Source organism: Dasypus novemcinctus, chromosome 21 (genome assembly GCF_030445035.2).
Source record: "Dasypus novemcinctus isolate mDasNov1 chromosome 21, mDasNov1.1.hap2, whole genome shotgun sequence".
Classification (NCBI taxonomy): domain Eukaryota; kingdom Metazoa; phylum Chordata; class Mammalia; order Cingulata; family Dasypodidae; genus Dasypus; species Dasypus novemcinctus.
The window spans coordinates 54,655,081-54,776,976 of NC_080693.1; the positions used below are offsets into that span (position 1 = coordinate 54,655,081).

The 121,896-nt window shown below is 46.6% G+C and overlaps 4 protein-coding genes and 1 long non-coding RNA gene across 10 annotated transcripts; 2 read left to right on the forward strand and 3 right to left on the reverse strand.

Moving 5' to 3' along the window:
- Positions 1–10,002: 10,002 nt before the first annotated feature.
- Positions 10,003–14,222, reverse strand: LOC131275033 (uncharacterized). The gene is made up of 2 exons (XR_009182431.2): positions 12,881–14,222; positions 10,003–11,950 (listed from the first exon to the last, which is right to left on the reverse strand). It is a non-coding gene; the product is annotated as an uncharacterized lncRNA (long non-coding RNA).
- A 1,954-nt stretch (positions 14,223–16,176) lies between these two features.
- On the forward strand, positions 16,177–20,202 carry ANKRD40CL (ANKRD40 C-terminal like). The gene is made up of 4 exons (XM_058284989.1): positions 16,177–16,416; positions 17,848–17,975; positions 18,889–19,086; positions 20,047–20,202. The coding sequence occupies exons 1-4, from the start codon at positions 16,377–16,379 to the stop codon at positions 20,200–20,202; spliced, it is 522 nt and encodes a 173-aa protein (XP_058140972.1). The 5' UTR covers positions 16,177–16,376.
- A 5,966-nt stretch (positions 20,203–26,168) lies between these two features.
- On the reverse strand, positions 26,169–49,772 carry LUC7L3 (LUC7 like 3 pre-mRNA splicing factor). 6 transcript variants are annotated; one of them, XR_011646855.1, is made up of 12 exons: positions 49,460–49,772; positions 39,619–39,685; positions 36,623–36,662; positions 35,934–36,078; positions 35,269–35,343; positions 34,472–34,576; positions 33,205–33,366; positions 32,635–32,918; positions 31,868–32,028; positions 29,588–29,713; positions 28,174–28,367; positions 26,169–26,676 (listed from the first exon to the last, which is right to left on the reverse strand). XR_011646855.1 is itself a non-coding variant. In XM_058283958.2 (12 exons), the coding sequence occupies exons 1-12, from the start codon at positions 49,556–49,558 to the stop codon at positions 26,643–26,645; spliced, it is 1,419 nt and encodes a 472-aa protein (XP_058139941.1). In that variant the 5' UTR covers positions 49,559–49,772; the 3' UTR covers positions 26,169–26,642. The 6 variants fall into 6 exon arrangements, 5 of the variants coding, with proteins under 5 accessions (XP_058139941.1, XP_004480490.1, XP_071066688.1 ...); XM_058283958.2 differs by lacking the exon at positions 29,588–29,713 and adding an exon at positions 28,016–28,121 and having other exon boundaries at positions 28,227–28,367; XM_071210587.1 differs by lacking the exons at positions 26,169–26,676; positions 29,588–29,713 and adding exons at positions 27,827–28,121; positions 38,449–38,509 and having other exon boundaries at positions 28,227–28,367; positions 49,460–49,688.
- An 8,008-nt stretch (positions 49,773–57,780) lies between these two features.
- On the forward strand, positions 57,781–71,789 carry ANKRD40 (ankyrin repeat domain 40). The gene is made up of 5 exons (XM_004480474.2): positions 57,781–58,194; positions 62,911–63,059; positions 63,383–63,862; positions 65,780–65,961; positions 67,806–71,789. Exons 1-5 carry the CDS (start codon positions 58,061–58,063, stop codon positions 67,950–67,952), a joined length of 1,092 nt encoding a protein of 363 aa, XP_004480531.2. The 5' UTR covers positions 57,781–58,060; the 3' UTR covers positions 67,953–71,789.
- ABCC3 (ATP binding cassette subfamily C member 3) lies at positions 71,790–118,925 on the reverse strand. Its single transcript, XM_058284990.1, is given in 32 exon segments — positions 71,790–72,380; positions 74,003–74,197; positions 77,046–77,227; positions 77,771–77,929; positions 78,043–78,128; positions 78,131–78,170; positions 81,580–81,681; positions 82,323–82,449; positions 82,594–82,793; positions 85,569–85,879; positions 86,068–86,275; positions 86,380–86,524; positions 86,733–86,832; positions 87,751–87,943; positions 88,221–88,388; positions 94,680–94,856; positions 94,925–95,051; positions 95,279–95,345; positions 95,744–95,831; positions 96,267–96,413; positions 96,511–96,714; positions 97,550–97,642; positions 98,114–98,275; positions 98,375–98,552; positions 102,101–102,292; positions 103,366–103,497; positions 104,150–104,211; positions 104,921–105,046; positions 105,817–105,954; positions 106,180–106,305; positions 106,645–106,821; positions 118,722–118,925. Coding segments are annotated over 32 exon segments (4,725 nt in total). The 3' UTR covers positions 71,790–72,271.
- Positions 118,926–121,896: the final 2,971 nt, after the last annotated feature.

Consider the following 121,896-nt stretch of genomic DNA (forward strand, 5'->3'; position numbering starts at 1 on the left):
ACTACCCCACTCTCCTTAAACGTTCTCCCTCCTGCCTTTGCAACACCATTTTCTACCATTTCTGGCCACTTGTTCCTCTCTTTGCCTGTCCTCCTCTGCCTTCCCTTTCCATATTAACAATCCCTAAAGATACATCCGTGGGTCTCTTCCCTTTGTGCATTCTCCCCAGATGACCACATGGGCTCCCATAGGGCCGAAGACCACCAAATAATTCTCAGAGACCCTAGCTCCTTGCCCACCGCAGCCAGGATGATCTTTCTAATACACAAAATGAATTGAGAGTCTAGGTAACGCCCACCAATGTTTTCTCCTCACCTAGAAGATTAAATACCTACACCCTGATACAAGAGCCCTTCTCGGCCGCTCCTGCCTCTGTCCTCAGCCTCTGCCACCGGCCCTTGCCACTTGGTGGTTCACTCCAGCCCTGCGCAGGGACGCGCGTTCTGGGAGCACACCAGGACTTTCCAGTCGCCCTCGCTTTGCACTTGCAGTCCCTCTGTCCAGAACACATTGCCACCCGGAGAACCCCTGCCAAGTGGTGGCTCCCTGCCTCTCTGCACTGAGGGGACCCTCCCCTGGACGCTGCTTCCTAACCACGAGTTTCTCTGTATTGTTGTTTTTCCTCTGACTCCTCTAGCACTGCATCTGGTATCTAACAAATGCCAAGTGGGTGCTTGTGCAACAAAGGAGCGAATTAACCACCAAGGCAGGTGGTCCTCAGGAGACCCTAGTGCCAGCCTTTGGCCTTCCTGCTGGAAACCCAGCCCGAGCTGAAAGAGCTCTGCACCCCACCCCCAGTTGCAACGCGGACCCCCAGGGCCCAGCGTGTCAGCGGGTCTTGGTCAGAAACTCTGGCTTCCTCCTCCTTTGGAGCAGATCCTAGGTGGAATTCACTTGAAAGAAAAAGCCCCAAGTGCCACCCTCATTCCCCGCCTTCCGAGCGCGCCTGCCACCAGCACGGTCTGGCGGCGGGCCCGAGCAGATTATCGGGGGCTGGCAGCAGCACCCCCGGTGCCCTGGGCTGCAGTCTACGCAGTAGCGGCACGTTCTCACGTACGAGATGGTCCTGGGAGGTTCTGGTGACGTCACCAGATCGCGGTCTCAGCCAGGTCTGCAGTGGCTGGAATCCGTGCGGGGGGCGCGGCTCGGGTTCGGGTCCCTCCTGTGATGTTGAAACCTCTGCCACGTCCGTTTCTGTTCCCAGTCCTTCCGCGCGCGAGGCCCGCAGACGCAGCGCCTGAGCGGTGGAACCGCTGCCGAGGAGGCCCCGGCGGCTGCGGGCTCGCCGCGCGGGGCGGGCACGAGCGGGCGGGGCGAGGACGGCGCACGCCCGCAGCCGCCTCCCCGCGGCCCCGCAGCTCCCGGGCCTCGGTGCCGGCTCCGTTCCAGCCACACCCCGGGGACCTGATGGCCACGCAAAGCCTCAAGACTGCCGCGCACGTGGGCTTCGGGTTCAGACAGGCCTGCGCTCACGCCGCTGCCTATCCCAAGCCTCGGTCTTCTCCCCTGAAAAGCAGGGCGCTGGGGCCCCGAGCCGGGGCTGCTGGGACCTCCGCCCCGGCGCCCTCGCCTTCCCGCGGGCCCCACCACTCTAACGCCTGGCCCCCAAGGCCCTGGGCTCTCTCCAGCGCCGGAGGCTCCCAGGGCGCCTCTGTGGGCAGAACCGGCTAAGCCCAGACGCCCCTCCTCCCTGGATGCCGCTTTCCCTTCGCCCTGGTGTCCTCCGTGGTGGCGATGCTTCCCGAAGCGCCGCGGAGTCCTCTAGTGTGACCTCAGGCAAGAGCTGCCCTGCGTCTCTGCCCTGGGCCGGCAGGGCCCCTGCAGGGCCGGGGAGGCAGTTGAGCTGCAGAGCAGAGCCTCCCCCTGCACCCATGGGCCCCCTCAGGACCTCTATGCAGCCGGGACGCTGGGAGCAAACTAGAGGGCGCCTCGGAGGTACCCATGACGCCAAATCAAGACCCCTGAGCGAATTTCCTGGACCAGAGCCCCCCACTTTGGACTGAGCTTCCCTCCCGAGGGCTGGCAGCTCCTGGCCCCCGGTTCTGAGCTGCACGTCCCACAAGGCTGTCTGTCCTCCAGGTCAGGACCAGCCCGTGAGGGAGACAGCACCCATCCTTGCGCCCAGCTTCTGACCAGGGTTTTCGACTGAACTCCTTCTCTGCCCACCACATCCCTGTTCTTCCAGAAGCTCATTCTACCGTCATTGCCCTCTTGCCTCCTCCTCAGTCTCCTTTGCTGCCCCCTCCCTTTAACCCACATTTTAAGTGTTGGTGTCCCTTGCCCTGCCTTAGTCTGTTTCCCACCTCCTGCCACCCTCTCTCCCTGGACTGGCTCCTTTGCTCCCACATCTCCAACTCAACTTTAGTTAAGGTAATACTAGCTGCTATAACATGCAAACCCCGAGGTTTCTGGGGTTTAATATAATAGAAACGTGTTTCCTCATGTAAAATCCAGGTGGCACTACGTTCACAAAGTGACAAAAGGGCCCGACCCTGCCCCCTTTGGCACATGGGGGGCCCTGGGCACCTCCATGGAGCCAGCAGCCTGCACAACATGCACAACTGTGTAGAAGGTTTCTGTGGCTCAGATCTAGACATGCAATCACTTGCACTCACTTTGCATGGACCAAGTCGAACTCGAAGGAAAGTGGGAAATGTCGTGTGTTTGGGTACACCTGGAAGTAAGGTGGTTTGGTGAGCACGAGCTGCCCATCGGTCATCAGGTGTCATTTTGCTCTTCTATAAAACACACTCGCCGGGCCCCACTCAGTCGCTGCCTCCTGCCCACAGGCCAGGACCTCTGGGAGATGCACAGTTCTCTCCTCCAGGTCTGATGTGGCTTCTAGTGATCTGGAAACCAACAACCCAAAAGAACAAGTTATCTGTGTCCTCCCAAAGCCCACCCCGTGATGTTCAGTAGTAGGGCTGGGACCAGGTAGCCATAATACAGCATCCTGCTGGGAAAGGAGGAGAACGGAGATGCTCCACAGCTGACAGGGAGCCCTGCCGGGCAGGTGAAAGCCCCCGTTCAGGTCTCTGGGCAGAGTCCTCGGGTCCACTGTTCGCTGGGGGCGTGCTCTGCCCTCTAGAGGCTCTTCTGGTCCATTTCCCTCCAAGGCCACATTTGAGGTGGGTGCTGGGCAATGTGCCCTCCTTGTCTCCTGTTCATTTTTGCAGCCCATTGCCTGCTGGAAGAGCTGGGGCATGAAAAGTCAAAGGTGCTTTTTTTTTTTCAGTTTAGGCTTTATTTGACAATATAGTTCTCTCAAAACCCTAAATGCCTCCTCCTCCATTTGCTTCCAGTAAGTTCCTGGAGCTAGTGGCCACACCCACAATTCTCTGTTAGAGGGTTCTCAAACCTGATTTCTTTGCTTCTCTGCCCTCAGGTCTTCGCCTCTCAACTTAATGGCGGTGACCTCGAGGTCTCCAGGCTTGGGGGAGAAAGATACTCCCTTATTCCAGCCTTGTGCAAGGCTGGGGTTTAACGGGCCTTTGCTGCTTATATATAGGGTTGCTTATAGGGTTTTTTTAATGTATTGCCTTCTGTTTGGTGTCTAGAAGCAGTCAATAATCCCAACCCTAGAAGTCCCCAAATGTCTGGAGTCTTTCTATTTCATTTTAGTTTTGCTTGCGAATCAGTCCATTCTTGTCTGGGCTGATCTTATTCTTCTAATACCTTGCCAAATGCTGCCAGTAACAACCAAGGCTCGCTGTGACATTCTACTTTTTAACTGTTTGCCCTAAATCTGCAGGTTCAGGGGACAGCTGGTCTGGTCATTGTCAAACAACAGTTACGAAATTTTTGGCCACTGCATAGCACGGGTGCCCATGTCTCCAGACAGGGACCATGGTTTCCTCACTACCTGCCCCTTAACAACAAAGCCAGGGCCACATATTGTAGATCTGCATTATGGTAATGCTCCACTCCGGCACCAAGCTCTGTCTTAGTTTAAGTAACATCAACTGCTAGAAGAAACAAACCCCCAAATTTCAGCTGCAGATCACAATATAAATTTTTTCTTATTTATATAAAATTCAAGAGGCAGGATGCAGGCAGAGAGATTGGGGGCCTCCGTTCCTTGCAGTCATTCAGTGACCCGGATGGGCTGAGGCTGGGCCATTTTTAACCCACGGCCTCTGAGGGAGACCTGGGCACCAGGATCCAGTTAGCAAGCAGGAGAGTAGAACAGGGGTTGGCCCGCTGGGTGAACAGAGTCTTACTGGAACATGGCCATGCTGAAATAGCCACTACCTAGTCTTTTACAGAGAAAGTTTGCCAAGCCTGGCAGTAGAGACTGGCAGGGCTGCAGGTACATTTGCACAGGCCAGTGAAGAGACACCATCACTTTACTCACATTCCCCTGGCCACCAGGCAGCCATATCCCCCAATCCCACAATTAAGAGAGGCTGGAAAATGTGTTCACCAGGCAGCCATATCCCCCAATCCCACAATTAAGAGAGGCTGGAAAATGTGTTCTCCACACGTCCCGAGAGGGAGGGAAACAGGCTTATTTGGCGAACTTCCGTGCTGTGATGGTTTCTGACAGCGCTTATGGGTCCACCTCTTTCCTAAAATTCAGAGATGTATTTCTAGCAACAGACTAGACATCGCCACTCCATGTCCTCAGACGTCCTCATCACTTCCCCTCCAAACCTGCTTTTCCATGTTTGTTTCTAATTCAGTTAATAGGCAACCACTCACTCAAGTGCCCCAACTAGAAGCCTCCGGAGCGTCAGGGGTCCTTCCCAGGCCCTCAGCCCCACATTCAACTGCACTCTCAGGGTGTTTAACTTCAGTGTCCCAAATCTCCCCCACCCCTTCTCTGTACCCCTGCCACGGCCCCAGCTCAGGCTCTTGTATTCGTCTCCTAAGTTGTTTTGATGCCCCTAGCCATCCCTGCAAGTTGCACACAACTGTCTGCATTGGCTTCTTCTGACTCTGGCTTTTTCTTCTGACTCTGCCACTCCCCTGTATAAACTTCTTGCCGTCCCCAAAGGATACAAGCACAACACCTGGGGTCACCCACCCAGGCAATGGCAGGGCTGTGATGGGAACCTGAGTTTAGGGGCCTTCAAAGACCAGATCCTCCATAGCCTCATTCCTTGCAGGATAAAGCACCAAGAAGCACAAAGAAAATTCTTTGCATAGCGGAAACTCTACAACGGGTACAAAGTGAGCAGCCCCTTTCCACAGAGGCAGAGAGGAATTTTACAGTGGGCTGAGCGGGAAGTTAGCCACGGCCCTCTCCTGGGTCCTCTGCTCTACCTGCCCTGTCAGTAAGAGATGCCGACTTCCCAGGAATAGGCAACCAGGACCTTCTCACAGACGGGGCCACCCTTCAAGAGACTCTTCCTCTAGGACAAAGCCGCTCCCAAAGTCTTGCCATCCCACCCCAGAAGGGCACTGTGGCCCCACCCCCCTCCCTCCTCCCAACCACCCTGAAGCCAGCTGGGGTGGGGTCCTCCGGGGAGTCTGGGTCTGGTCTTTGGAGCTGCCTAGGCGACCATCCTGCCCAATTTTGATTCCCCCGGTCACCATCACGTACACTGACTTATTTCCTTGCCACATTCGTCCTTCTATGAAATTACCTTATTTTTAACGTGTTCTTGCTTATTCATTGCCTGTCACCCCCCACTAGAAAGTAAGATCCCAAATTGCAGTGACCTTGTCCCTCTCATTCTCTGCTGTTTCCCCAGTATCCCTATTGGTGAATGAATGAGTGAATGAACACATGGCCACTGATTCCCGACAGCCTCTTGCTCTTCCGCACACTGTGGAAGGGGGACCCCAATCTCCCACTCCTCCCTCAGACTCTCCACCCAGGTCCCACAGACCCTTTCCCCCCAGAGGACATTTTATGTCTAAAACTGAGCTCCTGCCCCAGCGCTCCCCATCTCAGTGGACGGCAACCGTGTTCACCCACTTGCTCAAGTCCAGAAGCTCAGCCAGCCTTGCCTCCTGCTTCCCTCTCCTCCGCTGCAGCAGCAAATCCTGCTGGCTCCTGAACCTGGCCACCTCCCACGGCCGCCACTGCCGCCACCAGCTCCCACCTGGGTGGCTGCAACAGCCTCTGACGGGGCTCCCCACTTCCCTTCTTCCCCTCCCCTAAGCCGTTCTCTGGCCTCTTTTCTTTTTAGATTTATTTACTTTTATTTTTTTCTTCATGTATTCCCCCCCCCCCCCCCCGATGGTTCTCTCATCTGTCTGCTCATTGTTTGCTCACCTTCTCCAGGAGGTACCAGGAACTGAACCCGGGACCTCCCACATGGGAGGGGGGTACCCAACAGCCTGAGCCACACCCACTCCCTGTAGGCTGCGGCGTCTGCTGGCTGGTGGCATCTGCTCATTGTGGCGGGTGGGGCATCTAGCTGATCTTCTTAGGAGGCACTGAGATCCGAACCCAGGACCTCCCATGTGGTAGGCAGGCACCCGACTGGTTGAACGACATCCACTTCCCCAGGATTGCCTTTTAAAAAATGTAATTTAAATCGCCTCCCTCTGCTGCTTGCAGCCCTCCACCACCACCTCACACCGAGAGCAGAGCCCCTCTGTGGCTGGCCCTGGGTGCCTTCAAACCCCCCTTTCCTCCCTCTCTCGGCTTCGCTGACTGTCCCGGCTACACGGCTCCTTGCTGTTCCCCAAGCACATTCCTGCACAGAGCCTTTGCTCGTGGGCCACCCTTCCAGAGATTCTTCCTCTCTTCTGCCTCCACCTGGGGCTTTCTTCCCGCAAGTCACATGGCTCTCGCTTGCTTCCTTCTCTGCTCCAGTGTTTGATTAGTCAGGGCTTCCCTGACCACACGCTCTCAGGCAGAGTACCTGATTTTTTTTCTGTGTATCGTGTGTCATTGCCTCTAAAGTTTAAGCTCAAAAGAGGCAGGACTTTGGTCCAGTTCAGGTACAGCTGTATTCCTATGTCTAGATCAGGTCCTGACACAGCAAATGTTCACTAAATATATGATGAGTGGAAAGAAGAAAGAAAACTCTCCGTGCAGGAGGGAAGGATGGGATTCAGAGCTCAGGTGAAGGGATCCTGGTCGGGGCCCCAGGCCCCAGTTCTTTGCCCTCCCTCCGGAGGCCTCGCCCTGGGCCGTCTGCCCGCTCAGCGCTCCCCCCCCAGGATGCTGGGCTCAGCCATGCGGCCTGCTTGGGCCAATAGGAGGTTCACAGGCAAGACACATGCAATGGGCGTGTGCATTTCCCTTGCTCTTGGCCTCTGCTTCGCCAGGAGAGCACGCTCAGGCAAGCCTGCTGGGTGATGAGACTGTATATATCCGGGGGAGGAATATTCTGGGCAGAGGGAACTCCCAGCGCAAAGGCCCTGAGGCAGGAGCGTGCCTGGTACCTGAAAAAGAGCAAAGGGCCAGAGTGGCTGTAGCGAAGGAGGGAGGGGGCAGCATGGGAGCAGCGTTCAGAGAGGTCCCGGGCAAGCAGGCCTTGCGGACCTCTGCGAGGACTGCAGCGTGCACTCCCCGCCAAATTATAAGTAGAGGCGTGGCACAGACTCACTTTCATTTTCAGTGGCTCAGTTTGGTGCTGGTGGAGAATAGATGGCAGGGGCAGGGGCAGAAGCCGGGAGACCAGTCAGGGATGTTGCAATAATCTAGGGAGATGCCAGGGGCTCAGATGAGAGCGGAAGCAGGGAGGGGGGAAATGGCCAGATTCCAGCTATGCTGTGAGGCTAGAGCTCAGAGGGTTTGCCAAGGGACTGGGGTGACAGCGAAAGGGAGGAGACAAGGAATTCGGAGCTGAAGACAGCATAAGGGTCAGTCTGAATTGGACTTGACATCTCACCCAGAGACCCCCAGCTCTCTGTTTCCAGTGGCACTGGCCCTTTTTTCCATTCCTCTAACACATTCGACTCTCCACTGCCTCAGGGCCTTGGCACTTGCTGTTGCCTCTTTCCCCTTGCTCTTTGTCTGGCTAAATCCTTGGCATCTGGGTCACAACTTGAAAGGACTACTTCACAGAGACCTTCCCACTTCCCTATAAAACCTGCCCCTCCAGGTAGTCTCCCCTGATATTCTTTCTCCTAACTCCCTGTTCTTTACCCTTCTAGGCTCACCACGATTTGTAATAGCGCACATTTTCCCTGTCTCCACTAGATCACCTGAGCGTCGTGCCCCTGGTGCCTAGCCGAGCTCCCAAGATCGGCTGCCAGGTTTCAGGACCCTGTTCTTCCCCTTTAGACCCCTGTGAACTTGTCCAAGCTCCTAAACCACTTGGCCTCAGTTTCCTCTTTGGAAAAATGGTGGTTCCTTCAAGGGCAAGACCTTGTGAGCTAATCCACTTAAATACCAACTCAGCGCCTGGCACACCGTGCAATAAACATGAGCTATTTCGCTGGCCATGGAAAGAGGATTGGCGTAGGCGTTATCTGGATGCACTCTGTGCGTTTAGGTGACTTCGTGGTATTTGGCAAGCTCTCTGAGGCGTAAACAAGCAGGTGCGGGCTGCCTAGATGAGGCAGGTTTGAAACTGCCTCTTGGCAAATGCAAATTCGGGGAAATAAGTATGGAATTTGTTGGTTTTGGTTGCTTAGCATCCAAATGCCCTTTCTGGGGGGTGGGGAGTGGGAGTGGGAGAATCCCAAATAAGCTGGAGGCACAGTTCCCCCTATGGCAGCCCAAGGGAGCCAAAAATTCCCTCCCCCAGCTGCCCGCAGGGAGAGCATGGGCGCCGCCTGGCCCAGCATAAGGTGCTCCTGCCTAGGACTTTGACACTGACTAAAGGTCACAGAGAGGCTGGGACCATTGAGTGTCATTCCTCTGGACCCAGGGGCAGTCACCGCTGACGATTATGGTCTCAGCCGAACCATCCCAGCTAACCCCTCCCTGCGGCTCTGCTTCCCAGCCTTCTGGGTTCCTGCCAAATTTATGAGCCTGGTTCTCCAGCCTACTCTGTGCTTCTATGAACCATCCATCATCCTTCCAGAAAATTCTTTCCAATTTTCTGAAGTTAACCAGAATTCTCTGTTGTTTGCGGTCGGGAACTCTGACTCACCTACACTCCCAGGAGGGCCTGGGCAGCCCTCGGGAAACCTCCACCATCACCTTCGGCTCCTCCCTACCCGGGGTGGGTGCATGGCCAGGAGCACAGAACTTCCCTGGGGTGCTACTGCCATGAACCGGTCTGTACATGGAGACCTAGGACACAGGGTAAAAGGTGTGGCAAGCTGACATTTGGAAACGTTGTCCAGGCTTCTCTCCCTGCCCGTCCCCAACACAGATGGCAGCAAAGGTGTCCTCAGGGCAGAGGTGTTCTGGAAAAAGTGAAGAGAGAAGCACAGGGAGCTGGGTCTGGAACCTTGAACTTGTCATTTGAGGTCCATGCGAGGGCATCCTCCTCCCACCACTCCACCCTGTCCTCAGAGCTGGCGGAGGTGGGGAAAACAAGCCTCACGGAACACGCCAGCTTATCCACACGCAGCAGGCGTGGCCCCTGGCTTATCTGGGCAAAGGGCCTGACACAGCCTCCCCCACGTCTCCCACAGAAGGGCTGAGAGAGGGTTCCTGGACCAGATGAGGCCAAGAAGGCTGGTGGGTCGTGGACCCTCTTGGTGAATGCCAGCAGGTGTCAACCTGCAAGGATGGCTGTCAGCAAACAAGGGCCATTTGGCCAGAGACCACCTGTACAGACACAAGCAGAGAAAGTGAGAGTGACCAAGATCAGATGCCCTCTCCAACTGGCAGCACCAGCTGGAGCCGCAGGGAGAAGCAGGAGGGCCACAACTTGGAATTGACTGAATTCTTTAAGAAAGTGTGTCTACGCCATGCAACATCAAGATGCAGATTAAGCTGAAGTGGAAAGAAAAGTCAGTTAGGGAAAATGAAAATTTCAAATACCTGATTTTATGGCCTGTAAAGTCTGTACCCACTACAAAGGGATACCACCCCCAGGAAACCCCCCATCAATGCCCAAAAAAGCAAAGTGCAGGTGAGGGCTTCTTATGCCCTGGAGAGCGTTAGGGAGAGATGTGGAGAGCGAGACTGGAGGCATATTGTAGCTTTGTAAAGTAACTTGCATTTATTATGCACCTACTGTGTGCCAGGTACCATGCAAAACATCTTATAGATATGATTTCTAAGGGAGATGGGGAATGATTCCCATTTTAGAGATGAGGAAACTGAGACACAGAGGTATTAAACGGGCAAGGCAGTATGCACTGGGTGGATCCCCCACAGGATAGCTTTTGTCTCAGTGGCCGCAAAGGCTCCTTTGGTAACCTGTAAGGCTGCTCTGGGCCTTAAGCCCTTAGGTGTTGGGGAAGATGGGAGGTCAGAGAGCTGTGATTTATGCAAACGCAGGCTCTGGAAGGGAATTCAGGCAGGAGGCGGCCCCTGGTGGACATGTGGAGAATGGCAGGTCAATGGGGCCGCCCAGTTTGGCCAGTGGCCCTGAATTATGGAGGTGTGGGTGAGGGTTGGTGCTGAGAGTGGTCCCTATGTTGTGTGGAGCCTGGGCTCTGGAGCCAAGCCCTGGGACAGCAGTGACCACTCCAGGCTGGAGGTTGGGTCTTGCGGAGGAGGGGTGGGGGGCAGCATTCTGTGAGGACAGAGAGGAGAAAGAGAAGGAACCTTCACTAAGCGCTTCCTCCATGCCAGGACCTGAGCTGGGTGCTTTACATGTGCCATCTCCCTAATTCTCAAACCATTCTGCCAACAGGCAATTACAGTATTTATTTTACAGGTGAGGAAACTGAGGCTCTCCAGGGTCAACCGGTAATCAGGGGGTTGGTGTGGGATCCAAGTCACTTCCCTGAAGCCTGCGTTCCAAGTGACGGAAAGGGCTTGAGGCTGGGGGCTGTGGTTCTGATGGTGGGGTCAGTGCCAGGAGGAGAGTGTGATGCTCCTGGGGCCCAGCAATGCTCCCCAAGGCTGACATGGGATGGGGAGTCAGCGGCATGTGTAACTCAGCCACCCTGAGAAGACTGAAACCCCCAGAGGCCTTGAGCCAAACTGGACTTTCAGCTGTCTTCAATCCTAGAAACTCGTGTGGCTTTGTCTTAACTGAGTCAACATAAATCGATGAAGGTCTGCTCTGAGTTAAGTACTGATTGGTTGGTTCACAGTCGTATCCTCTAGAACAGGGGTTCTTAACCTTTTTTGTTCCATGGACCCCTTTGCCAGTCAGGTGAAAACCAGACCCCTTCTCAGAATGTAGCAGCAGATAGTTTTATGACACTCAACTAGTGTCATGTCTAATACCATAATTTCAAAGTATGGATGAGCATAAGTGATTGAGATATGCAACAAGTGTAATGTGATATGAAATGAATAACTACTGTAATTTATTGCATATATTCATAGTGAAGGAAATGCTCAATTTCAGTTAGAGGTCAGAAAAAATAAAGATAATAAGTTGATTTTTTTCAATTCAAGCTAACGGCCCCCCTGACATCTTTCCACAGACCCCTTGTGGGCCCCTGGTTAAGAACCCCCGTTCTAGAACATCTGCACTATCGCAGGGAGTTGGGGGAGAGCCCATGAACTGATACGGAATGTTTTCATACCCTTTTTAAAAGCATAATTCCTATTTTACTTTTTTCCAGAGACTTGCTTTTCTTCAGTCTTGAAGAACTCCGCTTCTTACATGGGCTTTGGCGGAGGTCGTGGGGCAGCGCCTGCAGGTCTAAATCGGTCCTTCTGGGCTTCACAAGAACAGTTCCTCAGTGTCTCATGGAGAATGGCACACCACTCAGTAAGACAGTTTCACACACAGCTTGGGAAGCACATGGGTGTCGAAGACACTTGCTTTGGAGATATCCCCGATGGCTGTGGCCTCTACTACGTTTCAAATGGCAAACTTCTTAATACCTTAGTCTCGGGCAGGCCACAGGTGCAGTTCAGACAGCAAATAAGCTGCACGTGGCCGCAGCCCTTTCTGGCACACCACTGTTCCTTCTTTTCTTGGACATCTTGGAAGCGAGCGCCCAAGAGAGGATAAGCTACCTTTTGTGTCAAAAAGGAGAGAGAAAAAAGAAAATATATGTCTATCTTTTTAATTCACAAAAGACAAAACATAGGAAGGATAAGCCAAAAACTAATGAGATTAGTTTCCTACAGAGGATATATGAGAACAAAATGGAAGGGATGGGAGGGTAGAATGACACTTGCCTAAATACATTTATAGTTTTGACTCTTAGAAACTTGTTTTAACTCTTCAAAAATAACTAACTACGTAAATTGACAAGAATTAGGAAGAATCCTGAAATACAAATACAAACAATGGACTTAACAGTATTTTTGAATAAGCAATTCTGAAACTACTTTCTGTGCATTGTAGGATGGAGGAAATAAGTAAACATATTAAGGATGTTAGGAGCCAGGTTTCCCTGTTGGAGAAGAGTTACATATTTGGAGAAAGCGAGAAAGAACCTTGTGTTGGGATGGAATTGGCGGGATCAGTATGACCTAATGGTTTTCAATACGTATACAGAGAAAAAGACAGAGATACATGTCTAAGGGGGTGTGTGCGTGTCTCCCTAGCTCTCTTCACTGAAAGAGCCTAGAAGCAATGACATCACAGTAGGAATGAGCACCTGCTTACCACAAAAAGGCATTATCAGGAATGTTGGGAAGATGTGTGTTTTGCTTGTTCATTGCAAAAATAAGTAAGCACAATAAAGTGGGTGCTAAACCATCAAAAACATAAATGTTCCCTGCTGTGTCCCTGAATGTGCAATAAGCAAGTGTAATAAATATTTTAATTATAGTTTTATTATAAATATAGCCTATAAGAAAAAAATTTTGATAGGAATAATACTGTATGTTGCTAATTTTTAACTGTCCCTATTGGCAAGCCTTAGGAATCACAGCCCTTCCTCATATACAGTGTTCAGTGCACAGGGATCTTGTGGTTCAAGTAAACTAAGTCGTTACCAAGTAAAACGCCCAAGTCCAAGTCGTTATTTCTAGTCCTTCTTTTGGCTATACAGTTGTATCAGAGCCTCTTATACATTTAGTTCATCTTTTCGGTTTGAGAGCCCTGGATTACGGAGAGAGTTAAATATATTAGGAGAGAATAAAACAGTTTACAGTCAGTGTTAGTGTGTCTGTCCGCCTTTTAAACCGGTTGCAATAACTGCTGATATTAACACATTTGTAAAACTTTTCTTAAACAAAACAGGACATGGGAAACATTTAAGGGGATTCTACTGAAAAGAGTTGGGACAATTTGAGCATCAAAATAAATCAATGATAGTAACCGTATAATCCATTGACTAAAATAAGAATTCATGAGTCCATACTGATGATAGATTAGATATTAATAAATTAGCTATGACTAGATAGATAGAAAACTCTTACAGTAGAATACTACGTAATAAATATAGAAACAGTAAGGGTGGTGGTGATGAATGCACAAGTCTGTGATTTTTTTTTTTTAAGCAAGGGAGTAAAGAGTTTATTAAGAAACAAGAAGAGAAAAGTATCTGGCCTGAGGCATGGACCGTGGGCCTGCTGCAGAATGAGAGGCCACAAGTCTGTGATTATACTGAGAGCCATTGACTGTATACTTTGGATGGATTGTATGGTGGGTGAATAAAATTGTTTTGTTTTGTTTTTTTTGAAAAAAAAAAAAAAGCAACAATAAGGGAGTTAAAAAATCACTATTAAAAGAACAAAAAAAGAAAGAAAAAAGAAAAGACCAAAAAAGAAAATCACTATTTTGCAATCATCATAGTAAGAGTTTATTCAGGTCAAAATTATCAATGTATGCTAAAAAGTAATGGGTGAAGAATAGGATATCTACATGGTCTCAGAGTATCTCCCCATAAATTCCGTATTAATTGCAAATGAAAAAAGACAAACTGGACAATGGGAAAACCTGGCAGACATCTCCTTCCACAAGTGATTAATGTCACCATTGCCAATAAGGGGACAAACTAAAATGTACCTCCTGGCATGATGCACTAAGAAAAATTCATCACTTTTGGTATTCCTGCCAAAAATGAATCTAATCATGAGGAAGCATCAGTTAAACCCAACTGAGGAACAAAGAAAAAATTACTGGTTTGGACTCTTCAAAAATGCCAAGGTCCTAAGAAACAAAGAAAGGCTTAAGAACTGTTCTGAATTAAAGAAACTTAAAGAGACGTGAAAATTAAATGCAATGCATGTTCCTGAATTGGATCCTGGACCAGGGAAAAAGCGATGGAGGATACTATTGGGTTGATTAATGAAATATGAATATCAACTATGGTTTATATCATTGTATTGTATCAATGTTAGGTTTCCTGACTTTTATTGCTATACCTTGGATATGTAAGAGAATGTCCTTGATATTAGGAAATAGACCTATCTTTAGGGATAAAGGAGCATGATGTCTACAACTTACTCTTTTTTTTTTTTTTAAGATTTACTTTATTTCGTTTATTCTCTCCCGCTCCTGCTTTTGTCGGCGCTCGCTGTCTGCCATCAGCAGTTTGCCTTCACCAGGAAGGCAGGATTGGGCTCCTGTATGGGGTACACGGGAGCCCAGTCACCTGGGCCACATCTGCCTCCCTCAACTTACTCTTAAATAGTTCAGGAGAACAAATATACACACTTAAACACACACACAGAGGGAGAGAGACAGAGAGTATTGGTGAAAGGTATATGGGAGTTCTTGCAACTTTTCTGTAGTTTGAAATTTTACCAAAATAAAAAGTTATAGAGGATGGTCTATGGGATTCCTGTTTTTTATGCATGATTGTTCTGTAAACCAACAATTTACATAATTAAAAGAAACTATATCCCTAGAAAAGTCAACAAATAAATAAAAGCGCCCACCAAGTGCCCAGCATAATGAATGAAAATAAACCCATACCAAGCCTGTGTGACAGCCGACTGCCTCCCCAACAAGCACTACTTCTTCTTCCTTGCTAATGCCTGAATTTTAGCACCTTTAGACTTTTGTAACTAGCAGCATGTGAAGCTTTGATTGGAAAAGTGAAAATTAAAAGTATAAAGAAAAAAGAGCATCTTCAAAACAAGAAAAAGGTGAGTGTTGTCAAATGAAAGAATCAATTAGTGAATGAACGGGCAGAGCAGGTGAAGTGGAAATGAACCCATTTCCCCTTCAAAGCACCTTTTCACCCCCAGTCCCCCTGCACCCCAGGCCCCACCGGCTCCGGCAAGGAGCTTCAGGATGGCTCATTTTATGGCTGACCACACCCTGGCAGCCTGGCTGACCAAAGTGCATTTTCTTCTCCATTTACAGGAGCTCTGCTTCCTCCTTTTTGCTGGCCCCCATCCTCCGGTGTTGCTGGCAGAAACTCACCGCCTGCATGCTGGGGAGGCAGCATCCGCCTGGGAACACAACGAACCAGGTCTAGCCCCAGGCCTGTATTTCCTTTCCTTAGGCCTCAGTCTCTCCATTTGACCTTAGGGAGTTTTGCCAAACCAGTGGTTCTCAACTTTCGCTGAGCGGTAAGCCAGCAGGGCATCTTACAGAAATATCTGTGCCCAGACAGCAGTCCAGACCCAATAAGCTAGAAGGCCTAAGGAGTAGAACCCAGGCATCAGCATTCTTTAAATCTTCCCAGGTGATTCCAATGGACAGTCGAGTTTGAGAACCGCGGACCATCATCTCCGTGGTATGGGAGCGTACAATTTTGATGTCCAGTGCATTTGCTACATCTTCTGTGGGTGGAGGGTTAAATGAAACGTGAGATTCACCCAAACATCTGGGTTTCTGTCTACAAACATCCTCCTGTCCTCAGCCAGCTGTTGACCGAGCCACCCCACCCGGGACTTTGTCCCAGCCCCACCCTCCTTCCGCTGACCCTCGGGGCTCCGCCTCCTGCCTCCTCCATTTTGATGTTTGGGATCAAAGATCCAGGATCACTGACAAGGCAGAGGCTCCTCAGGTATGGGCAGGGGTCTTCTTTCTTTCTGGTTCTGCACAGCTGCTGAGGAAAAGGGCTGGGAGAAAATAAAGACGGGGGTGGGGGCAGGCGGCCTGTTGCACCCGAGAAACTAAGGGTTTGGCGTCTCTTATCCCTAATGTAGTGGCCACTAACCTTTCCCAAGGAGGGCCTGACACCTGGTGTGGCGGTGCCTCGTGGGCCTCCCCTCCCGGGCCTGCCCTTCGCTTGGGTGAGGGCTATTGGCCTGCACAGTCTCCAGGGGACACAGCCTGAGGAGGGAGTCCGAAGCCTTGAAGTTCAGTCCCTGCCCTCACTGCATTACCCTGCGCAAGTCACACAGAATGCCTGAGCCTCAGTTTCCTGTGTAAAAATGACCCCTGCCCTAACCTACTGGGCCGATGACCAGAACAGCTGTTGTATAGGTGCAGGCAGACGTTCCGAGGCTTCAGGAAGGGCTTTTTATCTGGCTGGGCACTTGTGCATCAAGGTGAGAGGAGCTGCTACCCGACGGGCCACAGAGCTGACCCATGGCGCAACCCGAGCAGGACGTCAGGGAGAAGCTGGCTGGTGAGTCTGAGTGTCCTGTTCCCCCACACGGCCCTCAAGGAAGATGGAGGAAGCAGCCGAAGAGGCTACCGGGTGGTGCTGCAGCCTCCCCCACTCTGCCAATGGCATGGTCAAGAGCAGGCAACTTGACCAAGGGTCCCTTCAGGACGCGGCAGAGTCAACAGCTATAATATATAAATAACAGCGGCAAGAAAATGGTCTAATGGCTTGGCATTGTTCCAGTATAAAGATCAAAATCTTTCCTGTGCTTTAATCGAGACCAGCTCTGTCAAAGAGAAATAGAAAGCAAACCACATATGTAATTTAAAATTGTCTAGTGGCCACATTTTAAAAAGTGAAAACTGGTGAAATTAATGTTAATATGTTACTTAACCCAACATATCCATACCATTTTCATTTAAATAGTCAACATTGAAAAATTAAATATATATATTTCTTCGTGCTAAGTCTTCAAAATCTGCTGTGTATTTGACACAGCGCATCTCATTTCAGGGTCATACCATCCATAAGCCCATAATCTGGCCCCTGAGGGCCTCAGCTCACAGCTACAGCACGCCAGCTCTTCTTTCCCCTAAGGCTCCATTCTCCGTCCCACACAGGGCCCTTACCTATGCCATTCCTGGGCCCTGGGAAAGCTCCTCTTGCCCTCATCCTGCTGCAGCTAGAGCAGCCTAAGTTATCCTTCAGATCTCAGCTTCAGGAAAACCCCCTTGACCCCTTTGCCCCTGACATGCTTTCACAGTATCGTGTCTCTCCCCATCATCACATCCACCAGTTATAATTTCACGCTTATTCCAGAGGTCACTTGATTTACTTGACTCTTCTGCTAACCTGTGACCACCAGGACAGAAATCACTTCTGTCCTTTTTTTACCATCTCCCCAGGGTTTAGCACAGTGCCTGGAGGGGCACAGGCTTTTAATGTGTTGAGTGACTATTAAGAATTAAATAAGTACATTAAAAAACTGACACACAGAAAAGTACTCTATAAACATTCACTCCCTTTTCCTTCCCTGTGGTTGAGAAAACTAGCCCTTATGAAGTGAGCTTTAGGTATAATCCAGTTTCTCCCTTAATAGAGACCCCTCTAACCATCTAACTGTATGCTAGAGGGCTGGAGACACAAGGCACTTACTGCTGAAAATATACATGGAGAACACACAGATTAGAAAATATTTCTTCCCCAGATTATACACCACTCATAAAAATACTGTCAGCTCCTCTTCGTGATTTGGGTGATGATTAAAGAAAATAACTCTTGAAGTCTGAAAATAATTACTGCTTTTTTTTTTCCCCCCAAGAAGGGAGGAGTGTACACTGCAGGGAAAGACATGATGGGTACCGCTGACCCTCGTGTAACTGGCAGGTCTGTCATACAGCCAGATGCTGAGGTGCTGTTTCTCTACTCTTTCCTTGTCTAATTCCTTCCCAGGTGAATATAAACAAGGAGATTCTGATCCACAGTTGCCAAATGACTCAGCAGATGCCAAACCCTCTACAGCTGGCCCCTGTCTAGGTGAGGACTCGGACCCCAGGCCACATTGCAAAGCCAAATTCACCGTTTGATTTCCTCCACCTTTAATCCATACCGCTTCCTTTTTAAAATAATTAATATGATGTGGTGTGGGTATTGTGGGGTGTTGCGGGTTTTTTAAGACTTATTTCCTCCCCGCCTTGCCACTTGCACTCGCTGTCAGCTGTGTCCATTCGCTGTGCATTCTTGTGTCTGCTCATCTTCTCTTTTAGGAGGCACTGGGAACTGATCCCAGGACCCTCCAACGTGGCAGAGGGACACCCAATCGCTTGAGCCACTCCAGCTCCCTGGCTTGTTGTTTCTCTCATTGTCTTTCCTGGGTCTCTTTTTTGTTGTGCCAGCTCTCCACGCGAGCCAGCTCACCTTAACCAGGAGGCCCTGAGAATTGAACCCAGGACCTCCAAATGGAGCCCAATTGCTTGAGCCACATCTGCTTCCTGCTTCCTTCCTCTTAGGATAGTAAACTTGGAGACTCACGCTCAATGCCACTGTACCAAAAGATGGCAGAATTATCCTATTTCACAGGGCCTATCTCTCACCAGAATCCCAGGGGGTGGGGGAGAAATCATGCAGATTTGCACCTCTGCACAATGGTTTATTCAAGGATACACAGCCCCAGAAGACACCTTACCCTGAAACTTCCCAAACAACTGACAAGGTATAAACAATTTCTACGCATTTCCCAAGGATGATCATTTACATATCCACTGCCTAACTTCAACTTTGGGCTAACTTCAAATAGCAGCATTGTTTATTTACAGTAGGTACAATGGGGCATGCATGGGAGATTTACTCAGTTCTCCAAGAAAGCCTAAGCTAATGAAAGTGGTATACATGCTAATGAAAGTTTGCATGTTGTCTAATTATTCGGATTTATGATCGTCTACACTTTAGTAATTGGTAATGTAAAAAATCTTTTAAACGGATATTTTGCTTTTATTTGAATTTGTGGGTGACCTAGAGCTGGTGCTTAAAGTTAGAATTCAGAGCCTGAAAGAAAATGACTTCATTGAAATTGAACTGAACAGACAAGAGCTGAGTTATCAAAACTTACTACAAGTGAGTTGCTGTGAACTAGGGATTATCCCAGAGCAAGTGGAGAAGATAAGAAAGCTGCCAAATACATTGCTCAGAAAGGTACCGTTTATTACACCTTTCTAAATGCAGACTAGGCTATGGGTGGGCAAAATTATAGTCCATGGAACCAACCATCCAGCTTTTCAGTATGAAAACAAAATTCAAGACACTGGAAATTCTGGCTGCAGGATAACATCAGCATGGTAGCTAGGTCATTTTAAATCTGGTGTTTTTGCAGATTTGCACACTGAATTCACGAATTCAAAATCTGAACGACAAGCAATGCCTGGATTTTTACTCATCTCAGTACTTTTGGTACTACCAATCTCTGCAGAACTGACTGGCTGACAGTAGATCCTCAGTACACAAAACACAAACCCACCCTTACTTGCTTAGCAACAGGTGGCCTTTGCAAACCCAGAAAACAAAACTCTCTTCTGCACTTATTTTTCAGATTCAAGATTCAGATCCCAACTTTTAAAAAACTTTCATCAGAAAAATCTCATTTCTTGAGCACTACCAAACAACTTTCAGACTGCCTTTGGCAGTTACTGGTGTCCTGAAAAAAATATTTTAGGAGACAGGACCTCATACATGGGAAGCAGGCGCTCAACCACTGAGCAATTACCTGTTCCCCAACAAGAACTGTTTTTTGTGTTTTCAGGAGGTACCAGGGATTGAACATGGGTAAAGGGGTATATATAAAGTATGTTCTTTACAAGCTAACAGTTGTGTGATGATAGTTCTTAAAAATATAAAAAGCTTAAAATATAAAAAGGCATGCCCTAGCCTAAGTCTCTTCTTGAGCAGTATTAGATTGGAATTATATTCCCCTTAGAAATCTGCATAGGGACAAAGACATTCTCCCTGCTAATATAGTGTACTATGGATAGATGAAGAAAGAAAACAATTTAGGAATATCTTATAAATTAAGGCAAGAACCCTAGACAGTGGCCAAGGTTATTGAAATTAACCCTTTATTTTTAATAAGCCAATATATAATTTCTTTTCCACATTAAGGACAAAGACATTCTAAGACTACAGGACTTCCAGGAAGTAGAGCTCACTTTAACGGAAAATGGAAACTCTGAACTGGAAGAATACACATCATCTCTGACAGAGAAACCCTGCTATAACAGGAATGCTGTCAAAATGATTAAAAAATCCCAGAAATGAGGAACTGGAGTCAATATTTTGTAAATAATGAAGTCTGGATTCATGTACAACTTTTGCAGACATCAAGTGTGAACTTTGGAAAATTTTGTTTCATCATCTCCAACTTTTCTAGGCCAGGGGAGAATAAGTTCAAACTGCTTGGATAAAAAGAGCTATAAAAAAATAAGGTATGTTGATACACACTAATATAAGTTTGTTTTGTAGAGTTGTGCCCCAAACCTGCTGAGACTGTCTGGACAAATGGCCAGGGTCTCTTCATTTCCAGAAAGGCAAGTTTAGCTGATGAAGCTGGGAAAGCCAGGACCCACGTTGGCAACACTGGTTCAAACAGTGTTCCCTGCTTTTAAAAGGGCATCTTGACACTACTATTTCCTATTATAAAATGGAATGATTTATAGAACTTGAGTAAGGACCTACCTACCCTTGAGACTTATTTTTTAACATACAACTTACAGAACTGCCAAGGCATGGCACAAAGCACTGAACGCAAAAGAAAAACAAAACAATGCTGGAGTCCTCACTAGCATCTAGCTAGCTCCAAAGTGGGTTGTCATCACACCCCCCCCCCAGTCCTTCTGGGTCGACGCTCTTGCATACTTTTAAAAAACTGCTTAGCCTTTATAAGCATTCAAGCTGCTTTATTTACTTTTATTAACACACTTAAAACACTGTCATCTTTACACACCTGTTACATCTATACAATGAAGTCATCTCAAATCCTTTATAGAACTGAGGTATAAATACCAGAGAGCTCCTTATGGACAAATGGAGCCTTTTCTCTGTATCCCCCAGCACATATAAAAGATCAGTGTTCCCTCTCTGTAGTTCAGTTTGGGTTACGGTGAAGGAGAATGCAGAAGTTAACGTGAAATTCTTCATTTTAATTGTCCAAAATTGAAAGGAAAATGTTTGAAATTCTGCAGGAGCGTTAAGTGTGCACCATCTCATTCAAGGAATGTACTGAGTAAATATGAGACCAGAACCTACAATTTGCTATCTACAGGTCTCCTGTGGCATGGCACCTCTGCACCGAGCAGGAGCTTACCATCCAAGACATGTTTTTAAAAGAGCATAGTTCTAATGCAAGCCATCTAGTGGGCAACAGGAAGCCAATCTCCAATTGACACCTTCCTAAACTATTTTCAATTTTCTGTTTTAAATGAGGAAAACATACAACTTCATAGTACTTAGGCAGGGGTTCACGGTTGATTGTTAGTGACCCAAAAATCACCATTTGTGGGAAAATGAGATTTTTAGGTGGTTTTAAACTGAACATGGTAGAATAAATTTGGAAAAAAAAATTACTGCAGGAAGGAAAGCTTACACTAGCCTAACAGAACACACTTCAGGTATAATTTACATGGGAGGTTAATTACAGTAAGATTAATGAAGGTGGCAAATTATCAAAAGATTGATGAGCAAATAAACAGCCAAGTACCCAAAAACATTATAAAAACTTTATTTTTTAGAATTTGAATAACCTTAAGGTTGCAGATTAAGACCAAAATTTGAAGACCTTCAGGAGTAATTTTAGTTTTCCCCTCATGCAGTGATTTTAAAAACTATGTTCTGAGATGAAATTTCATTGGAAGATCTAAAAACCACTTTAAGTGAAATGAGTCACGTAGCAGAATGCTATCCTTAAAAAGCCCAACATATTTAACATATTTAGGTTAAAATAAAATATGGCATGACCTAATCAGATTATTCACAACCTACTATATTATTATTATTCAGATTATTCCCAACTTAAAATAGTAGGGTGATTGGTAACTCACAGCACTGCCCCTTTTCTAGCCTTCCTCAGAACTCCCAAGCAGAAGTCCTTTCTATACAGGTCATGGGCTTGAGGGAGCCCTATGCATTGAATCAATGTGCAGCCTGGCCCTGAGGTTACTCTGAGAGGATTCAAGTTTCATCTGCAGAGTGTGGTTGGGGGGGGGGGGGGGGGGGAGGGAGCTACTGCTAATAAAGGGCCTTAGCTGTGTTAATCTTCTCTCAAAGTGCATTTCAAGTTTCACTGAACTCCCTTTTAAATTGAGGAGTAAAACACTTTACGGTACCTCCAGAAAAATTCAAACAAGGTCAAAAAGTAGGAGTCTCTTTGAGATGAATCTAACTTGAGCAATGTGCTAACCACAGGCCAGGAGAATGGCTCCTCTCAGCCCAGCAATTACCCTTACTGGAATGGCATAAATCTGAGAAAAGCTTCCATGGAAGCTGCTTAGACAGGAGAACAAGAGGACTGGCTCCCTGGCTGGCACCCAAACGAAACGATGTCAAGATAAAAATAAGACATCACAAAGGAAACAAACATACTTCTACCTTTTAAAGAACTACAACTACAACCCAGAATTTGGCAATCAAGAAATAGTAAATCTGCAACTCAGGGAAAGGTTAATTTCAGGAAATACATTATATTTCTATTTTATCGAGCACTGTCTACACCAAGACTTTTCCCCATTCTTTTTAAAATTTTTATTAAGAAATAACATAATACAAAAGCACATATACATACAAGTTAAAAAGGAAAACGCCCTTGTAGCATAAGCCCAGCTTCAGAAATAAAGCATCATCAGTTCCTCGGAAGGTCTCTTTTGGCCCTCCACAATCACACCTATTTTCAAGCTTCTCATGCAACGGTAGCGTCAAATTCTGTGTTAATCATCTCCTTGCTTTTCTTTCATTTACCACTTAACAGCCTGTTTTTGACCTTCACAGAAATGGAATCACAGTGGATTAGTCTTCCATGACTTTTTTTTTTTTTTTGACCATTATGTTGAGATTCATCCACGTTCACGTGAGTAGCTGAAGTTTCACTTCTGTGGAATTCCACTGTAGGAATATCCCATGATGTTTATTTAGCAAATGGACTGTAGGACATTTGGGGTCTTTCCAGTTTTTTTGCCCTTCCTATTACAAACAATGCTGTTATGAACATTCTTTCATCTACGTCCTGTTGCACACATACAAGAGTTTTCTCTAGGGTATACATCTAGGAGCAGAATGGCCATGAGTTATACCAAATCGTTTTCCCAAGTGGCTGTTCCCTAAACATTCTTAAATCTGTTAACAACTCATCTATTTATGATGGCTGAGGGGAGGAAACAGTTCAACTGTGAAACTGTCTCACATTGCATTTTTAAAATAGAAAATTCAAACTTCTGATACAATGAAAAATACATTTACTTCTCTGCTTTGGCTTCTTTGAAATGTACTTTTTAAAACATGATAAACTTAAAAGTGCTGTCTATGTTTCCAAATAAAAGTTTCTATAAAATTAAGTGAAAACTGCAAGATTCAGAACACATATGGTACTATCTTTTTATAAAAAAAGATCTACACATGTAAGTTCATGCCCCCCACCCCCTCCAAAACAAACGAAACAAAAAAGCACCACTTGGGAGAATAAACTGCTAACAGCAGTAGTTCTGAGAAAAAGGAGACATAGATCAATAAACACTTCTGAATTTTTTTAAACCATGTGCATTACAATTGTAATACATAATGTCAAAACACTAGTAACCAGGGGTTCTTTCACAAACAACCAAACTTCAGAATTCAAACTGAAAAACCCAATCCCTTAATAAGTCCCAACCCACAGAAAGTAAACACAATATATTTAAGAGGTTTTTGTCTGTTTCATGCACATTAGGATAATAGACGTTTATAAACATATTCACAGAGCTCATCTAAAATGCATTAATTTTTAAAAACACAGAATGGACACAAGCTCAAAAAACTTACATCATAAATTTTTCAGCTTTTTACACTTCCAGAAACTTTAATCAGAAGGTAGCTAAGCTCAACCCAAATAAGGTCAAAGTATTCTCAGAACTTGGGAATTAAGGCTGGTTATCCTCTGTGACACACTGTAAGAAACTGGTAGATCAGTTGCAGGGAGAGGAGTGCTCTAAGGAGATGAGGAGATGAATATATGACTAAGTTATTAAAGCTAAAGATCAAGACGACAAGAAAAGTGCTTTAGCCCAAACTGAAAAAATAAATATACCATGATCTGCTTAAAGAAAAACATTTTAACAAAAAGGGGGATGATATGCAGAGTTCATCTTTACATCCAAAAGGAGAAAATGCCTTGAGCAGCAGATTGGACTGACCGGTCCGCTTGAGAAGCACAATGGAAATGAAGCTATCAAACCAGTATTATAGTTTGAGGACTCTGGCAATTAAAAGTCCATCCAATGTATTTAATATTGAGAACTATTACTTTAAGGAATACTTATCTTTTAGAGATACATGCTGAAATATTTACAGATTAATGCTATGTCTGATCTTGCTTCAAAATGAGAGCAGGGTTACACACATGTGTGCAGATATATGAAGTAAGACTAGCCAGGAGTCTCCTTAGTGATGAGTGATAGAGGTTAATGATACTATCCTATTTTTGTGTTTAAAAAAACACAAAACAAAGCAAAAAAAAAAAAAAAAAACACCAAAAACTGATTACTCTGATTTCATGCTTATCATGAAATCTTCTGATTAATTAAAACTGGTTCTCCTTAAAAACTTTCCACAAAAATATGCATTAACCAAGTGATAACCTTTTGGTCTGCATGGTAGAAATGTATTTCAATATTTTTACAAAAATCCTCAAGCCAGATTTTGGGTGTATGGGAATGGGGAGGATTTAAAAAAAAATAAAACTCAACTTCTTGATCTCCACAACTGGGGTTCCTGACTTTAGGTATAGGCACCCTAAGTGGCCAGGCCTTCCCCTCTAATCATACAAAACCTCAATAGTGGTCCAAAGATCTAAGTGTTCAAAGAAAAGAAGCCTTTTCATTAGCTCATTTACTGTACTTAATTAAATAAATTAGCTGTTAACTACTAAATGAGGCAGAACAGAGCAAACTTGTCATTTTCATAACTTAGTAAATTTCTTATGTTTTCTGTTTCTCTTAATACTAACACTAGATGGTAAACGACCATTTTAAGTCCTTTACTCCTTCAACTATGATCTTGTCAAAGCACACAAAGCAGTGCTAGGGAGCTGACTTTGTGTTTGGTTTTGTTTCCCATTTTATCTTAATCCTCACAAGAGTCATCTCTTAGAGATTCAGAGAAAACCCACTCACTCACTGCTATTATCTCCATGTTCAGCTAAGGAAGTCTGGGGGGTGCTCTGTCCCCACAGCATTTTCTCACAAAAAGCCTCTGAAGTGGCAGCTTCCATTATTTTCCAAAGCTTGTTGGAGGGGACATTTTAGTAAATTCTCTAATGGTGTATCATGCCTATCAAAATAACTACAGTGGCATAATAGTCCAGCACAGGCCAATGAGGCAGAGATCCAAATCCCATCTCCTAGCGCTCCAGAGTGAAGCCACATGACTTTGGGTAAATCATTTAACCCATTTACTCAATATCTTCACCAATAAACTGATGGAGATATGTGAAAACTGTAAATCACTGGGCATTGCTGGTATATCCTGCTAGAGACAATACTTTTATAGCCGAAGAACTTGACTATAGACAGAAATATGCTGCCAATTTTCTTGTATGTGACATAAAAATCAATTGCTTAACCATCAGGTTTAACAGCCTTGTTATATGACACACCCCATACACAAAAATAAACACATTTGGAAAATGACAAGAACAGATTAAAGAAGTCCTGATAAAGGATTTTTCAAAAAGTTCTTAAATGTTCTTCTACATCATTATTTCATAACTAGGAGGTGACAGTATTTGTCAGAAGGATATTTTAAATTTTATATTACTAAAGAAATCTCTTGGGGATGTAAAAATATATTCTAGTTCACTGTACATCTTCACTATTAAAAGCAAAACTTGAATTTATTCATAATCACCCAAAACCGAAGCACCATTATTTAAAACATTAAACTGGAAATTTTGTAAAAACTAGTTTTAAACAGAACAAATCAGATAAAACTGTACACCAACACCTCTAGTAAGTGTACCTATTATATTTAAAACAAGGGACTAGTTCGGAATCAATAACTTTATTAGAAAAAGATTAATACTAAAACATTTCAATAACAGAGACAATCAAGTTTGTAACAGAAAGTCAGAGATACTTTATTGTCACTTCTAAATTCAAAAGCTAGGTATAGCAGAGTTGTAAAAATGGAATCCTGCTTAGTCTGATTCACACAAATACTAACGTTTAATCCTGTTTTCAAAGTCCAAGAATGAAAACTTGCAATTAAACACTGAGCAAGCCACATGTTTGTGTAATATTTCTTAAAAAGTCTTAAAGGGGAAAAAATTATGATACAGGACCTAAGTTTTCAGCGGCATATATGCTAATAACACATGTTCTGAAATCTGGTAGGTCACATCAGTCCTGAATTAATTTTTAATAAAAAAAAAAAATACTAACTGAGCTTTATACTTTTTCTATGCCACTATAACTTTTCTTTCACCTCATTTTAATGTTGATCTTCACTTTATGCCGTTTTCAGTATTCTTCCAAAAATCTTCCAATGGTAGTCCTACAATGCAAAATTTGGGGAAAGATGATAATTAGACAACATGTAAAAAGCAAGTGTTTATGATTACGTTGGCCCAGTCACTAGCTGCTAATTATAATTAACGTGTGTAAAATGTTTGTATTCTTTTTAATAATCAAGGCATCAGTGTAGTTCTTATAGTCATGTGCCTGTGTATGCCTGCCTACTTGTGTATAGTCACAGACATTAATACTAATGCTTGCCTAGAAAAGGAATGCCATTGACAGGCAATTCGTTGGTACTTCCTTTCATTAGGAGTATTTGGTCCCACGCCACTAGCCCAAAGAATGAACATTTATTGGTTTTAAGAACACTTACAAAAGCTGATTTTTAATTGTTCTTTAAAAACCCAAATTCATTCTATATGGTTCATCAGTTCTTTGTATTTCACAGATTGAAGGTGTCTGTCCCTACTATTCACGGCTGCTTTAAATATATCAGCCAGTGGCTATTCCTGTATATCTATGGCTGACTGCAAATTCTCCTACACAGTAGGAAATATTAAACACATACCTCTTAAGGACTTGAGAATTGCATTGAATGTAACAAGGCGAATAATATGAAGTGTTTATTGTATTTAAAATTCTTTAAAGATATCTAATTCTGGGCACCACTGCATCCCTACATACAGTTGAAAAAAAATTCCATTCTGTTAACATTTGATAGTTTCCACACAATACACAAAAAAACCCCTCTGTGCTTCTTGTAAAGAACAAAAAGATACACAACAGTTAAGCGTAAAGATCACAGGCAATAGCATTCAAACATGGATGTGGGTAGAGAAAGGAGTACCTGGCATGAGTACCTGCTTAGTTTGACTGAATCCTTGATTTTTAATTTGGCTTTTCATGGGCCGCTCACAACACCAACGCTGTGTGAGGTATGGTAGTCAGCTGCAATAATTCATAAACCCTACACTTCCATCAATCCAATGCTACTGGCTCTCGAGTTACAGAACAAACTGCATTAGAATGCAAGGCAATAAAGCAAAAAACTAGAAACATCCTTGACAAAGAAATACTAGCAGTTTAATTAAAACAAAGTGGTCCAACATGTGCCTCAGAAATATTTAAGTTTTTAAAGCATATGTCTCTGCCAATGTACCAACACAAGATGGACTTAATACCAAAAAGAAAAAAAAAACAGTTCAACCTTTTTATTAAAAAAAAAATAAAAAAATAAATGACAGCAAAATCCCTAAAAAAAGGATAATTTAACTTTTCAATGGCGACTATATTACAAATGTGGGCAATAATTTCCAAAGAGGCACACTAATGGGGGCACGAGTCTGCTACAAAATAGCTGAGACAAAACAATGTACCTCAAAATGTTTTGCAGGACTACACTGTCTTTTCCTTCAGAAGATGCTTTTGTATGTCTTCTTACTCGGCTTAGTTCCATCTTCATCTGTGCATACTTACGCTGCACTGTCAAACAGTAACAAAAAGCCCTAATCAAAGTGAGAAACAATACACTTACCTCTGTCTGATCTGAGGTCTTATCAGATCAGTTTTAATTGGACTGAGTGTCACCTTCAGATTTAATGTCTTCACTGGTCCCATTGACCTCATTCTTAGTATCACTTTCCTTCGATTCAGTGTTTGTGTCTTCACTCTGTTTTTCTCGACTACTGGACTTCACACTACTTTTTTTATCATCAGATCCCCTCTTTTCTGCCATGAAAGAAGACATTGACCATGGATTTTAAAGTAAAATACAATAAATACATAATACTTTGAAAAGTGAATGAAAGACAATAATTTCTCATAGACTGCAAGTTAACAGTTTGGTGTACTATCAAAAGGACAAAATTTGTAATTTGTGAAGTAGAGAGCAGGAGAGAATTAAAGGAAGCAAAAGGTAAAAACAGTGGGTAAATTCTCTTAAACTGCTGAGAAGCTATTAAGTATAGGCAACTACAAAAACCACTGTAGAGGGGGGTGGGGGTGGGGGTAATACATTAATAAAATCTTAAAAAAAAAAAAAAACCACTGTAGAATCTTAAGATTTTTATTTTAGTAAATTTTACTTTGGGTAAAGAACATCAAAAGGCAGTAGGGAAGGCAGGAAAGACAGTATACAGAAACTGTGTTCATGAGGTAAATTATTAAGTGAGAAGGGTAAAAAGCACCCCAAAAGGTGAAGTTGGATATTTAATCCGCATGTTTACCCAATTATATATTTTTTAATACAAAAGATTCATTTACATATATTTAAATACCCGAAGGACAAGCCTAATGAAAGAAAATGGACAACCCTGATCCCAAGCCAAGCAAATGAACTTTCGTGCTTTGCTAAGTAGTAAATTATGCCATCTGAAAGCATGTTTTTCTAAAAGAATTTAAAATTCAACTCAGCTGCAAATAAAGAATGAAAAAAGTTCAACTTTTTTCTCTATTTTCTTTGGAAAGGTGAAACGTCAGGCTAGAGGCAGAAGTGGTAACACAGAGCAAGTATATTCTAGCTTTTTCAGATCCAAGTTTGCCCTAACAAAAGATTTCTACAGGAAATGTTAAAGCACACTAGAAATTTTCTTGAAAAAAGTATTTTCCCTCTTAAAACTAAGTTAAGAATAGCTGGTCTAGCGAAGTAGCTCCTAAGACAGAAGGATGTTTTAAGAGAAGCAGAACCCTCTACATAGATTCGGGACAAAGTTATTAAGACACAACACCAAATAACTGGGAGAGGGGATTGAAATGAAAACAAAATCATAGTTTGGGAGGGCACCCACTCAAAGAATTATATAAGAACTGAAGTTCTTATGTGAAGGAGCATATCCAGTCTATAACACCTGCCAAAAGCAAAAAGCAATGTCCACGTAGCTAACTGAAGGACTTGCTTCATGTCTGTGTCCACTTGTGGAACTGTGCCAATACAGTGTGCTCTAACTGACCTTGTGGGAAAGTCCTCCCTTTGTGCCTTATGGGCTTCTCCGGTGCACAGGTAGCTTCAATGAGGAAGAGTCGTCTTGTTGCCCCGTAGAGGACTAGTAGTCAGTCCAATAATCTTATCTTCTGCCCTATGTAAATATGGTAGATCTTAATAGTCCCGAGGACATCCACAATGTGTCGTGGATTTTAGGGCTATAGATAAAAAAACGGAACTCTCAACAAAGAGAGCACCCTAAATTGGCTTGTGGTAAGAAGATACTTGTGTGAGAAACCACTTTTCATTTGTGAAGTTAGATAAACTGCTTCCATTACAGCATCTGGAGTAATGAACTCACTCAATCATCTGCATTATCAAATGCCTCCTACTGCTCATATCTGGCCCCCAAAGTCAGGGCCCTCGTCATTTATATATTTTGTCTCAATGGCTACAAGACATTGTCAAAAGCCAATAAATCTCTTCTAAAATAGATCCCAAAGTTTAGAATTAAATCCGTAACAGCACACCAAATCTTTCAAGATGTACCTGATACAGAGTTTTCTCTGTATCAAGTCTTCTCTCCTTACTTCAAATATTACCAGGAAAATCCCTGTCTGTTCATGTATAGAATCTAAACACAACTCATCTTATTTTGCTTAAACAAAAGTTTTATTAAGTTCCACGATGTCATAATTACAGACAATTAAGATTACAGGTAAGCAATTCAGTACATCTTTTGCTCTATCCAGAAATAATACAAATGTCTGTTTTTTTTCAGGCGAGTACCATTTACTATTCAACTTTGATTCCCTATAGTTAGGGAGAGGCTAGCTATCCTTTTCCCATGACAACCAACCCAACTATTTTAAGTGACACAAATTATGATATAGAAAATAGCAACTAAGGTGATTTTGGATTATAGGATTAAAAGATTTTCAAAGGAAGTTGATCTCTGTCATCCACCTTACTCTTTACAGCTGACCCTTCACCCCCAAAATACATTACATGGGAAGTTGTGTTATACAGAAGTCTTGCAAAAAGATTGGGTGAAACTTTCTTTAAAGTATTGTAAAATCATCTAACCTTTATAGCAATTGCCTCTTGAACAAAGCTCATGCCCGTAAATTAAAAAATAAAAATAAAAAATCAGTTTCCTATTCTTTAACATTTGCTCCATGTTGCGGCAAAGGCCACTATATGTAAACTATATGTAAAATAAATGTTTAAAAGTGGGTGCGTTTATTTAGGGAAAAATAAAAGGAGAAGACCAAAAAACTTGTCTATTATTTATGCTAGTACTTCTCTAACAGTCTAAGAAAAACCTGAAGCACTAGGATAGTTCAATAAAAGAAAATGAGTACCACAGACAAGACCAGCTTAATAAACTCAAATTTAGCACATAAATTATGCTGGTGACCAAACATGGACACAGATAGAACAGAATGGAACCAACAAAGCCAAAGAAATTAGGATTAGGCTCTTTCTCATTTCTAAAAACCATGCAAAACAGAACAGCCCAGTCAATACAAAAAGAAAGAGACTAAAAGAATCCAAAGAAAACAAATGAAAACGCAAAAAGGAGACAATGACGACTGGTGATTAAAAGAATTATCTTTCAAAAAATGTTAAAAGAATAGCCTTTCAAAACATGCTAAAGACAATGAAAAAAACCATTAATAGTGATGATAAAAATAATAGTACTAATGGCACACTAAACCAACTACTGGAATGCCAAAGAAAACCAAAGAAATAAATAGAGAGAAAAGAGCATATTTATTCAACAGAAAAACAGTAAGACACATGGTTGATATTCAACTTCTAGGAACATTAAAGTTAGTGACTAAAAAGGAAAAAAACCAAAAAGTTAATTCCTGAATTAAATGAGTATTGTAGATGAGGACCAATGCAACAATGTACATTTACTTTACAAAACATACTATGGAACACTGCATTTTTTTTTTTTTACTTAAAATACAGCCAATAAACCAAAGTAATAAATTTGGCAGCCTAAAAACCTAGAAAGTAATGCAATACTTGGAAGAATATATTTTAATAACCTTCAGGCTACCAACGGAAGGATGTGGCTTTAACGTGTTTTTAACTTCCATTCTCACAAATGACAACAGGAGAGAGGAAAAGAATGCCCATCTTCTAATGGGGTGCTTCTAAAATGGTGCTCCTTTTAGGGAAAAGGAGTATAGCAGAAAAGAAAAAAAACTCTGCCTGTGTCTGGAGAAAAGTGAGTAGGCAGACAATAGTGTGAAAATATAATATCTTAATGAACTAAATTCTCATACAAACTAACCTTTCTCCTTGGATTTTCTATCTTGTTCTCTGTCCCGACTTTTGCTCCTGTGCTTATATGACTTTCGATCCCGGCTTTTTGATCTTCTTCGATCCCGACTACGCGATCTATGTTTTCTTTCTGATCTATCATGGCTTCTGCTTCTTCGTCGATCTCTACTTCTTAATAATTTAAAACAAAAAGAAAGCAACTTCAGCTGGTATTACAACGAGAAAAACCTTGAAGAATTATTTACCGTTGAATAATTAAGATTAAACAAAAATTACTCTTAAGAGGTATGAAGAGAAACTATACCATTACATTATAAATCTGAAGAATGGAAAATTATTGGAAGTCTTTCTTAAATTCAATGTATCTCAAATGCTAATAAAGTCTTCATTGTGTTCTTTAAAAGAATCCTTTTCAATCAAAACTCTAATTAGAACACTAAGGTTTAAAAAGCACCGCTAAGATTGATTTCACATTTTCATGTTCTTAAAGAATTAGTTACATGACATTTTAGTTTTTACATTATGCTAGATGCCGTTCAAAGCAAAAGTAGGTAACCTTACGGAAATTTATAATTAAATATCTTCTTAGAATCAGTGAGAGAAATGCTTAAGACACTCTGCTACATTCCATTCCAAATAAGACTGTGTCAAACCACAGACTGGTGGGAAATGACCAAGTTGTCCTGGAGGATTCATTCATTCATTCACAGATTATACTCTCATGATTCACCCCAGTGTTAACTATGTGCCAGGCACTGTTTTAAGTGTTTTACATACCTGCTTCGCCTCCTTTCTCTACTTCGTGATCTTTTGTGGTCCCGAGACCGGCTGCATCTTCGGTCAGAAGTTCGGCTTGAGTGCCTACTTCGTGAACGACTTCTCTTTCTTCTTTCTCTATCACGGGCTCTTTCTTTTTCTCTTTCTTCCTCTTCTCTTCGTCTTTTCCTTTCTCTCTCTTCCCTTTCTCTCTCCCGCTCTTTTTCTCTTTCCTCTCTTTCTTGCTTCTCCTTTTTTAAACGCTCATCACGATCAGGCTCTTCAGTTCTTTTTCTTAACTTTTCCTAAGGAAACCAAGTTGGATTTTTATACAATATAACTTTAAAGATTTTGTCAAACAAAGGTCACCAAATGTGAGGCAATTTATAGACCAACTGAACTGAATTCTCTTAGGAATATTCTTCCTCCCAAATTCTTGGCACTTTAAGAATTAAGATAATGAAGTGTTTTGTTAGTATGATGAATAGCAAAGTCTCACAGGAATTATAACTGCTTCCAATAATTATACACATCAGCAAAATAGCAACATGTGACCAATATTTTGCTACAGCATATTTGAAGGAAACTTACTTTTAATTCTTCTACAGTAGCTTTAATTTTGGCATAGCCCATGTGCTGTTTTCCCATCAAATGGTCATCTACCCGGGACTGTGCATCTCCTACTATTAAAAAGGCTCCACACACTTCACAAACTTCCATTTGTTTTTCTTGGGCAGCAAAACTTTCAATGGTCTGAAAAAAAACATAAGTTGGTTATAAGAATATCTGAAGAAGAAGAACGAACAAACAAATCTCAAAAGGAAGTACTTAACATTTAGAATAGATTTCTAATTTTTGTTAACTGCTACTTATTCCTTGAAGCCATACAATTGGGCAGCAACTGGTCAATTTTTAGAGAGAAGCACAGCAACAGCAACCAACTTGCTGTATTATCTAGGAAAAGCTTTGAGACCCATCAGTCAACTTTAACTGCTGAAAATCCATACTATCTTGAGAAACTACCTTTCAGAAAGCCATCAATTTTAGCCTGATTTTATTGCTTGCCTAGGTTCAACAGGCTAAAAGTGTGGCCTCCATATAAACTGTTCAAAAAATGAAGGGGAGCAGATGTGGTTCAAGCAGTTGCATGCCTACTTCCCATATGGGAGGTCCCAGATTTGGTTCCCAGTGCCTCCTAAGAACAAAAAAACAAAAAGCAAACAAACGAAAAAACCAACTCAGGGGAACTGATATGGCTCAATGGTTGAGCACCAACTTCTCAAACACAAGATTCCAGGTTCAATCCTGGCCCTGGTACCTTAAGAAAATAAAAAGAAACTGAATTCAATGAGCACAATCTGTTACCTTATTCAATATGAGGATCAATACCCACAATGTGTATATTATATTGTCCAGTTAAAAGTTAAGAAGGTAGAAGAAAATTTAAGAATGTATCAATTTTGAACTAAGGTAGGTATGTACTGAGTAATTTATTGTCATAAAAAAAGAAGAAAAAAAAAACCCAGGTTCAAGTGAATACTTATGATTTATGGCAGGGGCTGGCAAACCAGGGACCAGAGTTCTATTTCTATAAACAAACTTCAACTGAAAACAGTCACACCCATTTGCTGACGTATTATCTATGGCTACTTTCATGATATGAAGGCAGAGTTTAATATAGCAGGTGCCAGGGACCTTATGGTCTGCAAAAAGGGCCCACTGTGGCCCTCTAAGACAACGTCTGCCAACTCTTGCTTTAGGGCATTAAAAAATTGTTTTCAAAAGTTCTCAAATAGTAACTGACCCCAAGTAATTTACAGTGAAAAGGGTGGGTAATTTCTAAAAGGCTGTTACTCACCGAGGTTGTGGATCTAAGCAATTCTCTCTCTTCTTTTAACTGTTCAACTAATTTCATCATTCCCTGGGCTTCTTCTACCTTTCCTTCAGATCCTAGTTCTTCAATCTGGGGGGGTGGGGGGGGGGGGAGGGAGAGAGAAGTCAAGACTCCTTTCTAACCAAATCATACAAGTATTTTTTCCACCCCCAAGCCTCACTAGCATTTAATGGTTGTTTTGGGATTTATTGCTTGGTTTTGTTTTCTGAAATCCCTTTGGGTTTAATTTACCCTTCTGAATTTTTTCAAAGTATAACAGGTATAAGCTACATTTTTAAGTGCACAATTTGATGTTCTGACATATGCACACATCCATGAAACCATCACCACCATCTAGATAATGAATATATCCATCACCTTGAAAAGTTTCCTCCTGCCCCTCTGCAGTACCTTCCCCAAATATAATCCCACCCCTACCCTCACACACCAATGATTTGCTTTCTATCATGACAGAGATTAGTATGCATCTTTTTCTACAATGGTATATAAATAGGACTATTAACAGTTTGTATTCCTCTTTTCTTGGCATTGCTTCACCAGTTATATATGATTGGTCCTATTGCCCCCCATCTTCACCAACACTGGGTTTGGTTAATCTTTTAAATTTTCATTCTAGTAGGTGTGTAACAGGCATCTCATTGTGGCTTTAATGACTATGATGGTGAGCATTTTTTTCACATGTTTACTTGACATCCTTATAGCTTCTTTGGCTAAGTGTCTGGTTCCAAGAATTTTCTGACATGAATGTAGATAATTCTCACCTGCTGCAGGAGTACATCAATTTTGTCTGTTAAAACCTGAATTTTTTCTTCATTCTTGCCTGTTGGGCCAGCTGCCTGTTGAAGACAATAAAATATATTATCAACACACACCAAAAAACAAGTAGAAATATTCAAATTCTCACATACCTAAATATTTGTGCCTGAACAATTAAAGTGTTTAACTACTTTTAACAATTATTTTCAATTTCTGTTAGTCAATCACAGATTTTATCAATTACTCAAGTGAGAAAAATCTTATGATCAGTAGAATCAATATTATGTTTGCCAAAAAAGACTGAGGGAAAAAAAAAAAGAACACCTTTTAAGTTTTATGTCATCCTAAAAGAATACCAAGTAATGAATAAAGAAGACAAGTTTCAAAAATATACAGGAGGGGAGCAGATGTGGCTCAAATGGTTGTGTGCTTCCCATGTGGGAGGTCCCCAGGCTGGGTTTCCAGTGCCTCCTAGAGACAAAAAAAGCAAACAGCAAAGGGAGCCAACGTAGGGAAGTCAATGTGGCTCAGTGGTTGAGTGCCAGCTTCCCACATACGAGGTCCTGGATTCAATCCCTGACCTAGTACCTCAAAAAATTAAATAAAAATAAATAAGGGTCTTCAGAGAACAAGGACACTTTACAAGACTATAAATCCATTTCATACTTACCCCAGAAGACTGCTGGTTTTGAGACAATGCCAAACGAGCATGGCCGCGTCTAATTCTACGTTCTACTTCTGCAAGTAAACTCTGTAAGTATCGCAAAAAATCTCTCTCATAGCCAACTTTCATAAAACGAGAGCTCTTCTCATACCTGATAAAAACGAAAATAATGTATTTTCAAACATTTACCCATTATAATTCACATATTCTACCTTAACTAGTGTTTTGTTTTTTAAACTAGTCTTAAGGAGTATCCCATTTTAGGATGAAGAGGAAACCAGATAAATATAAAGTAAATTTCTGGTTATTCCTCATCCTGGTGAAGGAAATGCAGTATACTATTATGTTTGGTTAAAAGCATAGATTTTACAAAAAATCAGGCAAATCCAGGGACTGGAACACCAACTCTACCATACACTCTATATGACCCTGGACCCAGAACAAGTCACATCTATAAAACTGAGGCTGTTAAAAAATACGATACAGGAAAAAAGGCTTAGTTAACATATAGTAAAGAATCAAGTGGTGGCTAATAGTATCATTATTAAAGCTATACAACTTTCCTAATATCCCTAGTTGGTGAACAGGACCTCTATCAGACATTCATTGCAGTGTAATTCCAATTATCTCTTCAACCTTTGACCCCTTTTTACCAAATAATAACTAGAAAATAACAACAAACAGCAACAACTTACTGTTTTCGTAGATTTTCATCATGAATTTTTTCACATGGACCTGAAAGAAAAAGAATTGAGAAACAGGAATATATAAATTATTTGACACAAAAAACATTTTCTCTTGCTTACCACACACATAAAAGTTATTCTTTTAAAACAATGAAGAAAAATCCATTTAATCATTAGTCTGTAGACACCTAAATTGATACAAGTGAGCAGTGAAGCAAAGTCCCCAAGTAAACACATGAAAATTGGTCTCCTCAGTCTTCAAGGTCAATATAACAGAGAGCAACTACATGGTAAAAGAGAGAAAGAAATTGAAACGGAGAAAAGAGAAAAATGTTCCTTACTGCCAAAGAAGAAAACTGATGTGCGTAAACCAGTAGTCTAAATCACGACTGACATTAATTTTTAAGTTTCAAGTACCTGCACATAAAGTTAAACAGTTCAAGACCACTACCCTTGTCCTACTGTTCCCCACCTCCAAAACGCAAACAATTTCAACTTTTTAGCCGTTTTTTTCTGAATTTACCGACATCTCTCTGAATTCTACCCTTATTTTGCTTTCTCCTGGTTTATCAACCATAGATATCAACATTCAGTGTTTATATTTTATCTATGCAATTACTCTTCATTGCCGGAGCCCAACAAAAGATGCATTATGTTAACACTTCTGATACAAGTCAGTTTTCTATGAACCTATTTGCAAATTCTTCTCAAGCACTTCAATTCAGCTAACTTCCCTGAAGGCTAAAAATAGATCAGATGGTTTCTTTTTTTTCCTTGAGCCTTCTGCCCTGCTTGAATCTGTGCTGCTCATTTTCTAAGCTTGTTCTACAGTGGTCATCCTGAGAATTACTTTTCTGCTCTGTATTGGATGCCATTTACTGGATCTTGTTTCTCTTCTTGGTTTATGACCATGTTTTCATAGTTTCCTGAGAAAAGGTCCATGGGAGACAAATTTTTTGAGACCGTGCATATCTGAAAATGTCTTTTTCATTTTCATAGTTTGATGTCCGGCTATATAGATAACCTAAGTTAAAAAACACGTTTTCACTCACATCCCTGAGGTTGTTTCTCTTGTGTCTTCAAGCTTCCGAGGTCGTTACTGACAAGTCTAAGACCAAGCTGATTCATAATCCTGTGACTGCCCCCTATCCTTACTTGGTGTTATGAAATTCACAGTAATATATCTTGGTACAGAGGTTTTTCTACTTGTGCTGAGCAGAGCACTTGAAGGACTCAATCTAGAGAATGAAGTCCTTTCAGTAATGCAATTTAATTTTTCTTACGTTACTTCTTCGAGAATTTCCTCCCTTCTGTTTTCTCTAGCTGGAACTCTTAAGCAGATATTAGAGGTCCTGAACTGACCCTCTAATTTTTTTATTTTAATCTTTTCTATCCTGTTGGCCAAAATTCCAGCAAATTTCCATGATTTTATTTTCAGATTTTTTCAATACTAATTTCAAAAAGCTCTTTTTAGTTTTTTCAAAGTTCCCTTTTTTATAGGATCTATTCTTTCTGATGGATGCAATATCTTCTCTTATCTGAGGATACTAAATTTACTTTTTAAAAAATGTTCTTCTGCTTTCCACATTACCTTTAATTCCCCTAAATTCTCCTTTTCTGTTGGTTTTGGTTATTACTCTTTCATGTTGAATGCTTCCTTTAAATATCTGGCTGGTGTTTCTTGGCTGGCAATTGATTAAAAAAAAAAAAACAAAAAACGCCCAAACTCTGACTGGAAGTTGGTATGCATAGGCAGGGTTCGTCAACTAAAGGGCTTTACTATAGGAAAATCAGGCAGTAAAACTTTATTTTAGGAGATCCCCAGGGGTCAGTACCTGTAGATCACTTCTCTGGAACTGCTCACTCTCTCTAGAGAAGAATCCTCAAATCTTCTGCCTGGGAAAAAAACATCTGGCTGTATCCTTCCAGGAACAGGGCAGAGGAAGGGAACAGGAGAACCCCACTATTAAGAATATAAACTCATTTAAACTCTTTTACAGCCTCAGTTCTTACTACTGCCCTGCACTGTGTCTGGAATCCCAGTATCTAGACTCTCCCAGCTCTAATACGTTTCTCATGAGCTAAGGGAAGTAGTTTACATAATGAATTAACTTCTTTTACACCTCTAGAATGGCAGTAATTATGTGCCATCCTTAGGAGAATTAAGAAATTATCTCTCAAATTAATTTTTGTATTCTGTAACTGAGATGAACTAGAGTCTCTCTAGTCTAATTTCTCTAGAAAATAACCTACTACCTCCTGTGGATAGATTGGGAGACGGAGGCTCACCAGATGCACAGGACCTGGGAATCTGACCAACTAAACTAGTACTTCTCAACCAGCAGTAATTCTGTCCCTACTCCCCAGGGAACCTTTGGCAATGTCAGGAGACATTTTTGGTTGTCACTCTTGTTCTGGAATTTAGTGGGTAAAGGTTAGGGATTCCTGCTAAACATTCAACAATACTCAGGACAATCCCCCACAACAAAGAATTATCTGGCCCAAAATGTCAAGTGTCAAGGTTGAGAAACTCTGAACTCATTTCTCTTTATTTTCAGCCCCATGACTCAACCCTGCCTTCTGTGGTACCTGATGCCTCCAAATCCTGAGCCTGTCCAGGAATCTGCTGATCAAACACCTGCTTCTGCTTAATATTCCCTTCTGCAGGTTTTTAGGTATAGGTCTTTCTGTTTTGTTGAGTTTGCTGCTATTCCTCCAGCCACTTGTCATCTTCCAAAAATTTGTTGACAACTCTAATGTTATCTCCTCTTCAGTTTACACCTTTTTTGTTTTTTCAATTGTCATTTTAGTGGGGTTTTGAGAGGGAGTGGAAATAAACATGTATGTTTAATTAAGCCACCATGTTTAACCACACTGACATTTATCAATACATTCAAAAAGCTAAACCAAGAATTTACTTTATCAGCAAACCCTTAAGAAAATATTTTTTTCAGAATTATAAAGTATCAGTTGTTTGATGAAAGTCATGCAGAAAATTCACTTACCAAGATCAGAACGAGTATTTGTGAATAATTCCGCAGGACAAAAACCACAGAGATAATATTTACAAACCTAGTGAAGAAAAAAAAAGGTACTTTACTTTTTTTAAAATTGTTCTGTTTTAAAACTACACTGGATGTCCAAAGATGCTCATGGTAATATTTTCAATACCAAAAACACTGGAAACAACCTAATTTCAACAGTAAGGGGTTGGGGTATGTAATTCATAGTATATATCCATACAAGGGAGTATTGTACAGCTATTACAGAAACTGTTTATTGACATGGAAAACTGTTTCATAGTGAAGAAAGCAGACACAAAAGATTATGTATATAGAATGATGTGATTTTTTGTAAATAGTATATTTTTGTTTAGAAAAGTCTAAGATATATAAAACATTTACAGCAATTATTTCTAAGTATTTTGATTATGGTTGACTTTTGTATGTTTGCTTTTTTGTTACTTTTTAACTTTTATTTTTGGATAATTATAGATTTGCAGGAAGTTGCAAAGACAGTACAGAGAGATCCTATATACATTTTACTTAACCATATTAAGACATCTGTAGAATGTCTGTGTCTAGTTCTATGCCATTTAGTCACATATAAATTTGTTTGTTTAACCACTGCTGCTGATTATGGTTCATTTACAAAAATAACTTGACTTTTCTTTGTTTTCTCCATTAAAGTATCTACAGAGAAAATTCTAATATATGTATTTTAAACATTGCAATGGTTTAAAAAACATCTACAAATTCTTTGCTATTCCCTCCTTCAAAAGGTGGAACCTAGTTCCATGGTCCTCTTATATGTGGTCTGTACTTAGTGACTCACTCCACCAAAAAGAATAAAGTGGAAGTGATGGTATATAACCCAAGACACTAGGTTATTAGGTTATAAAAAGCAAAGCATCCCCCCCACCCCCCACCCCAACCTTGTGGCTACATCACTCTAGTCGAAGTTTGCTGAAACGTTCTAAGTAGCCACATAGAGAGGCTGTGGTGAGGAACCGAGGAATCCTGCAAACTGCTATGTGAGTCGCCCATCCTGGAAGTGGATACCTTCAGCTCCAGCAAAGCTTTCTGATACAGCTCAGCCGCCATCTTGACAATAAGCTCATGACAGACCCTGAGCCACAATCATCCAGCTAAGCTGTTCCTAGATTTCTGATCTTTGGAAACTATGTGAGATAGTGTTTCTTGTTTAATGCCACTAAATTTTGCTGTAATTTGTTATGAAGCAATAGATAACTAATCCAAATAGCAACTATGTAAGAAGGTAGATAAATTGTATTAGAAAATCAGGAGACTATTTCTAACTTCACTCAAATATTCTACACATTATTTACCTGTTTATAATTGTCATGAGCAATAAAACAATAACAAAACTACACTGAAAGGGTGCCAAATAACTTACTCATTTCCTGATGTATGCATCTTTCAACCAAGTAAATATGAAAACAATTTCTTTTGTTAAACCACATTAGGTAAATTAGCGGCTTTCAGACCCCTGAAATTCAGTAAAAGAAAAAATGTGCAGGACGGACACCATTACCAACAGCATTTTCTATTATCAGCCTTTTTTTTTCTTTTGAGGTACTGGGGCCAGGAAATGAACCCAGGACCTCATATTTGGGAAGACAGCATTCAACCACTAAACTACACTGGCTTCCTCGAGCTGTTTTTTTGTTTTTGTTATTAGGAGGTGTTGGACCTCCTACATGGAAAGCTGGTTTTCAACTACTTGAGCTACACCCACTCCCTCTACTATCTACTTTAATCCACTTCCCCCCTGAACAACAAAATCCAGGAAAAATATCCCAGAATAAAGGGATTTTTTTTTTATTAAAAACAAGTTTTAGTTTATGTGCATTTCATCTTCTTTTATACCTAAAACTTTGTTTTTACTTCTATTTCTCATTTTTATAAAAGTATAGATGTATAGTTTATAGACCAATCTTTGCTTTCTTTATAAAATTTTACTGAAGTATATCATTCACACATGAACATACATAAATAAGAGTATAGTAAAAGTTGTGAAGTTACAAACACACATATCAACATACAAGACTCCCAAACACCCCACCACCACCATCCTGCATTTGTTACAAACTATAAGAGCATCCTCAAAATATTACAACTATAGACTACATTTTACACTTGATATATTTTCTGCCAACCCACCCAATTCCTAATACCCTGTATTATATACATTATAGTTCATGAAAGAATGTTCTCATATTTGTTCTGTTAACCACAGTCCATTTTTCATCACTGGATTCCCTATGTTACAGTCCCATGCTTTGTACAATCCATTCAAAGTATACGCTCAGTGGCTTGCATTTTCATCACAGCATTGTGCTGTTTTCTATAGGACTGCTGTCATCATGACTAACAAATTTAAAACTATTATTCCTTTTTACGTGTACACTGGGAAAGTCACAATCCACATCCTCAGAATGGTCTGTCATTAAAATGAAAGTATTAAATACACTTCTAATGTGCCATGTGACTCTAAAATATAACCAAACATAAACTTCAAGTATTTCTAGGAAAGAAATCATATAATTCTTTTTGGTAAAGGAAATATCAACATAGCACATACTGAATCTTAGTTTTAAAATTTATCACAGAAATCAAAACAAATTGGGCTTGAATTTGGGTCTTACCACATATTATATGACTGTGGACAAGATAATAACCATTTTTTACAGAAAAGCTAAGTATGACTACCTTCAAGATTTGCCAAAAAAAGTCTAATAAATGTTACATTAAAAAAACCTTTGATCTTCCAGATCAAAGTTTATTCTAAATCCTACGCCTTATTTGTGTAAATGGCTAGTCATTTCCAAAAAAAAGTGGTAGTTTCTAAGTAAAAGGTTATGTAAGTATTGCTGGCTAAAACTCTAAATTCTAAGTCTAAATAAACTGTTAGTTTTTCAATAAAAGTGATACCAGAGGGAAGAGGATTTGGTCCAACAGACAGAGTATCCACCTACCACATGGGAGGTCCAGGGTTCAAACCCTGGGCCTTCTGACCCGTGTGATGAGCTGGCCCATGTGCAGCGCTGATGCATTCAAGTAGTGCCTTGCCACGCAGGGCTGTCCCCCACGTAGGGGAGCCCCACGCACAAGAAGTGTGCCCAGTAAGGAGAGCCACTCAGTGCGAAAAAAATCCAGCCTGCCCATGAGTGGCGCCGCACACACAGAGAGCTGACGAAGCAAGATGACACAACAAAAAGAAACACAGATTCCCAGTGCCGCTGACAAGAATCCGAGTGGACACAGAAGAACACACAGCAAATGGACACAGAGAGCAGCAACTGGGGCGGGGAATAGGAGAGACATAAATAAAAAAATAAATCTTAAAAAAAAAAACATACTAGAAATACAGGAATAAGTAAGAACCCATCCTTAGGAAACTCAGTCTAGTAGAAGACAGAAACACAAACAAAAAATACAAAGTACTATCCACTACACAATATACATGGAAAAGTGGAAACAGAGAGGGACTTAATTTAATCAGGAATGTCAAGCATCACAGGTGGTGAAGCCTGAACTGATACTTAGGTTCATAAGTGGAAAGGCTGCAAGACCTAGGCATAAGCAAACATGTGGCAAGAGAGACCTAGGATATAAAAGTCAGGCAAGTGTATGTAGGTACTAGGTACACCTGAAGAGGCAACATGCCCAGGTTTGATTCCAGCTGCCACTCATCTGCTAGGTTGTAATTCTACCTCTGTTTCCTCATATGATAAAAGAAGACAAAATATCTCAGTGTTATTATATTAATTAATAATTGGAAAGCACTCAGACCAGTCTCTGAAACTATGTACGTTTGTTAAACTAGAATGAAAGGGTAAATTACCCCAAACAGGTGGTACCGGGTTTAATCTCCTGACACAGTACTGGAAAAAAAAAAAAAAAAAAAAAAAAAGGCCCCATATGTTAATGGATTCAATCTTTAAATAAGAGAACATGGAGTACAAAGAAAACGTAAATATATTTGGGGGTAAAGAGTATAAACATTTAACTGGGGAGATGCTGGTTAGGAACTTACACCTTAGCAAAAAGCCTTTTTTTTTTTAGCATTCACATTTTCCAAACACAACTGTGGTTACCAATTTAGAGCATAAAAGTATATACTAAGAAATCTTATTGATTTTTGTCTTCCCATACCTACCTGAATCCAACAGTAAACAATATAGTCTCCCCTGAGCTAATCAAATATGTTCAGTGCTGTCCACATTACTTTTTTTTTTTTAATTAGAGAAGTTGTGGAGTTTACAGATCATTCATAACATACAGGATTCCCACTGTTTGCATTACTTTTTTTTTTTTTTAGGTTTATTTTTATTTATCTCTCCCCACCCCCTCACTGTTTGTACTTGCTGTGTCCGTTCATCTTTTGTTTCTTTAGGAGGTACTGGGACCTCTGATGTGGGAGTGAGGCACCTAATCGCTTAAGCCACCTCGTTCCCTGCTTTGATGTGTCTCTCATTATTTTTCCTCTTGTGTCTCTTGTTGAATCATCTTGTGTCAGCTTGCCATGCCTGCCCTTCACACCAGCTCGCTGACTTCTTTGGGAGACACTGAGAACAGAACCACAGACCTCCTAAGTGGTAGACCAGGAAGGCGCCCAAGTGCTTGAGCCACATCCACCTCCCTGCATTACTTTTGAAAAACTGTTTCCTCCAAATCAGTTGAATGCTCAGCTGTTTTTCACCCTAACATTCAGGTCACTTAAGTTACATGACAAACAGCAAAGCCTTTAAAGAGTTAAATCACATATAAATGACTTTACCTACTTCTACAAATAAATAATCCTAGCTAAAATCATGTGGGATACCATCAAGAGCCTCCTTGGGTATTCTAAGTTACTAATATCCTTGGATAGGTTCAAGATGGCTCCAGCAAATACCAAGTACCATTTAATTAAAAAGCCATAAAGACAATTTATTCAACACCTACTTTTGACAGCCTTTAAATATTGGTATTTTATTTTTTTAAGGAGGTATCTGGGATTGAACACTGAGGACCTAATACATGGGAAGCAGGCACTCAACCACTGAGCTACTAATAAATCTGCTCCCCTAACTACTGGTATTTTATTAAATTCATCATTGCTGGCCATAGTTAAGCTGATATTTGATTGAAAATTCTAAAAAGTCAATCCCAATTACTGTATATTTTGAAATAGTTAAAAATATTATTGTAATATTTCAACTGCCACACACGTGTTAAATTAAAATCTAGGAGCATCTGGAAATTTTAATGATGAAAAAGTCAGTCCTGCATGACATACATATATCTTTGGGGTCATGGCTCAGTCTCTTCATTTATTTAATACATAAACTTTTGGTAAAATTCCAATCAATTTCCTCTAGCAATCATTTAGTAAACATAGCTCTCCTGCAAGGCCACAACTGTTTCTCATGTAAAGAAGACTAAACTTTTAACAAGGCTTATAAAAAACCATTCAAAACCAGGCGCCTGCCCAACAACAAAAAAACAAGGGCTTCAATTCTAACACTATTTACAATTTCCCAAATGACCAGACCATTCTCCATTTGTCTTCTCTCTCGCCCTCCTCCAGGCTAATTCCTACTAGTTCTTTTGTACCCAGTATTTAAGGGTCCTGGCATCAGAGAGTCTTTCTGTGAGTATTCCCTGTGTCTGTTAGGTGCCTCTCCCATGTGTGCTTTCTACACCCTATACTCTCCCCATTGACACTGACCACACGCTATTATGATCTACTTCACATGTGCAGCTAGCCTGATGTCTCCCTAATGTCACATGCTTTATCTACACCACTCCACTGTCTCTACCATAGGGGTAATACATTTTTACTGAATAAGTGAATACAGGAATTTCTCCAGCTTACTGGGAAATTATAAGAAAATTAAATGTATTTCACAAAACAATGAAGCACTGTATTAATAAGTCAAGTGTTACTAATGTAAGTTTTCTTTCCTTGTGAGGATATCAAGCCACTAAGTGATATGTTTTCTAAAGCAAACATTTAAGGAAGCACTTTAATATTATCAGTGATAATGGTATTGTGGTTTTTAAAAATTAAGGCCTTATATTTTAGAAATACATATAATGCCTTTAAGGTTGAAATGACAGCACTAGTTCAAAATAATGGAAGGGTTAGGGACATAAAGGAAATAATATTGGCCATGTGTTGATATTATTAAATTGAGTAATGGTACATGCGGTGTTCTTTAAACTATCCACTATACTTCTGTATATGTTTCTTGGTGAAAAAAGCAAACAGCAGTTCTACACACATACAACACATCAAACTGCTGGCAATTGAGAGAGGTCAACACTTACTATATATTAAAGAATAAGGCATAAAATGCCTGCTCTCCGTTAGAACATTTCAGTGACTTTTAAAATTAAAACTACTTAGAAAAATATTTTAAAAATAGATGCCATGAATTATAATTACTAGTTTTTTTGCTTCAGAGTTTCCTTCCCAAAGTTTTTTTTTAAAGATGAGTTAAAGTTCACTAGTAATAATTTGGCCAGAAGACATAACTGATTTTTTTTTCTAAACAACTTTTCAGTGGCAATGACAATTTTTAACGTGCTAAAGATTTTAGAAAAGAGCATTTAGACCAATTTTCTTCATAAATTATTAACCCTTCACTGAACAGAAGGTATGCTTGACTTGATAGACATTTCATTTCAAATATTAAAATCAGAGTTAACAGTTAGCTTTTGGATTGAGATTCATGGACATAAAAATCTCAATCTGAACTTTTGTTAAATTGTACAAAAAAATAATAAAAACTCCAGACCAGACTTTACAATTCCCTACAATCTTTAACTATTCTGACAGTATGGTTCATGCCTTCTCTAGCAAAAGAGCGAAACCTCCCCCACATGGACCCCAACTCAAACGTACTGGCACAAGGCAGTTTCAATCACATGCTTTCCCTATCATGGCTGCTGTTTACTATTAAAAAGCAAAGCAAACAGAGTGCTTAATGCAAAAATATCAATAATCTCAAAACAATCTCAAACAATGCAAAATACAAATAAATGGGGCAGGTGGAGATGTCAATGAATCCTTAGAATATTAAAGCTGACTGGATTTACACTGAAAACATTTTGTTTCAGAAGTAGCAATCTACAAAGAAGTTAGAAAAGCCTATAAACCACTACCAGCATATCTACCTAGAGTTTGAACCTGGTAGCAGTTATAAACAAATGAAAGTTGGTAATTTACATCACACATCCACCTCTCACTTAAAACTAACTTTCCCCTAGAGCAAGGGTTCTTAACAAGGGGTCCGTGAGCTTGAACTGAAATCCAAAAAAACATTATTCTTGTGGGAACGTGTTGGTGCAGGTATGATATATTTCTAAATAATACAGTATAGTACGGATTTGGGGGTCCATGGAACAAAAAAGGTTAATAACCCCTGCCCTAGGGCTACTAGCTCCTTCTGTAAAGAGGGAAGGAAAAGCATAGTATGAGAAACTACTACCAATTCAACACCAATTAAAAATGTAATTGTGTCCATCTGCACAGTTAAAAAAGGTGCCTCAGGAAGCAGTGGTTCACATGCTTTTTAATGCATAAAAGGAGCCCGTTTCTGGACCCTTCCCCCAGATCAATAGAATCAGAACACGGGTAGAGGAGGGTGGGAGCATCCAGAATCTGCATTTAAAACAAATTCCACAGGCAATTCAAACACAGATAATCGAGAGACTACTTTTAATACACTGTAAAGTTCCAGTTCAGTTAAGTATCTACAGATGACACAGCAACTCGAGTTCTTTTACTATTCATTCATCCCTATTCCAAAGGAAAACAAAGGACCCCACCCAGGTGAAATGGCTTTTCCCATCCATTGGAAAAAGTGGTGCAGGTGTGGCAAAGAGGAATTTCCAGATGGATTAGAAACACAAATACATTTTGAAATACTGGCTACAAGGATAAAGGAACTTTAAAATATATGCTAGGTTTGCCCATTCCTCCAGGATAAGCACTAACAGTCAACAGCACGAGAATATGCAAATGACCCGGAAGTGATCCCTTGAACTTTCCTAGTTTAATCATACCCTACAGTGATATGACTTATTAGAAGAGGCTATGATGCTTTGTTCCTGGTCACTACTACCAAACTTTTCCCTGCAGACACAAATCCCTTAATCTAAAATGAAGAGCAATTTGTCAGAGCAAAAAACATTTTTATGAAAAGCACTAAAAGTTACAATCACCGACAGAAGTACTAAAACTGAAAGGAAAGCAGATTATCACATATAATGCAATATCACCACAAAAACAAGTTTCTTCACCACACAAGTTGTTCAAGACCAAAGAGGCACAGACGGAAGGCTGCTCCAGTTGATGAACAAACAGCACAGTTAAAAGCATTTGTTTTCACTCAAATGCACAAATGTCATATTTGCATATAAGAGAATCTTAATGTTTTGATTTTTTTTTTTAGATTGTATGGTTAGTGATTTAGATAGTTAATTGGAATCCAAGGTTACTTCATGGTGACAGAGATGCCTATAGAAAGGAAGGTCAAGAAAGCAACAAAGTTATCCTTAGTTCCTACTTTGACAAGAGGGATTCTGAGAACTCACATGTTAAAAGACCTCTTAAAAAAACTTCACATCTCTTGATGTAAGTAACAAATATGTGAATGAATCTGACTAATACTCCGTACAATAAAGTCTACCATAAAAACAATTCATGCTACTTTGGTACCAGGTAGAACCCCAACACATTTAGCCAAACACATTTAATTACTCTTTTAGGTACTAAAGGAGCTAACTCATTTAGCACCAACTTATTTTCCTGTATTACAAAAGATAAATTTTACTCTCGGACCAGAGTCTGTTTTACAAAAGAGTAAGCAACTAATTTTTAAAAGCATATTAACAATTTAACTTAACAAAAAAAATTAAGGACGTCCCAGGATTGAACCTGGAAGCAGGCGCTTAAACGCTGAGCTACACTCGCTCCCCTACAATAACTATTCACTTTATATTTTGAATAGCAACTGTTTTAGAATTACCAGGTTAATTATAACCCCAAAGAAAAAATAAAATTCAACACCTATTCTTCGGGAAAGAGCTCAAGTAAACGTTACACTGCATTTTTAAAACCACACCAAACACTGGAAATACACTACAGTATTTGCAGAGCCAATTTCATAGAGTTGTGGAAAGTGAACAGAAGTAGAAAGATTAGGTTTAGTTTCGCCGCTTACTTGCCAAGAGACTTGGGGTGTGAGGCTCTAAAGTCGTGTGCGAAACTAGGGTAAAATGGATTATAGTATTTACACTAACTCAAAAAGCCGAGAATCACATGAATTTTATGTCAAAGAACAAACCCTGACCAACATCCACATGAGGTGCTCATTAGAACATACTGCTATCAAACATCTGCACACCAGGTAAGCCCTGTAAAAGTAATCACGTAATACTGCCACGATTTTTACCACCGTTTCTGTTCAAATTTCAGTCTAAATACGACGCTCAACCAAACTTAACGTAAGAATTTGCCCTTTCCTTTTTTCACGAGGTGAAAACTCCGGAGCCTCTAGAGCTAATGAAATACTCATATTCTCCCTTTGCCCGCCTCACCAAGGTGCTTTTCAATTTGCCATACTAAACAACAAATCCTCCCTTATCCCCGGATTCGGGCGGACTCCTTCCTGGGCCATCTTCCCGCCTCTCTCGGGCCAGCGGATCAGACACTCGACCCCGGCTGCGGCCTCAACCCCAAACCGCGCCGCGCAGCCCGGCCGGTCTTAGCCGGCGCCTACTCCCCTCCCCCACCGCTCCCGGGCACAGACCCAAGGCCCGCGGGACTTACGCTCTCGTGGTCCCATCGCACGTTGCTGCGCTTCTCGTCCGGGGCCAGGTTTCGGTCCCGGCCCATTAACTCATCCAACAATTGCGCGGCCGAAATCATGGTGCTTTTGTCGGGCGGCTGCTCTCACCAGCCCTGGCACCAGCCAAAGAAAACACCGGCAAGATAGCCGCCAAACTCCTCGGCCCGCTCTCAGGCCAAAGAGCCTCCTTTACAGAGGAGCCGATAAGACAAAATGGCCGCCGCGCGGGCGCCTTCCCAGCATGCTGTGCGCGCGCGCCCGCGGGGACGCGCCTAGGCTTAAACGCTGGAGACTGGCCTGGCTTCCGCTGGTCCGGGGGCGGGACCGCCTTGGCCACCTGCTCGGACTCCGCCCCTCCGGGGAGGGGCCCCTGCCGGGAGGCACCGCCCTGTCCTGCCTACAAGGGAACATGCTCACCCCGGTGGTCTGCGCCTTACCATTCTGGATGCCCCCCGACCTCTCCAAACGCCCGAGCTTTTTCAAAGGGAGAAATAAGAGCCTATGTCTTAAGCTGAGACATCGCTCCGAAAGGGAGAAAAGGGCAGTGTCTCCCTTTGTCTCACTAGATGCGCATGCTGCCATCTGGTGAAGAAAACTGAAGATCAGCCCTCTGATTCTGTCTTCCAGGTTCGTTTTCCTAATCACTGGCTCGCCACCTCTTTGACTTGGTTTTGTCCGCCCACTCTGATTCCCCTGGAAAGACTTTCGCAGGCAGAAAGGGACAAGGCGTTTTCTACAAGGTCACGCGGAATATGAGGATTCAATCCTACACCTGCTGCGTCCTAGTCTGGAATTTTTTAAAAATTATTGATTTTTCCCCCCAATTTATCTTCTAAGAAGCTTTAGGTTACAGGAAAGTCAAATATAGGAGACAATTCATTTAGTCAACAAATACGTGAGTATATACGTTTGTGCCAGGCACTGTGCTTGAAGCTAAGCTCTAAACCATTCAAACAGTCCTTGTTCCCACAGACTTTATGGATTAGTGAGGGAGACAGTCACTAAAGAAATAGTCACAAATATATCAGTATAAATTGGGGTATATATTCTAGCACAGTTAAGGGTATGGACCCTTAAAGGCAGGTTGCCTGGTTTGTTTGTGTTTTATGTTTCTTTCCTAGGAGGTATGGGGGATTGAACCCAGGACCTCGTACATGGAAAGCAGGCACTCAACCACTGAGCTACATCCATTCCCTGCCTGAATTTTAAATCCCAGATGTGCCACTCTGTGCCTTAGTTTCCTGATCTGTAAAATGGGGCTTACGGTAAGAATAGAACCCACAAACAAATAAGAAGCTATTATGAAGATTAAATGAACTGAGACAATGTAAGATAGAACAAGCCTGACACATTTCAGTTCATTTAATCTTTAGCTATTACGACGAGAGAAAAAATCAGGACTCTATCAAAGATTAACAGCAAGGCCTCTATGGAAATAAAAGATAAAGCTCCAGCGAAGCAAAGTGAACAGAACAGAATTTAAGGCAGAGAACAAGTAGCGATACCAAGGCCATCTCATTATATGAAACAATGTTCATCATTCTTTTAAATATACGTAAACTGGCAATCCTGTATATGCAGAATGCTCATTAAGTGGCCTGAGGATGCCAAACATTTCAGAGACAAAGCTTTATACATGGATAGAGAAGGAACCAGCAAAGGATATTGTGAAGGAGAAGCCAGAGAGGTAAAAGGAAAATCTGGAGTCTGAAGTCAGGGAAGACAACAACAAATGAAGAAGAACAAGTGTTTCAAGATGATGAAAGTGATCAACAATGTAGAAAACTGTTCAAAGTCTGGTAGAGAGGCCTGAAAAGTATCCATCAGATCTTGCATTTGAAAGTCAAACTGAAACGGGTTGACTAGTAAAGGAGAAATTAGAAAGTGAAATGGTGGTTGGACAACTCTTTTTAAGAAGAGAAGCTACAAAATAGGGTAGGAACTCAAAGGAGGTATAGGTCTGGGGAGGTTTTTTTTAAGATGGGAAATTAGAGTCTGTTTAATGTTGGGAATGATCCCATAGAGAGGAGGAGATGGATGATAAAAAAAGGGGGGATAAAGATTTTAAGAAAGTAAGGAGGTAGGCTCCAGGGCATATTCAGGGGTATTGGCCTTTGCTAGGACAAAGGACCCTTTCTCTACTGAAACATAAAAGAAAAAAAAGGTACAATCCACTTTAAATCCCAGATGTGCCATTCTGTGCCTTTGTAAGATGAAAGAGTTCCTAGCTGATGGTTGCTAAACTTCTCAATGAAGCATTTATTGAAGGTTCATGGTGGCCACTACCAAAAAAAAAAAAGTATACATCATGAACCACAAATAAACAGGACTTATAAAACCTGTTTGCAGTTACAACTTCTTCCCACTAAAATTTTTTACTCTCTCTCATTCATTCCACAATCTCTAAGGATGCATGTGCTCTGTTAAGAACTGGTTTAGTGGCTGTGAATATGAATATATATAAGACCAGTTTCTTAGGGAGCTCTGGATTTATGGGAGATAAAAATACAATAACGAAAAGCTACAATTCAGTCTTGAAAGAAAATCTAAATGAATTTGGATCATAAAGACAAGAGTTCCTGCCCAGACACAAAGTATATAAGTCTTACTCTACAACTCACCTTTTCCTATGTAATACACAGGTCAGTGTGTATTACCACTGCAGAAAAAGAATTCATTCATTCATCCTTCATTAATTCAATCAACTCCATTGTCATCCATGTCAGACTCTCTGGCATTGGGGAGCCAGAGGTAAAAGTAGTCTGTATTAACAGATCACAATGCCTACTTTCCAGATAATTTTTTAATTGATTGTATTAGTTGGCTGATTCCTGAAGAAAGGAAAGAAAACATTCCTATCAGTCAATGGTCTCCAGATACCATTCCATACAGGTTACTAATGGAAAGGAAGCCACAGTTACTATAGGTCTTCTAATTGCTTCTCAGCCTCCAGTGTGGCCCTTACCATCATTCTATCCTCCATCTACCTGCTTCCTCAGTGATCTTGCCCTATCCCTATCCCTCTCCCCTTCTCCCCTTCTCCCCTTCTCCCCTTCTCCCCTTTTCCCCTTCTCCCCTTTTCCACCTGCCACAGACAACGGATTACTCTCTTCTTTGTGCCACCATTTTATCTTAAACATTCACTCACATTATTGGATTTGTTACATGATATTGCAGACCATCAGTATCTATCTTCCTTTAGAATGAGAGTTTCCTTTAGGTCAAGTGCCATATCTTATCATGTTTGTATTCCCAGATTTAGCAGAGTATATAGCATGGGAGGTAGCTCCTGTTTGCTCCCACCCTGCTACAGTCTGACTACCATCACCACCACTTCACTGCTACTTCTCCAAGATTGTCTTGGTTTGAGTCTTTTGTGAACCACAGAAAATCATGTTCTTAACCTAATCCATTCCTGTGGGCAGGAAACAATTTGATTGGATTAGACTCGCCTAAGGGACCTTTGATCAGATCACTTTTGATCAGATCACTTTAGAGCCTGTGATTGGATTACTTCAGTGAGGAGTGAGCCAGGATGGGTCTTGGCCCTCTTGCTGAGTCATGTATAAACCAGAGAAACATTCAGAGAGACAGAGAAAGAGAGCTGCCAGTTTACCTTGCCATGTGAGAGATGTCTCCAAGATCACCTATGACTGCAGAAAGAGAAACCTCCAAAAGCTGGAATCAGCAGAGCAGCCCAGAGCTGAAGCACTGAGGCCCCCAAGAGGTTAGGCCCATGGGGTAGCTCAAAAATGGAAGACATAGGCTTGGAGGAGAGGAGAGAGATGAGTGAGCCACCATTATGCCCTGCCATATACTTGATTACCCACAGCTGAGCTCCAAGAGAAAGCATCTTTAGATGATGCTGCCATGTGCCTGATCACCCTCAGTTGCAATTTCTGATGATGCCTTGATTTGGACATTTTCACAGCCTCAGAATTGTAAGCTTTTACCCTAATAAATTCACATTATAAAAGCCATCCCAGGGAAGCAGATGTGGCTCAACTGATAGAGCGTCCTCCTACCATATAGGAGGTCCAGGGTTCAAACCCAGGGCCTCCTGGCCTGTGTGGTAAGCTGGCCCATGCACAGTGCTGCCCCACACAGGGAGTGCCATGCCACACAGGGGTGTCCCCCACATAGGGACGCCCCATGTGCAAGGAGTGTGCCCTACACAAAAAGTGTGCCCAGGAGTGGCACCGCATACATGGAGAGCTGATGCAACAAGATGACGCAGCAAAAAAGAGACATAGATTTCCCAGTGCCGCCGAGAATGCAAGCAGACACAGAAGAACAGTGAATGGACATAGAGAGCAGACAGTGGTGGGGATGGGGGGGAGAAATAAAAATAAAAATAAAATTTTAAAAAGCCAACCCATTTCTAGTAGATTGCATTGGCAGCCTTTAGCAAACTAAAACAAAAGTCACCAGCAGTATCCATGTATCTAAATCCATGCATGGTACAGTGTATTTCAGTCCTTTCCTTCCTTGCCCTTTCTGAGCATTTGGGCCTTGGATGGCTCCCTCATCTACAAACCCTCCTACTCTTTTGTTTTCTTCCTGTTATTCCAGCTGCTCCTCTTCAGTCTCATTTGAGGATGTCTCCTCTTCTGTTAAATATTAAAATATTGGGTGTTCTTCAGGATTCTGTCTTTGGCCATCTCTTCCATTCTCATGACTCCAGCTAGCACCTTTTGTTGATGACTGTCAAGTCCAAACCACCAGCCCTTCCTGAATGTCTCACTCATACACACAGTTGTTTACTGGGTATGTCCACTTAAATGAAAATCAGAAATAAAACACAAGCTCTGGAGTCGGACTGCTTGAGTTCAAAGCCTTTTTCCACCACTAACTAAGCAGTGTAGCCTTGGGCAAGTTACTTACCTCTCTGTGTCTCAGATAATAACAAAGGTCCTACCTTATGGGATTGTTGTAAGGATTAAATAAAATAATCCACGTATTAATAAGATAATTCACTTAGTGCAGTGGCTGGCAATGAGTAAATGTCAGTAGTGGTAAGTAGTAGCAGTAGTAGTAGTAACAGTTAAAGGTCCTCGGAAAGCTCCCTTTATCAGATTCAAAACTGAATTTATTGCTGTACTACAAATTTGTTCTCATCTTCTGTCCCAAACCTCAATAAATGGCACCACTATCTACCTAGCCAGAAAACCAGGTATTATCCTTGTTGCTGACCACTTCTCCAATTACATTGTATCAGGTTCTCTTACTTGACTTGAATATATTTTTTTAAAGATTTATTTTTTATTTATTTCTCTCCCCTTCCCCGCCTCCCCCAACTGTCTGCTCTCTGTGTCCATTCGCTGTGTGTTTTGCTGCGTCCACTTGTATTCTTGTCAGCAGCTCTGGGAATCTGTGTGTCTTTTTGTTGTATCATCTTGCTGTGCCAGCTCTGTGTGTGTGTGGTGCCACTCCTGGGCAGGCTGCACTTTTTTCGTGCTGGGTGGCTCTCCTTATGGGGCGCACTCCTTGCAAGTGGGGCTCCCCTACGCGGGGGACACCCCTGCGTGGCATGGCACTACTTGAGCACATCAGCACTGTGCGTGGGCCAACTCATCACACGGGTCAGGAGGCCCTGGGTTTGAGTGCGCAAGGAATGCGCCCCATAAGGAGAGCCGACTAGCGTGAGAGAAAGTGCAACCTGCCCAAGAATGGCGGTGCTGCTGATAAGGATAGAAGCCGTCACAGAAGAATACACAGCAAATGGACACAAAGAGCAGACAACTGGGGGGGAGTGGGGGGAGAAAAATAAATTTAAAAAATAATACTAATTTTTAAAAAAAGGTCGTGGTCTGCTGCTTGTCTGATCCACTACAGCGTTCTGAATCCTGGCGAAACCATCACCTCTGAGAAGTATGCTCAGTAAATCGGTGAGATGCACCGAAAACAGCAACACCTGCAGCCGGCCTAGATAAACAGAAAGGGCCCAATTCTTCTCCACAACAATGCCTGACGGCACATGACACAAACAACATTTCAAAAGTTGATTGAATTGGGCTGCGAAGTTTTGCTCATCCGCAATATTCACCTGTAGCCAACCGACTACCACTACTTCTTCAAGCATCTCGACAGCTTATTGCAGGGAAAACACTTCCACAGCCAGCATGATGCAGAAAATGTTCTCCAAGAATTTGTCAAGTCCTGAAACATGATTTTTACACTACAGGAATAGACAAACTTATTTCTCCTTGGCAAAAATGTTTTGATTGTAAAGGTTCCTATTTTGATTAACAGAGATGTGTTTGAGCCTAGTTATAATGATTTAAAATTCAAGGTCTGAAAGCACAATTCCTTTTGCACCAACCTAATAATTACACTTCACTGAGTATTTACCATGTCCAGGTTTTACACATAATAATTCATTCTATCCATAAAACAGTCCTACAAAGTAGGCATTACTATCATTATCCCTCTTTTGCAGATGCAAAAATGGAGGTGTGTGAAGGTTAACTCATTTAAAATTACATAACTGGCAAAGTTGGAATACAAACCCAGTCAGTCTGCTTTCAATCTGCATGTTCACAACCATTTTGCCATGTGCCATCCTGCTTCTATTGTAATACTTACAACATTCTATTATTTGTCCTATCAGTCTCCCCCACCAGACTGAGTACTCTTTGAAGTCAGAGACTCTGGTTTGTTTGCATTAGCAGTCCAGTGCCTAGAACACTGCCTGGCAAGCAGTGCATCCTTAATGTGCCCAATGAGTTAGATCATTCCATTAGAGACAAGGTAAAGTGTAGATAAATGTAATAGGATAACCACCAGGGTACATTCAATTATGACCAGAAGTAAAGGTTTGGTTTGTGGAGAGTGTTTTTTTTTTGTTTTGTTTTTTTCAAATTTGAGGATAACAAGCAGAAGATTGGAGTCAGAGATAATTAGAGGATGAGTTTAAGAAGATATTAATATTCACTGATTCAACAGTTTTTGTAGGGCACATACTGTAATATTTTTAAGGAAGGGAAATTTGATAAACTTATAACAGATCTCACAGACTTCAGGGTACACTCACTATCAACTTTTTAAACTGCTTAAAAAAAAAAAAAAAGAGGCTACAAACTGCTTCCTTGTCACTCAGATTATGTCATAGGGCCCAATACCAGTGCCATGCACATCAGCTTCAGAGGAAGTAAAACTCTGGATCTGAGAATTAAATTTTAAATCGGGTAATAGATAAAAATCGAAGCAGAAGGAAAGTTACAATTTTTCGCAGGGGTTAATTTAAATGTGTAGTGAGCTTATATTCAATATGACCTAGTATGTACTGTGCACTATGTAAATGATGGTATCATAATAAACAGTTATGGGTTTTTCTTAAACAATAGCAAGAAAAATGTTAGATGGGCAGCCCCAAGAGATTGAAATGAAAACCCAATGCCTTAATTTGTTCCTTCCTATTTCATCTCCTCTCTTTGTTTGGACCTTCCTCCTTTCCTCCCCAGGTTATTTCCTTAATCCCTCTGACCCCATCTGCAAAATTCTGTCCTGTGCCACACTGGAGACCTATCCAAGGCACCCGGGCTCAGCCAAACAATATTTTTTTTTTCCTTTCGCTGAGTAGTAAAACAGTGCCAAAACAGCCTCTGAGCCTCATTACATTGATTAGGCAAGTAGTCAGGCAAATGCTTTTTACATGCCCACCATAGCTCTTCAAGAAGCCCCTGGAACAAGGACCAGGATAATTCCAAACCATCCTTAGTGTTTTTCCTTTTTTTTTCCCTTACACGGCCTGCATGAAGAATGGTTAATTATGGTTTAAAAGCAGTAATAAATTACAGCTCATGGACTGTAGGCACACTATAGATATTTGTCCAGAAAGCCAAGTTGAAAGAAATCCCTGTCTAAAATGAGATGCAAAACAACAAAAACATGGAAATACAGTAAATATTCAAATTGAATGGCCTCAAGCACTATCAAAAGAAGAAAGAACAGTGTAATCTATCTCTGCAATAATGGGCCTATTATAGTAGGATCATTTTCAGCCCATTTCCCCATCCTGCTGGGTAAGAGTTGGCTTAGTTAAGGAAAAAAGGTCAAACAAGCTGGGAAACAAAGCAAAACCAAAAAACAACCCACCAATTATTTTTGATGCTTGGTAAACAGCCTGTGCCAGAGGATAAGGTTTTCTGGCTTTCAAATATGCTTTTTCTCCTTCCATGTGTCTGTCCTCCTCCCCTGAAGCTGCGGGGTGGGGAGGTCTAAAAATAGTCAATGAATCACGGCAAATAATATTGTGCAGCAATTACATAAACAAGCTGCCCGGATGCCGTGGCACAGGGTAGGAACCGAAAATATCTGGGTCAGGGTTGTCACACTGAATCGGGTCCCCCGGAGCCGGCCTTCGGGAGGCGCGGCCTGGGAGGTGGCTTGGGCCTCCGGGCGGGTAGCAGAAGGGAAGTCGCTAGCGGCCCGCGGGAGGGAGCAGAAGACCCAGGCTAGGCGCGGGCAGGGGGGCGAACACCGTGCTCCCCATGGCCGGGACCGGGCCGCAGCGGCGGCGGCGTTGACAGGCCCCGGGCGGGGCGGGTGGGCCCGGGCCGGGGCCTGGGGTCGAGGGGAAGATGAGCGCCCTGCTAGAGCAGAAGGAGCAGCAGGAGAGGCTGCGGGAGGCCGCGGCCTTGGGGGACATTCGGGAGGTGCAGAAACTGGTGGAGAGCGGGGTGGATGTGAACTCCCAAAATGAGGTCAACGGCTGGTAAGTGGGGAGAGGGGGAGGCCTAGGGTCAGAGCAGCGACCCCACTCCCACCCCCCCCAGTGGGGCGGTCGGCCAGTGCCTCGGCCCAGCGCTGTGCCCGGACATCAGGCTATGGCAGGGCCTGGCGCCTGGGGCCTCAGAGCTTGTACCCTTTCGAGGTCAGGTCTAGTCCCTCTGCCCCGTGTAGTTAGGAGTGCAAATTGCCCAAATACTGGCCCACGTGGTACTGCCCTGGCAGTGCCCACCCGAACCCTGGTGTCCCCGCTCCGACCACTGCACTCTGGGGCTAAACTTGGCCAGAATGGCGCTTGGAGAGTACGATTCTCAGCGACTATCTAATATGCGCTGGAGCTCATCCCAGTGCGAGGGTGGAATTATTTTGTCGTAGGTGCTTCTGAAGAAAACATCCGTGCGGACCTAAAAGCATAAGCAACTGAGCAAATAAGAATCTTACATGAGCACTATTTCATTTCCCAAGACCAGAAAGAAAATCGCATGCATCACTATCCTGCTTCTCTGTTGTTTCATTGCAGTGATTTGCTGCTGCCTACAGCTGCCTATTGACAGTTGCCAGAAAAGTCATCCGTTTATTCTACAGAGGGTTCTGCTTTGTTTTCTTACTACAATTTCAAATACAGAATTTGATGCTAGGCTTCAGTTGCTTGCCTGCATATTGAGTCCTTCCTGGTTAAAGGAGACTCATCTTAAGATGTATGGGTGTTCAAATCATTAGTTTTAAATTACTAAATGTGGAGTCTGCCCTCTTTGCATTTAAAATTTTTCTTTGATCTAGATAATGCTTAACCAGCTTGTTTTCCTAGCTTAATGTTAAAGAGAGCTTGCAAATGTCTTGTTTTTGCAAGTAGAATCATACATTGTGAAACAGAAAGGGACACTGGAGATGAGGTTTAGCTGCAGAGAGTAACTTGCCTCAGTTACACATCTATTTAACTGATAGCCAGAACCAAGATTTCCTAATTTCCTCACAAATCTGTTTCCTTTCTCTAAAGAAAACAGCTTTGGTGACTGTTCAGAAAGCCCAAACAGGATACTGCCTCTTAGTGTTCGCAAACAAGCTTGCACTACTGTGTGTGTGTACCTTTTCTGAGCATTGTTGCGTGGTTCACAATATATGGGTTATTTCTTAGACACTAGGAGGCAGTGTTGTATAGAGAAATGAGCCTTGGTGCTCGTTCTGTTTCTGTCTAGTTATGTGACCTTGCCTGAGTCACTTCATTTTCCAATTATGTCAGAAGAGTGTTGTGAGCCTGTAAGGAAGTGATGTATAAAATTAATAGATAACATTTATTGAGCTTGTTCTGTAGCACAGGTGTAGTTCTAAGCACTTTACCTGTATTACCTCATTCACAACTACTTAAGGACATAGCTCTTGTTATTCTCTCCCTTTAAGAGAAAAGGAAATTGAGGCCCAGAAAGGCTAAGAAATTTTCCCAAGGTCAGTACTAGTGGAGCTCGGAAGTGACCCCGGCCTTTGACTCCAGAGCCTATCCTCTTAACCACAATGCCTGCCACATAAGTGCTCAGTAAATATAAGTAGATGTGTCCAGGCTTGAATTCCTGATCTCTCTTCATCCCTCTCACACCCCAAGCCTGTTCCTTTGAGTCCTCCCCATCTCAGCTAATGGTAACCTCTTCCGTTCAGGGGCTCAGGCCAAAAACCTTGGCCCCACCTTACCTCTTTTTTCCCTTACCCCTCACACCCAAACAGGCAGCTAATCCTGCCAGTTCCACCTTCAGCTGTAGTCAGAATCTGACCACATCTCACTAGCTCTACCACTATACCTCTGGTACAAAAGCACCATCATTCTTTCACCTGGTTTATTGCAGTAGCCTCCTAGCTAGTCTCCTTCCCTCTCCCCTTCCATTAGAGTCTTTTCATAACACAACAGTCAGAGGGATCCTGACTTAAAATATGCCAGATCATTTTACTCTGCTCAAAATTCTCTAATGGCTCCCACCTCTCTCCAAGTAAAGCCTACAGAGTCCTGCAATTTCTATGCCCTCTCCTCCCATCTCCCCTCTTTATGTCTATGCCTCATCTCATAGGACTTGCCCCCTTGCTCACTTCCTTCTGCTCCACAGGCGTCCTTGCTTTTGCCAGAACACCAGGCACAATCTTATGCAAAGCTGGCTTTTTTCTTTTCCCTCCGTCTAAAATGTTTTCCCCCAGGTACCAGATGGTTCGTTCCCTCATTTCCTTCAGGTCTTTACTTAACTTTCACCTTCTTGGTGAGATCTTATCTTGGCCCTCAGTTTAAAATTGTACCATTATCGTCCCTATAAAACTTAATCACCACTTAGCATTACTAAATTCGTCCCTATAAAACTTAATCACTACTTAGCATTACTGAATGCTTTGCATATTTATTTGCTTACTGCCTTAGTTTCCTCATCTGTAAAATGGGGGAATATTGATAATAGCATTTACTTCATGGGTTTTTTGAGGATGAAATGAGTTTATATGTGGAAAGCACTTGGAACAGTGTACAGCATGTAATACATTACATTGCATCTGTGTTAACTTATTATTAAGCAATGTGTTGGGTAATGGGACATAAAGGTTGCCCTCAAAAAACTTACTCTTTTAGCATGGCAAAGCAGAATGGTGACTGCTTTCAATTTTTGGTTGCTCAGTAATCACACTGAATTTCCAGCACCAATGAATGATGCCCAGTGCTTCTGGTCTGAATACTTCCCAGCCCTAATAGGAAATTCTGACTACAAATTTAAAACTGAAAGAATCGAAGTTCAAAGATCAAGTTCTCATATCAATTGTAATTCAAGTGCCACGCATACCCATTGGCTTTATGGAACAAGTATAATGGCTCATGCAAAGGCTGAAAATACTGCCTGACTGCAAGGCTCTGAGTTATGGCTGGCCAGAGCCACACAGCTCTGGACTATGAAGGATGAATCCTAGGAGCACCGGGCTGTGGGGGACATGATGTGTTGACTAATCCCACTTTACATGATGATGTTTTAGCTGGTTGGTTTATCCCAGAATCTCTCAGACCCACTGGCAATAAATTACTTCTTTCACTTTCAAATTTGCCATGAACAAGTGATTTACTATCAGCGAGTGAGTACTTTATTTCCAAAAGAGCATATTTTTCTCATCATGCTCCATTCATTTTTGAGTGCTCAGTTATCATTATAATTATTCACTTTTCAAGTCTATGCCACAGGCATCCACCCACAAACACACTCTATGCTGCAGTTTGCCCCAAATCAAGGATGTATTGGATCTTTTTACTCCAAGCAGTGTCCACCTTGTCCTTGGTTCACTTGTTCAGCAAGCACTAATGTAGCACCTGGTACGTGCCAAGTAGACATTTCGTTTATCTTCATGGAGCTTATGGTTTAGCAGTCTAGATCAAGACTCTTCCCTTGTTAAACTGGCAGTCATTTAGTCATAGAGTACAGAGTAACTCTGAAAGCACCTGGATAACCTTAATTCTAAAGAAAGATAGTGTAGAATGTCACTCTGAAACATCAGTGGATTTACCGGCCAGCCAGACAAGTTAGCTTTTTGTAAATCACAACTATTAAGGTGCCCAGGGTAAATCAGTTTTTCCCTGGAACTGGGGAAACTTTCTAGATGATTATGCTTTCCAGAGTTGTGACCTAACCCTTACTCTAGAACATATGTTCTGTCCATTACTGTATCTGTATTTGGCTATAAACTAAAGATATTTATCTCAGTTCAATTAGAGAGTTGGTGAACGAGGATATTTCAAAACAGGGGGGAGAAAGTATTTTCCAATATATGCATCCATCTTTGGAAACTGGGGATGAATTTAGAAACTATGAAAACTTTAATTTCTGTTAAGATGGAGTTTTTGTCAGCATGCTAATTACATTTCTATGCAGTTTTAAAGTAATAGCCCTTTGGAATGTACATAATCCCTTCCTGTGTGTACAATCTGAAATAATTAGGGTACTTAAATGCGTCTGATACATTAGAAGAGTCTGTTCTCAAAAAAATTTGGTCATTGATGTACGTTTTTAAAAAGTGCCTTAGGAATTAAGTATGTGTGCAGTACCTTATGATTAAAAAGTGAGGATGTGTTTATAGCCTTCTGGAGAGAAGTAGAGAAACCAACTTTTTTACAAATGGACAATTTGGAGATCTTTTTATTATTTTTTAATGATGAAAAGGAAAGGAAAAAGGAAAAGGGAGAGAAACCGAAATTCAGACAGGAACATCTGCTGTAGTAATAATGATTTAAGGACAGAGCAAGCTACAGGGAGAGCATAGTTACTAGCCTGATAATATTTAATATTCATATGTATCTGAAGCGAGTTTCCCTAGTCCCTTAGAAGGAATGTGGCAACATAAAAATAAATTTAAAGAGTCTGGGACAATGTGATGAGCGATACTGATAGAAAACATTCTGCAACATCGCTGGAGTTGTCCAGTCAGCCAGCCAACCTTCTGGAAGCCACTGAAATTAAAGCTCCTGGGACGAATTAGTTTTTCTGAGGGGCTGGAAATGAAATTTAAAAATAAATTCTGAGCACACAAAATATTTTGATAATCTGCTTTGTGAAAAGAAAAGTTGAGAACATCAGCCTGGTTTCCTAGTTCTAGCTGAACTCTTACCAGGCTCACATATATTTATTTACTAACATTTAGATTCTGAAAACCCAAATCCCCTCTCCTCTTTTCAAATGACTTTTTTTCTTCTGGGCAGGACCTGTTTACACTGGGCATGTAAACGCAATCATGGTCAGGTCGTCTCTTACCTGTTAAAATCAGGAGCTGACAAAGAGATTCTTACCACAAAGGGAGAAATGCCAGTCCAGTTGACATCAAGGAGAGAAATCAGGAAGATTATGGGAGGTGAGTCTGTTTTTGGGACAGGTCAGTTTTTGCAAATTGATTTGTGGCTGCATTCTTGATGACTGTCACATAACTAGTTTATTTCTAAAGGCTCATCACTATGCCAAGATGGTAACTCTATCTCATATCTGGGAAGGTCAGCATTAAAAGTTTTATTTTTTATCTATAAAGTTGAAGACAGTAATACAATGATAAAAGAATATTTCTTTTTTCTTCTGACCTGAAGAGTCTGTAAACACTGAGAACACCAGCTTCTACAAGATACTCTTTTCTTTGTAATTTTTAAAAAGCTATAGCAGCATTCTGTGTTTCTTCTTTTTAAGTGGAAGATGATGATGATGATGGCCTCCCCCAGCTGAAGAAGGAGTCAGAACTGCCCTTTGTTCCCAACTACTTGGCCAACCCAGCCTTCCCTTTTATATACACCCCGGCAGCAGAGGATTCAGCCCAGCTGCAGAATGGGGACCCTTCCACACCTCCTGTATCACCCCCTGCTGATGACTCGCTGCCGTTGCTCCCCGCTGGGGAACCGCCCCTGCTAGGGGCCTTTCCACGGGACCACACCTCCTTGGCACTGGTTCAGAATGGTGATGTGTCTTCCCCCTCTGCCATACTCAGAACACCAGAAAGCACAAAGCCAGGTCCTGTTTGTCAGCCACCAGTGAGTCAGAGCCGCTCCCTCTTCTCTTCTGTCCCGTCCAAACCACCAGTGTCTCTGGAGCCTCAAAATGGGACGTATGCAGGAGCTGCGCCAGCATTCCAGCCATTTTTCTTCACCGGAGCATTTCCGTTTAATATGCAAGGTAACCTCATGACAGCAGACTGCCTCTGCAACAGGCCAGACGGTGTCCAAGGGTCTAGGGTTTTACTTACTATTTTTTATTTTTTAGGGTTTTTGGAGGTATAATTTCACATGTACAAAGAAGCTGCAAAACTGGTATAAGGAACTCCCTTTACTCGGACTTACAGATTATTTATCTTTTGCCCTTTTATCCCAAACTGCTTAAGTGGCTGTTTCCTAAGAAGCAGGAATTCTCTTATATAAGCACGGTACAGTTATCAAATTCAGGAAATGTAGCCTTGATAGAATACTATTATCTGATCCACGGTCTACATTTAAATTTTGTTGTCTCAACAATGCCCTTTGTAGCTATCCTTAGGCACTCCCTCCTCTGTTTAGGATCTAATCCAGGATCACACATTGCATTTAGTTACCCTGTTGTTTTAGTCTCCTTTAATCTGGAACATTTCCTCAGCCTTTAAAAAATTTTTTAAAAAATTTTTGTATCATTTTGACCTTGATAAGTTTTTGAAGAGTCCAGGCCAGTTATTTTGTAGAATATAATTTTCTATCATTCCTTCTGTATTTATTAGTTGGTATTCCACTCTAAAGAAGAGGTTTCCCTTCTCCCCCATTTATATCAGTATGGTCTCATGGATTCTTATTTTTTTCAGTGGCTTATAATCCATTACTATTATTTTGATGTTCAAATTATTCCAGATTTGGCCAGTGGAAGTCCCTTCATGCTGCTTTTTGTGTCCCTTTGACATGCCCCCATCATTTGAGCACTTCCTTACTTTCTGGTGCAGTGAAATGTTCCAGGCTCAGAGTATAACTTCCTTTGCCCCAGCCCTGGAATCAGCCATTTCTCCAAGGAACCCTGGCTCTTTTTGTTGGGGAATACTATTCATAAATCAAGACACAGGTGCAAGGTTTGCTCACTGCTACGGATATGTCATTTCTCCTAGACGTTCTGAGAGGATGGAGCCAAGAAAGAAATAATGCAATCAGACAAACACACATATGCATTTATGTGTTTATATATATATACATAGGTCTATATTTCTATAGCTCATTATATCTGTCTTCTTAAAAATATTAAAAACCCCAAGTTCGTTCTGATGCCTCCAATTCTAGGCCAACACCATTGGATACAATCTAGTTTTATCCTTCCTATTTCTATGTAAGCAATTCCCTCACTTCCTGTTTTGGCAGAGCTTCTACTACAGGTGCTGGTAACAGTGGTCTGTGTGTGCTATGAGGGCTCCGTATATAAGGTGCAAAATATTACCACCGAAAGCACATTGAAGCCTGGCTTGGGCCTTTTGATAGGCTCAGGATATAAGGCAGATTGCTTAGACCCCAGAGCCATGAATAATAATGTTTGCTTACTCCCCAAACCAAGAACCCTCCCTTATTAAGGCCTCCTGTATTTGAATCATGCTTAGACTTTATTTTTTATTAGTGTCTTGTCTCTTTGCTCTTTTACTCTGTTTATTTTAAGGGGGTTCATGTTTCATAAGTATCTTTAGATCCACAGTTGCTAAATCTTCTTAGAGTAACTCATATCCTGCCCATGCCTTCTTTCCAATGCTCTTCCCTTCCCCTGCTTGTATGGAGTTTGGTACCCAAACCCATTCTTAAGCCTTTACCTTCTTAGCTCCAGTAGCAGAAGTGAAATTTCCTTCTACACAGCTGGAGTGACTGTCCACCCTTTTACTTTGTGTATCACAGTCTTAGATGTTGGGAAGACAGTATAGGTAACTGCCACAGCAGAGACAGAATTGAGCCTGAGCAAACCCTGCTAATGGTGCTTGGGTGTCTCCAGGCCTTTGCCATAGGGCAGGATTAAGAATAACCATCTTCTGGAAATGATCTTAAATTACATGGGATGTGCTATGCCAGAGTCATTCATTATCATTTCCCTCCTTTTTTCTAGAGCTGGTACTGAAGGTGAGGATTCAGAACCCATCACTTCGAGAAAATGATTTCATTGAAATTGAACTGGACCGACAGGAGCTCACCTACCAAGAACTGCTCAGAGTGAGTTGCTGTGAGCTGGGTGTTAACCCAGATCAAGTGGAGAAGATCAGAAAGTTACCCAATACTCTGTTAAGAAAGGTAAGAAAGGTCTGGAAGCATGAGCAGTTGCTTTTTGCATTTGGAAAATATCCAACTTCCTCCTTGGTTATAAGAGTCATTGTAGAAGAAATGAAAAGAGAATAGAAAAGGGGGAAGGAGTAATTTTCCAAATGTAATGGCAGTAATGGCATTTCTTTCCTTCTACTGGGGCTATAGAGACCCTGCCATTTTTTTTTTTTTTTAATTTTTTTATTTTTTATTGACTTTGTAATAATATTACTTTAAAAATATATATGTGAGGTCCCATTCAACCCCACCCCTCCACCCCCCCTCTCCTCCCCCCCCAACAACACTCGTTCCCATCATCATGACACATCCATTGGATTTGGTAAGTACATCTTTGGGCACCTCTGCACCTCATATACATTGGTTCACATCATGGCCCATACTCTCCTCTATTCCATCAAGTGGGCCCTGTGAGGATTTACAATGTCCGGTGATTACCTCTGAAGCACCATCCAGGGCAGCTCCATGTCCCGAAGACGCCTCCACCTCTCATCTCTTCCTGCCTTTCCCCATACCCTTTGTCCATTATGTCCACTTTTCCCAATCCAATGCCACCTCTTCTATGTGGACATTGGATTGGTTGTGTCCATTGCACCTCTATGTCAAGAGGAGGCTCAGATTCCACCTGGATGCTGGCTGCCATCCTCCCATTTTCAGTTGTAATTACTTTAGGCTCCATGGTGTGGTGGTTGTCCTTCTTCAACTCCATCTTAGCTGAGTGTGGTAAGTCCAATAGATCAGATTGTAGGTGCTGGAGTCTGTTGAGGCTCAGGATCTGGCTATCACATTGTCAGTCCAGAGATTCAAATCCCCTAAATATATCTTAAACCCCAACATTAACTGCACCTCCAGCACATTAGCATGAAAGTCTTATGAAGGGAGATCCCATCTGAGTCCAGATTCATCACACATAAACACCATTTCCAAAGAGGGGCCATCTGCCCTGGTAGTTAACCCCATCGGCCATGACCATAACTCCCATGGGTCTCTTTAGCCCTCAAAGGAACCAATATCTGGGGGTTGTATCTGCTTTATCTGTCTCTCTGACTCTGCTCAGTTGTGCATGAGGGCAAACCTTCTGCCAGCCTCCAGACTCTTTTTTAGAAACTCGTAGCCATATAAACTCATTTCTCCTTTCCATTTCCCCCTTACTTTAGGTCAAACAGCATTTTAAAGTCATGGTATTTTATGTAGACATGGATATTCTGCTGATCCGCATTGAACCTTCCATATAAGGTCATTTTCCAGTTGCATCATCAGTTGGTAGTTGATAGTGGTCCCTCGTTGCCAGGGAGGCTCATCCCCGGGTGTCATGTCCCGCGCTGAGACCCTGCCATTTTTGAGATTTGTAGAATATCAGAGAATTTGGTGAAGTACCATGCACTTGTACCTATACTCAGCTGTTTCAGTAGTGATCTCTAAGGATTGCCTTAGTGCAACATTCGAGGTACCTTGTGTTTTACATGATGAGCCAAATTAAATTACAGGGCCAAGTCACACAGGTACCTGGGCAGTCCTCCCCAGGTTCCTTTAACACCCAGCTTGTCAGGCTTCTGGCTTCTCAAGGCACTGTAGGAAAACCGAGGCTTGTGCTGCCTCTCCCTTCAAGGAGCGCTCACCCCTTGGCAGCTCTGTGAAGGGCTCCCACCTTTCCAACCCAGCTCATGCCCTGTAGACGTCCCTGCACTGCCAAAGGCTTATTCCTGCCACAAGGACAATTTTTTTCTTCCAGGTTTTAAAATGAGCTACAATACTGGTTTCAACACAACACACTAAGAATGGCTCTTCTTAATCTGTTTCACCTATTTTTGTTTTAGGACAAAGATGTTGCTCGACTCCAAGATTTCCAAGAGCTGGAACTGGTTCTGATGATAAGTGAAAATAATTTTCTCTTCAGAAATGCTGCATCCACCCTGACTGAAAGGCCTTGCTATAACAGGAGAGCTTCCAAACTGACTTACTAATGCAACAGGGACTTTTATCACTGAGTATTGTGACAGTACGTGTCACCTCTGGGCCAGGACAAGCCATTGATCTGAATCAAGGCAAGTGTTCTATACTTCTGCCTTGGGTGCCCAGGAGGGCCCCTGGTGCCACTGCATAGTATACACTAACACTGTCTGCCCAGGTAGGAAGCCCCTGACCCCAGCAGTGGTGCCACTTTTCCAAGCCTCTTGGTGCACAATAAACCTATCGCTTGAAGCTCTGAGCAGCTGAAAAGTGGTCTGGAGAGGCAAAAGCCGAAGATTCTATATCCAGTGTGTTTTCCATGTAGGATGTAAGGGAGTTATCGAGGGAGGAGGTAAGAAAGAGCAGAGCCTATTTGTAGCCATGCCTGTTGAAAGAGCACCTGAAGAGCTGGGATGCACTTTCCTTGGTATTGCATGTCCACAACTCTCCTGAAATGTGAACTAACCAGGGAGGTACAATGGGAAAAGCACAGGTACTAGACAAAAATGAAGTTTAGTGTGACTAGTAGCAGTGAGGTTTCATATAACATATTTATAAATGTTACTCAGGTTAAAAGTATTTAAGAATACAGTTACTTAATTGTAAATATGCTGTTAACCAAAAGAGCATCCCTTCGCCCATTTTTCCTTTGTAACCGTTCATGACTGCTTCTCTGTCTCTAGCCTGCCATGGCCCAGTCATCTCTGCATTAACTTCCCTTCGTGGTCACTAGAGGGCTCTCTGATGCTTTCTAAAAGAGCAACCGCTTTTTTTTTTTTTTTTACTCAGAAGAGATTCCTGTCACCCACATGTTTAATTGCACCGTCTGACAAGAGCACAAACATTGCCGGCCCATGTTCTCCACTTTCATTTTCCACTAGAAATGAAAAGCAATTTTTGAGACTGAATCTGTTGCTATTTTAAAGGTTATTGTGGGAAACTGAACTAAAGGAGTTAGCATCTTTATTTTTGTATCAAAGATAAAGGTTATTTTGAAATTATTAGGATTTTTTTATACAACTCTGGAATCTGTTGCTTTTGTAAACAAATTCTTTGATCTTAGGGATCCCCACCACCAATCTACTTAACAGAATCAATCAAGAGTCTACCAGACTTTGTTCTGAAGTAAATGGGAAAAAAACAAAACCCTGATTAAACTCTTTAGCATGGCGTAATAACTTTTTTCTAAAGAATGCATTAAGGATTCTTTTCCTCTTCTTCAGTGTCATTACTGTTAAAAGAAAAGCCACTGTCTTGTTGAAACAAACAGCTTAACTTTAGAAATAAGAACTAGCACACTTAGACGAACAGGAGAGCAGGGGCTAGAAGCCAGCTGTGGAAGAGCATCCCTGCTGTCTTAAGCAGCTTTTCCCCTTAGTGCCTAGGGTTTCCAAAGAAACTGAACTCCTAACTGTGGTAATTTTATTGGGACACTACAGTTGAGGGAGAACATGCAGGAGATGCCAATGGAAGAGAGTACTGTGCTAAGCTAATGGCCTCCTGCTGCTGCCTAAATGCTGAAAAGAGGTTGAGGGGTTTTTCAAGGCCAACTTCGTGGAGTTGCTCTGTTTAGTAACTTAATTGTATTCCACTAATTATTGTTGGTGACTTACTCACCCTTATACTGAATGTTTGCATAGCAGAGTGAAGGTTACTTAGTACCCCCTTACTCTGATACCCCCTTACTCTGAAGAGTTTTAAGGATGAACCCTCCCTTGTGTTTCAACCAATCAGAAGCCAGTTTATTCTAGATAAACTAACCTCTTTTTGGTCTTTGCTTTGAAAAAAGTTAACACTCTACTGGTACAATTAAGGCTGTTCTATCCTGGAGGAAATAAATTCAGTATTAATTCACACTAAATTACTGGGGTTGAAACACTCTGCTAGCCATTCAGATTAATGAGACACTCAGAAACAGTGGAGGCTCCTGGCTGGGAGCTGGCCTACAGAGGAGTAGCCACTACTACCAGGGCATGTTCCAGGCGTAAGAGACAGGCAAGCAAGGTTTTGGTGTCTCAGGTAGAGATGGACCTGATGTGGCTCTGCCCTTCACTGGTCTCTCTCCTTTAAAAGTCCTCTGTGTTTGACTGACTCCTGCATATGGCAGTGGGGTAAGACTGTGCAGTTGCTGGTAGGTGAGCTTAAGGTCTTAATCTATGCATTCAGAGAAATATTTTTATATGCTTTGTGTAATTTATAACAAGGATTTTTTTTTAGCTTGGTTAACTGTGAATTCACCCCTCCTCCTCCACGGCATATTTAAAGCATGTGTTCACACTGTGTGTAAACATTAACTGAAGATTTTTTCTTTATGCATTGCTGTCTGTTCACACATAACGAGTATTATTAAAATTAAATATTAACTGACTGGGCCCTTATTCTTTAATTTTTATACTCGTGGCCAGCACTATACTAACCATAGGAGGCTCAAATTGTTGGACGGTCTCAGGGACAAGCAGCTCTGGAAGACAACTAAGGGCCCATTTTCCACCTGCTGCAGCTACAGCACTCACACCCTGTCAGTGGCACCTGGAGACAGATATTTTGTGTGGCATCTTTCCTCCCAGCTCTCAGCAGTTGGCTTCATTTCCCCAGAGTAGCTGAGCCAGCTAGATGGAGGTCATCCCCTATTAACCACGTTTTTTGAGTATCCTATTTACTTTACACAACTGAGCCTCTCCTTTGGGCTGTCAGCTCCTGTCAGGACCTCAATGAACTCAGAAACAAACTCCCAGAATAGGAAAGGAAATACACCCTTACACTTTCAGATCTTTAGCTGAGAATGATGCTGAATGAATCTGCATTTCTGTTAGGTTTAAGGCAGCTAGAGCCTCACACAGCAGACATCATGCCAAATTGGCCTAATAAATCAGAGCATAGCAGAGACCTTTTCTTAGCACCAAGAGAGGCAGAATAATTTGGGCATTTGTGCTTTCATACATGCTTTATCACTGGGATGGAAGTCTTCTCCCATATACTCATAAACATCCTGGGCAGAAACAACCTGCCAAAAAAAAATGTGATTAACCTTTAACAAATGGTCCTGCAGCAGAAGCCAAGCCAGAGCATATAGAAAACCAGATCAAAGGCGCCATCTCCACTCCTACTGCAAAACATTTAGGGTGGAAAAAAGGCATCACTCACAAACAAGTCATATCGTACCAAAAATATAAGGTATAGGAAATGAGAGATACAGGAGACTTGAAGACTTAAGAAGGTAACAAAGAGAAGCAATCCATCCCAAATCTAAGAGGCCTGATGCCAGGTCGCCTCTGACCTACAGAAAAGAAACTGTGATGGCCTGCTCAAGAAAGCTAATTTAATTCCCCCCCCTCACAGCTCGTTTACCAGCCTGAGACTGTCAGGCAGGGCTGATGGCAGCCTCTGCGCTTCTCTGTTTGCACATTTGGCTACAGCTGAACTGAGGAAGATGAATGGAGGCTTCAATGGTGATGGGGGCCTTTCTGGGACAGACTTCTAAAGGAGCAAGGAAATAAAGCACTCTGCACTTCTTAGCCCCTAGAGAAACAGGCTCAGAGGCCTGGGGGATGACAAACATGGAGGCGTTCACACCCTCTCTCCCTAGAGGCGTTGGGTCAGACTTCAGGTGCTTTATTTCTCACCTTTGTTCAGTGTCTATACAGCAGAGCAGGAACTACTGGCAATTAACCAATGAATTTTGGCTGTGAAGACAGTATTTCCATCCAAAAGCTCTTGGGTCAGAAGTTTTCAGATAACTGCAGCCGCATAGATATGTGTACTGTCTACTTCCTCAGCAGCAACCCCTTTCTGCCTCCCCCAAAGGTCCTAATCTCCAAACCATGTGAATAAAAGCTCTATCAATGTGTAGATATTGTTGACCACATTGCTTTATTTCTTCAGTGCTCCATTTTTAATAGATTCAGGCCAGAATCCCAGAATACAGGCCTCAGTTTCTAGGGACAGCCTGGCCCTGCAGTCATTTTTTCCAGGAGGAAAAAAGGCTTTATTTTAAAAAATACTTCAGGAAATATGAAAAAGCATAGGGGGGAGGCATCATGAAATGATTGAGAGCAGTACAGGGTGGAAATAACACTACATCAGGAACCAGGAGACTTAGGGACTAGCCTGGGTTCGGCCTCAAACTAGCAGGGACCTCAGGTATGCCATCCACCTACTGGGCCTCCCTCTCTTTTCTAAAGTGTTTAGCAGTTCTTCGAGGCGCTTCATTGGGGCAAAATCTAACAACTGCCCCCAGCGTTTGCCATCAAGTCCATTTTGCAGACATATTTGGTGTCATTTCTCCTCCTGATGAAAACCAGGGAGGGCCAGAAGGAAATCCCAGGAATATATTTTAGGCAAGTCCAGCATCTCTGGCCATCCTGTAGAAGATACCTCTAGCTGCAATGAGGTTGCTTGGAGAATCAAATTCAGCTACTGTCCCTTTGTCCAGTACCAGGACCCTAGCAAAAGGAGAGAAGTAGTCAGGTCTCCAGGAGGTCAGACCTGGCCACACAGTCCAGCCCTTCCTTTCTGGGTACTGCTTAGACCCTGCAGTGATACACCAACCTACCCACTTCCGTCAACCCACCTAACAACAGCCGATACTCCACGTGTGCACACTTGCAAGCCGGGTTATTTTAGCTGCTTCCTTTGCTCTCCTGGCAAATGAGGTAATTTCTGGGATCAAACACAAGGTCCTATTCATCTCTACTGGTTGGGGCGCTGAAAACTTACCCTAATGAGCCCTTCCCCTCACCATGGTCTTAGGACTTTGGGCGGGCTATGAGCAGGGAGCTACAGACCTGTGCAGTGGGCTATGTGCCCTGTCATCTGCTTTGTGCCAGCTCACAAAGGCACACGGCGGGAAACCGGGCTGCGGTGGGGCCTGACACTGGAATCCGGGACTGCGGCTGCAAATCCGCAGCTGACTGCTGCTGACAGTGGATCCCCCTCCTCCCCCCTCGGTCAGGCTGGGCCTGGGATTAGAATCTTCCGCCAATCAATGCAGGGTGCTCCTGGAGCAGCGCTAACAGGCTGGCTCTACCAGGGTGGGGACAGAGGAGAAAGGGCTCTCAAGCCTTGCGAGATGCCCCTTGGTGGGAATGGGTGGACTGTACTCTCTGACTCCCTACCTCCCGGGCTCCTGGGCTCCTGGAAACAGGTCCTGAAAAGGAGTATTTCTATGGACATTACTACCTGGCTACTACCCAAACTGGAGCCCAGGAAACTGCCACCTGCCTTTCCATCAACCCACAAAGCAGGCCTTTAATGGCTTCTCATTGCTCTTAGGCTCTCCTTCTCAGTGTCCCAACTCCTTTAGTGTCCAGCTGACCTTGGCCACCCTGTGTGGACTTGCTTCGTCTGGCCTACAACTAAGTAGACCCCTGCTTTTTTTCCTGCAGGCTCTAATTACATGTTCACTGGTGTGATTATTAAATTAATTTCTCCCTGTCTCACTAGGAGGTATGAACTCCCAAACCTCAAGGTCAGTCTGAGCCTCCCATGTTCAGGCTGCTGGTGAATGAACAGCTCTTCTCAGTCCTGGACCCAGTGCCCAGAACAATCACCCTCTCTTCTCTTCCAGGTGGGACCCTGGATGCGAGTGGGGTGGGTGGGGATGGAACAGGGATAGGTAGGGCCAGGCATTCTTGGCTCTGCTGGCAATATGAGGACCCTTCCAAGAGAGGGACAAAGGCTCGTGATTTGCCCTGTGGCTATCCCCCACTATTTTTACTGGATAAAGGAAGGCCTGGTGATATAGTCCCACCATTCTTCAACAGAGCCTTCCTCGAGCCTTCCATCTCCTCCTCTGGCTCAGGGTTCTCACCCCTGGTATCTCCAAGGGGGCCAGCCTGCCAGGCCAGCACCAGCACACTTCCTTGAGGCTTCTGAGCCCCCAGCCCCCTCCCCTCAGCCTCTGCACCACTCCTTGGCATTTGGGACAAGGAGGGAACAAGACTTAGGTTTTCCTTTTGGCTGAGTGGCCTGCCCGCCCAAAGAAGCCGTAAGATTCCCAGCATCAGGCCCCTTCCCTCATCCTTAGAGCCTACGAGGTCCCCCATGCCCGGTGCCCACACCCCACCTGGTGTAGTCCATGATGGTGTTGAGTCGGTGTGCAATGGTCAGCACGGTGCGGGTCTCAAACTGGGTGCGGATGGTGGCCTGGATGAGGTCATCTGTCTCCAGGTCGATGGCAGCGGTGGCCTCGTCCAAAATCAGGACACGGCTCTTGTGGAGTAGGGCTCGGGCCAGGCACACAAGCTGCCGCTGGCCGACGCTGAAGAGGGGAAGGCAGGCATGTCCAGCCTGGTGCCCCTGGCCTGCCTCCTACCCTTGCTCCCAGCCCGCTTCTGTTTCCAATCTTTCCCAATGGTCCAGGACTGGCTTGCTGTCTAACACTTCCATTTCCCACAGCCCAGACCTCCAGAAAGCCACAGCAGAGGTGTGGACACCACGGATGATGAGGAGCCTTGGGGGTGAAGCTGGTGCTCAGCAACACTGTGAAAGCCCCCAGTCTGTCTTTGGCACCTCCCACCTCCACTCTCTGTACCTTTTCCCCATCCATGCCCCTCAACTAGTGCATGATGTTTCCCTGCTGCATCCCACCGGGCATTCACACCTTAGTAAGAATGTGCTTAATTGGCTCTTTCCGGGTATTTACATATAAGCCTCACTGCACTACCTTGCGGCGCCTAACAGTACCTAATTCAGACAGGCATCTGTCATCCCCATGAGGAGTAGAGCAGGGCTCTTATGGGGACAAGGAAGGGGTAGGTCAGGAGAGGATCCCAGGAATTCCTCTAGTCACTGGGGAGGTGGAGGAGGGGCAGGACACGTACCTTCAACCTTCCATCTTGGGAGCCAGAGCCAGTGGACAAAGCGAGGCTGTGTTACCAACCACGGAGGCTACTGCACCCCCACACCCAAGGACAAATACCTCAGCCCTTCCCAAAGGAGTGAGTCACCCGAGCTGAAGTGAAGGCCAGACTCTTCTCTGGCCCATTGCCACAACTAATGAAGGTTTTGGCAGCAGAATGAGCCACCAGATAGAACTCGGCTGATTTATGGTGGGACTGGCACAGGACACAGGTTGTACTTGAAGTGGCTATCAGCTTAGTGATGGAGGAGGGGAGCTAATTCCTGTCTCAGGTGCTGTTGGGAGCCTGTGTGTTTGTGTGTGGATGCTGATAGCCAAGGAGCAAGCCCGGGGAGGAGAGGAGAGGGAAAACAGCCAGGGGGCGTGGGCTCTGGAGAGCCCATGCTGGTCCCCCAGCCACCCCCAAAGTAGTTATATAAGTGAAATCCTGCTAAAATACACTTCAGCCTTAAAAGGCCATCTGGGTGGCAATGGACCTCCACTGCCTGCCTGGGTGAGGGAGCTGCCTAGGGCAACGCGGAAAGGTTTGGGCAAAAGCCCCCGCTTTCCTGACTCCTGCCCTGCCCCTCTGCCAGCTGAGCAGCTTTGGGCAAATAATTTCAAATTTCTGAGCTTCACTTCCAGCCCACATGACTGTGGTGGGATTAAACAAGATAATGGCGGGCAAAGAACTTCAAACACTTTTAAGTACTGAGATATAAAAAAGAAAAAATATTTTGAGATGCAAAGAGGGTCCAGAGGTATAAACTGAGTATAAAAAAAAATAGAAGGAAGAAGACCTAACGTTTAACAGGAGAGTTAGCCAGGCTAAGTGCTTTCCATTTCATTACAACAACCCTAAGACTTGGTCTGTCCAATACGGCAGCCAATGGCCACATGTGGCAATTGAGCACTTGCAACGTGCCAAGTCTGAAATAAGTGCTGTATGTGTAAAATACATACCACATTTCAAAGAGTAAGAAAAAAAAAAGCAAAATATCTCCTTAATAATTTTGATATCAATTACATGTTGAAATGAAAACCTATTAGATATATTGGATTAAATAAAATATGCTGGAAAGTGGATGTAGCTCAAGCAATTGGGCTCCCATCTACTATACGGGAGGTCCCAGATTCATTTCCTGGCACCTCCTGGTGAAAGCAAGCTGGTCTACACTACAGAGAGCTGACGGTCCATGCCATGGAGAGCTGGTGCAGCAAGATGATGCAATAAAGGGAGATGCAGAGGAGAGACAGACCAGGGAGCTGAGGTGGTTCAAGTGATTAAGTGCTTCTCTCCCACACCAGAGGTTCCGGGATCGGTTCCCAGTGCCTCCTAAAAAGAAAGACAAGAAGAAAAGACAAGCAAACATGGAAAGAACACACAGTGAACAGAGAGCAGACAGCAAGTACAAAATCAATAAGGGGGGGGGGAAGAAAAGAAAATGTGCTATTAAAATTAACTTTACTTTTCTCTTTTTTACTTTTAAAAATATGACTACTAGAAATACTTAAATACATACATACATATATACATATAATGACTCATATTACATTGTTATTGGACAGCATGGTGCTAAGAGGTATGGACTATTATTACGCCCATTTTGGAGTGAAGGAAAAAGAGGCATAGAGAGGTTAAGCAACTTATCCCAAATCACATGGCTAACCCAGTAAGAATTGCCTCCTGGCCCTAACTCATGCACAGCCCAAATTGAGATATAAAATCAGGCCAGCTCTGGAGAGGACACAAGAAGGTCCTGGGAGCACACTTCACCCACTCCTGAACTTCAGGTTAGATTGCACCCACCTGTGATTTCCCTAAAGCACTGCGGGCTACTCCCTGCGGTCACCTGATCCACAGGTTTAGTCCAGAGCCCCTTCCCCAGGCCAAGCGCAGCACCAAAACCTCACATGACAATACTGAAGGGAGTTTTGGACTCTTCCAGACCAGGTTCAAATCCCAGTCACGGCTTCTCCCAGCTTTGTGACTTTGGCCAAGCCCCTTATCCTATGAGCCTCAGTCTCATCTGTGAAACGGGGTCATGGACCGCCTCTGGGGTTCATGTGAAGAGTCAGTGAAGCAGCACACAGCGTGTGGCCCTCAGAGTATGCTCAGTACAAAACCACCTATGCCCCCAGACCAGACCGGAGTGTGGAGGGAAGGGGGACCTGGCCTCAACTCTGTGGCACTTGATGCCAGCCCCTCGGGGGACCCCGGGCTTGGGTGAGGGCTGCTGTTTCTGCCCCGCCCTCTCCCCGCTGTTACCTGAGATTCTCCCCGCCCTCGGAGCACTGGAAGTTGAGGCCAGCCGGCTGGGAGCTCATGAACTGGGAGCTCATGAACGCGTGCAGGTGGGACAGCTCCAGGGCCCGCCACATGTCCTCCTCCGAGTAATTGCCGAAGGGGTCCAGGTTCATACGCAGGGTCCCTGAGAAAAGGAAGGGGTCCTGGGGACAGCAAGGCCTCAGGGGGAGGCAGCTCAAGCCCTCGAGGAGCCATGGACTCCGAGGCCAGGAAAAAAGAGAGGGACTGAGGTCATAGCTTCCCCACCTGTCCCCTGCCCTGCAGGTCCCAGGCAGTGGCTAAGGAGACAGAAAAATTGCCTGCGGGAAAGTGATAAACCTCAGCTTTGCCAATCACAGAGTCCTCTATTAAAGCAGGAACTGAAGCCCTAATCTGACTCCAAAATGCCCAGTCGGCAGAAAAAAACACCCCAGAGGAGCCAGAAAACGTGAAAGAGAATTCAGAGCTGTGCCGCAAGGAGACCAGGACTGATGTCTCCGCGGAGGCCTGTAGGTCCTGGCGCCACTTATGCGGGGTCCGGGGGCCTGCGGGGGCCAGGTGCGCGCCCCTTCCAGATCCGCGCTCCCGGCTCTCCGGGCCCCAGTCTCAGAGGCTGAGGTCCCAACCGCTGTCCCCGGGCTCCAGCACAGAGGTGGGCCGGCCCCACGGTCGGTGGTCGGGGAGGCCAGCCCTCGGCAGGCCCCAACCTGGGGGATGATGGTCAGCCGGGAGCGCAGGTCGTGGAGTCCAATGCGGGCCACGTTATGGCCGTCGACGAGCATTTCACCGCACGCCGCCTCCAAGACGCGGAAGAGGCAGAGCGCCAGGGACGACTTGCCAGCCCCAGAGCGGCCCACGATCCCCACCTGGAGGGCGCGGGGAGGCGGCTGTCAGTGGGCAGCCCAGGGGTCGGGAGGGGAGGGGAGAGCAAGGAGAGGAGGGGACCCGTGCTGCCCACCAGGGCTTCGCCCCCGCCTACCTTCTCGCCACTGCGCACGCGCAGACTCAGGTCCTTCAGCACCAGCTCCAGGCCCGGCCGGTAGCGCACGGAAAAGTTCCGGAACTCCAGCGCTCGGGTGGGCGGCTGCCCTCGATCAACCAGGGGGCCTGGCGAGAGGGGCAGGCGGGCTGTGCTGCAGGGGCCCTGCTCCCCCAGCCCTCTCCCACTTTTCAGCCTGCCTCTCTCCCAGGCCCCTTCACACTCACCTGCCTGGTTTCTTGGGGGAGGGCCCTGGTTGGCCCAGCCTAGCAGCTCAACAAATCCTCTAGCCCTCCGGCTTTATTCCCACACCCACTCCAGAACTTCCCTCTCCTGTCCCCTCCCGCCTCTCCTGTGCCCCGAGTTCCCGAGGTGCCTTATTCCTGCCTGCCCTAGACGCTCACGCCTGTCACGCCCCTCCTGAGGCTTGTCCTCCAGCGTGGGGAGGCACAGGATCAGCAACTGCTCAAATCCATATTGTGTAAGAAGGTGGTAAGTGCTTGGGGGGAGGGGACGAAGTGTCTTTTGTGGTGCAGCATGGAGGCCAGGGAAGGCTTCCCGGAGGAGGTGGTATTTGAATAAAGACCTAAAGGAGAGGGGAAGCAGACTTGGCCCAATGGATAGAGGGCGTCTGTGGTTCAAACCCCAGGCCTCCTTGACCTGTGTGGAGCTGGCCCACACGCAGTGCTGATGCACCCAAGGAGTGCCATGTTATGCGGGGGTGTCCCCCATGTAGGGGAGCCCCACGCACAAGGAGTGCGCCTGTAAGTATAGCCGCCCAGTGAGAAAGAAAGTGCAGCCTGCCCAGGAATGGTGCCACACACATGGAGAGCTGACACAACAAGATGATGCGACAAAAAGAGATTCCCAGTGCCGTTGATAAGGATAGAAGTGGTCACAGAAGAACACACAGCAAATGGACACAGAGAGCAGACAACTGGGGGGGGGGCGGGGGAAGGACGGAGGAGAGAGGTCAAGCAAGTGGCTATCTGGGGAAAGGCCATTTCAGGCAGAGGGACCACAGCAAATGCCTCTAGGTGTGTTCTGGGGCACAGAGAGAAAGATGAGAGATGGGAAGATGAGGCAGCAAGTGGCGCCATCATGTAGGGCCCACAAGCCATTTTAATACCATGTTCGTTTGTTTGCTTTGAGATTCAGACCATCAGAAGGCTGCGCACAGAGAAATGATGTGAGTTGATATGCTTTTAAAGGTTCCCTCTGGCTGCCAAGAGGAGGATGACAGGGAAGAGGAGGAGGGCAGAAACTGGGAGACCAGTTAGAAGGCTGCTGTAATAATCAGGGCATGAGATGATGGTGGCTTTGAGACAGGCATCGGCCGTAATTCGTGAGGCCCAGTGCAAAATGAAAACACAAGGTGCCTTGTTCAAAAACTATTAAGAATTTTGAGGTGGCAACAGCAGAGAATGAAATCACGCGTGGGGCCCTTCTAACGCAGGGCTCTGCACACCGTGACCCTAGCCCTGCTTCAAGGCAGGGAAGCCAGACTGCCGGCAGTCACAAAGCAGAGTACCTTGAGAGGCAAAGAAAAGAATGGGCAGCAGCCGTAAGAAGAGCTGCCCAGCGCGAAAGAAAGTGCAGCCTGCCCAGGAATGGCACCGCACACACGGAGAGCTGACACAACAAGATGACGCAGCAAAAAGAGACACAGATTCCCGTGCCGCTGACAACAACAAAAGCGGACAAAGAAGAACACGCTGCTAATGGACACAGAGAACAGACAACTGGGGCGGGGGAGGGGCAGAGAAAAAAAAAAGAATGGGCAGCAAAGTTGAGAACAGGATCTATAGGATAAGGGGAAGGTGTCATGTGTGTAGACGGGAAATGGGAATGTTAGACATGAAGAGGGAGAATGTGAAGAACGCTGGATGGGGGAGATGATGGGGGGTGCCTGGGGAAGGCAGGGGTTGGCTGCGGGCCAGGCTGGGGGCCCTGGGTGGTGGCAGACTGACTGGGTGAGAGCAGCCCACGGGAGGTGCATTTCAAGGCTTGTCTGTCGCTGAGAGATTGAGCTGGATGAGAAGCCGGGAGGTCACTGGTGAGCAGTTTCAAGTGCAGGGATAGGAAGAGAAAACAGACTGTAGCAGACAGATGAGTAAATGGGAGATGAGGGAGTGGAGAGAGCATATGTAGGCTACACTTTAAAACAAATTTTACGATGATGGAGAGCAGAGACATGGGGTGGGATGTAGTGTAAGGAAGGGTATGCTTGGCCTAGAATGAGAGCTATGGTAGCATGTTTTTGCACATGATTGGGACCCATCCAGCAGAGGTGGCAGGCTTGATTGAGGAAATGAAGTGCTTTAGCGGCCATGAGAAGAGGACAAGGGACTGGACTTGGAGACAAGGAGGGGCATTTCCTGTTCCAAGAGACAGAAAGAAGGTAAAGAAGGCACAGAAGGTCTGCAGGGAGGAGGGTTAAAGGAGCTCTCGTCTCATAACCTGTCTTCTCACTCAAACGTCAGGCAAGGTCAACAGCTGAAGACAAGGGAGAAGGACATGTACAGATTTTTTGAGGTAAGAGTATTGGAAACAGATCTTCCTGAAAATGGGAACACATGCTTACTGAAGAAGCACAGAGGGAAGGCCCAGCAGTGAGGCGTGGTTTTGCAGTAAAATCCATGATGATCTCCAGCAGTGTTTTAGCTGCTTAGTGCAGGTATGAAGGTAGATAAATGGGCCCAGCTGGGGTTGGGGGTTTATAGATGAGTATAACTGGGAGACGGAGAAAGGCAAGGAGCTGAGAGCATATGCGTTAATGGAACATAGACTCTAGGCTGGACAGGAGGGAAGTGAAAACAGAAAGATCCAATGGACAGAGACCACAGGATTGAAGGTCTCAGTGAGGACTAAGTACTGTAACCACTGGAGGACTTGGGAGGGAAGGGATGGGGTGGTCCAAAAGAGGGATGTTGACACTGACATCTCAGAGACGGTACAGCCTTGGGTACAAAGACGTCTAGGGTATGATGGTGGGAGGGAGCAGGTAGAGAAAAGTCTAAACCCCATGGTAGAAGACAACTCCCAACAAAGGGCATGCTGTCCCGCCTCTGCTCCTACCGCCGGACTGATGTCTTCGGCTGGTGTGCTTACCTTTCCCCTGCGCTGCTCCATGCCACCATCTTACCCGATCCATCAAAACCTGCCTGGCCTTCAAGCCTCAGCTCACCTCCCCGATCCCCCTTGCGGAACGAGCCCTCCTTAGCTGTCCTCTTTGAGTACGCCACCCCAGAGCTTTTCTCATCCACGGCAGAGTCCTCAAGCATGTCTTACCTCTCCCACTAAAATCAGAATCTGCTTGAGAACAGAACCTGTCTCTTGCTCAACTCTGAACACTCTACCGCTCCCCACATAGCGCCAGACCTCTGGTTGGAGCTCGTCAAGGGCTGAATGGGCAAATGAGTGAACGAGCCACCTGAACAATTACTTGGCCTTGGTGTGCAGGGATGGTGGGCGGCCAAGCACCCTTCCCCAGCTATTCCAGATTCCCCGCAGCCCCGGGCGCATCCCAGGACCCACCTCAGTCTCCGTCTTGGTGTACTCCTTGACTCTCTCCACAGCTACAATGTTAGACTCCAAGTCCAACATCATCCTCACCGTCCAGGTCAGATTCGATGTCACCTGGCCAAAGGGACTGGGTCATGGGCAGGAAGAACGTTCCCCCTTTCCCCCCAGTGTCTTTGGGAAGAGTTCAGATTCTTTGCGCATGCTTCTATCCCACCCCTGACCCAGGCAGACCTTCGCAAGCCCATGGGTATGCCACCTGGGGTTCCTCAGATGTAACCAAGGATGACCTACGTTTACTATGCCTAGGACATCCGTGGGAATCGTGTTAAAATGCAGTTTCTGATTCAGTAGGTCTGGAGTGGAACCTGAGAGTCTGCATTTCTGACAAGTTCCCAGGTGACATTCCTTCCTCTGCAGACTCGTGGATACAGGGTGTATTCCAGCCCTAGACTCCCCTGCCCAGACCTTTGTCAGGGGTGCCCTTCTATATCCTGCCCCCGGACAGGACAAGTTCTGTTTGTCCTTTGGGGTCAAGCTCCAAGATCATTTCTCCAACACCCCAACGCAGAGAAACCCCTCCCAGTTCTACCCCCACAAAGCCCTGCTCACACTGCATTGCAATCCCTGCTATGTCTCCCCACCCTTCTCTGTGAGCTTCTCAGGAGCAGAACTTGATTGGGGCAGAGAGAGTTCAGGACCTGCTTGGGACTCGGCCCCAGTGCTGGCCCTGCTCTGGGGTCCAGGGCCTTCCATACCTTTAGGGCATATGTCACAGAAAGACCCACAAGCCCAGGAGTCAGGCTGCCTCTCCCTAGCACGGTGAACAGTGCAGCAAAGAGCACGACACAGCTCCCTAGAAACTCCACTCGGATGCCCGGCCACCTGTGTGAGGGGTTAGACAAGGAGGAAGAGAGGCAGTGCGGGAAGGGGGCAGCTTAGGGCGAAGGCGAGGCCAGGGCCCAGGACACCGGGGCCTCCAGCAGAAGCCCCAGTGGGAGCTCCTGGGGACGGGCTGAGGCTGCTGACCGGTTGGAGACATTGTAGAGGTAGCAGCTCTGCTGGTTGGTGTCCGACTTAACATCACAGATGGCCTCAAAGTCTTGGCAATGGCCGTAGGCCCGGATGACGCTGGCGCCTGTCACCGTCTCAGAAAAGTGGGAGTAGATGGGTGAGCGGCTGACCGATTCCAGCCGCTTCAGTTGCCGTGACGTGCGCACATAGTAGTGCTGGCAGGACGGAGGAAAGGACCTGGGTTCGGGGCTGTGGAGCCCTCAGTTCAGTCCTGCATACCCGCTGAAACCATCCATTTCCCGAGGGGGCCTCCTTCCTGCCAGCGGCAGCCCCCCGTGAGACCTGCACCCTTCTCCCACAGTCAAGAACTCAAGACTTAGAGCGCTGATGCAGCTCCCTGACTCGTTCCAGCCTGTCCCTCTGTTCATCTCTGTTTAGTCTCCCAGGCCACTTCCTCCATGAAGCCTTTCCCCAGTCAGCAGGTATCTCCTAACCTCTATATGATTACAACACTGAACTTGCTTGCCCTCTTTTTTTTTTTTTTCAGAATACTTTAAAAAAAATTTTTTTAAAGGTACTTAGATTACATAAATGTTACATTAAAAATGTAGGGGAGGGAAGTGGATGTGACTCAAGTGATTGAGCTCCCGCCTACCACATGGGAGGTCCTGGGTTTGGTTCCCGGTGCCTCCTGGAGAAGGCAAACAAGACAGCGAGCTGGCATGATGGGCTGGTGTGGTGAGCTGACACAACAAAATGATGCAACAATGAGACACAAAGATGAAACATAAGGAGAGCCCCATAAAGCAGGGAATGGAGATGGCTCAAGTGATTGAGCATCACTTTCCCACATGGGAGGTCCCAGGTTTGGTTCCCAGTGCCTTCTAAAGAGAAGACGAGCAGACACAGAGAGCACACAGCGAGTGCAAACAATGAGGGAGGGTGGATTAAATAAATAAAATAAATCTTAAAAAAATATGTAGGGGATTCCCATATGTCCCATTCCCTACCCCTCTCACATTTTCCCACATTAACAACATCCTTCATTAATGTGGTATGTTACAAATGATGAACACATATTGGAGCATTGCCACTAAGTGTGGATTATAGTTTATATTATAGTTTAAACTCTCTCCCACATAATTTTGTAAAATATGTAATGGCCTGTATCTGTCATTGCAATGTCATTCAGGACAATTCTATGTCCCAAAAATGCCCCCATATTACACTTATTTTTCCCCTTTCCGTCCCCTCAGAATGTCCAGTGGTCACTGCATTCACATCAATGATAACAGTTTAGCCATTGCTAGAATAACAAAAAGTCTATAGTAGAATAACAGTAAATCTACTCTAGTCCATCATTCATTCCCCAATCCTGAGGATGCTGGGATGGTGATGCCACTGTGCCTCTAATTGAGAGGGGGCTTAGATACCATGGGGCAGATGGATGGGACAATCTTGCTTGCAGTTTAGACTCTCTCTGTTCTTTGGGATGGTTGCTGTCCACCATCATTTCCTTGTTAGTTGTCTTGGGTCAGTCCAATGAACTTGCGAGTAGGTGCTGCAACTCAGTTGAAATTCAGGGCCCGATTAGCACATGGAAAGCCCAAAGATTTAAGTCTCTTGGACACAGACCTATCAACTCTAGTACTAACTATAGGTTCAGATATAAAGGGCAGAAGAGTCATGTGTAGGGAAACCACAACTGAGTCCAAATCTATCACACTGGGGAACATGAATTTCAAAGTAGGACCCACTGGCAGGGTGCCAAACACCTGAGCTGTCAGCCCTGCCTGTAGTATGTGGTTGTCTCTAGAGCCCAAGGAGCATGGCTCTTTGGGGGTAGTATCTACTTTGGCTGTCAAAGAGATCCTGCTGAGACGTGCATATGCGTAACCTCTGGAATGACCTCCTAACTCACTTTGAAGTCTCCTAGCCATAGAAACTCATTCGTCTCTACCCTTTCCCCCTTTTGGTCATCTTTTTCCAATTAGTTGCATTGCTAGTTGGTGCTTGGTAGTAATCTTGGTGCCAGGGAGGCTCATCCCCAGAGTCACATCCCACACTGGGGGGAAGGTATATGCTGAGTTTGGCTTAAAGAGAGGTGACTTGACCTCTTAAGTCAGTGACTTCACCTATCTCCACTTAGGAACCCTGGCAACACGTTCATACAGTCAAATGTTTTTGTAAAAATTTGCAAAAGAAAAATTTGGCTCCTTTTTCTTAAAGAGCCTCATTCTGCAATTGTTTAAGCTCCAGTCCCAGAAAAACATGATTCAGCCTCCACTTTCCATCCTCCCTCCTGTGGGATCTAAGATGGTCTGGGCAGACTGTGTCTCTGAGTCTCCCTGCCTCAGACGAGCTGGAGCCCAGAGCACCCTCTCCATACTCAGGTCTGAGCTTCTTTCCACTTTGTGGATGACCCACAGTGAATGATTAATTAATTGCGGGACAGCCTTTTGTGGTTAGCTGTATCTGTATATTATAACCTATTTCTGTTAAAAACATCCATATGCATGTGTAAACACATATACGTCTAAGGATGTATACGAAGTTGGGAAGAATATGTCCCAAACTGTTCATGTTTTATTTAAAAATAGCCAATGAGAAGTAGCTCCAGGGCCAGATACAATTTACCTGAGTGCATCATTTTATCCGTGACCCTGTGGGTAGGCTCTGTGATTATCGAGAATTCACAGGTCAGGAAAATGAGTTCCAAAGAGGTGAAGTAACTTAACTACTGCTTCTAAAAAAACCCAGTGGCCAGGGTGGGAGCCTGATCTTCCAGTGCCCACCCAGAGTGGACTGCAAGTCCATCCACTCACCCTGTCCACCCAGGAGCTGCACCCACGCATGAGCCCCGTCCACCAATGAGCCGCACCCACCTGTGAACCCCATCCATCCACGTACCCAGTCCTCTCGCAAGCCCCGTCCACCTGCCAGCCCCATCCACCCATTCTCCCCATTCACCCATAAGCTGCGGTCACTACCTGCACAAGGATGTAGAGGGCCACCAGCGGCAGGGTGACCACAGAGAAGAGCGGCGTGCTGATCAGGATGACCGCGAGGCTGGAGACGGAGTTGCACGCGGCATTGAGCAGCATGAGCATGATGGGCATCAGGACTTCATCCATGACGTAGATGTCCTTGGAGAAGCGGTTGAGGATACGGCCCGAGGGTGTCGTGTCGAAGAAGGACTGTGGTGAATGCATCTGGTTGTGCAGCAGGGCCCGGTGCAGCAAGCGCGCTGCCTGGACGCTGCCCACCGCCATTATGAGGGCAGAGAGCGTGACCAGGAGCCCTGGTTGGGGAGGCAGAGGGCGGGCTTGCTCACCTGGGCACAGGGTGGGGAAGGAGGCCAGGCTGAGATGACAGATGGCCTGGGAGGGCTGGGGAGGCTCCAGGCAGGGGCATGGTTTGGGGGATGCCGCAGCCCAGAGGTGAGGAAGGGCCCTTGGGGGCCCCTCCCAGGCACCCCCACAGGCTCACCTTGCAACACCCCCAAGGTGGCATAGACTCCCAGCCTCAGGGAGGTGTTGTTCTGTCGGCCGTCCACCACGGGCTCGTTGGTCCAGGCACTGAGCCACATGTCGGCCCCTATAGCGGTAGCACCTTGAACTCCAAACATGAGATGGGCGGCCAGCATGGTCCAGACCCCCATCGCCTTGGCGTAGTCCCAGTACACACTCAGCTTCACCTGCAGCCGTGGCCACAGTGGGCAGGAACAGAAGATTCCCGTCAGCCCGACCCCTGCCGGGGGCCTGTTTACCCCGGCCAGGCCCCCTCGGCCACCCCACTCACGTTGCCCATCTCCGCCTTCTCCTCCTGGACCAGCACCCTGCTCGCCTTCGCCTCTGTCGCCTGCACCACCTCTGCTGGGCCCAGGCGTCTCCGGGGCCCAGACGAACCCCGGCCTTCCCCTTCCGAGGACATGGCGCTCAGCTGCCTGCAGAGAGAGCTGGTCGGGACCCGCGGGATGGGGCTGGGTGGGCTCCAACACAGTGTCAGGACAGGCTCCCCAGAGGAAGGTTAAGGCTGCAGCCAGAGGCCCCGGGTGTGAGTGTCGGGGAGAAAGCCCAGCTGCACCCCTCCTGGCAGGGCTTGGGACGCCCGAGTCCAGTCCTGGAGGGGGCTGGGAGCTCTCAGGGGCTCACCTCGTGAACTGCTTCCGGACCTCCCAGGTGACTGGCGCACTATCTATCAGGTTGGGGTGCCTGCTAAGTGTGTCCTCCTCATCCTCCAGATCCTCCAAGACTGCAGCAGGAGGAGAGAGGAGACAGACGGTGGCCAGCTCACCTTGTAAGCCCCTCGCATCCCCCAATCCCCATTCTGATGAAGGAGCCTGAATGGCAAAGCCTGAGAGAAAATGAGAGGGATTGAAAGGGCAGCAAGAACGACTTAGGTTAGACAATGAGAAAAACTTCCCATCAGGGACTATGGAAAGAGGGACCCAAATAGAAGAAGGGTCACTGGCTCCCTGAATGACCGCAGGCAGTTTTCTGAATTCTCTGAGCTGAGGTTCCCCAAATGTAAAATGGAGATAATAATAGTACCTACCTCATAGCCTTTTTGTGAGAATTAAAGGAAAGAATGCATGTCAAGTGCTTAGCAAGGGGCTTTGCACTTAGTAAATGCTCAAGACATGTTAGCTGTCTATATGGGTGAAAATACCCTGGAAAAGGTCTATGAGCCATCCCAGAGTTTTGGGGGTGGGGAGCTGGGGACTGGGCTCTAAGATGCTCTCTGAGGGCAGGAACTTTTCATGATTTTTTGCTGCTATATCCCAGTGCCTAGAACAGTGCCTGGAACATGCTTAATAAATACCATTGATAAATAAATGACTTTACCAAGAACTCACACATAAGCAAGACAATTTATCCATGGGGCAGCCCAGCCATATACGCTGGGTCTGGGCCCTTATGCCCTTTGACAGATGGCAAAACTGAAGCTCGGAGACTTGAGCTGTGGCTCCAAGTTCCCACAGTTAGGGAAGAGGAGGAGGTGGGACTTGGCCGTATGCCCAGCTCATTCTCCCTGCGGTGATGTGACTGTTGCGCAGATGGTCTCAGTTTCCAGGCTTCCCTTGTAAAGCACTGGGCCAGCTCAGGGATTCAGATACCTGGTGACAGGTGGGAGGGCACAAGAACACGTAGGGCCAGGGATGGCGGGTACCAGTCCTGCTGTCCTCCTTCGGGTGCTCCTCGTCCTCATTGGGTACACAGTTGTGGATGAAGTTGGCCAAGGAGCTGTTGCACTGCAGCAGGTCCTGGTAAGGGCCCACCTTTGCCACCTGCCCATCAGCCAGCACTATCACCAAATTGGTCTGGGGCAGGAAGCTGATGCTGTGCGTCACTAGCACCCGCGTCTGGGGAGAAAGCAGCAGGCGCTCCTTGCCACCGCCCTCCGCACCTGCCCCCAGCACAGACATGGGGCCGCGGAGCGAGCAGGAGCAGGGACAGGCTTATCCGCGACTCGCCCCACGCTCACTGCCGCCTGCTCAGTGCCCACTGCCGCCCAGACCACCCTTCTGTTCCGTGGGCTTCCCACACCTCCAGGTCTTGCCCCAACCCCTCATCCTCTCCCTGGTTCTCTCCTAGGACGGGAGAGCTCGCCTTTGCCCCTTCGCCTCCTGCGGGCCTCACCTTGCCTGCCAGCATACCCTCTGGCCCGATGACTTGGTCAAAGATATGCTTGGCCACGTGGGAGTCCACAGTTGACAGCGGGTCATCCAGGAAAAAGACGTCGGCGTCACTGTAAACAGCTCGGGCCAGGCTGACCCGCTGCCGCTGGCCCCCAGACAGGTTAATGTCCTGCGGGGAAGGGGTGAGGGAGGTGGGTGCCAGGTGGACGGGGTACAGATAGGCGTGGGATCTTTCAGCAAAGGATCCCTCTACCCTGTGGGATCCAAGCCCCCTCTCGGTCGGAAGCAGAATGGGCATCGCCACCCTAAAATCCTCAAGACTGAGGAATGAATAAACCTAAGGTGGAAACGCAAACATGGGCTAAAGTAGACTTATTATTCTAACAATGGAAGAACTTTTATCACTGATATAAAGGCAGTGGCCACAAGAGGTTCTGAGAGGAAGGAGAAGGAGAATAGGTGTCACACGGGGCATTTCTGGGACACTGAAATTGTTCTCCATTGACACTACAATGATGGATATAGGTCATTATACATTTTATCAAAACATATAAAAATGTGCAGTGCGAAGTGTAAACTATAATTTAAACTCTTGGCCATATTTAGCAGGAATGCTTCAATATGTGTTCATCAGTTGTAACAAATGTACCACACTAATCAAAGATGTCCATGGGGGAAGTGCGGGAGAGGGACGGGGTGGAGTATATGGGAATACCCCCATATTTTTTTATATATTTTTTTATTTTTTGAGGTACCGGGACCAGGGATTGAACCCGGGACCTTGTGTGTGGGAAGCAGGTGCTCAAACACTGGAGCTACATCACCTTCCTACCCCACCCCCTCCTGCTATATTTTTGATGTAACATTTATGTAATCTAAAGCTTCTTTAAAAATAAAATAAAATTTAATAAAACAAGGGAGACCTCTGAATCCACATTTCATAGACCCGGTCCTATCTCCTCGAAGCTCTGAGACACAGAGGAAGGGCTGGTGGCTCTCACAGTCCTCTGGGGCAGAGGAGGGCATCCTCCTCCTTCCTGTCCCTCTAACGTGGTTCGGAGCCCTCCCGGCCGGTGCTGGCATCCCCACGGGCTTGGCTCTGAGTCTTGCCCGGCAGGTAAGGTAAGGGCACCCTCCCGCCTGCCTCCGGCTGCCACCCTGCCTGGCCGGTGTCCCTGCCTGCCGCTTTCATACACTGGGAGGCCGGAAATCCCCAGGAGGCCCTTCACAGGCCTACTAATGGCCTACTGTCCATACGCTTTGCAAACAACTTTCATAACAATGATCCCATTTGCTCCTCACATCAGTCCTCCAAGGGAGGCATCATTAGCCCCACTTTTGAGATGAACAAATTAGAGCCTAAGATGTTAATAACTTTGTCCAAGGCCTTGGGCCATTAAGGGAAGAAGAGAGAATCAGAACCTAGGTCTGATGGCTCCAAGTCAATCCCAGAATGCATCAAACCTTAGATGGCTGAGCCCAGAGATACAGCCTGCTCCCCTGCCACCAGCTTTCCACATTCCCTCTGCAATAAGGCCAGCCCTGTGGGGTTCCCTGAGAAAGTGACCCATGGGGAGAGCAGGTGCATGGTGGGGGCTGGAGCTGCTGGGGAGAAGCAGGGGGACAGAACTGCAGCTGTACTGGCTGAGACCTACATTCATACATTCAACCAACCAGCCTTTAGAGAGTGCCTACTATGTGCTAGACACTAAATCAGGTATATGTGTGTGAGACCAGTTTGGGTCCAGGAGAGAGGGGAGGGAGAGTTGTGTTGTAGGTGGGGAAGTCTTCTGTGGGTTCCCATAACCTTGGGCTCCTACCAAAAATTTTTTCAAGCCCAGTCATTCCCCATTCCCATCATTTCCCCAGACCACCACCCTGCCTCTTCACGGGCCCTGGGCTTCCAAGGCCCCTATCACATTGTAGCCAGTGTGGCTTTTCAAAATACAACTCTGATCCTGTCCCTGCTTAAAACCTTTAGCTGACAAGTTGAACATCAAGATAAGTAATGATAGTCATGGGTTAGAACGTATTGAATCAAATAAGAACCCATATGGAAAGGAATACCCATATTAATATCCCATATTAATATGAATGACTAAATGAATAAGTAAATAAAGGGGAGGGAAGGGAAAGCTTTTCCTTAAGGTAGAATTACAACTAATGATTATACAAGGAATAGAGTTAGAAAATCACCATTGGGCAAACATCTTAGTATACACTGATTCAGGCAAGAAATTAAAACTAGTGGGTAGAGCGAGATGGGGTCTGTCTCCCCACAGAATTTTTGAATAACAAGCAAAAACTGGCAGAACCATCTTTCTCAGAGCTCTGCGGAAAAACAGGTTTCAGTACCTGGGTGTGCACCAAATCAAGAAGAAGCCAACTTTAAAAACGGCAAGAAAACCTTGTGGCAACTTCAACGGGCCTTCCCCCATGCCCTCCCCAGCTTGGTGCAGTGCCAGCCTGCACTTCAGTGCAGGTTGCTGGTCCTGGCTCAGGAGGGAGCAGAGTAACTCTTATGCACATACTGGGGTGCATGCATAGCTGAAACAATCTATTTGGTGGCAACATGAACAAGGACCGTTCCTCTCATGGGTCCCAGAACTTGCTCTGGATGTAGTAGTGCCAGGGCAATTTAACTCTGTAAGAAAATAATCAAACCGTAGCGCCTGGAGCAAAGGATTACTGGTTTTAAGGCATACAATATAATGCCTGGGACCAGTAGGAAAGACTCCAAATTTTCTGGGGGGAGAGGAGCATTTGGAGACTATCCATGTAAAAAGAGGAATTCACAAGGCCATGCACACATGCCCAGGACATGCTCAGAAAAGAACACAGAGGACTCTACACTTTCCCTTTGGGTAGTTCTTTAGGCTCGTTGTAAGTCTGGCTGAGTTCTTAAGGAGAGGACCCACACAGAACCAATGTGCAGAGACTGGGGAAAGGTTTCCTTTCTCTCTTCCCAACTCCCGGCCGCCGCCCCCCCCCCCCCTTTCTTTCATTCACTTTTTGTTACCTCCTGGCATTCAAGGAAATTTCTGTCATAATATTAGATAGATCCAAGCTTAAGGGACACTTAAGTGACAAAATTCCAGAGCTATTAAAATATTCAAATGTCAAGTATACAACAACAACAAAAAATCACTATATATAAAGATACAGAAAATGATGGCCCATTCAAGGGAACAAAATAAAGCATCAGAAACCATCAAGGAAGAAGCCCAGATTTCAGAGGACAAAGTTTTTTTGTTCAAATTGCTAAAGAAAAACAGGCAAAGAACTGTAGGAAATCAGGAAAATAATAGATGAAAATAATGACAATTTCATTAAAGAGACAGAAATCATAAAAAGGAACCTAATAGAAACACTGGAGTTAAAGACAAGAATAACTGAAAGAAAATAACTCCTTAGAGAGGATCAGCAGCAGATTAGAGCTAGCAGTAGGAAAAAAACAGTAAATTTGAAACAGAACAATTGAAATGATCAGTCTGAGAATCAGAAAAAAGAAAGAATGAAGAAAAGGGGACAGAGCCTGAGGGGCCTATGGGACATTGTAGCAGTTTGATATTGTTTATGAATTCCAAAAATAGATTTGGATTATGATTGTGAACTGATCTGTTCCTCTGGGCATATTTAGATTGGATTGGATTCAGAGGTTTCACTTTTACTTGATTAAAAAAATGTTTAAGGGGAAGTGGATTTGGCTCAACTGATAGAGCGTCCACCTACCACATGGGAGGTCCAGGGTTCAAACCCAGAGCCTCCTGACCCGTGTGATGAGCTGGCCCACGCACAGTGCTGATGTGTGCAAGGAGTGCTGTGCCACGCAGGGGTGTCCCCCATGTAGGGGAGCTCCATGCTCAAGGAGTGTGCCCTGCAAGGAGAGCTGCCTCATGCGAAAAAAGTGCAGCCTGCCCAGGAGTGGCACCGCACACATGGAGAGCTGACGCAGCAAGATGATGCAACGAAAAGAGACACAGATTCCCGGTACCACTGGCAAGAATACAAGTGGACACAGAAGAACACACAGCGAATGGACACAGAGAGCAGACAACTGGGGGGGGGGGGTAGGGAAGGGGAGAGAAAAAAATAAAAAATAAATCTTAAAAAAAATGATTAAGGCTTTGATTAGGCTATGTCAGTAGGATAATCCCACCAAGGGGGCAGGGACTCACAGAGAAAAGAATATGGCAGAGAAGAAAGTTAGAGTTTTTAATGCTGGAGCCCCAGGAAGTAAATACACAGAGAAGCAGATACATGAGGAAGGAGAAAAGGCTCCACTAGACATGGCAGAGGCCCTGAGAAGAGAGACGAGCCATTCATCTGAGAGTTTACAGCCAGCCTTGTGGAGAGAACAGAGCAGCTGAGCCCAGAGAGAAAGGAACTCCAGGAGAGAGACAACACTTATCCCACCCTGTAGCTGATATTAGAAGAAGCTGGGACTGTGGAGCCTTAAGAGGAAGAGGAACCCTGAACCCTCGCAGATGTTGGCAGCCATCTTGCTCCAACACATGGAACAGACTTTGGTGAGGGAAGTAACTACACTTTATGGCCTGGTAACTGTAAGCTTCTACCCCAAATAAATACCCTTTATAAAAATCAACTGATTACTGATATTTTGTGTCAGCACCCCTTGGGGCTGACTAATACAGACATGATCAAGTATACCAGTATATGCATTGTGGGGGCACTGGAAGGAGTGAAAGAATGAGGAGCAAAAAGTGAACTACAGGGTAAACTATTATCCATATGTGCAGCAGTGCTCCAAAATGTGTTCGCCAAGTGTGATGAGTGTGCCACAATGAAGCAGGAGGTTGTTGGTGTGGGAGGAGTGAGGTGGGGAGGGTGGGGGTATACAGGAGCCTCTTATTTTTTTTAAATGTAACATTTTTTTTGTGATGTATGTATCTTCAAAAAAATACAATTTACAAAAATGATGGGGGTGGGGAGTGGGGAGTGGGTTATATGGGAACCTCATGTTTTTTTAATGTAACGTTCTATGTGATATATTAACTTTAATTTTAAAAAGTGTTTTAAAAAAAGAATATTTGAAGAAACAATGCCTGAAAACTTCTCAAATTTAATGAAATACCTGAATGTACACTTCCAGAAGCTCAATGAACTTCAAACAGGATAAACTCAAAGAGAACTACACCAAGACACATTATAATCAAACTGTTGAAAGTCAAAGATGAGGAAAGAATCCTGAAAACAGCAAGAGATTTAAAATGCTGAAAGAATCAAATTGCCAATGAAAAATTCTATATCCAGGAAAACTATCCTTCAAAATGAGGGAGAGATTAAGGCATTCTCAGATAAGCAAAAGCTGAGGAAGTTTGTTACCATTAGACCTTCCCTGTAAGAAATGCTAAAGGAAGTTCTTCAGATTGAAAGGAAAAGAAACCTGAGAATAGATTGAAGTGGCATAAAGAAATAAAGATCTCCAGGAATGGTAACTACCTGGGTAAATATAAATGCCAGTACTATTTTGGTTTGTAATTCCACTTTTCACTTCTTACAGGACCTAGGATGTAAAAGCATAAAAAGTAATGATAAATCTATGGTTTTGGGAATACAAGATATGAAGCTGTAATTTGTGACAAGACCAACAAAAAGGTGGGGAACAGAGGGGCGTAGGATCATAGTGTGTGCAGGTTATTGAAGTTAAGTTGGTGTTAAAACAAAGAAGACTGTTTTAGATTTAGGATGTTAAAGAAGGGAGAAGCATAGTGGGTACCTGTTTTTGCTTGTTATTTAAAACTTCCGTGGGGAGACAGAACCCTGGAAAGTCTCCCTCCCTCCCTCCTTTCTTTCCTTCCTTCCTTCACCTTATAGTGCCATGACTTTTATTTTGTTTCAAGATCTTGAAAAGGTGTTAATCCCCTAAAAAAAGGTTTTCTCCAGCATCCCCTCTTGCATCAATTGGCCTGCACTTTCACTGAATGACAACTATAAATTAGCACTCTGTAGTCAGTATTCACCAGCCCCTCTCAGACCTCAGTCTTTTTTTTTTTTAATACATGTATGTATAACATCTTTAAGAAATAGAAATACATCACTGGGTGTAGGTTTCCAGGGCATTCTAGACTCACCAGCCTTGGGTCTCCCTCTCCCCTTACTCTCCAGCTAGCCCAGCTACCTATAGTTTTTCACCTGGGCTCCCATCTTCTTGGGCAGTTTAGCAGTTCCTGCAGACTGCAGTCTTATCTTTAGAATGTTTCACTTCCCTTGTTGCTCCAAGCACAGAAGGTTGCCTGTAGTTTCAACACACCGCTGCTTGTTGATGAAGAGGAAAAGGATAGGATCTGTTTCCCCAGTGCTTAGCAGAGAGCTGGGCAGGATGTTACTTGCATGAGTGAGTGAATGAATCAATGAATGAGTGAATAGATGGATCTGGGCTGGGTTGAAGACTGTAGTTGAATGTGCCACCTCCCCGAGGATGGGGGGGTCCTTGTACCTTCTCTCCAATCGCTGTTTGGTCCCCGCTGGGCAGCACGTCCAAGTCGACCAGCAGGGCACAGGCCTCCAGAGTCCGTTGGTAGCGCTTGGGGTCCAGGGCTTTCCCAAACAGCACGTTTTCCTGAAGAGTGGCATTCTGGATCCATGCCAGCTGGGGCACATAGGCCACGGAGCCCTGGCCACAGAACGGTACTTTGGAGTTCACCCCAGAAATGGCCAAGCCCCATGACCTCCCCCTTTCACCTTCACATACACCTTGCCTTCTAGCTTCTCCATCTCCATCTGCAGGGCAGACACCAGGGAGGACTTCCCACAACCCACAGGCCCCACCACGGCCACCAGTGCCCCACCTGGCACCTGGATGTCTAGACTGGGCACAAGGAGACAAAGAGCACATTCGGAGCAGAGATCAGGATGTGGAGGCAGGTTTTTAGTCCCCAGCCCTCTACCTAGAGACCCAAGCCTCCCCGCTTCCAGACACCGCCCTGGCCAGCCTGGGTTCTTCCTGCAATCCAGGCCAAAGAGTGCGAAGCAGGAGCTGCTGGTGATATGGGAGCCACTTTAGGCAGCTGAGAAGGGAGTGGGAGAAGCTGGTACCTGTGCAGAGTAGGGGGCAGGTCCCGGGCCCAGGTGAAGGTGCCACTGTGTATGGCGATGGCACAGCCTGGAGGACCAAGGTGGAGAGGGGTCAGGGCGCCCAGGGGAGAGGGAAGGAGGCAGGGAGGGGCAAGGGGGAGGACGGGCTGGAAGCCTAGGCAAGAGGGTCCCTGGGGGAGGGGGCAAGGGAGAGGGTGGGGAAGTGGGGGCTGGGGGGGATGGAGGGGCAGGAAGCCCTGGGATAGGGAGGGGGTGTCCCTAGGGAAGAAAGAAGTGAGAGGGGTCCTGGGGGAGGGGAGGAGACCAGAGAGCCCAGGAGAGGGGGAAGGTGGGCCCTGGAGTTAAAGTAGATAGGAAAAGAGGAAGGAGAAAAAGGGTCACAAGAGAAAACTCAGGAAGCTTGGAAAGGAGGATTTTCTGGAATAAGGTTTGGGGCTGGGGCATCCCAGGAGGGGATCTCTGGACCTGGTGAGATGGCCTTTCTTTCCACACACTCGGGGTCAAGTTCATCTTGGCTCAGGAAATGCTGGATCTGTTTTAGAGACACACTGATCTAAAGGAGGGTATGAGTCAGCCCTGGGGACAGCCCTTCTCCTGCCACCACCCCCTCCTATCCCTGGCTGATCCCCAATTTCCTGGGCCAGGCAGGGGTCCTTGTGTGCCCAGGTGCTAGTGCTGCCTACACGCCACCTCTACCCACCGCTGAATTTCCTTGGCTCCAACTCTCTGAAAATAAGGGCCAGGTTCCTAAGAGGAGGCTATCGCCAGAACGCAGGTGTCCAGAGACCCCCAACTGACCTCCTCTAACCCCAAATGACCCCTGACCCTAATGACCTCATTCAAATTTGAACTCTCCAAAGTCCCAAATGGTCCTCCCCTGATTTTGGTAACCTCTATGATTGTCCCTTGACATGACCTTAAGTGGCCCTTGCCTGACCCCAACAACTGACTTACCACCAGGAGAACCCCCAGCCCCACCCGGCGTTACCTGGACCAGGTGGTTGGCTAACTGGGCCAGCAGGCCGAGGGGGACCTTTAAGATGTGGAACAGGGACAGGGACACAAAGACCTTCTCGGCATCCAGCACGTTGCTCCCATTCACAGAGACGTACACCCCAAGGGTGATCAGGGTGACCTGGGCAGAAGGGGGGAGGAGGCCATCAGGGCGGGGCCCCAGCGGCCTGGGCTGGCCCCGCCCGCAGCAGGACCCCAGGCTGGGCGGGGCGCCTCACCAGGAAGGGGGTGCATATCCAGGAGAGGTTGAGGCAGGCATGGAGGTAGGTGATCTTGTGCAGCAGCCGCAGCTCGCCCTGCCGCACGCTCTCCACCTGCTCTGAGAAGCTGGGCTCCCAGGGGTACAGCTTCAGCACCTTGATGCCACCCAGGATCTCACTCATCACCTTGACGCGCAAGTCCTGCAGCTTCATGTGCTCCACCTGCACGGTGGAAAGACTGGCAGTGGCAGAGGAGGTGGCAGCCTCTTCCCCGTGGGGCTCATGCATCCCCCAAGGCTCACCAGCCCTTCTCACTCCTCCTGGGCCATCACCTCTGCCTGGAATGACCCGATAAATGTTTAATTATATAGTATTATGCGTGCTCTGAAGGGGAATAGCAAGATGCTCACTGTGAGAAAATAGTGGGGTCGGGCAGGGAAACAGAGGCTAGGTAATCAGGGTGGGCCCCTTGAGGAAGTGGCCTTTAAGCTGATAGGTGCAGGAAGGGAAGGAGTTAGGCAAGTGGGGATGGGGGTGGGGTACAGAGCAGCCCCAGCAGAGGGAACAGCATGTGTGGCAGCTCAGAGGCATCCAGAGCAGGGTGCATTGGAGGACAGACAGACAGCCAGACTGGCTGAAACTTGACTATACACCAGGGGTGAGGGCTTGAAAGGCGAGCAGGGGCTGGTGGGTGGTCTTAGAGCATTTGTCACTTATTCTATGTGCACTGAGAAGCCAATGAACAATAACTGTTTGCAAATAAAGGACTGAATGCCTGGCTATTGACATTTGGCTTAGGATGGTGGGGAAGACACAGGAGAGACACAGGTTCAAGCCCAGGCTGTGGGCCTTGGTTCTTCAATGGCAAAATGAGGTTATGAACCATTTTGGGGTGGTTGTGAGGCTAGAGTGAGCTTGTAGTCATCTATGCTCATAAGCGTGGACAAAAGAAAATTGGCCCTATTTTCCTGGCCAATGCATGCCCTCCCCCAGGCGCCCACCCCCCCAATAGCACCCACCCCCTTCAATGGCCCCTGCCCCCTCCAACATCTCCCACCTGGAAAGCCTGAATCTTCATGGCTATAGCTGCATTGACTGGAATCATCAAGACCATCACAGCCACTCCAGCCAGGACAGAGGGACCCAGGTGCTGAGGAGGCACAGATGGATAGAGAAGACAGACAGACAGATAAGTGAGGTTGGTAGACAAAACCCATCAGGCAGACAGAGGTCCATTGGCCTGAAATGTAGAACAGGCAGGAAGCAAACAACAGCAGTCAGACAGATAGAGAAAAGCGGACACAGAAAGCAAGCCAGAATGACCCAAGCAGTTGCAGAATTAGTCAGGCCATTAGCTAATGACCACAGATAGGGACAAACAGGCAAACCTAGAAACTCAGACACACAGGAAGGCAAATACAGTCAGACACCGACAGCCAGAGTCACACCCTCCCTGCCTCGAGGTCCCTTTGCTCCTGAGTTCTGCAGGGCAGGCAGCAAGGACTTAGTTGCAGATACCAGCAACCCCGCAGCCCTGCCCCACTAGGGAAGCGCTGTGCCTCTGCTGTCCCTTCAGCAGCAAGGTCAGAGGAAGGGGGCAGAGGCCAGGGCTATGAGTCACCTGCCAGAGGAAGTAGATTGCCAGGATGATCTGCAGGGGTATGGACCACAGCAGGTTGAGGGACTGCATAGTGTCCATGAAGCGCTGGGCATCCACTGACATGAGGTTGACAGTTTCTCCCACAGTGGACACACGCTTGACAGAATTGGTGATGACTAGAGCCTGCAGGTAGACAGCAGAGTGACAGACCAGACCCTTGAGCCTCACCAAGGCTCCCCAGGACCCACCTCCCCACACTCCAGTGCCCCTACTCCAGCTGACCTTCCTGTAGGGGACACTTATGATCCCCATGTGCAGCCGCAGCCCAGTCCCAAAGGCGCAGTGGAAGTGCTGGTGCAGGGTCAGGGTCTGCATCATGGAGCACGTGGACATCAGCCTGGCCACCAGGAAGCCCCACCAGGCAGGAGCCGAGGGGGTTGAAATGAACCTGATCAGGATGCTGCAAAGGGAGGAGAGAGGCATGCCAGGCTGCTCCTCCTGCTGCCCTCCGCTTGCCTGCTCGGTCTCCACTCTGCCCCTGCTACCTCTCAGCCCAACTGCCCAGGACTGCCTGAAACCCATGACCCCCCGCCTTGCTCCCTCTGCCCTTCCTTCTTTCCCTATCCACATAGACCCTGCCGCCTGCCCCTTCCATCCCTCTCTGACCACCAGCATCACTCGCCTGCCTTTCTTCCCTCCTTGAACCTCATGGCAAGAAGAGATGCCACGTGTCCATTGATGTGCCTCAGTCTCCTTACTGATTTTCCTATACCTTCTGGGCTGCGGAGGGCTCTGGAGGCTGCTACATGACCATTCATCCCTCAAGTCCATCCTCTCCAACATCAGCAATTCCTGAGCTGCTGGTGATGCTTCCAGGGATCTAATCCACTTCCCTCGCTTCACCTGTGCCCACTCCCAGCTCTCAGTAGCTGATCTGCCTTTCCACTTACCCACCCATCGAGAGCTCCCTGCCAACCACAAATGCCCCTCAGAACTTGCCCTCTTCCTTTCCTCTAGTCTCACAAGAGGAGGTGTCCTTCGACCTTCCCTGAGTCCTGGTGCTCACTGGCATCGTCAGGAGCATGCTCTATCGAGGCCTCCTTTCTCCCCATCTCCCATATCTTCATCTCTCCTGGCAGCCACGTAACTGCACCCCCTGACATGTCTCTCTTCCTTGTCAGGACAAACCTCCCTTCATCGCATGGCCAAAGCCAAGCCTCCTCTTCGTTTGCAGCAAGTTTCTAGACCTCCATGGCCCCCGTCCCCTCTGTAGTCCCCCTGTCCCAACAGTTCCATGGAGCCTTCCTTGGCCCTATTTTTCTGGCCAACTTTTCTCATGGTGGCCCCACCTTCTCTGGGGAAATGTTCTCTGCGCTCTGGTGCATGTGGTCCCGCTCAGGGTTCTTTTCCCACTTGGGGCCTTCCCTCCCAGTCAGTCTCCCCTGCTCAACCCTTCCCTGTCAGACTTCTTCAGGATGTTTCTGGGGCCCTCTGCCCTCTCCCTTGGCATGAGCTTGCCGAGAGAGTGGAGCCACAGATGTGGGACCCTGGACTTACATGCTGACCTCTGAAAACACCCTCTCCAGCTCACTGGGAAGCCTCCCAGGGAGGCCCACCACCACCTCTGGTTCAACCTGGCCATGACACAACTCTCCAGCTCGCCCCGTGCCACACCTCCCCCCATGAGCTCACCACTACAGACCCATTGTCCTCCAGTTATCCAGGCCAGAACCCAAGGTCCCTTGCCTCCTACCTCCCCCTGACACCCACCTGTCTCCCAAAAAGCCCCCGAGCCCTTATCACATCCTGGCCTGGCCTCTGACCTGACTGGCCAAATTCCCCCTGGCTGCCCTGCCCTGCATCCCTGCTCTTTCAATGGGGAATCCTACCAAAATGCAAACCAGACGTCCTCCTTGGCTCCAAAGGATCTCCTTGGCTTTCAAGAGAAAACCTCGAGCTCTCTCTCTCTAACTTCGATTCCCTGGTCACCCTATTCTCCAGCATTCAGAAATACCTGCAGTTTCTGAGTCAGGCTGCTTCAGGCTTTGTGTGGGCTGACCTTTCCCCTACTTCATTTAATTAACACCTATTGGGAATCCGATTTGGCCCAGTGGATAGGGCGCCCACCTACCACATAGGAGGTCCACGGTTCACACCCAGGGCCTCCTGACCCATATGATGAGCTGGCCCATGTGCAGTGCTGATGTGTGCAAGGAGTGCCCTGCCACGCAGGGGTGTCCCCCATGTACAGGAGCCCCACACACAAGGAGTGCGCCCCGTAAGGAGAGCTGCCCAGCGTGGAAAAAGCACAGCCTGTCCAGGAATGGCGCCACACACATGGAGAGCTGACGCAGCAAGATGACACAACAAAATGAGACACAGAATCCAGGTTCTGCTGACAGGAATACAAGCGGACACAGAAGAACACACAGCGAATGGACACAGAGAGCAGACAGCTGGGGGTGGGGTGGGGAAGGGGAGAGAAATAAATAAAAAATAAATCTTAAAAAAAAATTAACACCTATCTGTCCTTCCAAACTCTTCCTTAACCTCCCCAGCTGGTGAGCTTCCCTGATCCTTCCCAGGCTGGCTTCTTTGTCCCTCCTGGAGTTGTCCATACTCCTGAGTATGTCTTTGTCCATACTGTGTTTTAGTTGATTTACACATTAGTTATCCCCCAAGACTTTAAAACCATGTATAGCATTTTGATATTGTTTATGAATTCCAAAAATAGATATTGGATTATGTTTGCGAACTGGTCTGTTCCTCTGGGCATATTAGATTGGATTGGATTCAGAGCTTTCACTTTTACTTGATTAAATACTGATGAAGACTTTGATTGGGCCAAGCCAGTAGAATGTTGAGTCCCAGCCCCCCTGGTGGGAGGGGACTCACAGAGAAATGACATGGCACAGGGGAAAGTTAGAGTTTTGGATGCTGAAGAACCTGGAAGTAAACACACAGAGAAGCAGATACATGAGGAAAGAGAGAAGGTTACATTAGACACAGCAGAGGCTGGGAAAGAGAGACGAGCCATTCGCCTAATAGTCTATAGCTGACCTTGTGGAGAGACAAGAGCAGCTAAGCCAGAGAGAAACAAGCGCCAGGAGAGAGATGAGACTTATCCCAGCCTACAGTTGATGTTGGAAGAAGCTGGAACCATGGAACCTTAAGGTGAAGAGGAAGCCTGAACCCTTGCAGATGTCAGCAGCCGTCTTGCTCCAACACATGGCAACCGAGTTAGGTGAAGGAAGTAACCTATGCTGTATGGCTTGGTAACTGTGAGCTTCTTCCCCAAATAAATACCCTTTTATAAAAGCCAACAGATTTCTGGTATTTTGCATCAGCATCCCTTTGCCTGACTAGTATACCATATTTTATTAATCTCTATCACTAGCATCTAACACTGTGTCTAGGACCCTGGAGGGCTCAATAAATGTTTATTGAATGAATGAATGAATGAATGAATGAGTGAATGAATGGGCAAGGGGTTGGGGGCCCAGCCGTTGGGTGTACTCCTTTCCACCCCCTGATTTGAGAGCTCCTTTGTATTCAAACTACTCATGTGATGGATGATAGCTGATGGCAGTGGAATGGACTGGGTTCTGTAACTGGAGTTACCCAAAGCCATATTTAACAGCTCTGTGCCCTTCCTTGGACAGGTCACTTCACCTCTCTGAGTTTCCACTTCCTTGTTTGTAAAATGGGATTAGGGACGCTTCCCTATAGCAGCGTTGGGAGGATTTGAAGAGAATGCTTGTTAACGTGTCCACCATGGTGCCTCGCACCTAATATGCATCTGGCAAAATGTCAGTCGACTCTGAATGGGAAAAATGAGGTACAGAGTGTTGATGCGACTTGCCAGGGGTCACACAGAAAGTGGGGATCACCCCTCTGGTTCTGGTCTGGGATTCTCCCCCTGACACGTCCCTCTGGGTTCAGTGCCCACGTCAGCCAGCCAGCCACCCTCCCCAGAGATCACTCCAGCGGGAAAGAGCCTGGCAGGACCTGAGCAGCTGGGGATTGATGAAGGAGAGCAGGTCCTGCATCAGCCTGAAACCGGAGCTGACGAGGAAGCTGGGGCCAAAGGTGGCCAGTAGGGCCCACAAGAAGGAGGGCTTCCGGGGTCTGGGCTGGCCTCCCAGCAGCACCTCTCCCTCACTGGAAACTTCCTTCCCAAATGCCACTGCAGCCTTGTTTCTGGAGGAAGGAGCAGTGGGTAGGAATGAGCATGTGGGCCCCCCGAAACCAAGGGGCCAGGCTGGGCTGGCTAGGAGGGAGAAGTGGGGGTGGGGGTGGGGCAGCTTTCTTGGCTCTCAGAACTGGGAGGGAACAGGAAAAATGACCTTCCAGCTGAGAATTCTCCAGGTGACTGTCCCGAGGCCCTAGAAGGTGTATGAAGGGGGGCAATTCCCAGCCTCTGGCCCACTAGCTGCCCTCCCGGGGCCAGCTCCAGAGAGAATGCTGGGAGGTGGGGGTAGCAGGGGAGGACAGTCAAGATACTGCTGACCAGCCTCACGTCTCTGGCTCCTCCAACAGCCAGTCATCCAGTTAGCTCTGGGCTGAAAGAGCCTTGAACTTCTAGGCCCCGGGCTGAGGGTGGGAGGGAAGGGGATTCAATCCTGGGGTCAAAAGTGGTAGGAAAAGGACTCTGAGCCCCAGCTTTCTTGGATGGAGAGCTGGTCAGAGCCAGGTCCTCAGCCAAAGGCTGCCCATGGGAAGGCCCATTGGCCAGAGGGTCTTCTTGTCCAGCTCCTGCCTCCAGCCTGGAGAAGGCAGGATTGAGAGGAGGGGATGGCCTCAGCCTTCTTCCCCAGCCCCCCTCCCCTCCTGAGGAAAGGGCCTGGAATCTACCCCTGGGGCTGTGCAGGGTGTGGGTAACTGCTTGACCTTCCCCAGCTGGGGGAACTTGGGAGCCTCACTAAGCTCTGTGCCTCAGGGCTCATCTGTGACAGAGCAATCGTAGAACCTACACCGAAAGGTCTGCAGGGTTTCAACGAGTCAGCCTACATGCTAGGACCCTGCCTGAGATGGAGAAAGTGCTCTGAAAGTGTCACCCATTTCCTGCCCTGGGCAGAGCGGGGGAGAACCAGGCCTACGTTTCTCATCTAATGGTCCTGAGACCACCAAGAAATCCCCTCTGCACCTGCTCTTCTCCCAGACCCCAGAATGTGATCATCCCAGGTGGATCCGCCTCAGTTTCTCCACTGGCAGGAGACCCAGGGCCTGTGAAGGAGCTGGGTGGGGGGTATGCTGGCACGGGAGGGGCTCACCGCACTGCCTGCCTCTGCTGCTTCTTCCACGCCTCCAGCAGCCTCTGCACCACCGCCTGGGAGCAGTCCTCCTCCTTCAGGGACCAGAGGTCCTGCTCCTGCAGGGGGCGCTGGTAGCCGAGGATGGCCATCCTGGGTGGGAAGTAGGGTGGGTGGGCAGCCCCATGTAGGGCCAGAGTTCAGCCGCCTGGAGCTGGGGACCAGTGTCCAGGCCCCCAAAGCCCCAAAGCAGCATAGCTGCAGAGTGCTGTGGCCAAGGGAGGGACTCCCTTATTACCACAGCGAGCAGAACTCCCTACCTCTACCCCTTCTCCCCAGGCCCTGGTGACTCAGCCCATGCCAGCTGGGGAACCGGGTGGAGGGCGAGGGACTGTGGCATTGGGCCCTTGCCTTGGGCGCTTCCTCAGTAGAGTGTGGTTATTGAGCTGTCACCCAGGTCACAGACACAATTATCCCGCTCAAGCCGCTCTGAGGGACAGTCATGGAGACGACAGGCTTATCCAAGACTGAAGAGCTCAGGACTAATTACTACCTCCTTCCAGCCCCCAGCGCCCGTCCCCCGCGGCCAGCCAGATACAGGGGCTGGCCTGCAGCCTGGGCTCAGAGCTGGGCCAGGCCTGGCCTCTGTACTCACCCGCCCTCACCTGCCCCATGCCCACTGGGGTGGACGAATGGGGTAGGAGACATCCAGGCCCAACTCATCAGGCCCCTGAACCTCTGGTCTGCTCCTAGTCCTCCCGCTCACCTCCTCCCTCTGGCCAGGCTGGAGGGAAAGCCCACTCACTCCGTGAACCACCAGAAGGACAGGCGGGAGAGGAAGCTGGCACTGGCCTCTGGGCAGGGGCTCTAGAGGGAGAGAGAGCAGGACAGGGGAATCAGGAGTGCCCACCGCCCTCTCAAAGCAAAGAGAGGAGGGCAGGGACCCCACATTCCTCCCTGCTCCAAGCCCCAGTTTGCAGACAGTGGCAAGGACGTCTACTCCCAGTAGCCCCCTCAGAAAGAACTGAAAGGTGGGGGAAGCAGACTTGACCCAGTGGTTAGGGCGTCCGTCTACCACATGGGAGGTCCAAGGTTCAAACCCCGGGCCTCCTTGACCCGTGTGGAGCTGGCCCATGCGCAGTGCTGATGCACGCAAGGAGTGCCCTGCCACACAGGGGTGTCCCCCGCGTAGGGGAGCCCCACACGCAAGGAGTGCACCCATAAGGAGAGCCACCCAGCGTGAAAGAACGTGCAGCCTGCCCAGGAATGGCGCCGCACACACGGAGACCTGACACAACAAGATGATGCAACAAAAAGAGACACAGATTCCCGTGCCACTGACAACAACAGCAGGGGACAAAAGACCACGCAGTGAATGAACACAGAGAACAGAAAACTGGGGTGGGGGGTGGGGAAGGGGAGAAAAATAAATTAAAATAAATTAAAAAAAAAAAAAGAAAGAACTGAAAGGTATGGAGGTGGCTGGTAAGCCCTGGGCTGAGAAGTAAGCTGTGCAGCCAGATGAATGTCACTTAGAGGCAACCCTGCAGCCACCCTGGCCTCCTGGAAAACTCACAGGCTTGGCATTTGCTGTCGAGAAAACCGGCGGCTTCTCCCTGAAGCAGGACAGGGTGAGGGCGAGGAGCAGCAGTGCAAAGTAGATGTAGAAGGTGGTGAAGCGGAAGGGGTCTGAGATTTTACCCTGGGTGGGAGAATGGAAAGGGCGTCAGGAGCCCCAGGGGGCAGCAGGCAGGGCAGGGGGGTCACCCACCCAGAGGATACTGAGAGGTGGGGAAGGTCAGAACGGGGGCCACTGCTCAGCAAGGACTCGCCCTGCTCCTACACTCATCCAACCTGGCGACAGCCTGTCAGGTAGGTGTTCTCATGATACCCATTTTGCAAGTGAGGAAATCGAGGCTCAGAAAGATTAAGCAACTTGCCCAAGATCACATGGGGTTGGGGGGGGAGGAATTGCTCAGAGCTGTGCTCCCCCTGAGATGGAGACGTGGAAGCGCTAGATTGACCCCTGCTGCTCCGTACCCCCCTCCCCCCGCCACCAGGAGTCAATCTTCTCCGGAGTGGATCAAGAGAAAGGCCAGGGAAGAAAGGGCAAGAGTAAGACAGTGAGACTTGTGGGTAAGCCAGGACTATTCAAGCATGCCTGTCGTTCATTACAGAGGCGTGATCTGACCCCCATGGGGGGGCTACAGAGCAGCTTTCACCAGTAGCAGTGTCCGTGCCCTGTTCCCCTGTGGGGCCCTGGTCCCTCCCTCTCCTCTCCCCAGTCCCTTTCTCTGCAGAAAAGCAGTCGGTGAGGAGCAACCCAAAAAGGCTGAGCAGCAGAGGAGGCTCTGGGAGGCAGGGTGTGGTGGAGGGGAGGGACCTGGGATCCAGCAGTGACGTTGCTCCTTGAGGTCACTCCCCAAGATGGGGCTGCAGCTCTCAGGGCCCCCACTTCCCCGGCCCACTCACCTGTGCCACGACTAAAAGAATCTTGGAGCGGAAGGGGACGATGGCGCAGACCACACACAGGAACCAGAAGACGACGAGGACCCCTGAGGACTGCACCCCCCGCAGCCGCTCGAGCTGGATCAGCAGGGCGGCCAGCAGCTGCGCAGGGAGGGCAGGGGAGGCCCGGCCAGGGCACACCCATCGGGCTCTGCCTGCACTCCTCTCCACCCCACGTGGCCAGATGTTTCTGGGATGACCCCCATCCTCTTCCCACTCCCAAGATCTCCAGCCCTTCTCCTTGAAGCCAGTCAGGTCCCTCAACCATAGTCCTACAACCCAACTGGAGACCCTGTCCCAACCCAGCTCTCCGGGCCCCACACTGACCATGGTGACCCCCAGGACCAGGGGGGTGACAAAGAAGATGGGTGCAGGGGCCGAGCCCTCGGCCAGGCCAAGGAAGGAGTAGAAGAGGTCAGCCCAGGAGACACACCACAGCAGGACACCCAGGGCCTATGGACAGGACACATGTTGGAACCACCCCAGCTGGGGAGGTGCCTTTTCTAGAAGCCACCAGACTGTCTCAGCCTGGCCCTGTGGGCTGGGAGGTGCACCGCCTGAAGTCTCGAGGGTGTGGGGAGAACACTGCTGGAGAACTTGCTTGAAGCAGGGAAGAATCCTTGTTGGCTACAGATCCAGCTGGCAGCCTGCCTTGGCCCAAAGCTGCAGGGCAGGTGAGGCTGGGAGCCCTGGGAAACCAGTCCAGCCACTGAGGGTGGTGAGTGAGGGGCTTATTGAAAGGAGAAGACCCCAGGCCCCACCCCACCCACAGGAGAGCCCTGAGCCCCTAACCGTTTTGAGCCTGCAGAGGTGAGTGAGGACGATGTAACCACATTGGTGGCGCTGCAGGTAGAGCAGGTAGCAGGGCAGCATGGCCCACAGGTAGATGCAGGGCGTCCAGGCCAGTAGGGAGTTCTGGAAGCAGTGGGTGAGGTCCGGGTTGTCAGTATACACTGACAGGTTGGAGTCCTGGGGGAGAGAGAGCGAATCAGGACTGTGCAGCCCCCTGGAGAATGGGGCTGACCCCCGAGGGAGGTGGCTGGGCCAGAGAGACACTCTCTCCACCATGGGGCCGGGTTGATGTGTGAGGATGAGAGAGCATAAGTGTGCAAGCGAGAGGGCGCTGTCCCAAGTGTGAGCTCTTCTAGGGGGCCATGCTTTCCACGGTGTGATGGTTAGGCTATTGTATCAACTCGGCCAGGTAATTGTGCCCGGTTGTTTGGACAAGCAAGCACTGGGTTAACTGTAATACGAGGGCATTTATGGACTTTAGTCACCACTGATGTTACTGCAGTGGTAAATCATAGATAGCTGGTTATAATTACACCAATCAGGGAGATTGCCATCAGCAATGAGTGACGCTTAACCTCATCAGTTGAATCCCTTAAAATAGGAAGTGATTTCAGCATTGAGAGAGAATTTCCCAGCTCATCTTTGGACAGCCAACATCTCCCAGAACTTGTCAAGAATCTTCACTGGAGCTCCTGGTTGCAGCCTGCCTGCGGAACCTGGACTTGTGCATCCCCACGGCTGCGTGAGAGACTCTGATAAACCTCTTACTGTCAACAGATATCCCTTGTTGATTCTGTTTCCCTAGAGAACCCTGACTAATACACATGGGTAGCTCTGTTTCCTTATTCCTCACAGTCTCTCTCTAATTGAAGCATAATTTAAGAACAATAAACTGCACCCATTTAAAGCTTACAGTTTGATGAATTTTGACAGTTGCAAACACCTGCGAAACCACTGTCAGAACATTGCTGCCACCCCAAAAGTTCTCTTGTACCCCTTGGCAGTCCACCCCTCCCACCACCTGTGGCCCAGGCAACCTCTGATCTGCTTTCTGCACTCTAGGTCCCCACTCTGTCTTTTAAAATATATATACTTTTTATTTTATTAAAGTAACATATGCACATGGTTTAAGAGTCTCCTTTCTCTTTCATCCTCCCGCAGGTAAGAAGTAGGGAAGCCATCCTCAGCCCCTCTTACCTACTGGGTGGCCATGAGACCCAAAGCAGCGAGGGAGTATGGAGAGGTCTTTGTAAGTTATAAGGGAAGCCCAGTACAGAGCTAAGGGGTTGATTCAGGGTTGAAACAGGGACCATCTGGGTTTGCATGGGATGTTTTTTTTTTTAAAGTTTAATTTAATTTTTAAAAATTTATAAAATTTCCCATTTTAACCACTTTCAAGTACACAATTCAGTGATCTTAATGATGTTCACAATTTGTGTTATCATCACCACCATCAATTATCCTGGCAGTAACTCCCCTTCTCATTCTTCCCCACCGCCCTAGCAACCTGTAATCATGTCTCTATAAATTTGCATGTTCTAATTTAGTTCATAAAAGTGAAATCATACAATATCTACTTGCATCTGGCTTATTTCACTCAACGTGACATCTTCAAAGTTCATCCACGTTGTGGCATGTATCAGAACTTCATTCCTTTTTTAGGGCTAAATAATATTCCACTGTATGAACCCTTTGCCTATTTCTAAATTGGGTTGTTTGTCTTTTTGTTGTTGACTTGTGGGACTGTCCTCTTTTTTTGCACTGATATTCCCACATCCCAGGAAGACACTTGGCTACAGACAAAAGGGGCTGGGTGGTCACTCTGGTAGCTGGCGAGAACCCCTCTTGTCTCTGACTCTAACTACCTCAAAGAACTTTTTTGGAAAGAGGTGGAGGGGAGTAAATTCATTAATAAACACTTACTTTACTGAGATAATTGTCTCCAATGACCTACCAAAGCATTAGATGTTCTTTATAGAAAACTCAGAAAATATAGACAAGTAACCCGGAAAACCCCCACAATCCCATCCACCTACAGACAACAGCTGCTAAAACCTGAGGAGAAACCACCTACCTTCTAATTGCCAGTCTGCAACATTACCATTTTTATTTTTATCTGTTATACACACACATAATTTAAGTCAAACCAGAGGAAAAAAAAGAAAAAACGGTGCCCTGTCTCACTCATGATGCCTAGTTCCATATTCCAGATGTAAAACTTGCAAATGTGGTCACTTTTTTCTGGCATCTACTTCCAGATTTTTAAACAATATGCTTTTAATATTATTAGTTGATTTACCAATATTTAATAATAACTATTTTCTTCCTGCCTTGGAAGGGGCTACTGTAGATCTCTTAGCCCCTCTCTCCCTTGTCCTCCCTCATCCTCCTTCACCCTCCCAATTTAGAAATATCACAGCTATTGGGAAATATTCAGAGTTTACACTTTTATGACTGTAAATATTGTTCACTGCAAAGTTCACAACAATTTTGTTTTTGCTACAGTTCATTGCTTCAAATTTTTTTTGTTTAGTGTTCTACATACTTATCACTAATTCTTCCCCAACTATCCCACAGAACTAGAAAACCTTTTTTGTTAATAGATTTATTTTTTATATAATTCACGTCATACAGTTCACCCATTTAGAGTCCAATTTAATGGTTTTTAGTATTTTCACAGATATGTGCAACCATTATCAGAGTCAGTCTTAGCACATTTTCATCACCTCAAAAATAAACCCTGTAACCTTTAGTTATCACGCTCAGCCCTCCCTCACTCCCCACAGCCCCAAGCAACCACCAGTCGACCTTGCCTCAATAGATTTGTCTCTTCTGAACAGTTAACATAAGTGGAATCATATAATATGTGATCTTTTGTCATCTTCTTTCACTTTGCATGATGCTTTCATGCTTCATCCATGTTTTAATATGTGTCAGTGCTTCATTTTTTATTGCCAAATAATATTCCACTGTATGTATATACAACATTTTGTTTATCCATTCATCAGTTGATTGACATTTGGGTTGTTTCCATTTTTTGGCTGCTTTGAATGATGCTACTGTAAACATTTGTGTGCAAGGTTTTGCATTGACATATGTTTTCATTTCTTTTAGGTATTACCTAGGAGAATTGCTGGATTATATGGTACTTCTTCTATCTTTAACCATTTGAGGAACTGCCAGGCTATTTTCCTAAGTGTTTTACAATCCCACCAGCAGTGTATGAGAGTTCTGGTTTCTCCAAAACCTCTCTTTATACTAGTTTCTATCTGGTCAAATGCATCAGATAATTAATCAGTTGCATCTTTTCCCCTGAACCCTCTGCTCTCTACTCTAACCCAGATTTCTTTCTCGGTCTGCTAAATACCCAGCAAATTCCAAGTTTTCTCTCTAGCCTGCCACTCTCCAAATCCCCGACACTATGTCCACGGCCCACTGGACATCCACACTCCCCACCCCTCACACGGGCCTAGGACTGCTCAGTGCCCTCCCTCGCGTCTCTCCTGCTTTCCTCCAGCCACCTGGCCTTGCTATTCTTCCTGAACGCAGCAGGCAGGCTCTGCCTTTGCTGGGCCCTCGACTGGGAACACCCCTCCCTCAGACACCCTGGAACCTTCCTTAACGCGGCACTTCCTCGCCAAAGCCTCCCCTGACCGTCCTGTTGACCCTGCCACCCGCCCCGACCTCCAGCACTCCCAGTGCCCCTCTACCCTGCTCCACGTTTTCTCCTCTCTAGAGCACTCACCACCTTCTAACATGCTGGGTAATTCACCAGTTTATATGCTTTCTCACGTTTCTTCCTACTGACATAGAAGCTCCTGGAAGGAAAGGACCTTTATTTTAGTTTCTGATGAATCCCAAGTACTTAGAACAGTATCAGGCATATAGTAGATGCTCAGCAAAAAATGTGCTCAAATAAGTTAAATTCAATATTTGTTGAATGAACGGAAAAAAAGATAATCTTATACCCACTGTCAAAACCTTCAGTGGCTCCTTATTGCCTATAAGACAAGGTCCAAACAGCTTTCTCTGGCACCCAAGACCCCCAGCTGACTTCTGCCTCACTACCTACACATGTGCTCGTGTTTCCCCCTCTTAAGAAGGTGTTTCATGGACGGGGAGCGGTTTCCACCCCTGTCTCCCTTTTCTCAGCCTGCTTTACTCCTTAACTGCTTCTGAGTTTCCTGCCATCAGCCCTCAGCTCTCCAGTGCCCCTGCCCACGGCTGCGAGGGGACGTCCTCAAATGCGACTTTGTGCCCCTGGCCTCGTGCCCGTAACCCTTCAGTGGCTCCTGCTGTTCATAGAACCAGGGCCCAGCCCCGGAGCTGGCCCTCAGGGCCCCTCCGCAGGCTCCTCCTCCCACTCCTCCCCATGGCTCCCTTGCCCTCTAGCCAAACTCGCTGCACCCTGCATCTGCCCTGAGACCCCCACTCCTCCAGCTTTGCTCAGCCTCGACCCTCTGCCTGATGGACCCTTCCCTCTTTTGCCCAATGGTCAAAATCCTAACACCTCTGAGAGGAGGGGAGCTACCTTAGGACCCACCTCCTCCAGCTTGAACACCCGTCCACCTCCGAAGCCAGCACCCACCCAGAGCCCCACCTCTCTGGAGCATCGCTCTCCCCCTCGGCGATGCCGCGGCGAGGACCGCTGGCAGCCGGGCGCTGGACCGGGCAGACCAGGGCCGCGCTGCGTGACGCCCTCCCCTCCCTCACACAAGCCCAGGGCGCAGAGGTTGTACCACATCCATATTCCATCTCAGGGCCCTGCGTTTCATAGTCGCTCGAATGACATGAGCTAAAGACCCACAGACTTTCGCTGCGCTCCCGAGGTGCCCGCACAGAGCCGGAGGCACCACAGGCTGGTCGGTGCCCTGGCTAGGAAGGGGTGCAGACATGGCTCATCTCACCCCAGCCTACTCCCCCCCCCCCCGCCTTTAAAACATTTTTATTCAAATATAATCTACTGAGAGACAAGTGCCCAAATCAAGTTGCACCTCAGTGAGTTTTCACACACTGCCTCACCTGTGGAGCCAGCACCCCGGTCGAGAAGCCAAACATTGCTAAGGTCCACAAGCGCCTCTTGGCCCCCCAGTCACCACCCACTGCAAGCAGCACGCTCTCCCGACTCCTAATGGCATGGGCTCTTTTTGGAACTTCCTATAAGTGAACCCCACAGTAACTACTCTTTTGTGCCAGCGACCTTCATGTGATGCTTATGAGAGTCTTCCCTGAGGTTGCGTGTGCGTGAAAAGCCCTCGTTTCCGTGTGCTGCTCTGCTGTGGGAATGGATCGGGGTACAGGTGTCCGTTCTACTGCGTGTGGGCAGCCCCCGCTGCTGGCAAGCCCGGCAGCCCCACCGACCCCGTCCGGGTAGTCTGTCCCAGGCTGCCCCGGCTCTCCCAGGCTTCAGGCAGTCCACTCCCACCCCTCCAAGCCCACCACGAGCCTCGCCGCCTAAAGGAAAACACTCTGTCTAGGTTTTTCCTTGCTTTATCCAATGTGGCCTTGAAAGGCCAGTTAAGTGACTATTACCTAAGGGTGATAAATGTCCTTTATGCCTGTTGGGACATTTTATCATGGCACTTACATGGTCATTATCTGGTTGTTGTCTCAGAACAACTTCCAGAGGTAGATAAGAAGAGTATTGTTGGACCTGTTTCATGAAGTAGAAAGCTGGGTCCTTTCACTTCCAGGCAGGTTCCAGGCCACCTGGTGACATGGAGCTGGACTGGTGCCCAGGCCTGGAAAGCCCCCTGGGCCTGGCCCTCGAGTAGGAACGTGAGCCCTTGGAGGCAGACACTGCCCACTCCCCTCACCACTTGCTCTGACCCCCCCCACCTTGGTGGTCCTCAAACCCACGGAGCCTGTGCCTGCCTCAGGCAGCAGTGCTCTCCCAGTATCCACCTGCCTCAGCCCTCGGGCCTGCGGGTCTTTGCTCAGACCTCACCTTTTCATGGAGACCTATCCCAAACGTTCTAATTAAAATTGTAAGTTACCCCCGGTTGACCTGTTGGGCATCGAATCATGCCCCCCACAAAAGACGTGTTCAAATCTTAATCCACATTCCTGTGGGCATGAGCCCATTTGTAAATAGGACCTTTGGAGATGCTGTTATTAGTTAATATGGACTCGTGTGAATAGGATCTTTGGAGTTCCTATTTAGATAGGGCCAAATTGAATCAAGGTGTGCCTTAAGCTATATGACTGGAACCCTCATAAGCAAAAGAAATTTGGATGCCGCAAGTCAGAAGAACCAGAAGTCAGAAGAAGCCAGAAATCAATGGAAATCTGAGTTACAGACACAAGGAGAGAGAGATGGCCCTACCACAGAGGGTGACTGGAAGGCTACAGCCCTGGGCTAATAGCTTGACGACTCTTAACCTCCAGAACTGTGAGACAACACATTCCTGTTTTTTAAGTCAATCCACTGTATGGTATTCGTCATAGCAGCCTTGGTAACCCAAGACACCTCCCACTCTGTCCCTGTACCCCATCCCTCTTATCTTATTCTATTTTCCCATAATCCTTCCTTATTACATTCTTTCATACTATATCATGGGCTTATTTATAATGTTCCTTATTTTTCTGCCCTCTCCCAAAGCATGAAGGTTTGTCAGTTCTGTTTGCCATGGTATCCACCCCTGCTGAGAAGTGGCACCTGACACCTCTTTGTTGAACGAACCAATCAATCAAAGAACAAATGCATGAGTGAATGAGTGAAGGGTGCCCTCCCAAGCCCCCAGCCTCTGCAGGCCACGGTCCTTGGCACCCAAGGGGACCTCTGACCCCAAGGAATTTAAGTGTAATATGCACGAGGGCAGGGTCAGGGGAGGACCTGTCTTGGACTCCACGACACCCAGCATAACCCGCTGGGCAGGATGATGCCCCCTTCTCAAAGCTCCCCTCCCACCCCTGAACCGCACTAGCTGGGAGGTGGGAGCCCACAGCCCCCTCCCCTGCAATTGCCCACACAGTTTCCACAGCAACAGCAGCTCCCTTAATAATGCGATTAAACAACTGGATGGGGCTGATAAGGCGGGTGGTCCGGCGTCCAGAGTGGACTGCGCAGTGATGCCCTCTCACGGGCACTGAGGCTGCCATCCCTGCAGGCCTGAGCAGGTGGCAGGCAGGTGGCGTGGAGGCCCACAGGGTGCCAGCTCTGCCCGGCCCTTCCAGGGCTTCCCAGCCCCCTGGCCCTGGGCCTGTGGACAAGCCCCGTCATGAAAAGAGCAGTTAAGTCCTTAATCCTGTGCAGTGGCGGCAACTCTGAGGGCACAGGCTGTCAGCGGGAAGGTGAATGACCAGCAAGATCGCTTATCTCAGCAGAAATGGAGGTGCGGAGAGGGCAAGGGTCTTCTCCCCATTTACCTGCATATGCACCCACCGACCTCTGGAGGAATCTGGGGACAATAACCAGCTGCTGGGTCAGTTCCTGCCTCCTGCACCTCCCGGAAGGCACAGGCCAGCCAACAGCTTTGGGTAACAGTGTGTCAGGCTTGTCATCCAGCATTCAGCCCAGCTGAGACCTCCCGCTGGAAAGGAACCCATCCGGGTTCACACTGGCTGAAGCCGGGATTCGAACCCGGGCAGGCTGGCTCCCAGCCCCCCGTCATGGCCATCCACACGCGCCAACTTGACTCTCACCCTGGGGATAGGACACATGTGTCCAGATCACCTGAAACATTAAAAATCCTCTTTCAGCCATCATCATAGCCTCTTCTTTTTTGCAATTCTCACAGATTTGAGGGGAAGGGGTTACCAGCACCCAGGTAACAGACGGGATCTGGGAGCCACTGGACTAGGAACCTGACTATCCAGGTAGAAGGAGAAATTCAGTCTGAGAAGCCCCATTCCCACCCCTTCAGCACCACCCCAGGGACCTAGCTCCAGGTGGAGGCGGGGGGAAGGCCCGGCCACCCCAGCAGAGGCACAGGCGGGCCTCAGTCCCCCAGGAGGAGGGGCGGCCCGGTCCAGGAGTGCAGCCCCTGCCGCCAGACGTGGTGAATTTGCCATTTCCCACTCTGGGGCCAGCAGACGGCAGGCCTGGCACAGTTCCCTCCCAGATGCCGCTTCCCTGACTCGCTTCCTTCCTGAAGGCCCTGGCCCTCGAGACCCAGGCCTGGGACCATGGGGAATGGCAGGACTGGGGAGAAGCCGACCTGAGGCCACAGGGGCCTAAACCCTCCAGCCAGGGGCCAGGAGCTCTGAGGCCAGCCACGCAGTGCCCGCTTCTCCTGCCCCCAGCTGAGCTGGCAGGAGGGGATTCCAGGGGCCCTGGCTGGCGGGAGGACTGGCTGCCTCAGGGGGGTGGCGCTAGCTCCCACCTCCCACCGACCTGCCCTCCTCAGAGGCCCTGCCTCTGCCAGCTTCCCCACAGCTTTCCACGTCAACATCGTCCTTTGGGAGTGAAAATACCTTGAAACCGGAGCCTCGTCCGGGCCGCTGCCGTTCTGGTGACCACCCACTCACTCTGGGCTAGGAGGAAAGCTGGGCGATCCTGCTCCGGGAATCGCTGAGGTCTGGAGGGCCCTCATCATGGCCTTAGCCCCCACACTGGAGGGTCGTCCTCCCGGACCTGTCACTGGGCAACTCTAGACCTGAAGGGGTTCCCAGAGCCCGCCGAGGCCCAGCTGGACCCCAGACGGGCTGAGTGACTTCCCGAGGTCACAGCTAGTGAGTGACAGAATCGGGTCTAGCAAGGAGCCTCCGAGGGACCCTGCCTTGTCCTTCCCAAGGGAGCTGGGCTCACAGCCCCCTCCCCTCCGTGTCACCCACACACTTTTCACAGCAACAACGGCTTCCTTCATGATGCGACTAAACAGCCAGATGGGGCTGCGAAGGCAGGGGGTCCGGCATCCAGAATGAATCCCATAGGGAATGTCCCTGTCCTGGGGTGGGTAAATGGTCAAGGGTACAGCGCAAGTGCCTTCCCCACACAGGCCTGACTCGTGAGAGACCCGTGGGCCTCTGCCCAGAGGTGCCGCTAGGTAAACCCGAGATCTGGAGTGGGGAGAGAGCCAGGAAAAGAGGAGCCTGGACGTCGCAGAGGAGGAACTAGACAATCTCCCAGCTGCTACACCTCCTCTCCCCAGTTGTCACAGAATCTCAGAGCTGGTGCCCACCTCCTTACCTGGTTTAAATACTCTCTCCAGCATCACCATCAGTGGGTCACTAGCCATATACTTGCACATACCCAATGACAGGAAACACACTGCTTCTCAGGTGGTCAGTGCCATCTTTGGACAGCTGACGGCAAGGACCTTGGAATTTCTGAGCTGACTGCAGCCTCCCAGGAGCTCCCTGGAGCCTAAGATCAAGCACTCCCTTTGCTACCTGGTGCTGCCCAGCCTCTAGCCCTCAGAGCAGAGAGTAATCCTCCAGGCAGGGGGCTGGGCAGGAAGGGGCTGCCCGCAACCTGGAAAAGTAAAGGGATACCTCTACCTCCACCTTCTTGGTTCTAAAGGGATCTCTGAGCCCCGGGCAGTTTGTTGACACAGTTCACCATTTGGAATTTATTTCCAGAATACCCCAAGGCACTCAAAGATGTTGGCAACCTCCCTCAAAGTAGGTAAAGGAGGGAGAGAGGGAGGAGAGAGAGGGGGAGGGAGGAAGAGAGAGGGAGTGGGAGGGAGAGATGGGGGGATTGAAATTCAAAGAACATGATATGTCACTCGCCTGGTACGTGTGTGTGGGGGGTGTACACATGTTCAGGGGGGGTCACTGGTCTCCCCAGGTCCCCCCTGCTCAGGGTTAGCTGTGGCCAAGGCAGACGGAGTCAGCCAGAATCAGGTCACTGCTTCCCAGTGAACAGCGCGCCTGACCCAACTGCCCTGCCAGCCCCTTTTTCCCAGCTTTTGCAGTCCTAACATCCGCCTCTACCCCATTTCTCTTTTTCCTCCCTCCTCTTCCAGGAATATCAGGACCTATTTGGGCCCTCAAAATCATTTCACTTTCCCTATCTCCTTAGCTCCCCACAAGAATCTTAACGAGGTGGGTAGGAGGTGGGTGATGTCCCCGTTTGCCAGGTGAGCAGCAGAGGCTGGGAGGGTAGGCTAGTGAAAGGCTCGGGAGAAGCGGCCTCTCCACCCTCCCCTCCCCACACCTACCCCTCTATCCCTTGCCTCTTCACTCCTGGCTCAGGCACTTCCTCTGCTGCCCTTAACCACTTCCCACAGGCTGAGTCACCTGTACACCCCTAAGGGATGAGAGTCAAGGGCAGGAGTACATGAATAATATCCAGAGCAAATGGCATGTAAAGTAGCACACAACCCAGGTTGTCTGGGTACCTGAGCCACAGTGCAGGCCCCAGCCTCTCTGCCTCAGACCTTCCCTTCTCTCATTTCTGCAAATCCCCGGAGGACAAGGTCCACCCTTGCAGCAGGGATCCTTCCCACCAGCCACCAACCACCCTGCATGCAGCCTGGAACAACCTGGAGCCAAGAGGGTAGTGTGGATGATGGAGGGTATTTGGAGAATGAGGTGAGGAAGGGGGGTAGTCACTTGCAGAGACCCCACATCCACGTGTCATGGACTTCAATGAAGGGGTTCACCCAGGGACCTAATGCAGATGAGCTGACTCCCACTGCCCTCAGGTCCGTAGAGGCGGCCCAGCTCCTGAGCAGCAAAGAGAAGTCCAGAGTCCAGAGGGCCAAGGGAGCATGGTCAAGCATCAGCAAAGACGCAACCGTGTCCTGAGAATCCTGTTTTCCAGTCCACCGCTCCACAACTGATTGACATGTGACCTTGGCAATGCCATCCCCTCCCTGGGCTTCAGTTTTCCCAGATGTACAATGAAGGATTGCGCTAACTGCTCCAAGCCCGCAAGCTCTGATGCTCTTGGATCCCACAATTACATGAAAGGAAACAGGACAGAGCCAAAGGATCTCGGAGTTTGGGATGAGACGGGCGCCTGAGTCCCCAGCTCCCCAGCGTCCTCGAAGCCCGTCTCTACAGCACTGCGCAAGGGGTTAAGCGTCCTCCTGGGAAGAGGGGGTCCTTGCATTTGAGGGTTAGGCACAGCCGCCCCTTGATTTTCAAGCCCTCTGCCTGGCCACTCCAGATACCATGGCCGTGCCACAGCCACATCGGCTACCTCCTCAGACAGATTCAAATGGCAGTGAAAAGGAGTAGAGGGACGAAGGTGGTGCTGGGCAGCTGTAATAAGTGACCAGAGGGAACTTCTGTGGGGCTGGGCAAGACAGACAGTGGCGAAGAAGTTACACATCATGGATTAACACTTGAGTGACCTAAAGAACAGAGAGTCCAAGGCCTTTTTTTTTTTTCATAGGCTCTCCATTGCCCCAAGATTCAAAAACACCCGTGTAATGCTGGGACTCTGCTGGGTGGCCGGGGCCAGCAGCCTGAGAAAGGGATTTAGCGTGAGAGTCAAAAAGCCCACTTCACCCCAGCTCCGCCTTCATCCAGCTGCCTTCACCTGACTCTGAGCAAGACCTCTCCTCTCCGCGCTTCCCTTTCCGCATCTATTAAAGGAGAGGGTTGGACGGGGCAATCCTGACACCCCTGTACCTAGAGGGGCTTGTCCCCAGAGTGGGGTCTGCCTGTCCCTTCTGAGGCCAGGGCAGTCAGTCGTCTGCCCTCAGACCTGCAACCAGGTTGAGCAGGGGTTCTGGATAACCTGGGGATTCCCAGCAGACAAGCCAGGTGGAAAATGGCCCTAGTTTGTGGGGCAGGTGCCTAAGGGGCCACCAGAACATCGCTAATGGGGAAACGCCCCTTCTTCAACCCGGAAGATTCCGGCGGGCAGAGATGAGAAGTGGGGGCTTCTCGTGCCTCGTTTTCCCTGGCTCCTCCACGCGGCGAGGGAGGACAGGTCAGGACCGGTTCCGGGCGCCTCGGTGGGACCCGGCCCTGGGCAGCGCTGCCAGGCCCTCTCCGGCGACCCGTCGCCCCCTCCCTGGCGTCCCCGCCGCCTGCGGGGGAAGGGGAGCGGCGCTCAGTGAGGGGCGAGCCCTCCGTCCAGGGGCACTTCCCAGTCCTTGCCGAACCAGGGCGGGAACCAGGCGGTCCCCAGCTGACCACAGCCCCCCGCCACGCGGCCCCTGATCCCCTCGCCTTACCCAGAACTTGGAGCCGAGCTCCCCGGAGCCGCACAGGACGTCCACGGGGCCGAGGTGCGGAGGGTGGGGCGGGAGCGCCTGGAAGCCGCCGCCGCCCCGCCCCCGCGGCCTCCTGTCCCGGGCCTCCGGTGGCGGCCGCTGGCGACAGCGCCTCCAAGACCCCGCGGCGCCCGGAGGGACTTTGGGGTGGCAATGAGGTGCCATCGTCCTAGTGACGGCCTCTCCCAGTGCCCCGCTGGGCCCCGACGGAGAGATGCTTCTCCCGATAGGGAGGCTGATGGGGCCGGAGCAGACACGGTTCATTCGGTGAGGGAAACGGGCACACACGCGCTTCTACCCACACGCAACTTCGGGAGTTCTCGATGGGTCAGAGGAGTTATGGAGAGGGGCTCAGCAACACCCCTCCCTATGAATAAAATCCTTGATAAGGTCACATTCATCTCCGGGCTTCAGTTTTGCCATCTGTAAAATGGGAAGAACTTGTGCACTCAATTGGGAAGGATACCCCTCAGGTTGCCAGAGCCTAAGTGCATCTGTCCAGGTGTCCAGGGAGGGAGGAGGTCCCAGCACCATTCAGATGAGCCTTCCTCGGGGTCTCTTAAACTGCCACCTTCCTGAGGCTTTGCAGCTCCCTGACCTTGGCCTTGCCATTGGGCCCCTCTCTGTGCATGAAGTTCACATCTGTAAAATAGAAAGAGCAGAAGAGTCTTAGTAACTACCTTGTACGATTCCTCTGGGCATGAATTGAGAAAGGTGTGTGAAGTATCAAGCACATTGCCTGGCCCCTTTAATGGGGACTTAGCATTTCTTAATTTCCTCCACTTCACCCTGGTTAGGGCAGGGGATGGAAGAGCCCGCGTTAGCACCTTTCTCCTAAGGCTGGGACTCCACATTCCCCATCTGTAAAACAGGTTGGGGACAGTGGCCTCCATGTCCCGCATGCCCCAGGCTGGCCACACTGGGGCTCCCTCCCTCCTGCCTTCCCTCTCTATCACTCCCCCAGCCACCCTCTCTTTCCTAACAGGGTTCCAGCAGCCAACCCACCGTTCCTTCTTGGGGTTAAAAAGGAATTGTCCCTGGCCAGCTCTTCCCTTGGCCCATCTCTCCCCTGTGCTGCCTGCCCCCCAGCTCTACCTTGTCCCCACCTGCAGGGTCTGCCCCAGTTCACCCCAGCGATCCCTTCCCTGGCACCCGTTCTCAGGAGAATGTCTCTTTCCCTGGCTACTCAGCAGCAGGCGTGGGCTGGTACCAGCAAAATATCGCAGAGGCAGCGGGCCCCTTCTGGCCCTCTGGGCAGGCAGGAAGTTACCAGAAGGGGAAGTCTCTTTGGCCATCAGCTCAGAGATCTGAGTGGGCACAGGTCGGGATGGGGGCAGAGTGGACAAGAGGCCCCGGGTTCGGGACGTGAACCCAGGGCCTCCTGTATGGTTGACAGGAGCCCAGCTGATTGAACCACAACTGCGTCCTGTGTCTCTTTTTGTTGTGTCATCTTGTTGCATCAGCTCTCCATATGTGCAGTGCCACTCCTGGGAAGGCTGCGCTTTTTTCGTGTGGGGCGGTTCTCCTTGCAGGGCGCACTCTTTGTGCATGGGGGTCCCCTACATGGGGGACACCCCTGCGTGGCACAGCATTCCTTCAGCACATCAGCATTGCGCGTGGGCCAGCTCACCATACGGGTCAGGAGGCCTTGGGTTTGAACCCTGGACCTCCCACATGGTAGGCGGACGCTCTATCAGTTGAACCAAATCTGCTTCCCGGGCATGGCTTTTTGTATGCCATGTGACCTTGACAAGCCCCTTGATGTCTCTGGGACTCAGTTTCTTGAGCAACCTGGACAAGATGCCATCTGAGGTCTCTGCTAGGCCTGCAGTCTAGGATTCCATGGCCTGAACAGCTGGGAACCCTCCTGCCACCCTTCCCCTGACCTCTGTAGGCCATGCCCTCCACAGAGCTCTCGCATCCTCCTAACCCCATCCTCGACCTCTCCTTTCTCTCCCTTTCTCTAAGGCTTATGGAGGTCCTAGGCACCGAGTAAACCAGGGAGGCTGGCTCTGGGCTTGGCAAGATTTGGAACTTCCCTTCAGGGCCTTTTGGGAGGTGAGCTCCCTAGGCAGTCCTCCTTCCTGAGATAGGGAGCCCAGGACAATCCAGAGCTCCCACCCATGGCCCTCCAGCCAGAGCTGGCCAGGCTGGCCACTGGTTAGAGCTCTAGTGTAGGGCCAGGACCCTTGGGTCTCAGGCACCATCCCTTTTGGCCCGGCATTTTCAATTGGCCACTGGAGAGCCCTTCCCAAGCAGGAGGCCCCGGGCAGGAGCCTCTGAGTTCACAGCAGAGTCCTTGCCACCTTTGCCTTCTCCCATCTCTCTCTCTCAATCTCTCTCTCAAGAGCTGAACTTTTTTTTTTTTTTCTCTCCTGTGTCAAGAGCTGAACTTTTTTTTAATAGTGGTAACATATATGGCATAACATTTGCCATTTTAACCATTTTTAGGTATACAATTCAGTGGCATTAACCGATTTTGTGTTACCATCAGCAATATCCTTTACAAAAACTTTTCCATCACTGCAAACAGAAACTCTATACCCATTAAGCAATAATTCCTTCTTCCCCTTTCCCACATCCTGATAACTGCTAATCTACTTGCTCTCTCTATGGTTTTGCCTTTTCTAGAGATTTCATATACATGGAAACTTAGAATATTTGTCCTTTTGTATTTGACTTCTTTCACTTAGTACAATGTTTTCAAAGTCACCCACATTGCTGCAGGTACCAGCACGTTCCTCTTTATGGTTGAATAATATTCTATTGCATGGATAGCCAACATAGTGTTCATCCACATCCCCTCTTTCCTGAGGCATTGGGGGCTCACCCCCTCCTGTCTGAAGTTTGCCGTCTTGCCGTCTTTCACACAGCCCTGGAATAATAACCACAAAGCCCGAGGATGTTACTGTTTTTGGTTATGCTCCTCACTGGAGCAAGAAATCCGAGGTCCCGAGTGATCCCACACCTTGTCCAGAGTTGCATTGCTTGTCCTGGCTGAGCACCTCCAAACACTGTCCTGGATCCTTAGCTGCTGTGCACGTGTCTCCCTGGCCCACCTGCGAGGTCACTTGGCACACTCATCCCCCTGCACCTCACTGCCCTTTCTGCACCTGGCAAACTCGACCTATCTTTC

Coding starts and splice junctions, on each gene's coding strand:
- ANKRD40CL (XM_058284989.1), top strand. CDS start 16,377: ATGGCGCAACCCGAGCAGGACGTCAGGGAGAAGCTGGCTG. Junction 17,976..18,888: donor ATTGCAAAGCCAAATTCACC/GTTTGATTTCCT, acceptor ATTTTGCTTTTA/TTTGAATTTGTGGGTGACCT. Junction 19,087..20,046: donor CAAATACATTGCTCAGAAAG/GTACCGTTTATT, acceptor TTCCACATTAAG/GACAAAGACATTCTAAGACT.
- LUC7L3 (XM_012520411.4), bottom strand. CDS start 49,558: ATGATTTCGGCCGCGCAATTGTTGGATGAGTTAATGGGCCGGGACCGA. Junction 35,344..35,933: donor AAAACCAGCAGTCTTCTGGG/GTAAGTATGAAA, acceptor TGTCTTCAACAG/GCAGCTGGCCCAACAGGCAA. Junction 32,919..33,204: donor CTACTGTAGAAGAATTAAAA/GTAAGTTTCCTT, acceptor TGGTTTCCTTAG/GAAAAGTTAAGAAAAAGAAC.
- ANKRD40 (XM_004480474.2), top strand. CDS start 58,061: ATGAGCGCCCTGCTAGAGCAGAAGGAGCAGCAGGAGAGGCTGCGGGAG. Junction 63,060..63,382: donor AATCAGGAAGATTATGGGAG/GTGAGTCTGTTT, acceptor CTTCTTTTTAAG/TGGAAGATGATGATGATGAT. Junction 65,962..67,805: donor CCAATACTCTGTTAAGAAAG/GTAAGAAAGGTC, acceptor TTTTTGTTTTAG/GACAAAGATGTTGCTCGACT.